Below are 144,179 nucleotides of genomic sequence, written 5' to 3' on the forward strand. Positions count from 1 at the left end.
AAATCAACAAGCAAAGAATATAACCATCTCAGCACATAAAAATGAATTTAAATCAAAAGGAGAATACAATGCTAAAAGTACTTACAAGAAAACTCCAAGAGATAGCTTGACTGTGTTTGGCCCATAGGGGTGGCCATATTGACTACCGTATTTAGGAAAAATTCTACATCATCACATGGTATCATTCACACGGCATGCCAGCCCTCATTTTCAAAGCAATCAGCAGCCTGACTGCAGACTGCAATCAAGCTGTCTCTTAAAGTGGAGGCTTAGGCCATAGCTAGACAAGGCGAAATCCCTGGGTGATCCCTGGGATCATCCCTGTGCATCCACATGACACACAGGGGATCCTGGGATCAGGGAGGGATGATCCCTCCATTGCCCCAGGATCTCGCCCTACCCTTTGAGCTTGGTTTTTCTGCGGTCCCGGGTTGAACCTGTGTTTGGCCGGGCGTTGCGGTTTGTCCCAGTTCCTCGTGATTACTTGCGAGGAGGTGGGTCCTGCACATGGGGTGCAGAGCTCCTCAGGAGCACTGCACCCATTGGAGATGGGGTTGGGTGGGGAATAGGGAAAATAAGTTGTTGTTTGTTTAAAAAAGCTTACCTTTTGTGCACGAGTGCTCATGCGCATCTTCACCTTTAAAAAAACAAAACAAAATGGTGTGTGCGATGCCTCTCCTTCTGAGGGCGTCACGTGCCATGTGTAAACAGAAGGGGATCTCATGATAAAAACATCGTGAGATCTTCACCCCTCTGTCGCACAATAACAGGTATGTCTAGCTAAGGCCAAATTTTTGTTTAAAGTTTTAAAAAGGAAGCAAATAAACAAAGACCACCCAGTTAGCATGTCCAATAGTAAGTCACCCAAACTCAAAACCTCATCTGAATTTTCACCTCATCACACCCACTGAGTGTTACCAAAAATGATCCAAATGTTTCAGCCCGACCCTAGTAAAGAAGGCATATGGTAGAGAACCATATAATTAAGCATTGTGTTCCGTCAGCACCCAAAACATGGCTGAATGCACAAGGATTGAAACCCAGAATGCAAAGAGTTCTCTGTTTTGCTTTTCCCCACCCCCATTTTGTTCTATTTTTCTTTTAATCTCAAGGTGTTTCCTTCCATGTTGTGAAGGAAATTGCAAATTCTGGTAACAGCTTATCAAAAAACAAATCAAATGAAATTCTCCCCCATTTCTACTTGTGAATTAACTAAATATTACCTATGCAGAAGAAGATAAATGTCTCAGTGGATAAAATAACAGAAAGAAATCTTTTCTTCCAAACTTTACATGGGAAAGTCTATCCATCCATCTATCTATCTATCTATCTATCTATCTATCTATCTATCTATCTATCTATCTATCTATCTTCTATGGCCTTAGCTAAACCAGGCTATATCCTGGGATGAACCCCGGAATTGTCCCTGTGCATCCACATGATGCACAGGAGATCCCGGGATCAGGGAGGGATCATCCCTCCCTTGCCCTGGGATAGAGCCCTCCCCTTTGGGACTGATTTTTCTGCGGTCCTGGGCTGAGCCCGAGACCGCAGAATGTGTGGCCCATTTCTGTGGCTTGAACCCGCTCTGTGCAATTACTTGTGTGGAGCCGGGTGCCACTGCGCCCATCAGGGATAGGGTGGGAGGAGCAGGAAAATTAATTTAATTTTTTTAAAAAACCACTTACCTTTGCGCATGACCATTTGTGCGCTGCTTTTGCTTTAAGAAAAAAAATTAAATGGCGGGTGCGATGCCTCTCTTCCTGAGGTCATCGCACTTTACGTGTAAACGGAGGATTGATCTCGCATTAATCACGTGAGATCTTCACTCCTCCATTGCGTGGTAAAAAGTAGGTCTAGCTAAGGCCTCTCTCTCTCTCTCTCTCTCTCTCTCTCTCTAAGGGAGAATGAAGAAATCTGTCTGGGGTGGCACTTGTTGAACTTTCATCAGGTTGCCCTCCTCCCTGGACTTCAGCTGGATCAACTCAATCTGTCTCAAATTGAGCCAGTTCATGGATTTGGAGAGTTTATCTAAAATATGTATATAGGCATAAATAGATGTTTGCACAAATTGCACACACAATTTGTGTAATTTGTCAAAAAAAAAGTTGCTCAAAAGTTCTGCAAATTGCTATTTACACAACTTTAAAATAAAATAAAATATGAAAAGTCCCCAGATTTCGGGAAGAAACCTGCAACTCAGCTCACAAACACAAGCCGAGTTGGGGGCTTCACAGACATCCGGCGAGCCCAAAAAGGACTTGATTTCTCAGCGACGGACATCATATTATCTCCTCATTCTTCTCATTCAGCATGATAATATAGAAGTCCAGGTGCTTTCACAGAGCAGTAGAAAGTATAGCAAAACAAAACAAAACAGCTTGAAGTCACCACCTAGTTTTTCGTGATCACAGTTAAGATATAACCCACTATCATAATTCAGAGAGAAAGGAACATTCTTCCACAATTCGTGGAACCTTTGGTTCAAGCCAAGACAGCTTCCATGCAGCTCACCACACAATAAATTCGATCAGTCAAGGAGTTCAACCAGTCAAGCAAAAGAGCTGTCACAGCAAGCAATATGCTCTTTCAGAAAAACTGGTGCAGTGCATTCTTGAACAGCAGGCAGGCCAGTCTTTCCGTCAATTGCGCTGATTTCACAGCAGTTCCTTGGCTTTAGAAAACTTAGCCTTACAGAATGTTCCACATGTTGTTCTTCCATTAATCATTTTGAGCAATGCTACATTGTTGTTGTTGTTGTTGTTGTTGTTTCAAAATCGTAAAAAACATGGTGACAGCAAAGATCCTGGAAGGTGATCCATGTCTACCTATTAATTAAATACCAATACTGTGAACAACTGTTATCTCGATCAATAGTGAACAAAGTTGTTAAAACCTGGGGGGCGGCTATGTGGCCTGCAAATAACATGCTCCTAATGTAAGTTTTACCTGTTCATGTTACTTGTTTTATTGTTGGCTCAGCGCCTCCAAGCCTAAGTACTTACAACCAGATAACAAGGACTTGGTTGGATCCTAGCTTTCCTTCTGTGAATGGAACAGAGTTCATGTTCATGGAACAGGGTTTTTCCTTCTTTTCTGTGAAGCATCTCCCCACATGCCCTGAAAAAAACCTGCTACTTAAGTGTTGGGAGACTCTTGTGAATTGTGTGTAATATGGTGTTGGGCCTATAAGTGAAGCGGACTTGGTGAAAATTGCCCTCCTTTTTGTGCGCAGAGCAGCAAATTCGGGGAAAGGCCCAGGTGTTTCAGTTTGATTTCCTGCTTTTGTGCCAGTGTGGTTGGCATCACTTAAACAAGGCATCTCTTGCCTAATTAATAGAAAAAAGGACCAGCTCTTTCCCTTCGACTCCACTGTTGAATCCCCCCCTCATGCGACAATTAGGCTTGAAAAAAGCCTCCCCTGGGTGGCTCCCCACAGTACAGTTCCCAAGCAGCAGTGACAAAATGCCCATGCACAAAGAAATACCAAGGTAATTAGTTCTTGAGGGGAACGAATGGAGCAGTTTTCTAACTCTGACATGAACAATGATGGCTCTTCTCCAGAGATGTCAGATTCTGCGGTGGGGGTGGGGTGGGGAGAGAGTATGCCTTTGGCTGAATCTGAGATGTTTCGGTTGAGAACTGTGATTAATAGTGTAGAGTATACAGAGATTTGTTTTGTGTACAAACTATATTCCTTGGCACAGTCTTCCACAACCTGGTGACTTCCGGATGTGTTGGACTACAACTCCTATCATCCCCAGCCACCACAGCCCTTGGAGGGCACTGTGTTGGGTAAGGCTGTCATAGTATGAAGAGCAAACGCTTTTGCACATCACATTTTTACCTGGTGTTCAAAACCTGGGTGAGGTGTTTGGTTTGGGGGTTTTGCAGCAGAGGAGGGAGGGAGAAGGCGGGGGAAGTAATGCATGAATCAGTCCCAAGATTGAGGCTGCAGTTTAAAAACTGGCAGGAGTCTATGACTGGACATTAAAAAGTTAGCCTTCTAAGATTTACTATTGCATAGGGGTACAGCCATGTAATAAAAATACTGTTTCTAATTAATCATTGCATGACTCAATGGTCGGCTGCTTCGGTGCCTTGCCATCTCTTAACAACATGACTTGATCTCTTTGGGCCTCGTTACTCAAGGATAAGTCACTGAAGTGAATAAAAAAAAAAAGTTGTATAACAAGGCCAGCTGTGTAATGTAACTGGCTGTATGATTTTGAGCAAGAAAAGCTAAGAGCCTGTATCCAAGAGATTATAACTCAAGTCTTATTAGCCAATGTATATATTGATTGTGGTTTCAGGTGCATGGAATGTAAATGCGTCTTCTTCCCCATGTTTGCTCTCATTAATGTAGACTTTATTAAAATGGGTAACTTTGACCCACTGAAATATCCAAAGGAATCAGAACCTGGACGGTTGCTGTCTTTTCTTTTCTTTGACGAAGTAGACCCATTTTCACAAGCCCTATCCATAGCACTTGCTAGGCTGTTCACACAACAAGGTAACTGACATTCAGTAGTTGTAGTTGAACTGTGGATTGTTTGTTGAACCATGGATTAGCATGGCGTCCGAACCCAGGACATTTCCTGCAGGGTAGGTTGTTGATCATGCAGTGTAGCTTGTCAACTACCCTGAACAACCCAACAACTCAAGGGTTCTCAAGGTGGCTTGTGGCCCTATAACATACCTGAAACATTTGATAATATTCTTTGCATCTGATGAAGTGGGCTATAGTCCACTTTTAAGATGCTACAAAACTCTTTGTTCTTTTTGCTGCAGTAGACTAACATGGCTACCCCTCTGGAAAATGATTTCATACGGGAAAGATGGAGGATGTAAAATCTCACCCTGTTTTTCTGACAGACGATTTGAGAGAGGAAAGGTTGACCTGTGCATCTTTCTAACTGCAATTTAAAACAACTACTACTAAAGTGATGGACAAATCTGTCAATTTTGGTTCCTTCATTTGTCCAGTCTTCAGTACATTTGTCCTCGATTTGCACCATTTTGTAATTCATCTGTGTTGTCATGCACATTTTCTCTAATGCGTGCATTTTGGTAGAGGTCTCCCACTTCCTGTGGTGTGAGCACATGCATGGAAATGCCCCCATTGCTGCTTCCATCACTGTGTCCCATCCCCTAGGTGCCACCACCTCATCTCCATTCGTCATAGCCCCATGGCCTCCACTGCCATTACCAAATCACTCACCTTACCCATTACGTCTCCCTGCCTGTTGCTGCCAGTGCCAAACATCCCACTCTCCCATTGTCTCATCATAATGTCCTACACCCCCTGTCACTACCACACATCCCACCCATCCTATTATCAAGTGGCCTTAACTACCTTACCCCATTGCTGTTGCTTAGACTCTCTGAAGAGCTGTGCTGGCCACTCTGACCAGTGTGGATCTCCTGGGACACCCCTTCTCACAAATGCCTGACCATGAGGAACCTCCCTGGCCAGCTTGTGAAAGGCCTCATCAGCTGCTTTCAATGGCCAATGCAGCTCTACAGAGTGAGCCAGAGCATGTGCATGGCAGCTTGGAGCACTCTGCTGGGCTGCTCTCCGGCTGCGGCATTTGCTGCAGCAGGACAGCAGGGTTGGCAGAGCACTCTGATGCACCCAGCATAATTTGCCACTCCTCCTACATTGTCACCTGAGGATTCACCCTGGCTCATGAGAGGGGCAGCCCTGTTGCCTAATATGAACATTTTGTGCAAGAGGTTTTCTGTAATATACACACAGTTTTGGATTTAAGAACTGCACTGCAAAAGCTGGAGAACTGCAATTACTGAAAATACACATTTTGGTTGTGCATTAGCTTATTTATTTATTTATTTATTTATTACATATTTATACCACCCAATAGCCGAAGCTCTCTGGGCGGTTCACAAAAATTAAAACCATAATAAAACAACCAACAGTCTAAAAACACAAATACAAAATACAGTATAAAAAGCACAACCAGGATAAAACCACGCAGCAGAAATTGATATAAGATTAAAATATAGAATTAGAAAAGTAAAATTAAAATTAAAATTAAGTGTTAAAATACTGAGAGAATAAAAAGGTCTTCAGCTGGTGACGAAAGGAGTACAGTGTAGGCACCAGGCAGACCTCTTTAGAGAGCTCATTCCACAGCCGGGGTGCCACAATGGAGAAAGCCCTCCTCCTAGTAGCCACCTGCCTCACTTCCTTTGGCAGGGGCTCACAGAGAAGGGCCCTGGTGGATAATCTTAAGGTCCGGGCAGGTACATATGGGAGGAGGCGTTCCTTCAAATAACCTGGCCCCAAACCGTTTAGGGCTTTGAATGTCAATACCAGCACTTTGAATCGGGCCGGACCTGGACTGGCAGCCAATGAAGATGGAAAAGGACTGGCATAATGTGGTCTTGCTGTCCAGTCCCTGTTAGTAAATGGGCTGCCCTGTTTTGTATCAGCTGAAGTTTCCGGACCGTTTTCAAAGGCAGCTCCACATATAACGCATTGCAGTAATCCAAACAAGAGGTTATCAGAGCATGGATAACTGTGGCTAGGCTATTTCTGTCCAGATAAGGGCATAATTGGTATATCAACCTAAGCTGATAAAAGGTGCTCTTTGCCACTGAGTTCACCTGCGCCTCAAGTGACAGTTCTGAATCCAAGAGCACCCCCAAACTAAGGACCGAATCCTTTAGGGAGAGTGCAACCCCATCCAGGATAGGGCAAACATCACCTTGCCAGACAGATGAACCACCCACTAATAGTACCTCCATCTTGTCTGGGTTGAGTCTCAATTTATTAGCCCTCATCCAGTCCATTACCGTGCCCAGGCACTGATTCAGGACAGCCACTGCCTCACTTGGGTTTGATGAAAAGAAAAGGTAGAGCTGGGTGTCATCCGCATATTGATGACACCTCAGTCCACTCTCCGGATAACCTCCCCCAGAGGCTTCATGTATATGTTAAACAGCATAGTGGATAAAACAGAGCCCTGTGGAACCCCATGGCTTAGGAGCCACGGCACAGAGCAATAACCCCCCAGCACCACCTTCTGGAATTGTCCATCCAAGTAGGAGTGGAACCACTGCAACACAGTACCATCCAGAAGGATACCATGGTCGATGGTATCAAAAGCCGCTAAGAGGTCCAGGAGAACCAACAGGGTCACACTCCCCCTGTCTCTCTCCCATCAAAGGTCATCCCACAGGGCTTTTGAAGTGTGAATTAGGTAGGTAATTCTCCTCTATTCCTATGACTAAGGAAGAAGAATATGTTGCTTTGCATGGAAAAGAGCTGTAGTGCGAGGGAGACTGGAGCAAGCAGGGACCATCGGCGCCTGCTTCAGTTGGACCCTCCCCCCCCACAGGGCTAACTGCCATCTTCACCCTGTGGGGAAGAAGATGCGAGGGAGACTGGAGCAAGCAGAGACCATCGGAGCCTGCTTCAGTTGGACCCCCCACCCCAGGACTAACATCTTCACTTTGTGGGGAAGAAGAAGGAGCTGTTGGTTTGCCCCTCCATTGGGAGATGAGAGGACGGAGCAGGACCTTCCCACCAGCCTAAGCAGTCTCCTTAAGTTCTTTTTATTTTCTCCCTCTTCCCTTCCCATCCAATTTTCCTTGTGTGTCTTGTCTTTTTTAGAATGTAAGCCTGAGGGTAGGGACTGTCTTCTTTACTGATACATTGTAAGCCGCTCCAAGAGCCTTTTGGCTGAGGTGCAGGATAAAAATACTCTAAAATAAATAAATAATAAATAATAGTGACGGCCAAAAAGAAGCAAGGCACTTTGCTTTCCTTAAACTATGGCATGCTAAACTGCATTTAAATTTAGTCCATGAAGGTTACTGAGATTTCAACCCATCAATTTCCCCCTTCACAAAATTAAAATTCTTCTGCCTCCTCCATTATAATTTTATGACACTATATTCTCCATGTCTTGGGGGATCTGAAACTGGTTAGTACGTATGGCAGGTTGTCTCATGACTGATTATGTGAGTGCATAGTGTCTTGACAGATGATTTCCAGATGTTTTGAATGCTGTAAATCACCAATGCTTTCTGTCATAGTTTTCAAAAATACACTGTCCTCCTAACTAAACCTCCAGATCTACACCTTGCGCCAAATCATTACGAATGTGGAATAAAAAGCAGGAAAGAACACTATGAAAGTGAGAGCCAGTGTGGTGTAGTGGCTAAAGTGTTGGACTGGGAGTTGGGAGATCCGGGATCTAGTCCCCACTCACCAATGGAAACCCACTGGGTGACTTTGGGCCAGACACAGACTCTCAGCCCAACCCACCTCATAGGGTTGTTGTTGTGAGGATAAAATGGACAAGAGGAGGAGGATTACACTGCCTTGGGTTCCTTGGAGAAAAAAAGGTGGGATATGAATGAATGAATGAATGAATGAATGAATGAATGAATAATATATGAAATGTAGATTCTGCCCCAACAGTTATCAGTGCACTTCAATACCACTATAAAGCAGTAGTTTAGATCTAGCCCTATGAACCAAAAATCATTCATCTATTTCCATCCATTAAGCATTTCTTTCTTTGTTCTGTTATGTCAATCTTAGACCAAGGTCCTCTCCTTACTATGGAGAAATGTACATACAGAACCACTATTTAGTATAAGTTCTATCCAAAGTGTCAGAAACGTCACAATTTAAAAAATGCCTCCTGTTCCCATATTTACACTTTACAGACTGTTAAAAGCTTGAGAACTACCGAATTAGCAGCAGGTGCTAGAAAGTATATATTTGTTTCTTCTTTTTGTGAAACATCCTCTATTAGTCTTAATGATGTGATGTGAAATAAATTTCACTGGAATTATCTAATCACTTGTACCACAGATCCTGGATTTCGCTGTACTTCTTAGGATGCAATCTTATGCATAGACAGAAAAAGCTTTTACAACTCCCAGCTCTTCAGAGCTTTCCTGAAGACCTGCAAAGAAGGGGCATGGTGATCCCCTCTCAGCCTAACCATCCTTGGTAGTGGACAGGTGAGAAGGGCTTCTGTAACTGGCTTTAGAATGTGGGCAAGCTGGTACAGGACAAGATAGTCCATAAACTAACCTGGGCCCCTAGCCCTTAAGGGCTTTAAAAGTTAAAACCAGCACTTTAAATTGGGCTCAGAAACACACTGGTAACCAGTGCAGTTGCCACAGGATCAGTCTCACATAAAATGATTGACTAGCCCCCACCAATAACTGGGTAGGCATATTTTGCACCAACTGGGATTTCCAAACTCTCTTTATTCAGTACCCACCAAGCCAGGATAGCTTTGGTGGGAAAATTATTATTATTATTATTATTTATTTATTTATTTATATAGCACCATCAATGTACATGGTGCTGTACAGAGTAAAACAGTAAATAGCAAGACTCTGCCGCATAGGCTTACAATCTAATAAAATCATAGTAAAACAATAAGGAGGGGAAGAGAATGCAAACAGGCACAGGGTAGGGTAAGCAGGCACAGGGTAGGGTAAAACTAACAGTATAAAGTCTGCACAACATCAAGTTTTAAAAGCTTTAGGAAAAAGAAAAGTTTTTAGTTGAGCTTTAAAAGCTGCGATTGAAGTTGTAGTGCTCAAATGTTCTGGAAGAGCGTTCCAGGCGTAAGGGGCAGCAGAAGAAAATGGACGGAGCCGAGCAAGGGAAGTAGAGGCCCTTGGGCAGGCGAGAAACATGGCATCAGAGGAGCGAAGAGCACGAGCGGGGCAATAGTGTGAGATGAGAGAGGAGAGATAGGAAGGAGCTAGACCGTGAAAAGCTTTGAAGGTTAACAGGAGAAGTTTATATTGGATTCTGTAGTGAATTGGAAGCCAATGAAGAGATTTCAGAAGCGGAGTAACGTGTTCAGAGCGGCGAGCCAAGAAGATGATCTTTGCGGCAGAGTGGTGAACAGAAACCAACGGACTGATGTGAGAAGAAGGAAGGCCAGAGAGAAGAAGGTTGCAGTAGTCCAACCGTGAAATAACCAGTGCATGAACAAGCGTCTTGGCGGAAGAGACAGACAAAAATGATCGAATCCTGGCAATATTATACAGGAAAAATCGACAAGATTTAGCTACTGCCTCAATATGAGGAATAAAGGAGAGCGAGGAGTCAAATATAAAGCCAAGGCTACGAGCTTCCTTGACCGGAGTAAGCGTAACATCATTGACAGTAAGAGAGAATGAGAGATGAGGAGAAGGTTTAGGAGGAAAAACGAGCAATTCAGTCTTTGCCATATTGAGTTTCAAACGACGATGAAGCAGCCAAGCTGAGATATCTGAAAGACATGCCGAGATACGATCGTGAACATGGACATTGCAGGTGGGGAGGAGCCGAATAGGACACCTTGTGTGTTGCCACATGTGTGCCATGTGAGGCAAAGTCCAAGGCAGAGCCTATAAAGGCCCACCCCACCAAATATTGGCCTCTTTCGCTTTTTCGTTCCCACCCTCCCTCCCTTTATCTAGTATGGGATTAGCCAGTCACTCCCTTTGGAGGGAAGGTGGGCTAAGTAGTAATTTTTCCTCCCACTAAATGGTGGATAGATTTTTGCCTACTCCATGCTGGAAGTTATAATGAGGAGGGGGATAGATGGGTTGATTTGTTATCGGGATGTGCGGGAATTTGCTATATTAGAATAGGGCAGTGAGCACTCTGGCACCTTCTGGTGATTGGCTTGTCCGGAGGTCCTGCTCCTCATGGGCTTTAGAGCTCCCTTGTCAGGATATGGTAGATCCTTCTTTGGAGATCCTCCTGCCTCATCAACTCAGAGTTTTACATCTCTGAGTGAGGGTGACATGTCTACCCACTTACAAAAGTGTCACATAAGAGAGGGGCCGGGTTTACCCGACCCCTGGCTTAGGAGAGTGGCTCGCCCATAATGCCAGGCAAGTAGCCTGAGGTAAGGACATTGATTCCTGCACTTTCACATGGAGATCCAGGGAGGGGTGAATCTACCTTATTATTTATTATTATTTATTTATTAAGAATATTTATATACCGCTCCCCATTGAAAAATTTCAGAGCGGTGTACAAGGTAAAAATGAAAATAAAAACAGAATAAAACAGTTAAAACAAAATTTTAAAAGAAGCAAAAAACAGCAACACAGAAATCCAAGGCTGCATGCTAAAGAAAGGCTTCTTGGAATAAAGATGTTTTCAGGAGGCGCCGAAAGGAGTACAAGGTCGGAGCCTGCCTGACCTCCAGAGGCAGGGAATTCCACAGGAGGAGCGCCACCATGCTGAAGGCTCTTCCCCTGGTGGATTCCAATCGGAGGATGGATCTATGTGGATCCACCAGGAGCAGGCCCTCAGATGACCTCAGTGACCGGGCAGGTTGGTAAGGGAGAAGGCGCTCTCTCAGGTATCCCTTATTGATTAAATAAAGAGGCCCTAGTCTATTCCCAGGCTCTGGTGTCTGTGTCTTTATTCTATGCTTTCTTCCCCACTCACAAAAAGTAAGCCTCGCATATTTCCAAAAATACCTTAAGCTGTACTTCTTTTCTGTTGCCTTCTGTATGTTCTTGAATTCGAGGGCTGTATGGAGTCTTGACTGCAGCAGCTTTTCTTTCTCCAAGAGCATTTCTCCCATTATCTTTCTTTCTAAACAGCAGAAGCTTTCAACAGAGCCCTTATCATTTCTCATCTTGACTAGATAACCTCTTCCCCACTTCCATCTCAATACAGTCCCCATCCTGATGTCTCAATGCAATCTCCATCCATCACCAAAGTTCATACAGAATTATTATAATCTTCTAATCAAATCTATTTGAGGAGAAGAAAGTCTTGTTGTATATGTATACATATACAGGCCCACTTTTTTGCTTTGAGTGCTTGATTAAAGAAAAATAACCGCAGGAACACACACTCCAATCACTCCCGGCATTTTCATTAGTACAAGGGCTGCATCTCTACCTGCTCTTCTATACAACAGGAAAAGGCATGAGTCTGTTCCTTTGTGTAACAATTTCTGTAGCTTTTAACAATTATCCAGTTATATATTGGGTTTTTGATCACATACATTACACATCTAGAGCTAGTATGGCCATGGGCTTGATTTGGGAGCATATAGTCAAGTTAAATTCTCCCTGGGCAAGTCTTTCTCATTTGTCCTCAGTTTCCCAGATGTAAAATGGAATTATTATAATCTCATGGGATTGTAGGCATGAATAAATAAGAAAAAATACAAAGTTGTTTGCAGAAATAACATAGCTAAGTGAGATTCGTACATGCAAACGTTATTGAACACACAGAGCCAAAGGTCAGTGCAATCAACACTCTTTATAGTAAGTTATTAGTCCAAGAGGTGCAGATTAGATACGTTTTACTAGAATTCGCAAAGACAGAATTCCTCAAACATTCCTACTTGCGGAGCCTTCCCCCACTCTGTGTCTGTGATCAGTGCTGGATGAATGAGAAATTCATTTCGGTACATTTTGGCTCAGGATCATACTCAAGTTCGCACCTTCCAGACCGAATCCACCTCGAACACAATCTGCGGTCGAAGCCTGTCTATTTCCAACTCACAATGTCAGTCACAGATTTTAAAAAAGTGTTCGAGGGTATGCGTACGTTTCAAAAATGCATAAATTGTAGGGCTGAGCAAGCCTCAGCTTCCATTTCAGATTTCCGAATCTTTGGCAACCTATTTATGATGAATCCACTATTTAGTGCACAGCCCTAGACTGAAGTGGAGAAAGACCCTACAACTCTCAGGGATTTACTGGCATCTAGGAATAGCAGTCACTCATGGCCTCACTGCCACCTGCGTGATCACCCACCTGCCTGTGCGATCCAGGCCACGCAAGTCCCTGCATGGGTCACTGCATGTTCTGCGATCACCCTGCAGACACCTACTTACTCTGAGAGCCACCCACTCCTCCTCATCACTGGTAAAGCCTGGACTCCCACAAGCAGGTGGCTTTCAGGGAAAGCAGGTGGCTGCGGAGTGCTTGCAGAACATGTGGTGATCCATCCAGCTACTTGCTCGGCCTGGATCGTGCAGGCGAGCAATTACATGGGTGGCGGCAAGGCCAAGAGTGCCCACTGTTCCCAAACACCGTCCCTCCCTAGCAAGTCCATTGCATGCAGGGAGTTGTAGGCTTTCCCCTTGCTACGGTCTTTGGCTGTGCCCTAAATACTGGAGGTAGCACATAGCTTTCAGGACTAGTAGCCATTGACAGCCTTCTCCTCTAGGAATTTATCTCATCCTGTTTTAAAACCATCCAAATTGGTGGTCGTCACTGCATCTTGTGATAGTGAATTCCATAGTTTAATTACGTACTGTGTGAAGAAGTACTTCCTTTTATCTGTCCTGAATCAGCTTCATGGGATGGCCCTATCCACATTTTCCACACCATGCATGATTTTGTACACCTCTATCATGTCTCCCCTTAGCCTCCTTTTTCCTAGGCTAAACAATCCCAGCTGTTGTAACTTTTCCTCACAGGGCAGATGCTCTAGCTCCTCGATCATGCTAGTTATCCTTCCCTTCACCTTTTCCAGCTCTTCAATATCTTTTTTTAAAAAAGTACACAGTATTCCAGGTGTTGTCACACCATAGATTTGTATAAAGGCAGTATGATATTGGCAGTTTTATTTTCAATTCCTTTTCTAATTATGCCTAACATGGAGTTTGCTTTTTAACAGCAGCCGCACACTGGATTGACATTTCATTGAGCTCTCTACCACAATCCTAAGAGCTTTTTCTTGGTCAGTTAATGCCAGCTCAGATCCCATCAGGTTATACTTGAAGTTGTGTGTGTTTTTTATCCAACATGCATCACTTTATACTTGCTTACATTGAACTGCATCTGCCATTTGGATGCTCACTCTCTCAGATTGGAGAGATCCTTTTGGAGCTCCTCCCAATCCCTTTTTGTTTGAACCTTAAATTGTTTTGGTGTCATTGGCAAACTTGGCCACTTCACTGATCACTCCTAATATCAGATCATTTATGAACAGGTTGAATAGCATTGGTCCCATTCCAGATCCCTGTGGGGCTCTACTACTGTATTTACTTTCCTACATTGGGAGAATTGACCATTTATTCCTACTTTCTGCTTTCTGTTCTTTAACCAGCTACTGATCCATAAGATGATCTCTCATCTTATTCCATGACTGCTAAATTTGCTCAAGAGTCTTTGGTGATGGACTTTGTCAAACACCATTTGGAAGTCCAAATAAACAACATCTACCCTGTCTACATATTTATTGACACTTGCAAAAAAGCAAAAACTCTAAAAGGTTAGACAAATAAAACTCAATTCAAAAAGATTAGTGCTTTATATAAAATATTACTTGTGCACCTCATAGTATCTCACTTCCAGAATGATGCCATGCACATTGTTTAAAGTGATACAATTTGGAGGCAGATACCACATTCTAAACTTTGGGTTTGAGAAAAGTTATTTCCTGGTTTTAAGGGTTTGCTCACATTTGTCACTGAAAATATTTATCAGGGTCGGGAAATGATGAGAAAAAACATAATTCAAACTGAGTTCCTGTACATCAAAACGTTTGCTTTTTGTGGCAATATACTGTGGAACATAACTAAACATATGGCATTGTTATATGAACCATATGTCTTCACTTACTGAGAACGTATGGCAGGGGTTTAAAATAAGTAACGTTCTTGGGGTGGGGGGATTTTTTTTTTAATTAAAGGGAATACTGTTTAGTGATCAGATGACCACAAATCTTTAGCTGAATCTGATCTATTATTCTCCTGACACAGTGTTGCTCAGAGATATTTAACTGTTTGTATGATGTTTTTTATTTACAGCTCTAGTGTGTATTTGTACTTTGGCAATGCAGCATACAGAACCATGTGAAACATGTTCCCTATCACAATAAACCATGAAATTTCACATTACTGGAGTGATGTCAGATGTCTACTTGGGTGTAAGATGGGCTTGCAAACATCAGACAACACTTCAGTTGTTTTAAAGACTTCTTTTCATGGTGAATTTGTGACTGCCTGACCCACTTCTCAACTCTAACTTTATTAACTATTATTTTAATTAAAAAAGACAATTCTGAAAAAAACTTTGCTCTCAAAATCCATAACAAATAACAATACATTAACCAACAAATTAAGTAGCAGTCCAAAGTATTTTAAAACCATCAATGATAAATGCCCACAGAGAGCCAAAAACACAAACAAATGTGCCCCAAATGTACAAGGGTTCACAGAAAAAAAGATAAAATAAAATGTAAATCAGGCAGCAAAGACTGTAAAACTGATCAGGATTGTTGTTTTTTATTATATTTATTACATTTCTATACTACCTGGTAATCCTGATCAGTCTTACATAATATAAAACCCTTAAAAGTTTAAAATTGAATGAAACCAGAGTAAAAATCAGTAGCAGGGAAAGATCTAAAAACATAGTAACACATTAAAAAGGCGGCGGGGGGGGGTAAAAGCCAGGTAAAATAATGTTAAATAATATTTAATAGTATTAATAATATGTTAATACTATTTTATATAAAGCACCTGATACTGAAAAGGCCACAATGTAGGTATCAGGTGAGTGTGTCTGGGGAGGGTATTCCCCAACTAGGATGCCATCACTGAAAAGGTCCTCTCTTTAGCTGCCAACTTCCTCACCTCATTTGCTGAGAGTACCCAGGACAGGACATGATCCAGGCAGGTATAGTTTGAGCACTGCTAACCAACAAGAAGTCAGACAAATAGCACATACTCAAACTGGTGCCTAAAAGATAACAAAGATGGTGCCAGGGGGCATATTTAGGGAGCCACAAACACATGGGATCTGGAAGGAGTGCAGCCTGCTGAGACTGATAATAGCAAATGCAAAGAGAGGATTTTCCTGGGAAATAACATAAATAGCTCTATTACACTTGCTAGGGGAATAAGGTAGCTAAAGACTAGCTATTCCCCCAGCTAGGGGTCGGCAACATGGTGCTAACAGGCGCCAATGTGCCCTGGACACCTTTCAAGGTGCCCTACCTCTCCCACCATTTTTTTTTAAATCAATCAACACATTTTCTTACCAGCAATTGGGATTGTTGTTTTGAAACAGGTTTCTGTTGCTGCAGAAAACTCTGAGTCCAAAGGAGTTGTTAAGTGTGTTAGGGCTCAAAGCCCACTTTTGCTTTGTACTCAGTCTTCCAGACAGATTACTTGTCCTTTGCCACACCTCCCATGGCAGCCATTTTTTGGTAGTGCCCAGGACAGTTTCTTAATTGACAAATGTGCCCACAGCTCAAAAAGGTTGCCTACCTCTGCCCTAGCCTACCTTTCATCGTTCTCTTTAAATTATAGTAACACTTCTGCAGGAAAAATAAAATAATAATAATTTGCATTAGATATAAAGACATTCTTTGGGAAAGCTTTTCTAGAGCTTGGTTATATGACCGCCAGGGCCACCACTTCTTTTTTCTCCAAGGCTGGGGCACACGACTGGGTTTGCCTGCTGCTCTGTGAAGCCTTGAACATCTCCCTATAATGGGGTTTGGTTAGCTCAATTTGAGATGAGCTTAGTATCAGGACTGGACAGGAATGGATATGATTGTAAGTCAAGTATGTTTCACACATTCGTAAATTTAGAACTTTTTGTAGAGGTGGCGAGAATGAGGGAAGAACTTCTTTTCCAAAGAGTTCTTCAAAAATACTCATCATTGGTAACCCATTTCTGAATCTAGCATAGCCTTTTACTGACAAAATAAAATAAAACCAGCTGTACTATTTTACTACAATCTTTTTAAAGTTATAGAATATTGCAAGTAAGTGGGGGGAAAGGGAGGGATGTTCATTATATTGGAAGCTGAACTGAAATGATAGGATGAGTGAAGGGGCTCTGAATGGAAAAAAAGACCACAAGAGATAAAGCTGGTATTGAGGGGTGTTTTTCATACAGATACTTTGATGCATTGTAAGTTCAGCAGGAGGGAAAGAGTAGTAAATTGGATGACCTCCCCTTCCACCACAGCCCAACTCTTCCAGTAGGTGGCTGGGAAAATAACAGGAAGACACGCTCGGACTGTTTATTCTCCCAGACGTGCAGGTTTACAAAGCCATAACATGCAGGCAACACTCTGCCGTTACTTTAATGGCATGTCAACTTCAAGGGAGGCACTTTATTTCTTATTGGGGGTGGGTGGGGGGAGTACGATCCATTTCTTAACTAAACCATTCTTGTCCTTTGTGTCACCTTTCAAGAGAAAATCATTTTGTCTTCTAATTCTCATTCCACATAGAAATCTTTACTTTGTAAGAAAGAAAGAAAAATATTGAACAGCAATTTACTGGCAGAGCAATCCAACGGAATGCAGGCAGCAGCTTCAAAGATGGATGGATCGCCAGGATCTCTTCTTGATCATCCTAGAGTGCAGGACATGGACTAATGGGCTCAAGTTCCAGGAAGCCAGGTTCCGGTTGGACATCAGAAAAAACTTCCTGACTGTTAGAAAAGTGTGGTAATGGAACCAATGACCTAGGGAGGTTGTGGGCTCTCACATACTAGAGAAATTCAAGAGGCAGCTGAACAACCACCTGTCTGGTTTGCTTTAAAATGGATTCCTGCATTGAGCAGAGGGTTGGATTTGATGGCCTTATAGGCCCCTTCCAACTCTACTATTCTATTATTCTATGACATCCAAAGACCCACCATGTTCATGCAAGCTGGGTAGAACAGAGAGAGAAGTGCTGATGTGTGTGTCGGGGGACAGACTGATGGACAGACATACACACTTTTTAATTTTTGAACTATTTCAAAACTGTACAAGAAATTTTATTTATACCAGTTCCAAGGAGGGAACCTCATGTTGGAAGTATGTTTGGAAACTGCAAGTTGTTTTTGTTTTTTTATCCAAGGCCTCCCCACACCTTAATTCACCTATACAATGTCCCAATTCAACCCTATTTTAAACTTACATTGATGTGGAGATCTGAGGCCAGGGCAGCAGATGTTTTTGCATGGCTTGAAGGTGTGAAACAAGGTTGGATTTCCCCTTCTGAGAGTGGACCTATCTGTCCACACTTGGATTGGGAGATCTATATGTTTCTATGGCCCCCAGAACGTCCTCCCAGGGATCATTCTATTGCAGTATGAAGTAGGCTCATGAAGTGCATACAAAAATGTGTATTTTAGGGAAAAACATGTATAAAATTCATATCTTCATGGGATATACATACAATTGTCATGCAGATTTTTGTAAGAGTTTTTTAATTTTTAAAAAATCACGTAATGAAACAGAATGGACTTCTAATTAAACACATGTGGAAATGACACAGACTGGAAATAGATTGAACCATCTGTTCCTACCCTCAATACATCAGGATAAGCTACTAGTAGAAAAACAGAAATGAAACCTTGTTCAAATGATCCCTTATGGTGCACCTAAAGAGTTTCTTTGGGTTACAGTGATATGGTTCACCTGAACCTAAACATTTATTTACAGGTGAGGCAGCTCATTGGGATTGTCCTTATGTCTATCGCCATTCTTCTGTAAGAAAAATACAGTCTGAGGAATTTTAATATATATGTTTCATACATGGTATAGAAATGTAAAATCATAATGAACAATAGAAGAAATTGCCAGGCACACATCATATTCCATGTGTAGCGTTTTCACAGTGATCAGGTCCATGTTTTGTTTTTACGTTACAGCATCTGTCCAGAAGACCATCTGAGGTTGTGATAGCCTAGAAACGCAATGAGGTCAGCACTACTAAATGCATGTGTCTCAATACGCCTGTTTAATTGGGTTGTAAGGTGTCCTGTAAAGCATCATCATTTCCCCCAGTAATCAGCTACATCATAGAAAAAACTGTACTTCCCAGGATTTCGTCCAATTAGCTTTCCAAAAACACGTCCCTCTTCATCCCCTTGGCAATGGCTGTTTGGATCTATTTGTGGTTAGCCAGAAAGCTGAACAATCCTGATCATATTACATTCTGGCTGCGAACCCTGCTTAGATCTAGCAATATGGAGTGAGAGAACGTTACAGAGAAACAGCTCCAATATAAATGTCTCTCCATTATTCTGAATAATAAGGCACCCTGTGCATGTGAAAATATATACTGAGAAAAGCAATGTACCTAGATAACTCAGGCTGTCATTCCTATTACCTTGGCTGGCAAAGTGAGAAGCGATGGAGAGAAAAAGAAGGCTTGATCAACTAACCGTGCTGGGATATAGGCAGGGTTTCCCCACCCCACCTCCACTCCCTGTGACATGCAGAATGCAGCTTCTGCGGACATTTTCACATGTGATACATCACCCTGTGCTGTGAGGTGGCAGGTTACTTTTGATCCGTCACACTGGATTACATTACACATCAGAAAATGAATGTTATCAATCCAGTCACATCAGATTAGAAAACATCAGCTTGAGATGTTAAGAAATGAGGTAGGGGGTTGTTAGAGGTTATACTTAAGGAGAACTTCATGTTCGCATTTAGCTACAACTCTTTTTAACTAAACACCTTCTGGGTCAGAAAAAATGCCCCCAGCAGAGCAGTACCTATGATAAAGAAAATGAATTACTTTGGGGGCAAATAGATGAAAAATATATTAAGATTAATTATGTAATGGAGAGCATCCACCAAGCTCTGAATACTGTATGCATATTTCTGGAAATACCATGGCTGTTTTCCTATGCCTAACCTCCCAAGACAAACATCACTTATTTCTGTAGGACTAAACCGACATGGTGTAGACTAGTTAGTGAGTGTGGAAAGCTTGAAATAAACCTGAAATAGCTTGAGTTCAATGGTTTCAAACACTCCATGCTCCTCTGACTCAGGCCATAGCTAGACCTAAGGTTTATCCCTGGATCATTCAGAGGTCAAACCTGTTCATCTAGGTGACACACAGGAGATCCAGTGTTCAGGCAGGGGCGAACCCTGGATGATCCCAGGATAAACCTTAGGTCTAGCTGTGGCCTCAGTCTGATGAGCCACTGTCTGAAAGGAAGCAAGTTAAGTCTGAACCTTTAGTTGAACCCAAACAACAGTTGGCCATCGGTGGGAGTAGGTGGAGTGGCTTAGGAGGGGAAGTGCCAATAAGGCTGGCAAGTCCCATGCAATGGGCCCCAACCACGTGCTTACACACACATGCTACTTTCCCATGATTTACTTCTAAGTCACTTAGAAGCACATCATGGGAAAGCAGCTCTGGTTCTTCTGTGTGTGTGCATGACTGTACATAACCACACATGTGTATTAGAAGGAAGGCAGTGGGATGGGAGTGCACAAAATCATACCACCTTTAATTCTTGGGATGGGGAGGGTTGTTTCTAGCCTCAGTGAAGTTAAATATGTTTTAAATTGTGTTTTAGACTGTAAGGTCTAAAACTAGGAACAGCGCAGATGAGACATAGCATCATGATAGAACAGATACATTGCATGCAAATGGCTCCAGGTTCAGTCCTTGATATATAGGGCTGTAATCCTATACATAGGACTCTGAGGTCCTATGTCACTTAAATAGAGAGTTGCACAGATTATAGCCACAAATTACGCCTGGAAATAATGCAAAGCATGGTCAAAATTTACATGATTTGCGCAAATTGCAGCAGTAATTTACGTAAATTCACACACACACACGAAAATCTACAAGTTGGCCTGACTTGCTGCAAGTTGATTTGGGCCAGCTAGCCAAAGATGGAAGTCCAGCGGGGGTGAGCTGAAGAAAGCTTGTTGAATTCCACCCGTTAACTGGATTCTCCGAACTTCCCTTGTTGTTGCTTCTAGTTCTTGTTCATTTGAAAGATGAAGAGCATTATTTGAAAGAAGAGGATTATTGTCAGAGTGTGTCTGATTTCAATAAGTAATGAGGAGATTGTCCTTGCTTCTTGAGAGTTGTGGTATCTTTTTGTGCTGATCCATCCTGGTCCAGAAGCTGGCTTTCTAGTGAGGAGCTGAGTGAGTGGTTCTTGGAGGAGTGAGAACCCATTCTACAGACCAAGATCTGGTGGCTGCTACAGAGCTGCAGTCTGGTGGCTGGTATGGTTGGATGGACTCAACCTTACCCAGCTCTGTCAGGTACCCACCAAGCTGCTGCCACTGGCCACTGCCATTCACAGGGCCACATGAGCTTCTTCGTGACCTCTTCATGCCTAGCACAACTGCAGAGCCATCCATCCTTGTCTGGAGTTTCCATTGTGCACAAAAATCACAGCTTCCAAAGTTGCATAAATGGTGTCTGTATATGTTCCATTTATGCAATATTAATATGCAATTACCAGAGCTGCCATTGTTACACACAATGGAGGCTCTGGATGAAGGTAGGAGGCTGCTGGGCAGTTGCCGAGCTGCGGTGTGCTTGAAGAGCAGGCTGACAAATGAGCTATGGCTCAGAAAGCTGGGTCCAGGGTGTGTATGCAGGTGTTGTGCCTCAGTTTGGGATAGAGCAGGAAAGAGGAACAGGTGAGCCTGGGAATGTTTGGGGAGTGGCCCTTTACAGGAACAGGCAGATCTAGCTGCAGGCCAATGCAGCTGACTTCAATCCCTAATCACCACCATCCAAATATAAGGCAAGCCAGAGGCACTGAGCAGATGCTGGAAGCAATGGTTGTGTTTGTCCTTGTCTCTTGCATACCAGCTCTGTGGCCTTGCTTGAACATAACCCAACTCTGGAAAGGACTTTGATGACTCTTCTGTGCATTCCTGAACCCAGTATTGTTTGATTCGGCTTCTGATGGATACTTTTGGCATACAACCATGGACTTTTTATTGATATTTCTAGACTGCTTATCTTGCAATGCTGGTGATTTATGACAGCAGGGGAATCCACCCAGTTGGCTGCCTGCAACTCCCTAGTGGCTGGTGGACTCCTGAGCCAGAGTGACTGTACTGTGCTCTCTTTTGTAATTGCTACAAGACTTTAGTTTGGGATGTTCATGACTAACTCTTCCCTGAACATATGAGGAATTGTACTAAGCTAGGATTCATTGGGGTTGCCCTTACTTGCTATTCTGCTGGGTGAGTGATTTATGTTCATCTCTTATAAATAGACTTGCCGGTGTCAAGATGTGAGAGTCAGGTTAACTGCCTTAGGTTACATAAACACTTACCTGGGAGTAAGTCCTGTTGAACTCAGTGGGGCTTACTTTAAGTAGACATATATCAGACTGCACTGTTAGTGTCTGTTTTTAAAGACCAGGTAGCTGGTGATGGGGAAGATGCCTATTAAAGACCCTGGAGATCATCTGTCAGTCAGACAGACCTGGACTTGGTGTATAAATGGACTAAGTTTCATATTTACTTATTTCTAGTGCACTGATAGCATTGCATAAATAATATGAATATCTTCCCTGACAAAATATTAGTTCTTTAGTATGTGCTACGATTTATATCTCAGTTTCAGAGCTGAAACCAGTCGGGACAGCAATCTTTTCAAATGAAAGGTTTTATAATGGTTAAGATCCAGATAAGTGTCCTTTATTGTGGCTTCTCACAAACAAACAAGTTGATTTTAATTTTCCAATGTGATGCATGGCCCTATGCTGTGTGATGGCAGGTTGCATCACATCAGTCACCCTGGATTACATTACACATCAAAGCGAGTGTTATCATTCCAGTCACATCACATTAGAAGAGACATGTCATGTTGGCAATTTGAATTGGAGTCTTTTGAAGGGTAATTTTCAAGTGCAAGATTAAAATACCAATCCTAGTCAGAGGTCAGCAGGTAGGAAGGCTTCAGCTCTCGGCTACAGTATTTGGCAGCTTGCTATTCAAAATGTTTCACGTAGGTTTGATTTAAACAAATGCGAGGCAATGGAAGGTGGAAGCTCAGGCCAGGAACACAGAGTTCAGGAGACAGAGTCTTAAGAACTTCAATGTGTATGGCAAAGCTGAGATTATGCACAAGCATGGCTACAGCTGACAATGTTTTATGTATGTGGTCATACCTATTTGTCAGAGGAAGAGTCATCCAATTCAGGTACAACAGCTAAATTTATGGGGTGTATCATTATCTTCTGAACATGTCTGCAGCAGTTTGATAGGATTTGAAAAAGGCAAAAAGACTCATTGTTCTTTTCGGTGCAAGGGTACCTTGCATTAAGAGGGCCTTTAAGGCCCCCATTGGAGCAGGAGAGGGAGCACACTTTTTGTAGCCTCTGGAAAGTATGCATTTCCCTCTGAGGGTGGGCTGAAGTGGTGGCAGGGCAAGCTCTTGCTGAGTTCGGCCACTCCTAAACATAACCAGGTACATGGCTTAGTAGCTAATAGACAGCTAGTGCAGTACTTTTAACAGGTCTTCTGTGACTATACCTATTTGCTGCATTCTGCACTAGCTGCAGCTTCTGAACCATGCATGGGTAGCCCCAGGTAGAACATGTTGTAGTTGTCTAATTGTGAGGTTTGCAGTGCATGGATCACCATGGGCTATCCCTATCCAGGAATGGATGTAGTTGGTGTACCAGTCAAAGTTGGTAATGGGCACTCTGGACCTCCGAGGCCACCTGGGTTTCCAGTGACAAAGATGGATCCAGGGGTATCCTTCAGAGGGAGTGCAACTCAATCCAGAGCAGGCAAGCACCCCAATTCCCAGCATGTTCATATATATCTGCCAATTTGAAGTTAAAACTAGGGTTGTGCACAAATCCCCTGACTTACCTGGGAGGACATTTCAGAGCACTTCAGTGTGTGTGTGCCTGCCTGCCTTGCCTCAGCACTGAAGTCAAAGCAAGATTCACCTCCCCAAAGCAGTTCTGCCTTTGTGGGTTCCTGGGTGCCAGCCAAATGGTGCTGTCCACATGGCCAATTCCTAGGAAAGCTGATAACAAGGCTGACTGGAAGTCATGGGACTCCCAGCTCCACACTCCACCCTCAGAGCACCCTCACCCCACCCACCCCCAACACAGAGCTGGTGATGTGAATGAATGAATGAATGAATTTTATTTACGGTCACAAGACCAGCAAAACAACACAACAATATAAGCACATATAATATTCCCAAACCAACAGAATAAAATCAGACTATGAATAAAACAATATATGGTAACAATTAATTAGTTAAAATATGACAATGTTAAAACACTGTCACAATCAGATGATATCATCCCACGCCGACAAGCAATTGCCGCAGCACAAAATTTAGCCACCTTGGAGGTTATTTGAGAGTTCTGATCAGCCAAAAGATAGTCTGTACAGAACACATCAGATCTCCCAGGTATTCCTTGTAAAATAGGAGTGATGAAAGTATGCCGAAAGTCACAATAAAAGGAGCAGTACAACAATACATGATCCACAGTTTCTATCATGTCAGCTTTACAGGGGCATAGGCGCTTAGAATATGGAATATTATTAAATTTACCTGTAAATTGTGTCTTCCTCCCACAGAGCCAAGCCCAATTTAAAGTTAAGATCACAGCAGCTCTGCTTTTACTATCTGTCACTACAAATGGCCCTTAATGGCCTCTGTAGTTTGCAGCCATGGATATAGTAAAAATAGAGAGCTGCCATACTCTTAACTTAAATCATGGCTTGGCTCTCTGGGAGAGTAAATCTCAGTGGCAGCTGGAGGTGGCTGGGGAAGGTGAAGAAGGTGGAGAGGAAGTGAGGCCGATGAGTCCAATGGACTCATCTGGATTCACTGCCAGCCTTGTGAATCAGTCTGCCTTGGCTCAGATTCGGGATTCAGCCCAAGGTAATGCTTCATGCATCTGATGAAGTGGACAGAGTGTATGAATACATATTTTTCATCTTTAAGGTGCCACAAGATTCTATGTAGATTTTAACGTTTGTATTTTAAATTTGTATTTTTGCATTGCTGCTGTTTTTATCTGGTTGAGCTTTTATATTGTATTTTATATTATGGTTTTATACTGTTGTTTTATACTTGAATTGTCTGAATTTTGAGAGAGCTTCGGCTATTGGGTGGTATAGAAATGCAATAAATAAATAAACATCATCGTTGATTGGAGCTGCCTGGTACATTATAACACAAAATCTGCCCTACATAGGAGCTTAACCATTCATCCACTCATCCATGAGGGAATTAGGAGGTTGGTTCTGGACTAGTGGTCACTAGCAGACTTGACAAATGGTACTTCCATGCTCTCCAGAATCCTCCAAGCTCTTCAGTGGCTCCTACTCATAGTTTATCAGGGATGGTTTAAAAATCATTGGAGCTGGTGGAAACTACCTCGATGCATGGAACATGCAGATTCCACTCAGCCAGTTCTCTGAGAGACTGGATGAAGCGTGTGCTTGCACTGTAGCACCAACCCAAATATTTCGTTATCCTATGGCACTTTTCCAACTGCACATTTTGTACTTGCAAGGAAGGCAAAGGTACAAACTATGAATTTTCTGAAAAGTGTGCTTTCTTCTTTTTGTGCTTGTTCCCTGCTCACAACAGAAACATGACTTTCTCAAAGATGAAACGTTTTAACCAATTTATTTTATCGCTACTTTGATTAAATTCAATCACATTGGTAGTGTATGCTGTGTTTCCTTAATTGCTTCTTGGCAACTAGCCGACTCACTCCATTATAATTATAATACCCTTTATATCTAATAAGCAATTTGATAAAAAGAAAATTTATTTTAGAAAGCTCTCTTTATCAAAGACTTTCCTAGAGTTAATGTTGGCAGACTTGCCCAGTAATGATTTGAAGCCACTTTCTGTTTTTAAATACAGACTAAATTCAATCGAATTGAATGGAATTATTCTGGGCCAGACCCCTGACTCTCTCACTGGGCTCCAGAGTACGTATGCAGGTTTGGAGACAGTGCTATATTTAAGCATAACCAAAGAGTGTGTGTTCTTTAAAAACAACAATAATTTTCTGTTACTATGCTTGGGTTTAAAAACAGTGTCTTCCATTTTTATTAAATATATACACATAATATTTATTTGAAAAAGGACTGCTCATCCGATAACGTTAACTGCCACTGAAAGTTCTGTCTATGTACAAACGCAAAATAAGTACAGTGCTTCTGGCTAGCAAATGTCTCGATCCTAAATACCCTCTTTGTCTGCAGGAGTTTTGCTGTGCAGAAGGAGCTTCTCCATTGGGAAAAGTTTTTTCCATTCATTTCAATGAGAGGTTGACCAAAGTTCTCCTGGTTAGTTCTATTGACCTCACATCTTCATTAACTCACTTTTAAGGAGAATTCTGATCATGGATGTATATAGTAAAGGTCCTGCTTGCATGAAGTACAGCCAGTGTCTCCTGTGCCATGGGGCATGCACTCAGGTGTCAGGACCACGTGTACAGATCTCTTTTCAAAAATGCACCATTTGGCTATTCCGCAGGGGGGAAGGACCACATCCAGATGTCTTTCTCTCATTCAGTGAACCAACAGGCTGCATTACTCTGCTTGAAGCTCCATTGAGGAGAAGACCTGTATATGCAGCACTCATTTTCATATGCTATAACTCATCCAGTTACTGGCATACAAGTGGAAGTCTGCAAGCATATCTAGCTGAATCAGGGCACAAGTTGATCTGCTCCTGGACTTCAACATTTAACAGCAAGTTGCCATTTTAGAGCCTAAAATTAATCATACTTTGGCCAAGATAAATTATTTTTCTTTTGAGGAATTTACAGAGGACGTGGAGGTTTTTTTTGTTTTTATGACAATAACCACTTGAATTTAAGTGCAAAATATGAGAGTTTTAATGCTTTATTCCATATAGTTCCATTACTCATTAGGCAGGTGTGACTTTTTTTATTACCATTGAAGGGAATTATTAAGCTCCAGTGTGTTTCAGGGGTGCTGTATTCACTAGCCTTACACTTGTGGATAGTGGGAACAAGGCAGAGTAGGGTTAAGGTGTCTCCAAGGGATAACTCATTGTTATTGTGGCATCTCCTTAGAGAAATGCCATGGAATCTCTTATTAGAGAAAGCCTGAGCAATTCTGTTTTGTTTCTTTTGCATGCAGCTTGGGTGTTCTTGCTTATATGAGACACTCTCAGGAACTGTCTCTGTTGGAACTACTTGATCTACATGTACCGTCCTGGAGTGCATAGTATGCTGTAGTTTTTATTGTGATGGTTGGTCTACTCCTTAGTGAAGAAGCGGCTAGAAAGTCAAGCCATTGGCCAAGGTAATTGCAACCTCATTGTTAGTCCCTTCCAACTCCCTGAATATATGATGCCTCACTGACAATTCTGAAGTTAGTGTCCTGAAATTAAATCTCTTTTCATCCGTTACTATTTATGGTTCCTTTCTGAGTGCTCAAGGAAATCAACAAAACTGTAAGAATGTATTAAAGATGGGTGAAACTGTCAAGTACAATCTCGTTCAGGTTCTCAGTTTTCCACCACTAAGCTCATTTTGTTGTAGTTCCGTTTGAGCATTCTTTTCCCCACACAGAAATGTATACATATTTTTGTAGGGGTGTGCGTGGACCCCCCAATCCACTTCGTGGTCCGATCCGGAAAATCCAGATTGGGCCCGATCCTCTTCGCGCCAATCCGTCTTCACCGCCGTCACTATATGGACAGCGGCAGTGGCGGCGGCGCAAGAGAAACCCCCCCCGCCCCCTTACCTTCCTCTGTTGCGGGATTCAATTGAGGCCCCGGTTGAAGCCGGAAGAGGCCTCAGCCTTCACTTCCGGCTTCAACCGGGGCCTCAATTGAAGCCCGCGATGGAGGAAGGTTAGCGTCCCTCCTCCCTGCTCCCTTACCTGGTGCTGCCGCCGCCGCCGCATGGATGGCGGTGCCGGCAGCGCCAGATTAGTCCCCCTCCCCCCCACTTACCTTCAGGCGAAGCTCCGGATTGAGGTGATCCTCTTCGCCTTGATCCGCAGCCCCCCTGACTCTCTTCGCCTCCGCCTTTTCTGGAGGCGAATTAGGCCGCCTCGCTCCTGCTTCTCTGAACCGAAGAGAAGCGGAGCACATCCCTATATTTTTGTGTGATTTTTTCAAGTGTATGCATCTTTGCATGCATGCACCAGTTGACTGAACTGACTGTGTAAATTTTAGAAATTACACATTTTTCCTGGCACATTTTTCAAATGTATGCATGTTGTTGAGTGTTGTTGTTGTTCCATAAAAGGCCTCACAAAATCAGAAATGTATTTATTTCCAACAACAAATTGCATTCCAGTTTGTGTTAAGTTCCAGGAAGTGTGATTTGGGTAATCTCACTTTAAGATGTAAACACAAAAAAAAACCCCTTACCCATACATGCATGCCAAAGTACTCAGGATTTGGCCAGAAATTGCCAGGCTCCCCCTCTCAAGGTAGGATAGTAATATGCAGACTTCTCCTTATTGAAGTAGGTGTACTTGGGAGAAAGACTGCACAGTAAAATGTTCTCTGACCTTGATCATTGTTCAGAACTCTAATGAAATATCTTCATGCAGCATTAAAATACAGCCACTAAATGTAACCAATGAAATGTAGCCCAGCCACTATAATTTTGCATGTTAATTTCAGATATCTATGCTTAGATGACTGCAACCACACTTCTCCCCCAACAAAATAATGCATGAATAGAAAGGGATCATAAACAATGGCTCATGGAATCTCCAGGTAGAGCTGGAAAAATTTCTGCCTGAAACCCTGTGGAGCTGCAACCAGACAGTGCCAATAATACTGGCCTAGATGGACCAATGGTTTGACTTGATATAAGGCAGCTTCCTCTGTCCCTAAGCGGGGTGTGTGTGTGGACGGACACATGTATCACATACATTTGACTTGGGCTTAATGACTATATTAAACAGGAAGAAAGAAGAAAAGTTTTCTGCCTTCCTGGAAGGATGCCACCAATGTATTCTGGTGACTGGTAAGAATAAGAGTAGTAGTGAATCTCTTTTATGGTGCTGTTTGCAGGATGTAATGTGCTGGTTTTATAGTGTACCGCCACAGCCAGTTCCTGAACTGCCAATGGAAATGCAATTTAGGATCCAGAGCAAGATCTAACAGTGCTTCAGTAATTTAATCATATCTATCATCATTTTCATCTCATATGGCCATTAAGTGATAATTACTTATGTTAAAAGCACAGTTTTTAATCCATGTTCAGCATAGCTCAACATGTCCTCTGAGTTTCCATAGAACATCACTACAGTAAGATAGAGAGGAAACAAAAGAACTTTTTGATCCCCTGAAGGCTTGAATGACTATGCATTTAATAAAAGTATGAAGCACAGATGCAATGCATCTTTACTTCTAACAGGCTATTTATATGGGATCTACGGCCAGTCTTCACTAAATACATCATAGACATATGCCTGAAGGTCCACTGTTTTATTGTTGCTTATCATAAAACCATTCTTTCTTTCTGAGAATGTGTTTATATATTTAGAAACTGATCACTGCTCTGCACTTTTTATAGCTGGGAGCAAGATGTTTCATTTTGAGCCTTTCCGCTCCAACCAAAAGCGAGTCAGAAGACATTTCATTTGTCAAGCTATCATTCCATTTCCTCTGATGTGCTCCTTCTTCCCCCACTCCAGTTCAATCTTTTAAAAATGTCCTTAAAAATAAGACCTAGTTTACACAGGTGAAGACAGGCAAGCAGGTGTCTTCGCTCAGGTTGGCAGGAGATCCAATTGTATTGAGCAATGACTTGAAGAATTAGGCCTGTAATAGCACATACATGGGGCCAGGTGATATCTCATTGGCTCATCAAGTCACCTGTTCCTGCCAGCTGTCTGCACTGCAGAGCAGCAAAGATGAGGCCAGTAGTTCCCATGTCTGCAAGCTGCCACAGGGATATAAAGGAAAGTGCCTGGATTCTGCTGCCAGAATCCGTGTTTCAAGACACCTGGAGACATTACCTTCAGGAGCATGTGCCTATGCTCTACACATGTGATTAGGGCAGACTGCTGCTATTTACTTTGCTAATGACACACTCATTCAGGAGATGGCCACCAGCAGTCACAAAATACGTAATAATTTTGTGAGCTGAAGAGACTCATCACCTGAAGTGGCCCACAAGCAGCGGTTGAAGCAGTAACAACAATTCTGTTGAACACAGCATAAACTGGGCAAAGTCACAATGAAATCAATGTTGGTTATATCCACTGGGCTTACAGAACACAGGAGCCCTTAACTTATGGACATTAATGGAAGAAGGCAAATTTGGAAAGAATTACTAAGCAACTCAGTTCTGCAGAGACTTTAATATTCTTTGTACAATTGTTAGCTGAGTTTGCCAATTATGTGGCCTGTTACTGCTTTTATTGCAATTGGAATTGTTTTTTAATGCTGTGTTTTTAATACTGTATTTTAATGCGATTGCAATATTTATTTCTGATCTCCATGTATGGATGGGAAAGTTGGACAATGAATAAAGCAAATAGGAGGAAGATCAACTCATTTGAAATGTGGTGTTGGAGAAGAGTTTTGCAGATACCATGGACTGCGAAAAAGTCAAATGAGTTCTAGAACAAATTAAGTCAGAATTCCCACTAGAAGAGAAAATGTTATCCTACTTCAGACATATAATGAGAAGAAATGACTCACTAAAAAAAAGCTAGGGAAAGCAGAAAGAAAAGCGGAAGACCAAACAAGAGATGGATTGACTCCATAAAGGAAGACACGGACATGAAGTTGCAAGATCTAAATAGGGTGGTTTACAGCAGATGCAACTGGAGGTCACTGATTCATAGGGTAACCATAAGTCAAAGTCAACTTGCAGGCACATAACTAATTGACTAATATTTATATGTGAACAGATTTGGGGTTTTATTTAGCAGTGTATAAATATCTCAAATAGATAGGTAAATAATTTTGAAGACTAAAAAGAAAAAGAAAAATTGGGACCAGGAAATATGAAAACCGCAATTTACTTCCAGTTTATATCACAAAATTGTGAAATGCTATTTCCTCGGTCCTTGGTTCATCTGTCTAATGCACGGGTAGGCAACATGGGGCCTGTGGACACCAAATGTGCTCCCAGACACCTTTCAATGTACCCTACTACCCCCCTTTTAAAAAACTCACACATTGTTTTATTTATTTCATTTATATCCCACCTTTTTCCTCAAAGGAACCCAAGGTGGCGTACATAATCCTCCTCCTCTCCATGTTATCCTCACAACAACAACCCTGTGAGGCAGGTTGGGCTGAGAGTCTGTGACTGGCTCAAAGTCACCCAGTGAGCTTCCATGGCCGAGTGGGGACTAGAACTTAGATCTCCTGACTCCCAGGCCTTAGCTAGACTTAAGGTTTATCCCAGGATTGTCCCAGGGTCATCCCTGCCTGCTCCCGGGATCCCCTGTGTGTCATTTACATGAACAGGAATGACCCTGGGATGATCCCGGGATAAACCTTAGGTCTAGCTAAGGCCCCAGTCCAACACCTTAGCCACTACACCACACTGGCTTTTACTGACAACTGGGATTTCTGTTGGCTGAAAACTGGATTCCAAGGCATTGCTTAGTGTCTTGGAGCTCAGACCCCACCTTTGCCTTGTCCTCAGTTTAGGTAGGTTGCTTGCTCTTTGCCATGCCTCCCATGGCAGCCATTCTGTGGTGGTGCCCAGGACAGTTTCTCAAATGGCCAGATGTGGCCATTGCCCCAAAAGGTTGCCTACCTCTGGCCTAATGGGATAAGTGTTGCAAGAAAATAACTATAAATCCTCTCGAAAATAATGAAAATTTCCAGAGTAAGTAGCATGAGTTGCATGGAAGACTAAGCAGGCATTTAGACTGTTGTCATCAACTTTTTTTACTGCATTGTTTCCCATTTTAAATCATCACACTCTGGAATCCATGGAATGAAATTGCCTAAAACAATCAAATGTAAAACTCTTTTTCAAAGCTATGATACTTTATCAGAAATACTTCTTACAGTACCTTTAATGGTCTCAAGCACTAACTGCATCTTTGATCTCTTCATGTGTCCCAGTCCTCCATGAGCCTCTTCACGTTTTACATTTTTGGGTACCTAAGATATCAATTTTATTTAAGCGATTTAAAAGACGCCTTTGAAAATAAAATATTTTAAGAACTACAATGGATTGTGGCACTGGCTTTCTCTTGTGTAAACACACATGTATGTGCTACGTGAAAAATGTCCCTGTGTATCGGAGGGTGTTAGGAAGGTTGGCTCCATGTTTGAGAAAACCCCTCAACAAAGTGTTCGTTGGTGGTCCCCCTCACAACTTCATAGGCCTTGGTGGGCAGCAGCACTCTAATTGAGCACCAGGTAGCTTGGGGAGGTGCACTATTTTAATTTCCCAGAATGCTGGAGAATGATGCTATGTTGGGGAACTGTGAGAAATTAAAATGGTGGATCCCAGCTACCTGACATAATTTTTAGTGGGGTTTTTTTGGTGTGTGTGTGTGCAAGGCAGGAGTCATTGGGAAGCTCTGCCACGAGTGCTGGGACATTGGCACACTGGGTGTGAGGGTCAAAAACAGGCAGCCTGTGCTGAGGAAAATGAAGGAAGTGGTAAATGACTTCATCTCAGGCCTTTCACTATTGAATTCAGTCTGTTCAATATTGTCATGAAAATCCTTTCTACAAAATTAATTAAAAGAGGCTTGGAATCCTGTCATGTGAACTGAAACGTGACTGAACGACCGTTAACAAAGGATAATGATACACATCAAGGTATCAAGTTGTGGGGAGGTGTCTAGTGGGAACTAAAGCAACTGGCATTACTTTCATATTTATTTGACATCTTCATTAATGATCTGGAAAGGGGAGTAAACAGTAGGTTAATGCAATTCAGATATTATACTGAGTTAGGAGGCACTGCAAAAAAATCAGCCAGGGCATGGAAATAATAGAAAGGGACCGAAGATATTGGAAACACAGGCTTAACAGCAAAATGAGATTCATTTTGGAGCACAGCAATATAACAATATCAGAGGGAGGAAATATAATCCACAACAGATCTATTGAATGCTTGAGTGAAACCTGAAAAAGCAATAAAGCTTAAACAGCCATAGAGATGGTAATGGAGAGCAAATTAGTGAGGAGTGTGTAACATAATGCAGTGCAGAAAAGAGTGGAGCCATTTTGATGGAAATTTCAAAGAGGGGCTAGAAAATGATGGTAATAATGTCAACCAGCAACAGCCCAGGGTAATCATACCTGAAATACAGTGTACAGTTTCAGGTAGCACTTTGTCAAATTCAAAATATTTGATTGCAAAAATGTCTACATTATCCAGAGGCTTGGAATAAAAAACGTTATGAGTAGAGAATGTAAGAGGTAATCATTAGTCTGTGCAGCTTGTCGGAGTAACACTGGAAAGGTGGGCAGGATTTGCACGTTAGGAAATACATCTTCCTGAGCCCATGGAGGGTTGCTGCAATCCAAAATAAACAAACCAGGTTGGTCGGGGCAAAAAATGACTTTGGATGGGGCAGATTCATAAGTGTCAGAAAGGGTGTGTGTGTTATGGCTTCTCGTGCAGTTTTTAATATTTTGGCAAAGATAACCAAGCACAAAATGTGTCTGTGTCAGTCAGATCAGTGTTATGGATGGGATTGTTAGTGTATTCTAACTGCATGTGTGATGGTCACAGCATGTCCTTGAGAAGAAGCAAATTTCTGGGGAAAGTTTATGCTTCTGCATCCATGGATTTCCAAAAGGGAAATTGACAAACATTCCACTCATGTTTCACAGGGATGTACCAGGTATCCAGGCATTTAATTTGCAAAATGCCATGTACAGTGATGGGTGTGACATATATAATAAATAATAATCTGAACTAAAGTTGAAAATACTGTATGAGAAGCCACCATCAACAGACAAGCTGGAGCGTGTTCAGAGGAGGGCAATCAGGATGATCAGGGGTCTGGAAACAAAGCCCTATGAAGAGAGACTGAAACAACTGGGCATGTTTAGCCTGGAGAAGAGAAGATTGAGGGGAGACATGATAGCACTCTTCAAATACTTAAAAGGTTGTCACACAGAGGAGGGCCAGGATCTCTTCTCGATCATCCCAGAGTGCAGGACACGGAATAATGGGCTCAAGTTACAGGCAGCCAGATTCTGGCTGGACATCAGGAAAAACTTCCTGACTGTTAGAGCAGTACGACAATTGAACCAGTTACCTAGGGAGGTTGTGGGCTCTCCCACACTAGAGGCATTCAAGATACAGCTGGACAGCCATCTGTCGGGTATGCTTTAGGGTGGATTCCTGCACTGAGCAGGGGGGTGAACTCAATGTCCTTATAGGCCCCTTCCAACTCTACTATTCTATGATTATGAGGGAATAAGGAGCATATGACTGAGTTTTGGGGCTCAATGGAAACTACTTCAACTTACCCTTTTTAGTAGCACATTTTCTATTAAGCCAAACTAAATATGTTAATTGTGAGAAAGTAAGTATTGACCATTAATAAAATAAAATAAAAATAAATCCTTTTGTATTTTAAAAAAAAACCCACTTAAAATATTAAAATAAAATAAAATAATAAAATGCTATAATAATGATGTTTTCCCCATCTTGTAGAGAAGCTACCCCTGGAAAATCAAGGGGGAGATTCTCACTGGATTCACATATTGGGAGGAAACCTTCTCCCTACCTCCTGCAGTTCCAAACCTGCTTGAGAATCTGTTTGCATAAGGGGGTGGGGGAAAACCATGTCAATCGCTTTCATGTAATTAACATCAGATTTAGTATGGTCCTACCTGCTTTTTTTCCCTGTATCACACTCTGACTGGTTTGTCTGACTGGTTTGTCAAATTCCTAAACTTGTGTAGGAATAAATCAGAAGAAAGGCTCCCCGATCTCCGAAAGTTGTGTTCTGGAGAGAAGTTTGGCAGGTGCTCCTTCTCCCATCATTGTACAGCAGAGATGGAACAAGTAGTTTTTGCCAAATCCCTGTTCTCTTGTGGGAATTCAAAGCAGATGATCCACCATTAGGCAAGGAGCTGGAAACTGTCTCAGGAAAAAGCCATTTCTGGCACTGGTGGTATTATAGTTGGCTGCAGATACTATAATCTTCTTGTGAGTAACTGGTTTGCTTGTGTATTCTGTAGATTTTCATTTCTTAGAGAAACTTATCCCCTGCCTTTTCCACCATAGTAACCTTGAGCTTTGTTTGTTTATCTGTTTATGTATTGCATTGGGGGTCATGCCAAGTGAAAATGCTTAATCTCTAATTTATGACTCACATGACTTAAGTTTAATTTAAAAGAAGAAAATGGGAAGTTTGCATATAAGCAACAGGTAGAGTCTAGAATATGCAATATACTGAAACAAATAATTCATATCATTCTTTAGGCTAACATTTAGCAAATGTGGTGACATTTATGCAGTGTTAAATGATTGACACCTCTTAATTCTAATGTAGGAGCTAGTCTAGCATTTCTTTTAGAGTGCTAACATATCTATGTGACATTTCTTTGCAGTAAAACTCTAACATGCAGTATCTCTCTAACATAACATTATTGCAAAATTTAACCTTGTGCGGAAGGTTGTTATGACACCCAAACTTAGTGAAATATGGCTGAGGAACAGAACATTGACACTGTGACACAAGACAATTTATTTTATTTTTTACCTAGTCCTAATTTTTCCTAAAACAGGACTTTCCCCCATTGTTAGGAAACAGAATATTTCACTTGCAACCAGGAATAAAAAGGTGCTACATCTATCTGCAAAGTGTGGTATTTTACATCTAGGAGATGCAGGGTGATCAATTCATTGCATGTAAGCACATTACATACAGTTGAGTTTTGCCTGTAGCAGGTTAAATGGGGGCGCAGGGGCCAAGAACCTAAAGGGGAAGGGGCTGATTGCTCCTCTCTCACCACAAGATCTCACAAGCTGATTTATTGTAGCCCAGTGTGCCAAGAAGGCCTTAAAAACGTTGTATTTTACCATGACCTTCCCATGATTGCTAGTGTTATTGCTGTTATTGTTATTACTGTTGCTATTGCTGTTTGAGCTGTTTTTATTGTTTAATTGATGCTTTATTGGTTTTAATATTTTAACTATTTTATTGCTTTTAATATATTATTGGTTTTAATGTTTTATGTATTTTATTGTTGTAAGCCACTTTGTGAGAAGATCAAACCAGTCCATTCTCCAGGAAATAAAGCCAGATTGCTCACTTGAGGGAATGATACTAAAGGCAAAACTGAAGTAATTTGGCCACATAATGAGAAGACAGGACACCTTGGAGAAGATGCTGGTGCTAGGGAAAGTGGAAGGCAAAAGGAAGAGGGGCCGACCAAGGGCAAGATGGATGGATGATATTCTGGAGGTGACAAGACTTGATCTTGGGGGAGGTAGGGGTGGCAACGGACGACAGAAAGCTCTAGTGTGGGCTGGTCCATGAAGTCAAGAAGAGTCGGAAGCGACTGAATGAATAAACCAACAAGCCACCTTGTGAGGGCTTCTGCCCTGAAAGGCGGCCTTGTAAAGTTTAATATTAACAAATAAATAAGACAGGTGTCTTATTCAGGAGTAATTATAACTGGTAACATTCACCCTGCAAACTGGGGGAAGCCATGGCCAGCTGTCCAACCCCCCAGTGCCACATCACAACATAGCCCTGCCCAGCAGCCAAATATTAAAGAACAAATGCCTGCAGCGGGGAGGCCTTTGCACATAGAGCTGTATGCGCAGAGGCTTCCACATGATTTGGAACCAAATGTGCAAAGTGCTGAATGCGTGGAAGGCTCTGCACATACAGCTGTAGGCACAAAGTCCTTCACCATGCAGTTGTTCATGTTCTATATATGGATGCCTTTGGGTGGAGCTATGTTGTGACACAACATCAGACAAGCAGGACTTCTTGTCACAGCCCTGTGAGCTGATGCTTAATTTGAGGCCTCAGCTCCTGAGCATGTGTTGCCACACCTTGTTTCTTGCCAGCAATATCATAATTAAGATGGTGTCCATTTTCATTTCAAGCAGTGAAAGATTCCATTTTAAAAGCCCATTTGAAACCACACACCCCTGAGCTGGAAAAGGCTCAGGCCGTAGCTAGATGGTGCTTTATCCTGAGGTGATCCCCGGGATCGTCCCTGTGCTTCCACATGACGCATAGGGGATCCCAGGATCAAGGAGGGATGATCCCTTGCCCTGGGATCTCACCCTCTCCTTGGGCCCCAGGTTTTCTGTGGTCCCAGGCTGAGCCCGAGACTGCAGTACGTGTGGCAGGGTGCCGCGTGTTTACCCAGTTCTGCATGATTCCTTGCGAGGAGCCGGGAGCCGCGCATGGGGCACAGTGCTCCTCAGAAGCACTGCGCCCATCGGGGGTAGGGGGGAGCGAGGAAAGTAATTTCAATTTTAAAAATTACCTACATTTTGCGCACGAGCGTTCGTGCACTGCTGGCCCTTTAATAAAAAAAAATGGCGGGCGCGACGCCTCTCCTTCTGAGGCTGTCGTGCATCATGTGTAAACAGAGGAGGGATTTCACATTAAACACACCGTGAGATCTTCCCTCCTCCGTCGCGAGCTAACAGGTAGGTCTAGCTAAGGCCTATGTCCCAGATATGTGGGAGCTGGTTCTAGTGACTCAGTGACAAAATGCAGGCACTCATGCACACACACACAGAGTCACTTTGTTTTATATTACTTTACAGTTCTAGAAGTGAGCCCTAATATCTGAGCTTGAGCAAATGAAATCCATACCCCAAAGCAGCCCTTAAATCCATTACTATTTGTGATGCAGGCAAAGCTTTTTGTTTCGCTTGACTTAATTCATGTATCAGGAGTAATGCATTTCCAATTTTGTGAACTTTTATATAAATAAATATCTCTACCTATAAAGCGGGAAGTACGTGTGTTTGATGTATGTCTGGAAATTTTTACCCACTTCCAGATGAGATAGAAACTTGAAATTTGGCATGCTGATAGGTCTGTCTGTGCAATGTACCAGAAAAATCTAAAAACACAGAATTTTGGGTTTTAAGTATAATAAATATTTATCTTATAAAGTTAAGATAAGATTTATATTTATTTAGATAAGATTAGGCAGTGGAAAGGGTAACTGTTACTCATAAGCATTTGTGCAGGCATATTTTCCTGTACACAGATAATGGGACTTTCTACATGAAGCTTTTATTGTGCACTTGTGATTGCTCACTTATTGCAGTTTGTGGGTTCTTTACATGATGCTCCAGACCCTCTCCCATGCTTTGCAATCATAATTATGTGTGTGTGTTTTTAGATTGAGAAAAGTCTGTTATATCCTGAATGATGCTATGAAATGTTCCATGTATGTGTGCAATTCCGCTATATCACAACACCATCTAGTGGCTGTATAATGAAACATATAGAATGGCAGAGAAAGACACACACACACCCTTGAAAAAAGCATATGTAAAAGAGCCGATCTTAATCCCACAAAGAATCTGGAAGCAGAAGCCCTGGAAAAGGTGTGGGATAAAAGCCTCATGTAGAAATGCCCGATGTGCTTGCAATGTCCCCACCATGCTTTATGGCACAACATCTTAGTGGTCAGGATAGGCCACCATCAGCCTTCCAGGTGAGTGGCAGCATGGGCCTGGGAAGAAATGATGTAATTCAACAGCCTCCCTAGTTCTTCTCAACAAATATCACCGAACTAATGATAGGGTTCACAGCATAAGATCATCATGAAGGGGCTCCCATACTACTCTGATAATGTATGAGCTGAACCAAAGAGAGCTGATTTAGATGTTAATAGATATGTATGTGGTTCTTGCCAAAATACAGCTCACCCTTCTAATTCCCTCTGTCTGCTGAGATGTCTAAAGTGGAGTTCATGGATTTCACCTATGATCTCATATTGCAGTAGAACTGGGGGATTACAGACACATTCCTGACTTCCTAAGTATGTCTGAATTGGTCGTTTGAGTGACTGGCAGTTGCAGCAGCTCTAATTATTGTATATTCCACATTTCGGATGAAATGAGAGCTGACAAGAAAAGAGAGGGCAACCCTCCAAACTAAATACCAATGTATTAAAACACTTAAATATTTGCAATCTACAGAGATAATGTCATATGTTGTTTTGCATGGTGTTAATTTAAGATGGCCCTATGACAGAAACAAATATTTTTGAGCATTTCCAATAGACCTTTAGCTTCAGTCTCAAAAGCAGAGCTAGCTAAGTGCCTCCGTGCTGCAATGTGAGCTCTGGTGTTCTGTTTGCACAGCAGCAAAATCTAAATATTGAACAATGGGAATGTCTTATTGACCAATTCCATATTGAGCAACTTAACCTAAGAAAAACCTCAAGCACCTAACAGTTGAAAAAGCTCTATTTTCCCCGTTTAATTATGGCAGAGTCTTTTATTCTGCAGTATTAAATATGCATAGACAAGTAGGCACGACGCATATGCCACAGTGGCACGATTTACATTTCCCTTACACAATAAATTCTGCTCCCATGAGCCGCCATGGCTATGAGCCATTATCTCCAATGGAAATAATGGCTTGTGGGATTGTGACCTGCTCCAGTGGCATCCATCAGGATTCAAAAGGCCTCCATAATGAATCCCATAATACAAGTGCATGCTCATGCAGAGCTCCAAGGGAATGAAGAAGTATTTCTAATTTCGGGAGTACATCTTACTGTATTTTGCATAATGACTGAGAATGTATTACATCAGATAAATGAATGGGAATAGCTTTTAGTGCAGCATTTCATCATGGGCAAATAATAAATCAACAACCTATGAACCCTAGGTCCATTTGGAGCATGTTTAGAGCCCTCGTTAACCCACAGGGGCCAATTTGAATAGAAACAATTTTAATGAAGGAGCAGAAGAGATTTTAATAATTTATTATGTGATGGGAGAAATGGAAATGTACTAGAAATGATAAAGTTTATCTGAACGCTAACAATATCCAGTGGCTTCAATGTAATGCTCCTCCTGACAGCATTAGCAGCCCCCTCAACAAGCAGGCTCTGGTGGTCATTATGCAGAAGAGAAGATTGGGTTGTCAGACTTGCTTTGAAGCACATCCATTGAACCCAGTGGTGTGTGTAGGATTGGGCTTGCAATAATTATCTGCTTTTGTTAGGTTGCCATTAGCCTTCCACAGACACTCCCTGAGGATGATCTCCTCTTATTTCAATGACAGAAGAGCCAAGGGGCACATTGGAAATGCTTATATGTCAGCCAGAAGGTTGGGAGGAGAAACCCCAGAATACGACAAGTTTTACTGTCTGGCAATGGAAGCCCTATATTCTTGACTTAGCCAGACTATATGAACTAGAAGGGATAGAATTTCTTAGAACACAAACTTATAGAAACTGCTTTCACACACAGTTGGGGGACCAGTTCTGGAGAACCTCATCATGTTTGGTCTTGGGCAACGTTAACGTTGTGCTGGCTAGAACATGGACAGTTATTTACACTTAACAGTAGACAGAAATTATTAAATGGTTTAAGAACTTAAGAAGACTTGTGCTGGATCAAACCAAAGGAGTGTCTAGTAGCCCAGTATTCTGTTCCCATAGTAGCCAACCAAAAAGCTTTGGGAAACCTGAAAGCAGGACATGAGTGTTTATTGTCCCCCAGCAACAGGTATTCAGAGGCACACTGCCTCCAATACTGAATGTAATATTTAGCCAACATGACTGGTAGACATTAATAGCCTTATCTACCATGAATGTGTCTAATCCCCTTTTAAAGCCATCCAAGTTGGCAGCCGTCGCTACATTTTGTGGTAGAGATTTCCATAGTTTAACTATGTGCTGTGTGAAGAAGCACTTCCTTTTATCTTCCTTGAATCTTCTACCATTCAGCTTCATTGAATGACCTTGGGTATTAGTATTATTACAGAGAGAGATGTTTTTGTCCCAATACACTTTCTCAACACCATGCATAATACACCTTTATCATGTCCCCCACTTGGAAGCCTTTTAGCCAGACATGAAGAGATAGCTAAAATTGGGATACCTGGGCAGGCTACTTCTCTTGTTCTGGCTACATGTAATGTAGTGAAGGCTTAGTCATTTTAACAAAGATGAATACTGATCCATCAAATCTGAGACAAGAGTGAAATAGTTCTGAATGTCCAATTACCCTCATTTCCTTTAACAAAGAATCAAATCAATGCAAAGCATGCTGTATGACCATGAGCCTATTTTTTAGGTTTTTTTTTTAAAAAAGCCCTGTTTAGGAATTATGGTGAAACAGGGTATGTAAATGCATGTAAGGGGTTGTGTCTTGGCCCCTCCCCAGAATCCTTGTACATGTTAGCCCCACCCCTTCAGCCTCTCACCTCCTCATGTTGAGCCGGTAGAAGTCCCCACACAGATAGGAAGCATAATAAAGCCAGGTCCCTCTTTAGCAATGTTGACTGGAGGGCCTAATCTACACCAAGCAGGATATTGCACTATGAAATCAGTATATAAAAGGCAGGAGCCATACTACTGCTTTATAGTGGTATTGAGGTGCACTGACAACTGTTGGGGCCCATTGACACATACCATATACCATTTTCATACCGTTTTCATAGTGCTATATCCTGCTTGGTGTAGATTAGGCCAAGCTGGGGATGGGGCCAGCATGTGTGTTCCCTGATTTTCCTTTTTATAGGGATCATTATTTCATAGCCAAAGGACAAAGGAGTTTTGGTTCTGTGAAGATGCTGTGGTCATTAATCTGCCACCAAAGCTGCTGCTTTTACTTGAAATGACTTGTTAGGGAGAGCTGTACATGTTGAACATATTGAAAACCAAACCAATGTACATAGCAGCTATTGGAACACCTCCATCAACTGTTATATGGCACTGAATATGCCTCAGGGCTGTGACCCTCTCTGAGATGAAGTACTAAGTGCAACACACACACACACACACACACACACACACACACACACACACACACCCCAAAAATCTCATGGCTTGATAAATTCACTTTCTTTCTGTAGCCAAATATTTGATCTGAAAACGCTTTATGCCAACCTTAGTCCCAAGAGGATGTAGTTCTTTTATTATGCCGGGCTACAAAAAAGAAAAGAAAAGAAAAAGTAATAAGCATTACACATTTTCAAATATGAAACATTCAATTTTAGAAAATTGGTACAAGCCACTAGAATGGCTGTTTGAGAAGACATTAAGTGTTACTAATCAATAAAAGTAATTTGATTGTGCAAATATGTATGCGATGGGCCTGTTATCAGAGCATAGCATGTGTCATGGGAAAGTAATCAAACCATTCTGATTAAATTCTGGTAGACAGAAGAAGAATTTCCATATGAGGTGAGTTTTATTCATTCACACATGGCTCAAGTCTATATTACAACTTTCCAAACAATTATGTAACTGATAATGCAAAATATGGAATCAGGAAGAAGTGCAAAGAATGAAGTTATTTGATTACTGTGCCTCCTGCAAAGCCTTTGAAAGTTAAGAAGTGTGTTTGCATGTTTAAAGACACAGTGGCCATAGTAACAACAAGTTGAAATAAGAACAGCGGAAGCTACAACTGGGGTCTCTAACATGGTGCCCATGCACACCTCTCTTGGTGCCACCAGGATACCTGCCCTTCCTGGTGTTAATTTTATTGTAAAGTTTTTAAAATAAGATATGGTTTTTGCTTTTGACTTTTGTTAACGAAAAAGAAAACGATTTCAGATCTCCAGTTAAACAGAGAGTATTCTGGAGAGATGCCATGCCTTAAGATTTGAATATATACTTTGTGAAACTCTTTATTTCTAGTATAAATTTGACACTCCAAAACTGAATGTGGATGCTGATACAGTACAATAAGCACTCGTACTCTAAAGTATTGTTTAAAGTTTGGCTTATCTGCATTATGGAAACATTATTTTAAACAAAAAACTGGGAAACTCACATGCTGCAAAGTGAAGTGTCAGCCTCTAGTGCCATCTTTATTTCTAAAGATGTGGCTGGGTCCCACATAAGCGATCCACACCCACGGTCTGGGAGGGGGTTGCCTGTTACGATGGAGTGGCACCAGGAAGGAAATGAAGGACAGCCACGGACTGCCTCGTGAGCCGGGGACAAGCAAAAGTATAAAAGCTTGCCCCCAGCATTCAAGCAGCCTCTTTCAATTTCAGCCCCACCCTTCCTCCCTATATTCTAGTATGGAAACTAAAAAAACAGTCGCCTCATTTTCGAGGGGCTGAGTAGGAATTTTCCCTGTCATCTGGTGATGCTCAGGTTTTTGCCCACTCCATACTGGATTGATTCTTAGAAATGGAGGATAAATATGTTAATCTTTAAAGGCAGGGTTGTGCAGGAATTGGGGGAAGTAAGAGTAGGGACGGTGAGCATTCTCGCACCTTTATGGTGAAGGGCAAGTCAGAGGTTCTGCTCCTTGAGAGCTTTGCAGCTTTCGTGTCAGGATATGGTTTGCCTTTGGGGACCTTCTCATCTCATCTACTTGACTATGCAGACAGAGTGGGGATGACATGGGTTGGTCTCACTAAACACTCAAGTGTGCTCGAAAAGAGGCCGGGAAACTTGACCCCTATTTCCAGCGGAGTGGCTCACCCTGAGGAGGCAGGCTAGAGCCTGCAGCTAAACAAATTGATCCCTGCACATTCACGCTCAGACCCATGGAGGGTAGCATATCCATAAATAAATAAAGAGGCCCTAATTTTACCCCAAACTCTGGTGTCTGTGTTTTATTTCTGGTATTCCATTCTCTGCTTGCAACTCTCCACCTCAACAGTTTGCCTTCTGAGAAATGAATGTTGGACCAAAGAAGAAAAAGGGGGTGAGTTTAAAAGAGTGGTTTTATGTTTTGGAGTGGTGGACCTCCTTTCCTGCTCATGGATGCAGAGATCCATTATATCCTAAGGCCCCTGTATCAGCCACCCAGGAACCATGGGATTGCATCCTTAACCTTTAAAACTTGCATAATTATGGTTAAAGAATAGATGGTAACAGCATATGCCATTTGGGCTGATTTTATTCAAGAACCACATGGCTTTTACAGACATTTTAAAATGGTTTCACAATACAAATTATATGCTTCCCAGTGTTCATTACTCATGTGATGAAATCAGAACAGGCAATCCTAGCAGTTCTAGGCTAGCATTACCTTTTGTTCATAAAAGAGGCCATGAGAAACTGAAGGCAGAAGGGGAAACAGCAGAAGCCGACATCTGGAGAAAGAGACACTGGAGGATAAGCCAAAGAGTGTGGGGAAAAGGAGGATGCCACAGAAAAGTGCCACAAGAAATTATGTCACGTGAGACAAGCATTTCAAAGAAGAACAGAACATCATGGAAACTCTGTGTATGTGTGTGTGTGTGTGTGTAATATTCCTATGAAGATTCAGAGTATTAACTGTGAATTCTCCTCCACCCAATATAATATCTTAAATCATACATTTTAACATTGAATGTCAAATAATTTTATGGCTTCGACCATCACAGTAAATAGCTACAGCTGCAGGTCCAATAAACAGCATGTCCTCTCAAAGTAGACAACTTGTGAAATAATTAGGTACAGCCACTATATAGATATGGATCCACTATTGGCAGAGCATTTCCCCCTCTAACTAATGTTACTATGCTTCTGTGTGTGTGTGTGTGTGTGTGTAAGGGTCTGTCTATATACAGTGCACTTCATTTAATTTGTCCATGTTTGAAGGGGACAGTCACTTTCAATTAGGAAAGCCAGGCCTGCTGGTAACCAGATGTAGGTAAATGACAGCCAATTAAATTGAACATTGAGCTGTCACCTTTTTCATTTGGTAGTTGTGACAGACACTGATTTGTTGTATGAATGGGGGCTAGCGAAAAGGACAGAAGGAGAGGCTGTACTTCCTCCGCCATCTTCAGATAGCCACCCTCAGCTTACCACTTGTGCTACATAGACAGACCTATGTTAGCTTCATGCATGCATCTGATTTAATCCATTTGCAGTACAAAACATATTTCCAATGATTTCCCTTAAACATCTTGAAATCCATGATACCTTCAAACTGTTCTTTCTATAAACATTCTGTTGGATATTCCCTAAGAGAGTTATAAAGGATGTAAACAAAGATTTAATCAGAGGAGCTTACAAAAGGTTTGGGTTTTTTTTTAAGAAAAGAATTGCTCACACCTTGGGATGCAGCCGAAGCAGACTAATGCTATACAATAATCCTGGTCAGGATTATTGTGTGGTATTATTGAAAATATCTAACTGGGGTTACATGCACCACCCATGGGGGTCCGTACACCAGCAGTGGAATACCTTCTGTTATCTCTTACCTCAGATTGGAGATAGAAGAGTAGATACCATCCAAGGGGATTCCAAGAGGTGGTTGCGACGACACCAACCTCACACAGAAGGCCTTGCCTAGCACACCCTTCTCAAGCCAAGTGCCACCTCTTGAAAAGCCTGAGGAAAGGGTAAAAACAACACAACCTTTCCCCTACATGTGAGGGAACAAGGTAAAGGGTTTGGGAAAATAGGTTCTATTGTTGAGGTACAGAACTGCAGGTGTATTGTTAGATGTTTTTACACTGTGTAAGATAGCAGATGATAAATCAGAGCTGATGCATGGTTTGTGGTAACAGAACACAAAGTAAAGTTTATTGAAATTTAACAGATCTTTGGTTTTCCAATTTGGATCAAACCTGCTTATTTTTATATTTAAAACAACAATCCCAAGTCCCTTAAAATCCTATCTCTTCTCACTCCTCACACACCAAACACTCTCATGAGGCACAAGCCAGACCAAAATTCCCAGACTAAAACCAAAACCAAACCAACCACACTAAACTCCTCAGCCAAACTATTTATACTCCTCCCTCCCCCTCTCTCACCGCATCACTAGCCACACCCACTCAGTCAAACATTCCACACTCGCTAGACATACAAACTCCAGACTTACCTAAGGAACAGAAAGGTGGGTATCGCCAAAGTGGTGCAGGCCAGATTGTCTGGATTAGGCCCACAAAGCAGAAGTTCTGCTTTAGAGGCTGCTTTAGATTAAGAGGCTGAGAAATGCCAAACTGAATTTTGTGTTGTCTTTCTTTTTTTCGCTGTTATGTCAGACACACCCAGTAGTCTAGTGGATGCTGAGACAAGTAAATCATCCCTGTTCCACCTGGCTAGATTATTTCCTTTACCTGAACAGGTGTGTCTGTGTCCGGGTTTGGATGATTAGTGAGGAAAACCACACAGCATTGGTGGCTCCCCCCTCCCACATGTGCTGGTCGCATAACTGGGATTAACCTAATTACCCATGTTGCATTATGGGTTGTCAAGTTGTCTGAACCCATTGCACAGCTTGGTGGGTGAAAATGCACTATGCCTGCACCACAAGCAGACAACGTAGCAATCCACAATGCAGCTTAGGCAATTAGGGTAATCCTGGCTGTGCGACCATCACACATGGGGAGGGGGGAAACAACCAACTCTGCATCCCTTGTGATTCACCTGACCAAGAGAGAAAATAGTGGGTATATGGATAGACTCCACTCATCAACTGATCTATACATCCCAGCTGAGTCTTTGGGGCTTCAAGAATTAATTTATGAGCAGTGGAACCTGAAGCATCCCGCAAGCCAGATACCACACAGTGGTAGCACACATAATTATTTATCGCAAAACTTTGCAATGATAAAACAAGCAAAATGCATCACTACACACAACACTATGGGCACAAGTAGTCTGAGGGCAAATTTTGTAACTGAGTACTTTTGGCCCTCATTCTGTCACACCTGTCGCCATTAAATGACATTAGATCCTTCCCCTCAAACCCACCTCCATCCCTCTTCCTCCACATTTTAAAACCTGGCTTTTTCTATGGCTGCTTCTTTTCCTCCTCTGCCATCTCAGAGCATTTGCTGCCACTTCTACCACCATCCTGCTGCCAATATGACCACTCCATGACTGTGCTCAATTCACGAAGCCCAAGGTCCTTCCTCCATCACCACCTTTGCGTTTTTCTCCCTGCGCGGCGTGGAGTTAAGTAGGAGCTGTAGTTCCTTGACTGCCTCAGGCACCTGTTTGGCTATTAAAGCTTAAGCTTTAAACTTTTTCAAACTTTCTAAATTTTCTGCACATCAACACTGCTCAAGCTTTAGTTTAAAACAAAAATGATCAAAATTCGTCTGGTAGATCTCAACTAATAAGGCTTACACTATTGTATTCTTACTGATTCTGTTCTATTCCTCTTAACTAACAAAACATTGAGATCTTACAGTTACCTTTCATGCAGGGAGGGATGGTGAAGCTTAGGTAATCATATTTGGTAGACTTCTCATTCTCCAAGGATCTCTCTGCTTGACCAAGGGAGTTGCTAGATGAGGCCTTAGCGCGCTTTGAGATCCAGTTTCCCTGCTGTGCATCCAAATGACGCACAGGGGAATCCAGGCCCAGGCCGCACTGAGGCTTCCTCTAACGCGCCATAAGCGAAGTCGCTTATGCCGCGCCTTTTTCGCAGCCCTGGCCTGAGGTTGGGGCTGCGGAACATCTAGGAAGGTCCATGCTTTTTTGCAGCTACTCACTTACTCGCGAGTAGCCACGAAAAGCCACGGACTTGGCACAGCGCTCATATGAGCGCTGTGCCCATCGCGCCGGGGGGGGGGTTTGATCCTGGGGGGGGAGATGGGGGAGGGAAGGCCGGACCGGCAGGAGAGGGGGATGGTGGAGGGCGACACACGGGAGACGGCAAGGGGATGGCAGAGGGCGACGACGGGGACGGCGAGGGGGGGCAGAGGGCGACACACGGGAGACGGCGAGGGGATGGCAGAGGGCGATGACGGGGACGGCAAGGGGATGGCGGAGGGTGACGACGGGGACGGCAAGGGGATGGCGGAGGGCGACGACGGGGATGGCGAGTGGGGGCGGATGGGGGGGCTAAAGTAAAATAAAACCTTACCTTCTCCGGCGGCTTCGGGCCCCACATGGCCCCTTTAAAACAAAAAAAATGGCCAACGCTGCAGGGCTTCCGTCGTCCCTGCGCGGCGGCCGTCTAGGAGGCTGGGTGGCGCGCATTAAAATTAGCGCTCCAAAGCCCCGCCTCCAGGCCGGCTCAGCTGGCCTGGTCTAGCAAGGCCCCAAGTCAAAATCATACTATTGAAAATATTTTACCTAGCATTAGCTTTAGCTTCTTATATGAAACATACATTTATGCTCCTTGACTCAAACAGGAGCTTCAGGCCTAATCATAACTCTAAGAGGGCTTTTTAAAAAAAAAATGCAGCCAGGCTTATACTGATTCCAGAAGCACCCCTGTGTAGGCCTATTTTCTAAATCAAAAAGCTTTTTGCTTCCAAAGATTCATCAACCCACCTGTGGCAAGCTTCCCTCCCCCCACGCCCAGTTCATAAAACATAATTTGGAACTCAAAGTTAGTTCATGACATATATAGAACTAATCACTTCTACAGAATACAATAAAGCCTTGTCAGCCTCACACATTGCAACACATATTCTATTCCAATGATATTCTAGCTTGGATTTGAATCCAGTTCTGGAAAATCTGAATTTTGGTCCCAATTATTACTTGCGGCTACCATTTAGGCACATACACACTACATTAAGAATGGTGGCAGAGAGTCAATCCCCCCGCCCCAATGTTAAGTTCATTCCATCCTGTTTCCACATCAGTCTGCAGTCCGCACAAAATTTTGCATACACATTTTGTATGGATTTGTGCTGGTGATTTCCCCTAAGCTACGCATACTTCCCTGTAATATACACATCTTTGCAAATACTCTTCTGTACTGTATACATTTTGAACACTTCTTTTGATATGAGAACTTTGGTTACACACTTTGGGAAAGTGAAGATGTTGGGATTTCTCCCCCAGCCATAGCAGAGAGCAATGATGTTGGTTGTGGCAACTGTGGAAAAGCAACAGAAAGGCCACATGCAGTGGATGGGAGCAGCAGTGGAAGTGGGTATTAGGAAGCAGTCATGAAATGGTTTTCTAGGCCAGGGTTTGAGAACTCACAGCACAATACACCATGGACAGGGAGGGAGAGAAGAATGGGGACAGGTCAATTCAACCCAGAGTTAATTTAAAGAGACAGGGAATAGTACCTTCTCAAACTGGAAGAAGGTAATGATCGGGATACTGCAGGGCTCAGTGCTGGGCCCAGTGCTCTTCAACATTTTCACTAATGACTTGGATGAAGAGCTGTAGGGAATGCTTAGCAGATGACACAAAACTGGGTGGGATAGCTAATACCCTGGAAGAGAGAAGCAAACTTCAAAGTGGTCTTGGTAGGCTGGAGCACGGGCTGAAAACAACAGAATGAAATTTAATAGGGATAAATTCCAAGTTCTACACTTAGGAAAAAGAAACTAAATGCACAGTTACAAGATGGGGGACACTTGACACAGCAATACTACAAGTGAGAAGGATATTGGAATTGTTGTACATCACAAGCTGAATATGACCCAACAGTGGGATGTGGCTGCAAAAAATAAATAGGTATTTTGGGCTGAATTAATAGAAGTATAGCTTTCAAATCATGTAAGGTACTGCTTCCCCTGTATTCAGCCCTTGTTAGGCCTCGTCTTGAGTTCTGCATCAAGGCAACCAGGATGATCAGGGGTCTGGAAACAAAGCCCTATGAGGAGAGGCTGAAAGAACTGGGCATGTTTAGCCTGAAGAAGAGAAGACTGAGGAGATGTGATAGCACAATTCAAGTACCTGAATGGTTGTCACACAGGCTGTTTCTACGCCTTCCTTTTTTCCTGGGATCATCCCAGGATCATCCCTGTACATCCAAATGACACACAGGGGATCCTGGGAGCAGGCAGGGATGATCCCTCCATTTTCCTGGGATAATCCTTAGGTGTAGAAAGGGCCACAGAGAAGGGCCTGGATCTCTTCTCGATCTTCCCAGAGTGCAAGACATGGAATAATGGGCTCAAGTTAAAGGAACCCAGATTCATGCTGAACATGAGAAAAAAAACTTCCAGGCTATTGGAGCAGTACAACAATGGAACCAATTACCTAGGGAGGTGGTGGGCTCTCCAACACTAGAGGTATTCAAGAGGCAGCTGCACAGCCATCTGTCAGGGATGCTTTAATGTGGGTTCCTGCATTGAGCAGGGGGTTGGACTCGATGACCTTATATGCCCCTTCCAGCTCAACTGTTCTATGATATGTGACAGAATCTCCAGGCTGACATTAAGCTGGAAAGACAAATGAACCAATATATACAGATGAAGAGTTGGACTCAAGATCTGTTTTAAGAATTTAATGAACACAAATGAGAGCATGGTGCAATTGAGAACATGCATTTCAGAAACATATTCTGCTGTGCTTATATTGAAAACAGGGCTACCACTTTGCAACCTGAACACCAGATAGTCTTTTAAGGCTGTAATTCTTAGTGCACTAACCTAGAAATGTCCCATTGAACTCAACGGGATTTGGTGCTGAACAGACTGTACCGTTACTCTCTCAAAGTAGCGGGGGGGGGGGCAACTGTAGCTCCATCCACTTACTTCCACCCCCATCCTGCCATCTAATTTCCTCCCCCAATTTCTGTTCCAAACAGTAATCCAGATGTGCCACATGCAGATAAGGAAGGGAGGCAACTTCTAGAACCAAACAGGAAACAGACAGGAGGGTTTATCGTTTCCCTAGGAGATGTTCAGGGGTTTAGCTTGGCAGGGGAAACCTTAATTTACAAGAACTTTACAAATGGTCTCTTTGACACAGCTGAGACAGAGATAGAAAAATGTCATATTGCAATCACATGTGTTCACAGATAAATCAGCTCAGTTCCATTTCTTTGTTAATCTGGATTTTTTAAAAGAATAATAATCCATATGAAAATTCACATCCAAATACATGTTTAAATACATATTTTAATACATTATATCTCAAAATGTGTTTCTAACAGTGCATTTCTAAGTATGTCTATGCCCCATTGAATTCAACGGAACTGATTCCTAAGTAAATCAACCAAAACTTTGTGTGCGAGTCTGTGCAAAATATGCTGTTCTGAATGTTTTCTATCTTTTAAAACCTGCATTTCATTTTTGGGCCAATAACAATGTCACATAACTCAGAGAAATGCAAAATCTAATTCTGCTAATTTCTCATCCACGCAGTAGTCAGGGGGCTCATCTACACCAAGCAGGATATTCCACTATGGAAGAGGTATGAAAGCGGTATATAAAAGGCAGGAGCCACACTACTGCTTTATAGTGATATTGAAGTGCACTGCAGGATCTACACCACTGCTTTATAGTGGTAATAAAGTGCACTGACAACTGTAGTGGCCCATTGTCACATCTACACCAAGCAGGATATAGCACTATGAAAGCGGTATGTGGTTTGTGTCAATGGGTCCAACTCTTGTCAGTGCACTTCAATACCGCTATAAAGCAGTAGTGCGGCTCCTGCTTTTTATATACCACTTTCATAGTGGAATATCCTGCTTGGTGTAGATGAGCCCTGGGAATAGGAGTGGACAGATAAGTCTATTTCTGGTGCCTGAGAGTTTCACGTGTTCATTCATAGGTCTTTTCTTTGTTTCCATGTCAAAAAGCTGTTTTTAAAACACACACAAGCATATTATTTTCAAATGTTTTGTGTTTTTTTTTTTTTTACAATAGACACATTATGCCCTTTACCCTAAAATACACATTGTACCCTAAAATATGCATTTATATTTTGTGTTAAAGTACATTTTTTGAGCCAAGAACTATATTACAAAGTTTGGAGAAGTGGAAAACTGTAGGCAAACTTTGATCGCCTGGAAGTCTTGATGAGGTTGGTACACTTTAAAACGGGGACTGAATTAAATTTGTAATCATCCTTAGCTGGGAAGTATGGATTAGGCCAGTTTATATTGGAATTCATGAAGAATGAAATCCTCAAGCATCCTTAAGTTTAGGTACTACTTCACTAAAGGCTGCAGGACAAGATTCTTCCAGGTGTTTTTCAAAAATTACCTTTAGAAGTAGTGCATCAAAATAGCAGTGTTCTGGACATCTTAGGTCCCCACTAGACTTCCATTTCTGAAGATCCTTTATTTTCTGGAAAAATTGCAGCAACTCCTGAAGTATTAAAATAAATAGCAGAGAAAGGCAGGGAGACAAGGACATATTCTTCTATGCTATTACCATACCTTTAAGATTTTGCTCTAATCCTGCAAATCAATTTTGTAGGCTAGAGCCTGAAAATGTGGCAAGTTTGTGCTATAAAGATGTTTGAGGCGGGGAAAGAATGAGAACAGCATTGCAACGACAAACAAATCAATTGGGCTGTATTAAAGCTAAACACACGATGCCAAAGATGAATGTAGAGACAGGAACACGAGCAGAGATTACCATGGGGTCTAGACATATACAATGATTAATTGTCACACACATCCAAGAAAGGAAAGCAAAAAACAAAACAGCTTTTCCTTCCTGGGCTGGACAATCAAAAGAGAAAGGAAATCACATTATCCCTCTCCAAGGATGAAGGAAATAGAAAAATGGATATTAAATGTCCCTGGCTTGTACAGCACTAGAGATCTGTCATTCAGCTAACCATTCCCATTTTTAAGAGCAATGTATAACACATTGTTATGGCTGCAGCTCTGTGCCCAGTTACAGCCATGCAAGTCCTATTAGGGCCCAATGGTATCTTTTTCCTATATGTTGTGCTATTGCAATGCATCACTTAGCAAGCCAAAAGGCTTCTGTAATAGGGTTCTAATTATGGTCCAATTCATTCTCCATGACCCTTCAGGATGGCTTCAAAGATCATTTATATAGCTTTTGACCATTAGCACATGGTAGTGAACCAGTTGCTTGGAGAGTATTTGATGAATTTCTAGTCTCAGAGACAAATTTCACCTTCGTACTGTGGGTGCTAAAACAAATTTGCTTGTAGCATCGCATGATAAAAGAGCCTATTAGTATTAAAAATTTATTTGGCAGATATAGCTATGAGGACTTGGTCATGGGAGTATTAGGATGTCAGTGGGGAGCAATAAATCAGATTTATTTAAGATTATTTGTTAGTTACCTGGTTCACAGAATAAGAAAAATAGATGTCTATTTAATCTTTTATTCCTTCCTAACGTTGCTTTGGCACCTGGTGAGCCATTTTATGAGCTCTAGCATCCCTGGTTTTGTCAGAGACAACGTATTTCTCCTACGCCATCGGATACTTCCAGTCCTTGCTTTCCAGTGCATGGAATCTTTTGTACAGATAATGAACATCAATTTGCTTAGCTTTCTGCCAAGAGGGCACACCATTTATAGTAATGGAGCCCTTTTTATTGAAGCGGTCGTAACTAGAAAACACGGAGCAGCTCTTGGGAAGTGTTCTGCTCTCTAGAGGATTATGCCATCCACCATTTATCATCTAGCATATCTGGCCTGCAACCAGCCCTGGTTCCTTCAGCAGTTTAGCAGTTAGAAGATTTTTTCCCTGCCTAAGTTATCAAAGGATTAAGACCATATTGATTACTCAACATTTGCCTATATTCATTCTCTTGAAGACAAAAGCTGTCATAGGCCATGATGGGGGACTGCTGGCAAGCTACACTGTTACTGGGAATGTCTGAGCGATGGGCCCACATAATACAGTTCAAAAATAGAATTTGGAATTGTGGGCAGTGAAAGAATGACTCTCCTGGTATGATGACTGAGGCCAGATCTACACCAAACAGGAAATAACACTTTGAAAATGGATTGAGAACAGTACATGGAATGAGACTTGGGCCCCAACAGTTGTCAATACCATTATAAACCATTATAAAGCAGTAGTGTAGATCATGCAAAGGCAAATAACAAACATGGGTAGAGCCAAATGAACGAAGGGAAGGAGGCAAGGGAAAGGAAAGAGTTTGATGAGCCTGGCTCATGACCCCACAAAACCCTATTAGAATAGCCTCACCTCTTTGCTTGGCCACCAGAAAGGTAAACCACTGATCTTAAGCACAACACCTTAAGAGTCCCAGTGGGAGGCATGGGCTTCCTCAATTGTCAATGGTAGGGTGACCATATGAAAAGGAGGACAGGGCTCCTGTATCTTTAACAGTTGCATAGAAAAGGGAATTTCATCAGGTGTCGTTTGTATGTATATCGCACCTGGTGAAATTTCCTCTTCATCACAAAAGTTAAAGCTGCAGGAGCTATACTGCAGCTATACTGTGACCAGATTTAAAGCGGGCAGGGCACCTGCAGCTTTAGCTGTTGTGATAAAGAAGAAATTTCACCAGGTTCTCCATATATACAAATGACACCTGCTGAAATTCCCTTTTCAATACAACTGTTAAAGATACAGGAGCCCTGTCCTCCTTTTCATATGGTTACCCTAGTCAACGGCACACAAAATGCCAGTATTCCCAGTGTTATGGTGATGATATATACAGTGTAGAGGTCTCCTGGAGTGTGGTCTTAGGCAGTAGGCCACACTCTACCAAAGTGATTGGGCATTTAGATGATGATTACTAAAAAGGCCATGGCCTAAATGCAATAATGGGTGCTTCACTGCATGCAATGCTCTATGTGGATATACAAGGCAACACAGGTCTATCTGGGCAGACAAGGCAGCAAAGTGATGCAAGCCAAAAAGGTTCTTCTGGGTCTGGAAACATAAGGTAGCAGGGCCATGTGCATGCAGCCAGCCCTGCTGGCGCCCAGTCTCTGCATGCTTAGCCCCACCAGCCAGATTCGTGTGTGGCTGTGACATAGCACTTCCGCGTGCAAGCCCAGACACAAACGGAAACATTCTTTTCTGGAAGGGATGCAATCTACCCCTTTCAGAAACCAGCATTTTTGTTTGCATTGGGGCTTGCCCCCAGAAGTGCTATGTTGCAATCACGTGTGACCTGGACTGGGCTAGTCATGTGCAGGCACTATTGGCTCCAGAGGGAAGACTGGTTCTTAGGAGTGGATCATGGCAGCTTTCCAGGCAAATAGTGGGAGGAATAAAAAAATCCTTCAACTCCCAACATTTCCCAGCTGAGAAATGCTGGAAGTTGTAGGACTTTTTTCTGTCTGAACATGCAGAGAATACATCTAGAAAGCCTGTATCCATTAGATCCCATAATCAAAACCTCAAAGGGCGGCTGAGTCAAGGGCCTTAGCTAGACAGGGCTTTATCCCGGGGCAATCTCCGAGACCATCCCTATGCATCCACATGATACACAGGGGATCAGGGAATGATAATCCCTCCCTTGACCCAGGAACTCGCCTTCCACTTTAGGTTCGTTTTTTCCGCAGTCTCGGGTTGAGTTCAAGACCGCAGAACATGTGGCCAGGTGGCGCAGTTTGTCCCACCTCCTTGCAAGGAGCCAGGACCTGTGCATGGGGTACAGAGCTCCTCAGGAGCTTTGTGCCCACTGGGGGTGGGGTGGGGTGAGCAGGGATTATTATTATTTTTTAAAAAAAATGACTTACCTTTTGTGCACGAGTGCTTGTGCGCTCCTGTCTCTTTAAAAAATTGCTGGCACGATGCCTCCCCATCTGAGGTCAACGTGCTCCATGTGTGAACAGCAGGGGAGATCTCATGATCAAAATATCATGGGATCTTCACCCCTCCATCCCACTAGACCGCTAGGTCTAGCTGAAGCTAAGGTAAATATAAGAAGACAAACCTTTGGGCATACTCCTGACGAGGTTAAACAAAGGAAACAACAGCTTGCCTCTAGGGAATGAAAAGGAGCATCCCAGATGTTCCTGGATTCTTGATTGAATTTAGGCTGGCTCATTAAGAACTTTCAAAGGCCATGCTTCTGAGAAATAAGTGGGTGAGGGTTCCTAGAACAAAGGGGTACTTGCTGATCTATCTTGAAGTGACGAAGCTTCAGGGTTGGACCATGTTTCTCACCAAGACTTGAAACTGGTGATTTTAAGTCACCATTGTGGGTTCCTTGATTAGGGGAGTGACCTGACAGGAAGGCATTTATCCAGACTTCCCATTGTTATCTGCTCAGATGAGGGCCACTGTTATTAATTTTGTTACAGTAGAGTACACACAAGTGATGAACTGTAAATGGCCATCATGAACTGCAAAGTGTGTGTGTGTGCGCATTATCTATTCAGATGAGGACCACTTCACCTGGCCATCAGAATGCTTTTGCTCCTGACTGCCATGGAATCCCTTGCTCATGCAGTCTTTCCCAGAACAAAAGACATCTTAGGCATATTGTTGGTGATACCAACAAAATACATGTATTAAAGTCAACATAGCTGAGCTTCTCCCCAAGAGCTTCCTTTCCCCATTTGGTATATTGCTATGCTGAGGGGAAGGGCTGGATTGTTTTTATTGTTCTTTGAAGTTAGCCAATTTTTCCGAAGCATAGATTTCCTATACACATAACTTACACCCAGTTAATAAAGAATACAGTTCAAGGTGTTGAGAGTATTGCAACCTCATCTGCAAGTTACAGGAAGGGAGCAGTGTCGCAGTTAGTTAACGCACAGGCATAGCTAGCCTTAGGAGCTCAATAACATACAGAGTGGTTCCTCCTTCCTGCTCCCTTCCTTCCTTCCTTCTTTCGATCTCTCTCCAAGTTTCCTCCATTGCTGGGACCACGTGGCTTACTCTCTTGCTCTCCTGCCTGTATAATGGAACACAAAATGGACTGAACAAACTCCTCTTGGAATCCGGCACTGTGCCTGCATTTTGTTTACAAGAATACTTGTGAGTAAAGCTGTTTTCTTTCTTCATTAAAGGAAAGTGTGATCTCTTCTTCTTAGCCTTTTGTGTGCATGTGGGACTAGTAACTGCTCATTCTGTTCTGCCTTTTGTTTTTTTCTCGTAGCTGCCTTTTTAAGAGGAGGCAGCAATACCAAGTAAATCCCATCACAAGGTACATTGTAAAATGTTTCCTGAAATGACACAGCTATTGAAAAATACTACATAACTCAGGTAGGAAAAATATGGATGGTAGAATGAAATACCTCAAAGGACAGTTTAGTTGTACAACTGTTAACATTAAATAAATGTACTGGCCTGCTTCTTAAAATGTATTACAAGTGGCAAGAGAGCAGTAATTAAACTGTTCTTTTTAAACTGTGTTGATAGTTCTTTTTTCAGAGTGACTGGATGAAGCTGGAATGGAACGCTTGACATTTGGCATAGTCTTCTTAATTTCTGCTTTTATGTCATATTTTGTTTGTACCTGACTGAGCATTTGGTTAACATAATTCACATTTTAAAATGCCCAATGACAGGTATGTCAAAAGGCTAATTCTACCATATATATATATATATATATATATATATATATATATATGGTAAATTGCATTATTTTAATTAGGAAGGGGGCAGGAAAGAGTTCTTATGAAAACACATCCCCTGAATATCCTGAGCTATTAACACTTCTTTTTTAAAATCCAATACTCTGGCCAGCTATTGCCTTAAGGGAATCCACAGTAATAGTCTTATTCTCAGAAATCGGATAGCAAACTCCTAAGAATATGAAAATGCAACATCTCAGAGAGAACATCCTCACACTGTTGCATGAATTCAAGCAAATAAATCTTTGTGATTTTTTAAAAAATCCATAAGCACACAGGCAATTCACGATCCAAACACTGGATAATTCCATCTTCACTTGACAAGACAGAAATTATATGAAAAAATAATCTATGAATAAAACAGCAATAATATTATTCAACCCATCAAGACAATGAAAGAATAGAGGTTATTCATCAGCTTCAACATTTTTTTTAAAAAAAATCTTGTTCTCCTTGCAGATACCAGCTTTAACCCAATGAAACTGAAATACCACCTATGTTTTTTACGTTTCTTCTCATTACATTAAATAGATTTTTTTTTTTTGCATTTAAATACCAGTGATCATTCACAAAGGAGTTGTTGGGTAATAACACAGACATCCAACAACTGTTTATTAAATGACCAAGAAAGTAATTAAAATAGTCTGTATTTTCTACATTTCATTTCCATCTGACCTCTTTTTTTATATTTCCTCTTCCCTTCACCACACATTCGCTATGTGTATATATATACTGGTAATTCAGAAAACACTTCATACCTCTGATGAATAAGCCCATGAAAGCTTATGCCATAATAAATGTGTTAAGTTACTGTTTACTGTTTAATGTCTACTGTTACTTTCTACTGTTAGTTTTACCCTACCCTGTGCCTGCTTACCCTACCCTGTACCTGTTTGCATTCTCTTCCCCTCCTTATTGTTTTACTATGATTTTATTAGATTGTAAGCCTATGCGGCAGGGTCTTGCTATTTACTGTTTTACTCTGTACAGCACCATGTACACTGATGGTGCTATATAAATAAATAAATAAATAAATAATAATAATAATAATAATAATAAGTCTTTTAGGTGCCACAAGACTTTCCGTTATTTTCATTGAAACAGACTGACTCATCTACCTCCGTGGCAAACATTTAAAATCAGGGCTGTGCCTACTTTGTATTTAAGAAAAATAAAATGACGTAACCTTATGCTGAAAATATACGAAGAAAGCCGGGAAAACCATTCTTTTCTCTTGCAAACAAGTTGCCTTTTAAAAGCCATGCTTGAGCATACATGCTTAGCCTTAAGCATTTCCAAGGAGGAAATACATATAAATACAACTTATTTCATGGTCTCCCACTCATGCTGGCATTTAAGGAGTGCATGGAATAGCAAATATAGGAAAACACTTAATGGGAAAACAAAGAAAAGGTGGATACTAGTGTAGCCATGATAAAATATGAATTTAAAAAGTTGTAGGTTCATAGAAGGCAGTAGGTTCATATCAGACATTCAGGCTGTAATCCTAAACTCATTCGTTAGGACAGGGCTGGCCCAAGAAATTTTCTGCCTGAGGTCGAAGGCAAGATGGAGCTTCCTCTTTTTCTACTTAGGTCTACAGAAATCAGTAGAATTGTCATTTGAATCTTACTTCAAGACTGGCAACAGGCTAGCATTTTCCATTGCACCTGAAGACTACAGGCTAGCATAGGGCGTTGCAGGGCACAGGGCACACAGAACTCAGCACCCCAACATCTCACCTCTACTTGCTTACTGCTCCACCTGATGCTTGCTTACTTCCCCTTCAAAACAAGTTTTGTAATGAAACAGTGGTTGTGTCAGCATGCACCACGAGAGCAGAGGAATACATGTGCTTGCTCCCTGGTCCATGGGTCTTTCGCTATTAAGGATTTGGCTTTTGCTGAGTGTTTTCAAGCTACAGTTCCAGTACATAGGAAGCTTTTAGCTGGCAGTTAACTACACATAGCTGATGAATACACTTTAAACCAAACATTGCACCAAAATTGTTTTAGGTGAATTCAAATTTGGTTTTGTACTATCAAGGATTAATAAAGTAAAACTCTTTTTTGATCTATTTTTCATTTTTATTGGAAGTATACTTACAAAATTACATTAAGATATAACTTATCCAAAACGACATGAAAACATTATTGTTGTTAAACAGGGCTTTCCCAACATTTCTTGGATCTTAATAGCTTAATAGAAAATAGAATTTCCTAAACATTTCTTGTTTTTAAGACTTCTAGTCCTAATATCTTAAAAAGGACACATTGCATTCTAGGTACCAAGTTCCCCATTCAGTACTGAATAGACTAGTCAGCTCAGAGGTACACAGGCTGGTGAACTTCTAATAAGAAGTGCCCACATTCTAACATCAAAACTTATTTATATTTTTTATGTAGAAATTACTTCATAGCTAATATAATCTACTGTCCCATAAATAAGGGCTCACAGTTTTAATTATCTCACTGTTGTCAAACATTCCTAAAGAAAATCAGAGCATTTTTCTTTCTTTTTTTAAAAAAAGGTGTATGTATATACTTTTCAGGCTAGATATGATCCATTCTGAATTAGATCCTAGAGAAGATAACCCCTTACTCAAAATTTGCTAATTAAACCTAAGCCTATTAATTTTTCTAGATATATGTATATCAAGCTTTTTGATGTATATACCTTACACAATAGTTTTTGCTCGTCAATTGATAAGCAAAAATTTAAAGTACACTTTTAACCTGGAATAATACAATCTCACATCTGTTCATTACCCAAATAACTCCTTGGTCCAAGCGATGGCGATCTAGCTCAGCATTTTCTCTTTGGGTACCATCCAGGTCAGCCTGACCATTATTTTTTATGCCATTTATCCAGAATTCATTGTGAACCTGCTTGTGAACTTATATCTTCCCTTTAACACAATTACTACTTTTTACTTATTTACGTTTTCAAATTCCTAATTATTTATCATTAACATTTGACATTTTAATTTTATAACAAGACATACAATATTGTTTTAAGAGAGGTGGATTAGCATTTTCTTAATAGACTTCCAGCAAGTCAAAGCTCCTGTCTTGGTGGCAGCACTTTGGTGCCACAAGGCCTCAGGCTCCCAAATTTCCCCTCCTTCCTGGAATCCGCACAGGAAGGAATGCAAGTGCAGACTTGCCACCACCACTGCAACTGCACTGAGCACCCGGGGGAGGGGATGGGGGATGAACGAGGCAGTGAGAGGGGGGTGGAGAGAGGGATGCTGGGCACCTGAACCAGCTCTCCTCCCTCTGACTGCCCATTCCTTCCCCCATTTTTATCTGTGTCTGACAGCTTCACAGATGCAGATAAAAAAATGGGCAGGGGGAAAATAGGTCCTGTTCCTGTCCTCTCCCCCATTTTTATTTATTTACAGGGATGCATGGGGCTCTGCTGAGCTCCCAAAGGTCTGTCCCCTTCCCTGTCCAGCTAATGGTGACCAATAAGGGGGTGCCATCGGCTGTGACATGCCTCCACAGCCAAAAAGTTGGGGGGGGGGGTAAGTGACCAACTTTTTTACAGCAGAGTTTCTGGGGTTTGCTCCTGGATAGCTTCACAATGGCATCTGCCTCATGTAGATGACCTGCCGCTACTGCGAATCCACCCCGGGGCAAACCTTTCATCAGGACAAGCCCCAATAAAACAAAACCAGCTATTTCTTAAAAATCCAGGACATCCTAATGGTATGTTGGAAGAAGGCAACAGCTGGCCTACAACAAGCAAGCATTGTTTACACTAGGGGAACATCTCCGGAAGATGGCAATGGCAGGGTCCTCAGGGGAATGGTTGGGGAAGCCTCCCAAAGAAAATGCTTCATTTTGCCCGTTAAGGAATGAGTCCCACTGGAATCAGTGGAATATACTTCTGATTTGACACATAGTGTGGAGTTGCAAATGCAGCAATAAGGTATCACATGGGCCACAGGCCTTGAGAATACGTGTGCTCACCACCATGTGCTTGAAAACACTTGTAAGCAGATTGTACCCAATTTCCACCATCTCCACCATCGTTCCTCCCTTTTTGGGATTCACAATGTAAGAGCCCTCTATTTAAATTACAAACTCATTCAGACTAAAGGGGAGAACCAAAAAAAAAAAGAAAAAAGGCACACATACTTCCTAAAAGGCAGAATGGGGATATAGTCATGGAAATGTCACTGAAAAACATGTTAATGTGCAGTAACTGGAAAACCGGGAAACACCCCCCCCCCTTCCACCATAGCCACACAACACACACACAACCCTTTCCCCTTAAAGTTCTACACACACACATACAAGGATGAGGGAGGGCTTTTCATTATTTTACTTTCTCTGTCCTTTCTCACATGGCATACTCTTTCTCTTCTGCCAAATCCTGTCAGGGATGACCAAGAAAGGAAGGAAGCAGGCAGAGAGAAAAGCAGTAGGCAGTATAAGGATCAAATCAAGTGCGGGCCCTCCATTCACTATATTGAGAGTGAAGCCCAGGCCACTGCCCCAAAGTCTATGATTATTGGCACCATTGATTGTCAGTTGTATCCAATCGGTAACTCTCCACTGATGGAAGCAGAAGCTTTCATTGGTTGAACAGGAACATTTCCTGTTTTGGGTGATTCCTCTTTACCGTGCTCGAATTCCCACACTGTTCTGAAGGCTCCCTCAACCCTTTGGGACAGGTTGAGGGTGTATGAGGGTCTGCAGGATGATGCCCAAAATTGGCATCCTCCCTGTTCTGCTGATGGAACCTCTACTGGATCAAAGAGATATCAGTCAGTGGAGGGACACTGATTGGATACAACCCAATAGTTCCACCCCAACGCAATAGTTACACCCTACTTTTCAGCCAAAGAAGTTTACAATTAGAACACAACACAATCCCAAATCCAACAAGCATTAGGAAGTGAGCGCAGCCTAGCCTGTCAGACTTTGAAGATTTAGTTGAAAGTATGATCATACGAGGCTCAGCAAGTGTAGAGACAAAGCAAGAAAGAAAAATGTAATCACAAAGAGATGTTAGAGGAAACAATAAATTCTGAAGAATGTAACTAGATTTAAAAAAAAGATTGAGAACATTTGAAAGACTAATGAATGACAAAGGCAGTTCAGTGTAGATAAATGTAGAGCCACAGTGACTTTGATGAGTCTTTATAACACAATTGTGCATGCATTATAACATAGGAGGAATAAAGGGGTGGGGGAAGTCAAAGTGGGGGAAAAAGTCTTTGGCATTGATGTAAGAACAGAAAGCTAACAGACATGGAAGAGTAATAACTCCAAGGGATTCTTGATGGCAAATGTCTGTGAGGTTTCTAACAGGGAAAATGAAAGAGCAAGGGCTTAAAAGATAGAAAAGATGGATTCTCCCTGTGCCAGAAAGTATAACATAATCATGGCAATGTTTGGTCAAGTGGTGATGGGGTGTGTGTGCGTTAGTGACAGATGAATTACTCATATCAGCCCAAACCATGTTCACAGCACAGAAGTGGCCTTTACAAAAGAAAATATTACCACTTAGTCACCACCAAATGATCCTTTCTTCAATGTCAGTGGAAAAGAGAAAACCGTATTAAAGTTCAGTTCAACATTATCTTGGCTCCGTATGTATAAAGGATGCATAACACATAGCTGTATAAAGATGACCTTGTTGAGAAGAGCGGCAAGCAGATGGAAAAAGGAAACCAAGAAGCTTCAGAAACAAAACATAAAGGGATTCTAGAGAAGAGAGATAAATATAAAGATGTGAAATATATATTTGAAACATAGCTAGGAATGTGGAAATCAACAATGCCCGAGTTCATCACAGTTCTCCTAATGCCGCCTCAATGCTTGTTCCACTGGGTCTGTATCAGATTGAAAGCTTTTTCCCCCCTTTTCATGTTACATTTTGAGCACATTCCCCCAATTGTAAGCAGTGACCATGTGCATTTTTAAATGTATGCATTTCTTTCATTGATTGTGCATGTTCGTGTGCATTTTTTAAAACGGATTTTTTTAAAAAATTCTGTGAATCACATCACAAGCTCGGAATTGTACTGACTTCAAATACAGATTGCGATTCAGTTCTGGGAGGTCCAAACTGGCAAATATGAATTGAAAGGAATTTTTCATACATCCCTAAAAGTAGCTACCTTTTGCTAGGGCAAATTATGAACAATCCAGGCACTCACTGAATCATTAGGACAAAATGAATAGGCGTTCAGAAAGCATGTTGTGATAAAGGGCCTTATAATGTTCATTGCTTGGAATCATGCATATCTAGTCACAGCACTATAGTTATTGTAATTATTAAATACAGGGTGAGAAAACAGGCCACTAATGCCTAAAGGTAATTATAACCATACATTATCCTACATGGCAACTTTAATAATCACATGATTATGAAAAGCAAAATCACCCCAATAGGCTGCTCTTGTATACCCACCTATCTCAGGGTAAGCCCCATCAAACTTAATGGGACTTAGGTCTGAGTAGAAATGTAGAATACTGTACTGTTGTTCTTGGCTTGCTCTTTACTGGCCTGGTTTAGTGTATTGTCTGAACCAGGCCACTGTGTCTGATCACATGTTACACTAACCCATGGTGGCTGATAAGCTATGCAGAGTAGATTGATTTTCAAACAACCTACTGTACTCCCATCAATCAGGCAAACAAGCTGTATAGTGTGATTTATTTTCCCACCCTCACCCATCCTACTTAGAATGACAGGGCTCCTGTATCTTTAACAATAATCTATAAAAGGGAATTTCAGCAGGCGTCATTTGTATGCATGCAGCACCTGGTAAAATTGCCTCTTCAGCACAAGAGTTTAAACTATAGGAGCTATACTAGAGTGACCAGATCCAAAAATTGGGCAGGGCTCCTACAGCTTTAACTGTTGCAGTGAAGAGGAAATTTCACCAGGCACTGCATGCATACAAATGAAATTCCATTTTGCTCTATAACTGTTAAAGATACAGGAGCCCTGTCCTCCTTTTCAAATGGTCACCCTGCTCATACACCTGTTTCCTCCCAGCTGATCAGCCAGGTATCCCACCTTCCTTTGCAGGGGAAACCATATCCCACCATCCCTCACTTTACTTCTCCATCAACAGCTTGCCTCCGATTTGTCCATTTTGCACTAGAGGTGTCATCTTCTGCCTCTGCTGCCCCCCCATTTTCAACCTTGTGTTGATCCTTACCTGCTATCTGATTTATTTGACTGTACTTTCCTTCCTTTCCCACTTCTACCCGCTCTTCCTCAGTCCTTATTCCTTACCCCTGTCCCAATTTCCAAGCCTTTGATGGCTCTCCTTTCACCAGCAGCACGCCAACAACACAGAATAAAGGTAACTAGAAAGAAACCTTTATTGGTATTCAAAGTGGCTTATTTGGCTTGCTCAATACTGCCTTGAATCTACTAGAGATGTAGGCATCCATTTGGAGTGGCGCTTGATGAGTTTTCAGCCACTTGGTCTCCTGGACTCTGACTCGATCATCCGTGAAGTGCCCCAACTCATCATGCAATGGGTTGGGCTAACTCACAGATTTTTCAGTGGGTTGTGAAAATCATGATTTGGGCAAAATGGCAGCCATAAATAGCACAATTTGCACAAAATTATTTGACCATTTACAGCCGTGATTTTGCGCAAATTGCACTATTTACAGCTGTGATTTTGCACGAATTGCTATTTTGTGCAAACCAGCCTGTGATTTTATGCAAAAAAACAAACAAAAATTTTTGGTAATGTTCAATGGTTTGGGGAACGATCACACAGCTCGGCTCACAAATACAAGTCAATTTAAATCCATCACATGAATCTGGGGGGGGGGGGGCAAAAGTGCTAGATTTCCCTACAATGGACTAGCCTAGAATTTACCCATAGGAACATTCTACCCCAAAGGAAAGGGGAGGCCAGCTCCTTGAAATTTGCAGATATAGGATAAAATTAATATATGTTTTCCCCTTATAAGGAGCAACCATACTGGATAATTGTGCAACTTTACTTTTTTCATGGAAAAGTGAGAATTCAACCACTGCTGAAACAAACTATTTGCTTCCCTTCCTTTCAATTTCCACTCCTACCCTGTCTTCCCCACTCCTTATTCCATACCCACTGTTCCATTTCCTACCCTTTCATAGCTCCCCTCTCACTAGCAACAAATCAACACAGAATGAAAACAAAAACAAAAAAAATGTCATACAAATCACCTTATTTGGTATTCTTAATACCGGGCTTGCTTAATACTACTTTGAAACTACTAAGGCCGCAGCTAGACCTACTGGGTCTAGTACGACGGAGGAGTGAAGATGTTGTGATATTTTTATAGCAAGATCTCCCCCTGTTTACACGGGGCGTGCGATGACCTCAGAGGGAGAGGCCTGAGACTGCAGAAAAAATGGGGTTAAAATGTAGGGCGAGATCCCGGGGAAATGGAGGGATCATCCCTCCCTGATTCTGGGATCCCCTGTGCGTCATGTGAATGCACAGGGACGATCCTGGGGATCACCCTGGGATAAAGCCCCATCTAGCTATGGCCTAAGGCACTATTAAGAATAATTTCTGGGTTAGGGGTGTTGGATGGCTAGCTTGGGAGGCAGTGAAAATTTGGTGGGGGGGAGGATGAGTCCTGTGGTTTGTCAAGAGGGGAAGAAGCATCTGCTGAGTTGGGAAAAGTGGCTTGAGTGGAAAGGAGGGATGCTGAAATGGTAAGAACATGACACCAAAAAGGGTGGTGGTGGTGAATTCCTTGGCAGTTTGCAGGAATGGGATGGAATTTAATATACAGGTTCCTCTTATGATGCACTACTGTATAATTGTTTGACGAAAAGCAAAGGTTTAATCAGAGATGAAACTCCTTGCGAACAGCGTGTGGGGAAGCATGCTTTAGAATCAGAGACACAGCTGAATCTGGTAGGAAAACAACTTTGCTCAAAGTCATTCTGCCAATTACACACTTGTGCAAGTGAGAGCAACTGAAGGAAGGGGAAGAGAGGAGTCGGGTGGCGAAGGGGATGGGGCGGCGGTGACACCATAAGCTATTGCTAGGCAGGTCTTGGGAGCACTCAAGAGGAGCAGAGCAGTAGCAGAGCTTTTGGGCACCCTTTCTGAGTGGTTCTGTAGGTGATCTTCAAAACCCACACTAACACGACAGATAACACACTAACCCACTGTAGGTAAAACAATCCCTACTGCAGACCATGGGTTCTCAGGGTGGGTTGTTTGGGGGAAACAAGCCACCATTTGTGTGGGAAATATTTTGTTTATTTATTTCATTTTTTACACCACCCAATAGCTGAAGCTCTCTAGGTGGTTCACATGCTAACCCATTATAGGTTATAACCACACACACACACACACACACACACACAGTCTGTGGAATGGAATTTGGGCACAAAAATGAGAGGGAAGCTTAAATTCCCCCCTCCCAAATAACCACAGTGCCAAACTGAATTGGGGCTACGGGTGCTTACATAGTCAAGCACACATGATCTAAAGAATGGCTCTATATAGCCCTCCAGAATTACTCAGAGATCCAAACCTGTATTTCTTTCTGTACAGTGTTGAACAAAGTCTCCCAGATTGAGACAAACCATCTTTAAGTAGCAGGCTTACTTTAGCTTCCTTTCCCAGAATTCTTCCTTCTGGTTGGGCACTTAATAACCATCACAGGCAAAGAAATGCAGCAGTTGCCTCCTCCAAAGTCTTCTTGCTTTCTGAGACCAACTGCCTTCCACTGTCACTCTGGGCAAAAGTTTTTCTGGAGGACCTTCCTCTCTTTCCTAGTTTTTGCTCTCAGTGACTCCAGCTCCTTTATTCGACCCCTTTCCTTGGGCTATCCCTTTTTCCTTTCCTCAAGCTCTTCTCTGCATGAACCAACCAACCTGCTTCACCTGATTGAACTAGATAATCTTTTTGTACTCTCTAGTCAGAATCCTTTGACCAATGCCTTTTTTTTTTTACACCCCATTAACTGCCAGCCGACTGGCCTATATTTATAAACCAATGAGTGTGCACTGGCATAACTTTCTAACTCTCCAGTCCAGTAGATAGAATGACAGGATTAGGTGTGAATCACTAAAGTCATAACTGCTCATATGTTAATAACAGTAGGGGATTTACAGACAGCTGGCAAGCTGACAACAGAAAGCCTCAGACACAAAGTAACTATTACATTTCAGTTAGAGGTAACATTTTCACTTCCCCCAGATAACCTTTATAAAACAACAATGTTACATTACATAACACACTTATTTATCAATTTGACAAAACATTTTAATTAGGTTGTTTACCTGCTTCTCCACAGGGCCCTAGGAAGGGAGGACATCCTTGTGTTGCCTGTCAAACTGTGCAAAACTTTCTGCCTTGTTGGAGCTGCATTGTAAGAGAGACAGGGAGAATCACTTCCAATGCAGCAAGGGAAAATAAAGAAAAGAATATTGTTTAAGAAGATGGAGAAAACACACACACACACCCCTTAGTCTGCTCTTTGTGATATCTTTAAAATGGAACGGAGAAGTTGATACACAGACGGAGAAGTTGATACACAGACGTATTTGACTTCGGTCAAGTTGAAGTGAAAAGATCTCAGCTTGCACCAAAAGCTACTGAAAAAGTAAGGCAAAGGCTAAGTCCCCTTTGAAACTATAAAGCCTAGCAGTCACTGAGTTAACTATAAAGGCTAGCAGTTTAGTTCTGCATCAGCAACAATGGGAGCATACAGAAGGTCCCTTGTGAGAAGGAGCCAGAATAAAGAAAAGTGTGGTAATCATTTTAGCAACATTGGAAACTGTGTTATACCAAATCAGACCATTGGTTCATTTAGCCCAGTAGAATAGAATAGAATATTTATTTCTTACCCATCTCTCTCTCTGGATCAAGGCAGGGAACGTTAAATACAAAATTACCATAAAATGCATCAAACTGATTAAAAATGTATAAAACTGATAGGATATTAAAATAACAATTAGACATCTTAAAAAACATCTGCCTAGGCCTGCCCAAAGAGATCAGTCTTTATGGCTTTCTTAAATTTGGCAAGACTATGAAGTTGATGAATCTCTCCCAGCAGGCCATTCCACAGTCTGGGGGTGGCAGAAGAAAAGGCCCTCTGGGGCAACACTGACTAGCAGCAGCTGTCCAGGGTTTCAGCCAGGGTTTTTCTTGTCCCTCAGTCCTACCAGGAAATGCTGGGAATTGAACCTGGGCCCTTCTGTACATAAAGCATATACTCTACCACTATGCTATGACCCCTCCCCAAGGGGAGTGCTGGAGCAAAGCTGGAGATTAATTTTGGGTAGTGTTGTAGTCCTTGATTATAATTAGCCACACTTGCTTTGCTGACTACCTTATTCACAGATCATTGAGGTTGTCAATGGAATTTTGAACTTGCCCCAACATAGGTAAAAGCTTTGCAATTGTTGAACTAACAGCTGTCCCATTAAGAAAGAGAAGTGAGTCAGATGCTCCTAATTTTGTTGAAGTATGTTGATTCTTTTCACCTCAGTTCATATGTGCTTAATCCCTGGGATATGTAAAGAACTTGGATATTTAAGTGATGTCTTTATCCCAGAATAATTAAACACTGAAACAAGCCAGTTGCTGTATTCACCTAGCTTCTGTACTGTTGGCAGCATTTCAAATATTGTTAAGGGAAAGATAACAGACAATTTTTTGAGAGTCAACTTTTTATAATTTTCAAAAAGGAAATGTAAAACCGTTTTGAATGTGACATTTGGATTGCTGTGGCAGATGCACCAGCTGGTTTGGAATGGGGAAACCTTGAGCGTTGGACTCAACAAGTCCTTAGGCAAGTAACATTTTGAAAGTGTGGGGCAAATCCCCTTTGCAAACACAAGGTTTAAATGCCTTTTGTTATGGCCACAAGACTAGAGGCCTACGCTGTAGATAATGACATATAGAACTAATGTCTCAATCCAGCTTTGTTGAAGATAAATGTTTCTCAGTGAAAATGTTACCAAACAACCAAAGCTGTAATTCATTTAAACTTTGGTCTCTTTTTGGGGGCCTGGGCCAGTTGTCTTGGAAAATAAAACCAGATTCCCAGTGTCTCTTCTAGCCTCTAAAAAATTACTAGATCTCTGTGTATTTAACTTGCCCCAAGGTATTAGTTACAATCTTTTGTGCCAAAATTATAATGATATCAATCTTGATGCCAGAAATATTTTTTATACCAGCTGCACTGGATTAATTATCTGGTTTTCTCAAATGTCTGTTTCTGCAATAATTATTGCCTTTGAGGATGTAATAGACAGTGTGCTTTTGGGCAGACTGCAATACCAACCCTTCTGTTTGAAGAGCTAGGACAAAAAAAAACCACACGTTAACTGGCACCCTTTGTGGTATTCTCATTTTTGGATGGAATTCTATATCATCGCAGCATGTTTGTCTAGAGGGGCACCATGCTTGCCCACATACTTCTGTCTCTGGTTTTTTTGGTTGCATTTGGATAGTTTACCCTGATTTATTTGCAACTAATTTATTTTAAAAGCCTCCTTATGGCCAAAGTACTCTGACTTAACTTCTCTTTTTTTAGAACATGTAGTTGTTTAAAAGGATATATCTAGTTGTGACTTATGTTCAGAAGTTAGTTCCTCCTTGCAGCTTTATCAATAAAATAAATACAATGAGCCAGCAGGGTTTCTTCCAGGCCAACTTGTAAGAGGTATTTGTTTGCATGTTTGTTTTGGAAGTGACAGATATCATATTGACAAGGCAGGAAAGCTTCCAATGGGGAAAAATAAATTTACATTTCTTTAAAAATCATAATAAAGCATTTGTCAATGTTCCTTATTGAAGCCTCACCAACCATGGAAACGTCTAATGGATTGGAAAGTTATTAAAGGCAGGAAACAAGCTTTAGCATGGGGTGGGGTATTGCTATTGGTCATAATGGAAATAAGTAGACTGTGGGATACGCATTGAACTGTGTATTCTTCTTCATGGTCTCTGTGCATCACACATATGGGCTCGGTGCTAGGGGTGTGATCCGCTCCGATTAGGAGCGTAGAAGCAGTAGCGGATTGGCCTGCTCCGCCTTACCCAGAGGCGGAGTAGGAGCGGACCGTGGACCCCTAGAAGCAAGGCGAAGAGAAGCGACCATTTTTCGGAGCTCCTAGTTCAGGCGGAGCGCTCCGGTCGCCATCTTGAAAACATTTCGCCATAGGATTGCATTGCGGCAAATAATCGCGCATAACTAGGTTGTTTTTGAAGCTATCGTTCTGGAAATTCTTGTGCTCAGAGAGTCGTGGATGGGGGTCATTTTGAGACCACTCTCACCTCTCTGCGTCGTGTGGGTCGCGTGCTATATTTTTTTGAAAATCGGGTCAACCGCGCGGCTCAAACGGCGTTTTCGGCTTTTCGCCCATAGGATTGCATTGAGGGAAAGAATCGGGGATAACTGGGGGGGTTTAAGCTATCGTTCTGAAAATTCTTGTGCACAGAGAGTCGTGGATGGGGGTCATTTTGAGACTACTCTCAACTTTCTGCGTCGTACGGGTCGCGCGCTAGAAGTTTTTAAAAAATCGGCGGGAAAAATACCTTTTTCAAAGGGCTGAGGGGCAGAGTCAGCTCCCGGTCATGATGATCCCAAAGTTAGAGGAGGGCATAGGCAAAACACGTAACTTGGGATTCTGGGAAACTTCTCTTTCTTCATCTGAACGGGCTTTTCCCCGTGTTTTTTAACACAGTAGCCCCACCAAATGCACAAACACAACCTGAAATCATATACTAAGCCAAGAATAAGAGATAGAAACACAGCACTGCTCCCCACCCTAACTTTGGGGAACAACTGAAAAGATGTGGTGCAAGGGGATGAGCTCCCCTAGGGCATCTCATTGCGGACGTGCCCCCACTCTCTCCTGCACTGGAAGGCCATTAGAGCCTTCCAAAGAGAGTAAAACGGTGGAGCAATGCCTATCATGAGTTGAAGTGAATGTTCACTTTTTAGTGGTGGAGCGATGCCTGTTATGAGTTGAAGTGAGCGTTGACTTCTTAATCTCAGAGCTGTTGGTGGCTGTCTTGAGTTGAACTGGCAGCTGCTTCCCCCTCCCCCGGGCACGTCCCCCTATTGCTGGTAAAAGACAGATATAGCCTTTTTTTAAAAAATCTTCTTGCTGTTTATTCAGCAACACTGCTGCTTTTAATTCCACCCCTCCTTTGTTTATTTATTGATTTATTCCATTTTATATGCATTACTGGCTTATCCTTGGCTCACTTCCTTATGCCCCCAGAAATGCCAGCTGCATGCCTGCCTGCCTTCCCTCCCTCCTCCCCTGCCCACCTCGCAGGGATGTTGTGTGTGTTTGGCTTTGACTCAGGGGAGAAGTCCTTCCTGTGCTCACTTGGAGTTTTGGAAGTTCCAAATTTTGCAGGTTTAAGCCCCGCCAAAAAACAGGGGATGATGGGACTGCCTTGAGTCTCGGCGTGCGTATGTATCCCTGGATAAGCTGTCATGGTGGTGAGTTTGAGGTTTTTTTTTTAACGTGCAAAATTGACGGAGCTATGGAAAGGGGTGTTGGATTTTCATAAATTCCCCAAAAATCAGGGGATGATGGGACTGCCTTGAGTCTCGGCGTGCGTATGTATCCCTGGATAAGCTTTCATGGTGGCGAGTTTGAGGTTTCTAACGTGCAAATTGACGGAGCTATGGAAAGGGGTGTGAATGGGGTGCCCGATTTTCAAAAATTCCCCAAAAATCAGGGGATGATGGGATTGCTTTGAAACTTGGCGTGCGTGTGTATACCCCCATGAGGTGTCATGGTGCCAAACGTGAGGTTTCTAACTTGAACAGAAAAAAAGTTGTATAATTTTTTAGCTTTCAATGCAAGCCTATGGGGGGGGAAAACGGAGCTCCGGATCCGGAGCTCCGAGCGGAGCGGAGCGGAAGTGGGCGGAGCGGGGGAGGGGCGGAGCGGCCCGATCCGGAAAATGGCAGATCTGCAAGTGAAGCGGAGCGGGGGGTCCGTGCACACCCCTACTCGGTGCCTGTGCTGAACCTCGTTCTTCTTCTTCTTATTATTATTATTTATTTATATAGCACCATCAGTGTACATGGTGCTGTACAGAGTAAAACAGTAAATAGCAAGACCCTGCCGCATAGGAATATTTTCTAGTTTTTGTGAACTGCCCAGGAAGCTTTGGCTGTTGGGTGGTATAAAAATGCAATAAATAAATAAACAAATAAAATAGGTGAGTATTGTTATTTTTGGCGGGAAGCCTTCCCCACTGTTCACTGTGCATGCTCAGGTATTTCACCCCCTTCCCTCAGTTCCTTTGTGACCTCCTTAGCTGGTGCCTCATAGGGAAGTTTTCTCCATTGGAGATTACTTAGCTGAGTATTTTCCCTCTTCTCTTTAACCTTAGCATCTGTAATTTTTCATCGTTTACACAGATGACCTCTCAATGAAGCACAGTTACAGGTAAGCAACCTGTTCTTTTCACTTCTTCCTAAATGACCTAAATGGAGGAATGAAAAAGTGAAATGGCCGTATTTCCAGATAAACATATTAAGAACATATGGAGTTTCCTTATAATGAATCAGACCATTGGTCCATCACACTTGATACTGGGCATTCTGCCTAGTAGGAAGACTTTTATTAGATTGTAAGCCTATGCAGCAGGGTCTTGCTATTTACTGTGTAATCTGTACAGCACCATGTACATTGATGGTGCTATATAAATAATAATAATAATAATAATAATAATAATAATAATAATAACAGCAAAGATCTTTCCCTCAAAAAATCAAGGTCTTAAGAGCAGGGATCATGATGATGACTGGTTTGTAAACCACTTGGAGGTATCTGTTTACTAGCTTCAGTTGAATAGAATGGTAAACTAAAGTAAGAACAGCCATTAGGATTGGGTAGGGGGAATTCATTCAGTTCTCATTTTAATTTATTTTAATTATTACATTTCTATACTGCCCAATAGCCAAAGTTTAATATGAGAAATGAGCACAAAAATGCATGCAAGTTTTCATGCAAACTTGATTTTTTTTCTTTTTAATCCACAAAGTTCAGGATAAACTTATGTTATGATTGGGGAAAATAAGAAACTGAAAGAAGCTAAACTAGACAGAATTATCCACACCTAGAATTTTAATGAAAATTCTGAAACATATGGCTGTGTAGTCTAAGGAGAAATACTGTTATATTCTAGGAACAGAAGAACTCTATAGTAGGGGTGGCCCCACCATATGCTTTGGCCTACAACTCCCATCAGCCCTAGCCAGCATAATCCAGGGTGAGGATTCATGGAAGTTGTAGGCCAAAATACCTGGAAGAAGTTGTCCACCCCTGCTTTATAGGGTTTCTCATTATTTGTATTATTTTTTACAGCATCGGCTATGATTCAAAGCTTGTTTACTTGGGAGTAAGTTAATGTTAAATCAGTAGGATTTGTAGTTCAAAGTGGATGAATACATTTAGGATTGATGGAGCAGTTCCTTGATTTTCTATGAATGATTATCCTTTAAGTGTCTTTTCCCATATGGCAAGCTATATGCAAGTCACTCCTGGGACCCCCACCTCCAAATTTAATTGAGGGCAGATATACTGCTTATGTCTATGGCTAAATTGGAACAGATATGGCAGGAATTCAGGTGAATTGTAACATATACTTCCTGCTAAGCAATCAGAAATGGATTTAAATTTAGGGATAGACCTTGTATTTGAATGAATCAGGCTGATTCATGAGATGTCTAAATCACAGTGGGGCTCCTCCAAAGTGGACCAAGTCTAAATCTGAATGCTTCCATCATTTCATTCGTTCGGATTTGGAGAGAAGTTACATAGAGGCACAAACAGTGTCTCTGCAAAAATTCAGATATTTCTCCCAAAGCTCTTCATATAAAGGTGGGAAGCAAGGAGAAGGAGAAGAGTGGCTGTATATTTGTGATACAGCCACTCATCTTCTAATAGGGATGTTGGGTAAATCTGCAATGAATTTAAATAAGATCAGATTTCTGTGAATCTGACCTGCAGGTTCTTTAATGGACCATTTTTTCCCCCAAGTTGCGCAGGTTCCATGGACTTACAGACCAGAGATTTTGTTTTTTGTTCTTTCACTTTGGGGGGATTTGTGCAAGTGTGTGCTTGAGCTAATGAACTAATGTACACCTGCACTTGCAACTCAATAAAAAAAAATCTCCTTCAAAAAGTCAGGTTCCCTCAGTGAGTGGATGATGGAGTGAAGGATGCCTGACAATCCGTGAAACACAAATGGAATCTTAGCGCATGTCTAGATGGGGCGATATCCCAGCGATTGTCCTGGGATCGTCCCTGTGCATCCACATGATGAACAGGGCATATCGGAAGCAAGGAGGGACGATCCCTCCCTTGGCCCGGGGTATTGCCCTACCCTTAAATTCTGATTTTTCCGCAGTCTTGGGATGATCCCAAGACCGTGGAATGTGTGGCCTGACGTCGCTGTTTTGTCCCGGTTCCTTGCGAGGGATGAGGAACAGGGCACGGAGCTCCTCAGGAGCTCTGTGCCCATCAGGGGTGCGGTGGGGGAAGGGCAAGGTTTGTTTGTTGTTGTTGTTTTAAAAATGTACGTGTCATTCAAGCACTTGTACACTCCTTTTCCTTTAACAAAAAAAATAATAATCCAACATGGTGGCCGTGATGTTGCGCGCTGTGTGTAGATGAGGGGGCGATGTTGTGATCATAAAATCGTGAGATCATCCCCCTCAACCTCCCTTGTCTAGCCATGCCGATAGAATAATAGAATAGTAAAGTTGGAAGGGACCATCAAGGCCAACCCACTGCTCAATGCAGGAACCCTCCTTAAAGCATCCCTGACAGATGGCTTTAACAAAATCAGTACTTCTCCAAGCTTCTAATCACAGTGGATTTCACCAGGCATTTCCAATCATTTTTTTGAAGTAGGCATGCGGAAGTAATACATCACAGGACTGCTCCAACCATTGTTTAATGTGCTTTGCTAGTTCTCTCACACAGGTGCAGGGATGCTCAAAGAGTTTTTGTGGAGTCTGTAGGAACTGGGAAGCTGTAACAATCTTTGGAAAATGTAGGATTTTTTTTTAGTCCTTCTGTCCTCTGCCACAGAATGCTCCTCATCCATCATCCACCCCTATCCTATTGCACTTTCTGGTATTTGGGTGCCAATTGAACAGAAAACAAACATGTCTTAAACTGTTTTTCAGTCACCATAATTATCTAGTTCCTGCCTCATCCTGCTGAAAATGTGCAGGTTTCTTGTCTAGAGACACTTGTATGATGTTTATCCATATTGTCCCTCCCCACAAAAAGACCTGGAGTGGGGGAGGGGTACACAAATCCCCCCTCTCAAATGTGAAGAATTCTCTTCCACAGAAACTGCTGCACCTGTCCTTCCAAGGTAGTTCAGGTTTCTTAGGTGGGGCCAACCCTGTGGTTTGTACCATTTTTATGACAGTTTCCTGCAAAGATCATAGGGGGGCGGGATAAGTGGATCCCCTTTTGAGAAATTCCCAAACTGTAAATGCTGCTTTTGTACAATTGTCCCTGAATCTATTTATTTGAAATTTGGCAAATTTGATCCCCTTGGGAGGGGGCAAATGTGCTTGAACATTTCACCCAATTTTTCTGTAAAAAAAAAAATCCAGAGGCATCTCCCTGTCCCCTCTACGATCCTGTATCTACTAGTTTGAAGTTTGGAAAATATCTTCCCCTCACAAATATCCTAAATGCCTAAACAATCAATCTAATTCTCTCAAACACCAAAAGGTTTAAACCACAATGCCCTCAGCTTCAACATGAAGCAAGGTCACCACCGACAGATGGGGAAATACAGTGGTGACCTTGGTGGAAGGAATAAAGTTGCAGTAAGTCTGTGAGTTTTTTAAAAGTGCAGTTTGGGGAAAAGCCCCATGAGTTGGCTGCTGCATTGTATAACCAACGGAGTGCCACTGTGCAGCCACCTCATGGTAAATAGGACATATGGACAGTCTACTTGACTTTTATTCCAGAGTATTTCAGACTCACAAGCTATGGAGCCTCTTCAGCTGCTGTAAAACTAGCATTGGCTTTCCTGTGCTCCTGCACATTATGTTGATTCCAATGCTAGCCATATACTCTATTCAACAGTGTTCTGGCCCTAGAGATGCAGGGCAGTTCTGATTATTATTTTGATGCCTTAAAGGGATACTGTGGCCCCCCAAAAATCCGTATGCAGCTAGATATTATATGTTACTGCTCTGTGCAGTAACATAAAGAATCTGGTAATAAGGCTGTAGTTAATTGTGCATGGATTTTGTTTGTCTCAATGGGACATGCACATCTGATCAATAGCATCATTGCACATAAATGGATTAAGCTTCCACTGCGTTATTCTTTGATTGACTTATTCATCTTTTTACCAGTGTTTAACCATCCTGACTGGGTGAACAGAAGTGTAGTTACAATTTCTAGTGTGGTAACTAATTTGTATAACAGTTATTTTTGCCTTGCTTTCTCTCCATTTTCAGATCAAATCAATAAATTGTCTAGACTGCAGCATTTCCCATCCTTGGGTTCCCTGATCTTGATGGACTGCAACTCCCATAATCTCTAGCCATAGATATAGTTGGTGGGGATGATGGGAATTGCATTCCAACATTTGGGGACCCATGGTTGGGAATCCTGGTATAAGGGGACCAGAGAATGAACAAAATGTAGGGGTTAATTCTCATGATATTGGTTTCCTTCCTGTCTTCTAGCCCTTCATCCCCACTGACATTTTCCAGTCCTTTTCTAAAGGCATATCCACAACTTTCATAGTGTTGTCATTGTTTTAATACCAATTGTGCTGCCCTCTTTTTCTCACCCCAAACCCTCAACTCCCAACCAAAGAATCCTTGGTGATGGGGTTGAGAATTGTTTGTTGGAGATCCTCATCCTATGGCAGCCAGGTTGGTCACCAGTACATCTAGGGGTTAGCAGATTACCCCAACATTAAAATCACTCCACTGGCTGTCGATTAGTTTCCGGGCAAAGTACAAAGTGTTGGTCATTTCCTTTAAAGCCCTAAATTGTTTGGGTCCAGGTTACCTGCAGGATTGCCTTCTCCCATACAGTCCGCCCCGCACACTCAGGTCCTCTGGAGTAAACTTACTTCAGTCAGCCAAAACTAGGCTGACATCAGTTTCCCAGAGGACCTTTTCTTCTGTTGCCCTCAGATTGTGGAATGGCCTGCCGGAGGAGATTCGTAAAATTAACTCTCTGTGTGATTTTAAGGCAGCTTTAAAGACTAGCCTTTTCCGGCAGGCCTATCCAGATCAATGTAAAATCAAGAATTTTTAAGATGTATTGATTCCTGTACTAATGTTGTTCCCCACCTCGATCCAAAGGGAGAGGCGGGTAAAGAAATAAAGGTTGTTATTATTATTATTATTATTATTATTATTATTATTATTATTATTATTATTATTGCTGCCTGGAGAATGTTGGGAGTTGTAGGACTTTTTTTCTTTCTAAACATACATAGCACTGTAACCTTACTGTTTACATTTGTAGCTGGTGCACCTTAATGTAAAGAAGCATGTCTCTCATGCTTACACTCTTGCTTTGTCTAATATGATATCCAGTATTTATGTCATTATCGGGCATTTTTAATAAAATAAGGGCCAAAGGTACAATACTGTTTTTTTTAAAGACACCTCTAAAACCCTTTCTAATTAGCTTAGAGGGAGAAATTACAATGAATATACTGCTTAATCGTGTCTGCCTAAAACTAAAGCTAGAGAAATCCAGACCTTGGGGGACATATTGCGAGGTTTTGGCACTGAAGGTAATTAAATACTTCAGTGGGTATGCTCAGATTCATTTTAAATTAAGAAGCATTTTTTCTTTAAAATGAAAATTTTGAGTAATATTCTATCTTCCATGTTGACTGTATGGAAGGTTTTCAGGCACCTGATTCTCACGTTCCTTTTGGATATGAAACATCAGCTGAGGTTACCACATTAATTATGCAGATGCTGTAACCCTTGACAGAGATCATCCCCGGACAGGACATGTAATTGCACGTAAGAGGTATGAAGCCAGGCCCCCGGGCCCTGCCCCCAACACTCCCAGCTTTTCCTTGAGTTCCAAGTAGAAATGCATGAGTACAACTGCAACGGAGGACCCTGCTTTATCAGGGCTCCCAGTCACAGGGGTGGGTGTGTCCTACTCACATTCAAGTGAATACAAGTAGAAGTCCCTTTCAAATCCCCCTGCTCAATGTGGGGAGGTCAAGGACTGACAGAGCATGGCCAGCATGTGCAGATAGGGGCGGGGCCAATGCACACAGTCCCATGAGTCTAATTCTTGAACTGGGCTAGTATGTTTGACTGTTTATGTGTGGAGGATTCTATATATGGTGAAAGTTGATGTTTTGGGGCCCTGCTTTTGCTTTCACCTGTTTGACCGTGGCAGAACAAGCTTTTTCCTCAGCCGTGTTTTGGAAGAAGTGGCACATTTAGTAGGGCATTTAGGAGTAGTCAAGTGACAGGTGCCACTAGATTTGCAAGCTTGTTGGCACATTATGTCCTATTAGACCTGTAGCTTGTTCTTCCCCTCTTCCTCTCCTCACCACTCTCTATCCCAGACGTGTTTAGTTGGAGCTTTGGTTGGGTTTGGCCCATTGTTGCCTTGCTCTCTTCTTCTCCATGTTCACTTTAGTAAAAAATAAGTCAATGAGGAACTTATTCCTCTCCCTTTTTTTCATTATATTTTCTGTTAAGGCCTGTGTTTTACTATGCCTCCTAAAAAGGGGACAGAGCAAGCGAAAGGGCAAATAGCCTACTAAGAAGCCTCCTCCACTACCTTCCAATCTGGTTCTTTTGGCCTTTTCAGATGAGGATGATGGCTCCAGATATGGTTTACCTCTTGCCAGAATTTAGTGGCTTGAGAAAGATCTTCAGCCAGGTGAAACGGGGGAACCTAAGCCTGTTACACAGGCCTTAGCTAGACCTAAGGTTTATCCCAGGATCGTCCTGGGGTGATCCCTGTTCATGTAAATGACACACAGGATATCCCAGGAGCAGGCAGGGATGACCCCGGGATAAACCTTCAGTCTAGCTAAGGCCACAGAGAAATAGGGTGTAGACAAGCCAAGCCAAGAAGGCCCAACTTGTTTCTAATGTTGTTGCCTGTTCATCTGCATTAGAAAAGCTGGTTGGAGACTGATCTGACAGTATGAATATCAATGTTTGGTTCTTGGTCCAAATTGGATCATCAGGCATTGGATGTGAGGATATCAGAAAGAGAATTCCATTACCAGGAGCTAAGTGCTTTGGATGTTCTTAGTTTATCTCTGTCTCTCATTTTTCCAGTATTAAGTTTAGTTCATCTAAAACTTTGAGAATTCCTCAAGTTCAATTCATTCTGAATGTCAAGATTTTTTTTTGGTAAAAAAAAAAAAGAAAAGGAAAAAATGCATGAAAAATCATAATCATTTTTTTCACATTTTAATACATTTTTGCTTAATATGCACATTTTTTGTAAACAATTTCCCTAACATAATGCATTTTAAAATGTTATTTTCCTCAGTGCATTTTTGTATACATTGTTTGATTGGAGAATGCCTCTGGAAAATTTGGAGAAGTGCAGATTACAAAGGATGACTGAATTTCAGTTTGCATAGTGGTTCAAAGGTGTGAAATTATGTACATTTGTAAGAAAATGTGAGCTGAAAAAATTCTCATGCATCTCTATTGTCACATTGAGTGTAATACAGTTTGGCCCATAATTCCTCTTTTTAAGGGATCCTCTCAGACAGCAGGCCTAAGAAATACCTCTGCATGAAACATAGGAGTACTGGAGTCAAAACTGATTGATAGTTAGGATTTAACAATACTGGACTATATAGGCAATTTCTGTAACATTATACATATGACACTTTTTTTTAAAGCCTATAATATACTAAAATGCTTTATTGTTATATTTAACAGATGGGTACGTTTGGCAATGTTATTTTGCAACTGACAATGTTTTGTATCTTTCTAGGGCTTTTGTCACCCATATAGAAGACCTGAATTATTAAAATGGACATTTTGAAATATCAATGACAAGTTATTCAGGCAGAAGGAAAACCCCTGAACTTCTTTGCAGGCTGACAATTTTATGTTGAAGAATTTCAAAATGAATATATTTAGGAAGATATCGAGAGTAGCACTGCAAAGATATGAAAAGCCATCATTCTTAATTAAAAGACATCTTAGTGCCTATATATATTGTACAATATAATGAAGTTTTAAACTAATTCTTCGAAGCAACTTTTATCTCAAAGTGTAATTTATCTTAGACTATTTTAAAGGTGCATTATCAGCCGGTGAGCTGCAGACTTCCCCCACTCTCCTCACTGTCAGGCCTTCAGGCCTAAGACAACAAAGGATGTTGAAGCTAGGTGGGCTTGAACATAGGCTATGAACTTACAGGCAAAGTTGGATTGGATGTAGGTTGGAAGCACGATAGATGTAAAATGGGGGCAGGCTGGCCAGACAACAAAACCACCCTGGAGAACTCAGAGAGATGCCCGGCTGACCTCACTAGTGAAGAGGTCTGCAAGTCCCTCAATAGCATCTAACTGGCCCTCCAGCTTCATTTGACTTCTCAAGATATGAGAATTATGAATCATAGAATCATAGAGTAGTGGTGTTGGAAGGGTCCTAAAAGGCCATTGAGTCCAACCCTCTGCTCAATGCAGAAATCTATCTTAAAGCATCCCTGACAGATGGTTGTCCAGCTGCCTCTTGAATGCCTCTAGTGTGGGAGAGCCTACAACCTCCCTAGATAACTGGTTCCATTGTCATACTGCTCTAACAGAAAGTTTTTTTCCTGATGTCCAGCTGGAATCTGGCTTCCTGTATCTTGAGCCCATTATTATGTGTCCTGCACTCTGTGCTGTGATTGAAATGCCAAGCTGGAATTGCCTGCATTTTCCTCCTCCTGTCAGTCCTGATGACTCAGGAAACCAGTGCCTGATCCACAGGCTCCTGCTTCGAACCCTACAAACGTATCACTAACTGTTACAATTTTTCTTTATTTGAGCTATCTCCTTGCTGTTTGGTAATCTGGGAGCCTTTGGCTGCCTGCTAACTCCTTAGTCTACTGCAAGCTGGTGTCTTTTAGATGTGTTGAACTGCAAAACCCATCATCTGAAGCTAGTATATCCAAGCTGGCTGAGAATGATAGGGATTATTATCCTACATATCTGGAGGACACCAAGTTTGAGATCAAAATACTTCTAAGCTAAGCATACACATTAGACATTTTGGTGTGTTAGTACAATCTAGGTTTTGTCTGAATAGTAATGATAATGCAGGAACATTTGGATCCATTATATCTTTTATCAATTCAATTATAAAAAAAACCACTGCTAGTTAAAAGACCAGAATTAAGGTTCTCTCAAGTTGGTCAAAACTCCAAAAAGCTAGGAAATTGGAAGCTATGGCTGATGCCTTAACTGATGTGCCATCTGATCAGTGGTGATATTGTGAAATGTCACAAACTGTGCTTATTTACAACTTATTCTCCATGCACCTACACTTTCCCTTGGTCTTTCAGGCCCAAATCAAGATAGGGAAGTTGGAGTGCCTGGGGCATGTGAAGATACCCCATGTTGCCCTGGCCGTGAATTGCCTTACAAAACATGAAGCTAATGTGGCAATTCACAAGGTCTTGGAGATTTGGAGTGGCCAGGGAAGGGAGGAGACCTTGGACAAGGTCTCCTCCCTTCTCCAGTGAGCCACCATTAGCACAACTGAAGCAATGATCCATGAGAACTTGGGGGTGGAGCATTGGCCAATGAAGCAAGGAGGCCTTGTAGCTTTCCTCCCTTCCTTGGCCAGCCAGAGTGGATTACTGCTTCAGCACCACCATTAGCAGTGATCCACATGCCCTCAGAGGTGGAAGTGGCCAGTAAAGTGAAGTGGCTGACCACCTTCCCAGGCCTACCTAGTGAGGGATGTGGGAAACATCCCTTCTTTCTGCCTAATAAATGTTGCAGTTTCTTCCTCTCTTCCCTAGAGCCCAGCAAAGCTGTGGGGCCATCCATCCTCTCTGTAAGCCACCATTTTGAGAAACAATAATGGCTTAAGCTTTTCCAGAAAGCCATAATACCATATTTCTTCAGTTCAAAGACACACGTTTTTCCCCATATAAACATCTCTGAAAATGGGGTGCGTCTTAGAATCGCAGGTGCGTTTATTATTTCTAAGCATCAAAGCTTTTTTTTCTGTTGGTGCTACTGAAATTAGTGTGCGTCTTACAATCGATGGCATCTTAGAATCGAAGAAATATGGTAATAATTATAATAATAAAAATATATAAATTTATTTATTACCCACCTCTCCCTCCGGATTGAGGTGGGGAACTATATAAAATACAAAACATTATAAAATACATAAAACTGATTAAAACATAAAAACGAATACATTATTAAAATAACAGACAGACATCTTAAAATTTGACTGGGTAGGCCTGTCAGAAGAGATCAGTCTTTTTTTCTTTTTTTTTGCTTTTGTTTTTTTAATCCTCAGACTCCCTGTTTCATTTTAAAATGCAAGGCTATTCTAGAATCTGAGATATGAGGCAAAATGCAAAGCCATTTGTTTTGTAAGCAAATATAGTCTGCTTCCACCTTTCATGGGTTTTAGCCAATGAATGATATCACATAGGGTGACCATATTTGGGAAACCAAAAGTGAGGACACCTAGTGTGTGTGTGGGGAAGCAGCTTTCTGAGTCCTGCAGAAAGTACGTTATTCCCCCGCCACCTTAAAGAGCCCGATTGGAGTGGAGGAGGGGAAAGGATGTCATTCTGCACCACCACCATCCACTCCAATTGGGGCCTTTTCTATAATGTCCACAAATGACCCACTTTCCCCTTTAAGACCTCAATTGGAGCTCAGGGTGGGGGAATGATGTGCCTCAAGAAAGCATGTCATTCCCTCCTGCCATGCTAATGGCAGCCTTAAAGAGGAAGGTGTGTCATTCCAGGACATTATTGAAAATTATAGAAAATCCCCCCTGACACCATGGAAAGAACAAAAACCAGGACAAATCCGGGGAAATCCTGACAGTTGGTCACCCTATATCACAGCAATGTTTGACACACCTACTGCTTGATGAAGAAACTTCCTGTTAAATTTAAAGCATTTTTGGTAGGATAGGGTGGGGGTTTTCTTGCTGGAAAGTGATTGCTCTCTCAAAACATCAGTTCAGAAATCCAGAATTTTAGTGTAGCTCAGATTGGACAGAAAGTTAGGGTAGGAGCAAAGAGTTCGTGATCTTTTAAACTCATGTCTTATTAATATTTTCCCCTGAATTTCTAAACATTTAAAACATTACCCTGATGATACTTGGAGATAAAGTTCATCCTTCCTATTTATTTATTATTATTTATTTATATAGCACCATTAATGTACATGGTGCTGTACAGAGTAAAACAATAGATAGCAAGACCCTGCCGCATAGGCTTACGTTCTAATAAAATCATAATAAAGCAATAAGGAGGGTAAGAGAATGCACCAAGCAGGCAGTATAAAAGTCAGAACAATTCAAGTTTTAAAAGCTTTAGGAAAAAGAAAAGTTAGTTCTAGTATATAATTCCAAAAGACCATTTGCACAGTGCAAAACAAAAGTCATGTTAATGTTGTATTATGTTGATGTAAAAAGTGACTGATAACAATGTGAAAAGTAAAGTGAGTTGTCCTTGGCTTTTCTAGGAACCTAAACTCTGATCAAGCATACCCATTTCTTCTCCCTTGCCAAAGACACTCTCAACAGACTCCATTGCCAGACTTTTCACCAATGCTTCTAAGATGAAGGAAATCATTCTAGGATAACTCAAGTGAAGCTGTTGATGTTGTGATGCCATAAAATATGCAATATGACATCCATAAGACTGCTGTTCCATGTTTGTGCTCCTGTTCTTCCCCCCTTGTTTTTATTTTAAATAAAGTTTAATTGCAGTTCATGATATGTCTTGTGTGACTAGGTATGTCTTGTGTGACCAGTAACTAGAATACCCTTCTGCATTAGTGCTGTCAAATTCCCAGGATTTTCTGTCACTCATGGAACATGAGCCTAAGCAACAAAACATGTACAGACACACAAGGAACTCTGCTGAGTTACTGTAGTATTTTGAAATTAATGATGGTAAAGCTAGCTCCTGTATAGTACATAATTTTTGTGAACCGCCCAGAGAGCTTCGGCTATTGGGCGGTATAAAAATGTAATAAATAAATAAAGTACTGTAGAGCTTTTATTTGGGGTTGAATAATTGTGTGTCTCATTAAAAAAAACACATATAACAATACAATTATAACATACATATTTGAACAGTAAATTGAACATTCTTTTATTCCAGTTTGCTGCTTGATCCACCCTGCAGCTTTAACAGGATTTACAGCATGCTAAGTATGAGCTGAACAATATTCTAGATCAATAAGCAGAATTTGCTTTGATTTGTTTATACCAGGTATGTTAGAAAAATGGCTAGCACTCCAGTAAGTTTCTGGCACATCATCTCAAACAGCAAAAGTATAGAGATGTTGTTTCCGATATAAAAGATTAGGGTAATATGACACACACCTCTCCTGCAGATATAGATTTACAATTTTTGAAGTTTTATTTTGACTTGTATAGTATGGGTAGCAAAGTATTGGAGTGACCCATATAAGCATTTCCCCCTTCATTTTGATTTCCCTGTTGCGTCTATGAATCGTAAGTTGTGTCTTATTCAGCAAAACTATTGGTTATGTCTGTTTGACACCACAGTGTCTCATTAATAAGGGATTTCTAATTTGGCTAATTGCTGACAGAGCAATGAAGCTAATGCTCCTTTTAAACATATGTTTTGGCAATTTCTGGTAGTTGCTTCTTTTTGGAAGGAAGTTATTACATGGATAAATTTTGTACTGGAATACTCTTTAATATTCACTGATGTACATGCTCTTTTAAATTGCTTCCCCACTTCATGGAATTTAATGAATGGTCAGTGTATGTGGCTGAAAGACTGGTATGACAACATTGGAAGGATTAACCTTTAACATGCAATGGATTGAGGACCTTACAAGGCTTTCAACATTTGAACAGATGGCATATACTGTAGATGCCACTTTCAAATGGATACTTATTTGGATATCTGATCCACTTTTGTTGAAGCCTATGTATAATTGCTAGAAAGTTGTATTTTTCATATATATGCATTTCATATGTATTCATTTCAATGGATAGGTGCTCAAGTGGGTGGTGGCATCTTAACTACAGGTGCTCTTGGATGAAACTGATAATCTGGATCCTTTCCAGTCTGAATTTAGGCCCGGTTTAGTCTGAATTGGCCTTGGTCACCCTAATGGATGACCTTCTTTGGGAGAGAGAGAGTGGAGTGCAACCCTGTTAATTCTTGATCTCTCAGCAGCTTTCGATACTGTTGACCATGGTATCCTCCTGGGCCACCTTCATGAGTTGGGAGTTGGAGGCACTGTTTTATAGTGGTTTAATTCCTACCTGTGTGGTCAGTTCCAGAGAATATGCTGATGACACCCAGCTCTATTTCTCTGTGACATCTGAATCAGGAGAGGTTGTGCACGTTCTGAACTGGTACCTAGATGCAGTTATGGCTTAGATGAGGGCCAATAAACTTAAGCTGAATCCTGATAAGACAGAGGCCTTGTGGGTTGGTGGTTCCCAGGTCCAGGAATTGAGGTGTTTGCCTTTTCTGGATGGAGTTGCACTCCCTCTGAAAAAGCAGGTCTGTAGTTTGGGGTTGCTCCTGGATCCATCTTTGTCACTGGAGGCTCCCACTTCCATCAGCACTGTTGATCCATCATAAATCTGAATGCAACTCTTTGGCAGTCATGCATTTAGTGTAGCATCGGACTTGATCTTCAGGTATGCTGTCTAATCATAATTTAGTACTCATGATGTTGCTTATTTCTTAAGTTCTGACAACATTGATTCTGTTAAGACAAGAAAGTTCCTTGTAAGTGGGAAATTGATACAGATATTTCTTGATTTTTCCAAGCATACTGGGAGCACTCAACTAAACTTCATTCTAACTCCTGTTTGTGGCACTATTATTTTTGATGGTACTGTCCCAAATCTACCATCTGGTGGTCAAACGACTGGAAGCTGAGACAATGCTTTGCTTTGTTCAAGTCTTAGATCCATGCATTGTGTCAGATTCTATGGTAGATCATTATCTTCTCTACTCTTCCATTTTGGAAGAATTGCAGGTTCTTACTACAATATTTTATCTTGAAATCACTTTCAATGTTTGCAACCAATTTTCAAAACAATGTACAATCTTCAGCTTTTGTCTTTGCAATGTCAGATTTCACCATTCTTTTCCTTTGCATGCCCTTTTAAAAAACTCTACATACATTTAAAGATTTGATTATCATTGTGTTCATTGCAAGTTTTTTGTTTAATCATTGCCCATTTATGTTCTAAATGCCTACTCCCCTTTATTTTCTCTGAACACCCAATTTAGATGTTCAGGCACTGAAAAGTTTCCAACATGAAATAAATGATTCCTTTCAACGTCCCATTTTCCCCATGTAGTTGGACAGTGCTGTTGAACACTGGATTCTTGATTAAAGGATATTTAAATAGCGGGTGGGTGGGGAGGGAGAGAAATGAATTAAAGGAACTATCTGCCTTCAGCCAAAAAGCAATGACATTTCAAAGCTAAATTTGCTAATACCTTTTCCACTCCCTTGCTTGGCACCCACCATTTATGCTGTTCATCAATTCAAGAATTACAAATTGATATACTCCCCATAAATTATATATGTGTGTGTGTGTGTGTGTGTGTGTGTGTGTGTGAGTGAGTGAGTGTGATGTTTAAACCTGCAAAGCGCACACTCAATTAACTGTAGGGCATGTCTACTATTAAGTGGACAATACTCCATGATAGCATATACACACACAGCTGTTTATACTTGTCTAGATATTCATCTGCCCTTTTCGAAATATTCACAGGCACCAGATCTCATTTACTCCATTCCATATTCGCTGCTTGTTGACACAAGGTGATCCCCAAGTCAATGTCCACCCTGTTTCACATTTACATTTGGTAGCTAAGCTGAGTGAGCTAAGCAAGTGGAATTCTGCCTGCCTTCCAATTGTTTGGCAAAGTGGGATTATCTCATTGCTGAGAAGATTACACGCCAAATTAGTGTTAGCCTGAACAGAACTGAATTAGAGACCTTTCTGCTTGCCATTCACTGAAGATGCCAGATGTTTTGATAGATCAGCAGCACGGCTCAGAAAAAAAATGCAGAGAGACCATTGCTAAGCTCTCTAATAGAGCACTCCAATATCAGAGCCTCTGATCTATCCTAACTAAGCTCTGCCAGAGTTTTGCAGAGGGCAGGGTTTCCCTCCTTGTTTGCTCTCAGAGGGGGATACCTGTCATAGGTTATGGCCCCAGGACATATAGGATTGTCTAAAAACTATGAGCAGTATCCAGTCCTTCCCATATGCTAGCAGTAGACACCATGAGCACAGCAGGAAGTTAGCAGTTCCAGAAGAAGCTGGAAACAAGTGGAGAGATTTAAGTATGAGATCAACGCTGCAATCTTATATCCACCTACCTGGGGATAAGTACCTTTGAACTCAAGAAGCCTTATTTTTTAGTAGATATGCATAGAACTGGACTGTAGAAATCAGTGTGACTTAAATGTGCTTAACATTGGCATGGTTCTCTCTGGGGTATGTATGCACATATGTTTGCATATGTGGGTACAACATATGTTTAAATTATGAATAGTCTATGAAAAAAATGCTTACAATTCTTTACACGAAAAAGTTTTAAAAACTCATCCTAATAAATTTTGGAAGAGGTTTGGTACAGAGGAACATATTTACATATTGATAATTGTGTCCAAAGTAATCCAGTACTGGGCAAGGGCTTAGTTATATGAAGCCAATTCCAGGGTAGACAATCCTCTTGAACCCACTTCTGTCAGGTTTCTTAGAGAAAGGGGATATGCCAAATACATAGCGTGAATAAATAGGCCTTTTGTTGACAGCATGACATTTCAAACAGCTTCACCATGGAAATATGCCCAGGTATCACCTATTAACAGGTGGTTTGGCAATATATGGGAATTGCTTGTGATGGACAAAATATCCATGCAAATTAGGGCTACTTTGTACTTTAATTTCAAGAATACATTTTGGGGGGAAGTTCCTGTTGCCTCTAAAAAGGGGATGTACGAAAGGCCTGCCAAAGTAACTCTCTCTCCTCCTTCTCTTTCCCTCCCTCCTTCCCCACCTCTGCCTCTACACACACAGACACAGGCATTTGTGTGTTCTGCTTTCCATGAATTTGATCCCTGGTGATTCTAAAAAGAGAATATGTTAATGGAAGTTGGTGGCTATGTTGGAGACAACTGTTTAATGTAAAATTGTTTAACAAAATGCTGGTTGAAGTATTAAATGTTGATTAGTTTTCAAATGAAGCCATTTTTCTTCACCGAACTCAGGAAGGAGTTGGGCTGTCTCACAGCCTTATTTTGCCTTCCTTCCACTAGCATCCCACAACATGTGTTTTGGGTGGCATCATCAGCCAGAAGTTGGGTTGTGCGATATCTGGATTCTTGCCTTATACCACACCGAACTGTGTACGCTGTAACCAATGTGGTAGCCATTTTGAATCTGTTTCCTGTCTCCTGCTCCATGCCTGCTCTCCACTGCAGGGACAATATTCTCAATATTGAAATTGCAGCTACCATAGATAGCAAGAAGGAACACTGCATTGTCCTCAAGTCGTTCTGTTTCTTGCATTGATTGCCTGGCATAGGAAGCAAAGAAGAAGATGTAAGCTTGTGTATTTCTACTGATCTTTCCAAAAATTGATTCTTGGGATTAAATCTCTGGTAATTATATGAAATAGAGGTACACATTTGATATTTGCTTTCAAAAATTTAGACCATCTTTTAATCAAATCATTTACTTAATGATTGGTATGAGGTCCTTAAACATAGCTGGGATTAACATTGCAGAAACCAGGGATGAAAAACACTTTGATTGCAGTTAATCTGTTTTGTCTAAGTAGTTGTTCTCAGAGGCCAGTGACTGCCTGGAATGGGTCTCTGTTTTAGAATGAATGTTATTTCTTCCTGTGATTTCTATTTATCATGGTGCTGTGGGACACTACTGGCAATTTAGAGAAGAATAATGCCCCACAGGTTAGAGACCAACAGCAGGAACTGCTCCCATAAAGACAAATATACTAAAGATTTATCGGTTTACCTACGTCATTTTTTCCTCTGTAAGATACTGAGGGATTTGGGGGCATCATTTGCTACTGATTTGTAAGAGACCATTGTCTAACATAAAGAAACATAGTGTTTTTCACTCCTCACAGATACAATCCTTCATTTTCCAGATACTTATAAGAAATCAGAAACTATTTCACAGTGAAATGCGTATGTACAGTAATAAAAGGCTGTGCCGAGTGAGGCTATGACTTCTGTGGTTCTGACAGCTGGATCCACAACTCAGTTATGAAAACTTTTCCCAACTTCAAGCACTCCAGATGTGTTGAATATCATCCACAGCCATCATGGTTGGTGAACACCGAGTCAAGTGGAAGCATTGTGACTCAAGTCAGTATTTCTCCATTTTACTTGAGAGTGAATTGCTTTAAATATAAACACTTAATAGAGAAAAAGGAATATTAATGATCCTTGGAGCCAGGGACTCAAAGCAATGCAGCACTGGCAACATTTTTATTAACAGGGATACTGAAATCATCTGCTACTCCCAGTGAAAGCTGGTTACTTCGATTTTGGTAGGGCTGTGAATCCATTCTGGGATTTAGTCCAAACCAGACAGAATTTTTAGGAGCTGTCCAAAGTGCTGAACCCAATTCCCCCCACCCAATAGGCCCAGCACCTTAGATTCCTCCATTAGAGTTCAGGTTGGTTTGAACTAAAACCCACCAGCTTCCACTAGGAGTAGCAGATGATTTCAGCATCCCTATTAATAAAAATAGTGCCAGTTCTGCATCCCTTTGAGTCCCACTTGAAATGCACATAAAACACACACACACAGTTTGAAATTGAATTTCTTTTTTAAAAAAAATGTATTTCCACAACTTAGTCAATGGTGGGAAGTATCCTCATAAATGCACACTTTCCCCATTTGAATGAGCTGAAAAACAGGTCGAAAACAAAACTTCAAATTGATGTTTTTGGTGAATGTAGGCAACTTCAAAAATGATTAGTTCTGCATTCCCTAGCAATAGAAAAGTCTCAATAGCTATTCATGAGGATAAACAAACACTGATTTTCATATGGATTCAAAAAACAAAAGAACAATCTCAGTTTCTTCCTTCTTCATGCTCTATCTGGGCTCAGCATCCCACATTCACATGTCGATCTACTCCTTGAGGCTGCTTCTTTATTTCTGTGGCCCCTGGGAAGCAAACCTGATCTAAAAATAGATGAAGCAAGCAAAGATCTGTGTCCAACAAATGCTGCCTGTCAGTGTCCACAATACTGAGCTAGATGGACCAATGATCCGACTCAGTAAAAGGCAGCTTCCCACATTCTTTGTGGTTATACTGTTTACCTTAATCTATTTTTTTTTTAAAAAAACAACCCTAACATCTTTCCTTTATCAAGCCTTCATTCCCTCTCCCCCTTTATACCTTTGCCCTTCATAAAACTAAACACTTAATAAAATGGACGTGTTTCATCTCTCTCCATTATCCATACCAGACTAACCTATTTTGATGACTTGACATCCAAGAAAACTGAAACTTTCACACTTCTTTGAATGGCAAAACTGTCCAAAGATCTTAAATAAACCCAATTGTAGTTCAGTACTTTGGTTCTAAGAGAAAGACCCATTCGGTTGGCTAGGGAAGGGGGAATAATCTACAGTAAGATACTAATAGAAAACAGAGTTAAAACATGTCACCAAATGTTTCTTGAAGGGAAGGTGAACTTATGGAATAGTAGCATTTAAAAAGAGCTTCAAATTGGAGAGATATTACAGGGTGACAGGTGTTTTTGTTTTTTTAAAGAAAATTAATTACTGCTGTAGATTTCTCAGATTCTTTATTTTTGATAGTGTCAAAATTATTTAACTACAAAGGTAAGCAGTTTCAAAAGTGATCAATGTTTGTGGAATATTTAATAAGATTCTGCAAAGAGGCTGAGAGTGAAGTTGAATTCGTGTTTTTTTTAAAAAAAATAATAATCTGCTCATTAAAATCTAGGGGAACACATCTTATTAGTTAAATTTTAGGAACGCTACGTCCTTTTCAATTAATTGGCAAAACTCCAATTAATAGAATCAAGCTCAGTGCAACACAACTTCATCGTGCCTGGATCCAGATCCAGTTGAGAGTCCCCTCCTTCCTGCTACCGATTGTCACTGCTGAGGCCACCAGTGGGAGAGTAAGCAGCAGCCGGGCACCTCTCCAATGTGCCTTGATCAGTATAAGGGCTCTTGTGGTGCATAGGTTGATAAATAAGGAGACGAGGCAACAACAGCTGGATTTCAACAGGGCCACATTTATTAAATGACCTGCAAAAGGGGGTGAAACCTACCAGGCATCCAGTATGGCCTGTTGCCAGGCCCCTGAAGTTGGGCGAGCCATTCATGGCCCTAGGGGAGGTGCTACACCTTTCGCCTTCCCCCGGGTCTGCCCCTTGTGGGGTCCGGGGACCTTCTTTTGTCAAGCCCTATCTCCAGCCACCTGGCTCAGAGTGGGTGAGTAACGTTGGCCCCAAAGGTAAGCCTTATCTTCCAGACAGGCCGCAGGGCTCAAAACTGAGAGCCTCAGAACTTACCAGTCACTGTGAATAGTGCCATGTGAATGCTCACCATTCCCACTCCCACTCTGGATGCCCGTACCTAGCGCCAAATAGCAAATGTGACCAAATTAAGATAACAGATGAACCTAATTAATACACCCAGACTGTCTCACAGTGTAGAACAGGTGAAAAAACTCCTGCACAATTTAGTACAGGAGCAAAAAATTCCTACTCAGCTCCTAACAGCAACCAGCAAGCCCACACTGCCTACAAGGAGGGAGGGAGGGAGCTGCGCAGCAAAGAGGGGGGAGGGAGGGGGAGCCCACCTTTTATGAGCTCGGTATCCCCTCCCCCCATGTGGCACCATACCAGCACCTGGCCAATACCAGCCAGGCATGTCTCCCTTCTCCCCCGCCCACAAACGCCTCCCCACGCCCAGGCTAGGCCAGGTGTGGCAGAATGGCCAATCTACACCAAGCAGGATATTGCATTATGAAAGCGATATGAAAGCAGAATGTAAAAGGCAGGAGCCACAGTACTGCTTCATAGCCGTATTGAAGTACACTGCAGGATCTACACTACTGCTTTGTAGTCTTACTGAAGTGCACTGTTGGGGCCCGTGACACATCTACACCAAGCAGGATATAACACTATGAAAACAGTATATCGCATGTATCATGGGCCCCAACAGTTGTCAGTGCACTTCAATATCACTATAAAGCAGCCATGTGGCTCCTGCCTTTTACATACCGCTTTCATAGTGCAATATCCTGCTTAGTGTAGATGAGCCCTAAGACTATTAGAGGGAGAGGAAAAGGAAGCAGCTGCTGAACTTTGCAACTAGGAATCTAGGGCCTGAATTTGCTTCTCCCCACCCCCTCCTCCCTCCCAATCCCCTTTCCTTTTGTGTCATTTTTTTTTTAGATTGTAAGCCTGTGGGCAGGGACTGTCTTAAGAAATATTGTTGTAAGCCGCCTTGAGAGCCGTTTTGGCTAAAGAGCGGGATAAAAGTGCTAAAATAAATAAATAAATAAATAAATAAATAAATAAACCTCATTCTGGTTATCTCAGAACTCTAGGAATCTAAAATGTATTGTCTCTTAATCCTTAACTCTTTTTTTTAGACTGTACAATCTGAGTTTGAGTAGAAGAAAGGGAAAGCATCAATCCAGTGTGTGGCAGCTGCAAAAAAAGGCAAAGTTCATGTTAGGAATCATTAGAAATGGGGTAAATATTAAACTGCCATTATGCTGGTGTGGAGAAAGGGAGTAGACATAAGCTTTTCTTTCCCAGCATAACTGAGTTCAGGGTCATACAATGAAGCTAAATAGTGGGAGATACAGGAAAGACAAAAGGAAAGACTTCTTGATGCAATCCATATTCAAACTGTGGAATTCACTGTGCTGATGGCCTTCAACTGAGATGGCTCTAAAGGGTTTAGACAATTAGGGATGTTGTGGGCACCCAACTGGGAGTTCAACAGACTCCCCTGCATCTGCCCCCGCCCCCAACCTAGCTTGCCAGGCATTCACAGGCCTGCACTTCAAGCACTCTGTGGGGTCTGATGATTGCCCAGCCGGCAGCCGACGTCCAGAGCCTCCATTGCTGTGCACAATGGAGCCTCCAGGAACTGCATTCTCAGGAATAGTATGTTGTTGTAGCAAAGATGGGTTATGTAGTTCACAGTGCCTCTTCTTAACTCAATGGATTGCTCTTCATAATTAAAGACACTGCACAATCATTTAGTCTAAAATGAGGCCTCCACTGCTCTGAGGGGTCCTCTTTCATTCCAATCCCCAGGCCCTTTCACATGCATAGGTTTTGGGAAGCGGACACAAGGACCAAGCAGGGTACGACACTTTGAAAACAGCTTGAAAACTGTTTTGGAGCATGTCCTGGGCCCCAACAGTTGTCGCTACTGTACTGTTGTAGACTTTTTTAAAACAGTAGTGTAGATCCTGCCAGGTCTGGACTTTGAGGAAGTTTTAGTCTCAGATCTTAATAGGTTAATATTTTCTGAGCTGGGTTAGTTTATTCACAAGGCTTCCCAATAAAGAATTTCAGCTCTTTCACTAACCTGTGCTTGACAAGATGCACCTTTTTCTACACAATTTAGTACAGAGATCATTCTGAATTATAAGTACAGAAACCTTGTTCTCCTTTTCATCTGGCTGCCTTAGTCATGGAACATGAGCTTCCCACCCTCTCTTCCTGCTTGAAATATGAAAGCATCTACATTTGAATATAATGAAAAATAAAGCAAATTTGGATCATATCAATTCAGACTTTTGCAAGCAAATTATCTGTTTAGGATTCCTTCTCCCCCAATGCTTTTTCAGCTCTAATTTACAGCTTAAATTGTTTTCATGGGGGGGGGCACCATGTCATATGCTCAGGAATAAATGGTGGGAAAAGGGAATGTCTTTGCAGCCTATAAAGTGCTATTTCCTCTTTTGGCACTCACAGCTACTGAAGTCATGATGCGTAAGAAATTAACAAAGCAAATACATTCCACATTGTTTACTGTACACTTGCCAGTAACACAAGCTGTTAGCGATAATGGTCTTCTCTGCATGCGACATGGTGTTAAATAAGGATTATGCAGAATTCCATTTCACTGGCAGAGGAGATTCCAAACATAAGAATGTGAGGCATTAATGACCCAACCTCCTCAAAAGGACAAGAGAGTATTTTGCTTTAAGGGAAAAAACAACAACTCTTAAGTACATACTAATGAAATCAACTATATAGATATAAAAAGCAAATATGAATAATGTCCTTACCGGTAGAGATTATTGCAGACTTTACTTCCACTCCAAAGCTTTATGCCAAAGATCTTGGAACTTCAATCACCTTAGAAGTGCAATATATATTTGACTGGGTGTCTTGCTGGAGTTGTGAAAATAAAAATTATATTAAAATAAGAATAAAAGGCCATAACACTCCATTCCCTTGGTAATATTGGGAAAATTGGACACTGGTCTCTTGCAATCAAAACAATCCATGGATGTCCACCATAGTTCAAAAGCCATTTCCTGCCTTATGTCATCCTTTTTAAGCTCATATGCTTTCATAACATGCTGGCATTAAAGCTTCAAGAAAGGTAAATATCAAAAGTACAGGCTGAACCATACTGATGAGGTAGTCCTATTATTGTTGGATGACGTTCAATGGAAAACTAAATGACTTTTATCAATTAAAAGTTTACAGTGTCCCTCATGGAAAGTTTTTCACGTTAACACCACCTATGACATTCTGAGGCAATTGATTTACAGTGCTAGGTGTTAGATTTTAAATATCCAGTTTTGCTTGAGCTCATCTTGGAAAGGAAATTTAAATGAATATTAAAGTATAGCTGTGTTTGTATTCTGTGACAACGTTAAGGAGATTAATGAGGCTCTGTAAAAAGATACTTTTGAAGTTTCAGAGTACAGTTTTATGTCTTTTAATTAAAACATTTAGGGCATATTAGAGTGAAAAGCAGATGCAAAACTGTTCAGTCATTGTTACATATCATTACTAAAAGTACTTGAAATGACGATCAGTTTTCATATGGCTTCAACCTTCCCCCCCGCCTGCCCCACAAAGTGAAATACTGGTAAATAGAAGTATTTACAGTTAATTAATTCATAAGATTAGTGTGGGAGGTTGTTAACTTCCATAACATCTTACCATTCCAAATCATTCTTCTTGAGTCCACTGCTGATTCCCATGACTTCAAATCAAACTTGGAAATCCATAGGTGATTGGACATTTCATTTTGCCAATTCCTTGCTAGATTAATGAGATCAAAGACCCCTTTTATATTACAGGATCATGCTGAATCAAAGGCTTAATCTACACCAAGCAGTATATTGCACTATGAAAGTGGTATATAGAAGGTAGGAGCCACACAAAGCTGGATATACTGGTTTGAAAGTGATATATGGTATGTGTCAATGGGCCCATACTGCTATAAAGCAGTAGTGTGGCTCCTTCCTTTTATATACTACTTTCATACTGCTTTCACAGTGCAATATCCAGCTTGGTGTAGATTAGGCCCAAGAATCACTTCTATATAGAATCATTTTATCCTGGAGTAAATACCCTTGAACCTGTGGGCTGCAGTGTTATGCACACATAATTGAAACCAAGTCCAATTGAGCTCAGAAGGACATACTTCTGAGCATATGACTGAGCTAAAAACCCCACGCTAAAAGATGCAGTATTAATTCCTAGAAAGAATATTATCTTTTATGTGATATGTTTGTTGACCACAAAAAATAAAATAAAAATCTATAACTCCGTAAGATGCCATTATAATTTTATAAATAACAAAATCTAGATTGTTAAAGAAACTGATTTTCCAGGTTGTGTGCTATTTTTCAGAGAGAATGTACAAGCAGGTATCCTTTCCCTAACCTTTAAAAGGCTCCTAATCAATACATTATTCCTGCCAGAATTCTCCACTCTTTTCGCTATATACCATCACTGCTGGTTTTTGCACTTTTACTTTCTGCTATTTATTTGAGTGTAAAAGTTTCACTTTCCAGGATTTCAGGAACCACCAGAAAATCTATACATATAAAAATAAAGCCAATGTGTCATGGGACAGAGCTGCCATTTGTGCCTTATGGTTACTGTATAACAGTTGGATAAAGGTGAGCCATTTTCCCATCACCAAGTAGCCACTTTCCCAGCACCAGTCCTGGCATCAGCACCTGGCTCCTTGGTCTAAGTCCCAAGCACCCCAGAAGGCCTACTACTGGTGCCCACTTCCAGGTTTTGCTTTTTGCTTTTCTTTTCTTTTCTTTTTTTTAAAATGGGCCCAGTAAATGAGCTCAGTGTTGAGTATTGGGCCACAGAGCTGAAGCTACTGCCATATTACTTAATCCAGAATGCATCTGGGACCCAATGTAATACTGCAGAATTACATTATACCAGAGGCATTTTGGGTGAAATAAAATGGTGGTGGTTCCAGCCACATGGCTGTCCTGTTATGTGGTTCCTTTGTGCTCATGGTGGAAGCTGGTGTCATCTGATAGCAGCCTGATCAAATCTGGAAGCAAATAGACTTTTGGCCTGCTGGCTGGAACTTGCTCCTTCCAGAACAATAGGAGGTCCCAGCAAAACCTGTAGTGTGGTGAATTCCATCCCTCCTCAGTCTTCACTGATGTAGCTCAAGACTTCTGCAAGGCTGGGGAGATTCTGGGTTCTGGCAGGGATGCATCCTCTAACCTAGAAGACCATGGCAGACTGTATTGTCTGTCTAGAAGAAAGTTTTGACTGCCCTATCCCCAAGGAAGTGACCTGGGCCTCATCTTTATCCAAACCCTCCGCTGCACACTGAACAGGCTGAGGGCTGAGTGTCCTGACAATCACTCAATGCTCCTCCTCCTACAGCCAGACAGTATGGAGAAGAGCTGCCACTCTTCTCCCCAGCAGTCCCTACCACAGCTACTCTTGGTGGGACTGCACTTAGTGTGAGTGGCACCATTGCTACCGCCAGGTCCCACCACTTCTTTTCTCACCTATAAAAGGAGGTGGAAGTGTGAGGAGCCGCCCCTGCTGTCAGATAAGCTGGCTGTGCAGGAGCCACAAGGGTTGTGCTGGGGAGGGGGTATCTTACCCAGTGCCCTCTCTAATCTGTTGCTGGCCCTGCCCACCACTTCAGCTTCCTATTGAGAAATAAGTTCACTTCTTGGCAGGAAAGGAAGTCATAGCTCTGGTCACAACCATCCCATGTTCTATCTCTTTCATGTAATCAGTGGGGACAATTTATTCTCTCCATCAGTTGTGAATGGAGTCAACCTTCCCAGGCCACGTTAATTCAAGTATTGATGTCCGAAATGTCAATAAACTAGCAAAGATTTTGAAGAAGCCTTTGGACATTTCTAGCTGTAGATTGACCCTTGTATTAAGGAATGATTTCTTTCCTAATTCAGCAATAGCCCAAGTCTATCCTGTTTTGTTCCACAAAGTCCACTTTTGTTTTTCTGGTTATTTATCACACAATTCTAAATTAATCAAATAAATTGTTAAATGGTCCCAAGACAGAAATTGAATCTATCCATCACAGTCATTGCCCTTGCTCACATGTAAAGAAAGCAACTGCCAATAAGTTCAATAAAACTACAGCACAGTCTAAACTGTTAGAAATTAATGTGCAAACTGTACAATTATTGTACAATTAACTTTTTGGACAGCATTGTGATCTACCCTCAGGGTAAAATAGACCCAAACACCTGTTAAATAGAGTGCAATCTAATTTTAGCTAATGACCTTTATTTCCCTAATTTGCTTAATTCTTGTGAAAAGCTGTGATTGGGAAAGAAAGTCTAACTCCCACAGTGGAATGAAGTGCCAATTTGTTTGAATATCTCCTCAGTGCACAAATTGCACCTCTTATATACAAAGTGGAATTCATGTACAAGTTAACTGTTCAATTACGGGAACTTATGCACTATTCATATATCTAATGCACGTTTAATTTCTCTCTGGAAAAAAAGTAAGTAATTATTGGGCCAGATCCAATAAAAATGCAGATGGTGTCTCAGGAAATGATGAAGGTTACTGGTACAGCTACAGTCATAAATGAGTGCTCTGTTCACAAGCATATAGGAACTGACACTTTGGATTTCATCCAAAGTCCACAGATTCCAGGCCAATAAAGTCTTCTCAGCAGTGTCCCTCAGGACTTCAGAACACAAAGTCTCTGCATAACATATAATATTCCTACATCAAAATGTCTCAACTGTCCACTATTACAAGTCTTACCTGAATTCCTCAGGGAGGAATTCCTTGAATCTGACACCATCTCTTTTGTATTGTGCTGAAGTATCTGATTTAAGATCTCATCAGGAGCATTCATATTTCCTTTTTCTTTTTTAATTCTGTATATGACTGCTTTTCTTCCATAATTGTTGGCAAAGTGCTTCTTGTACCTCACACCTTGGGCATGTGGTAAATGTGTCGTGCACCCACAATTTGAGGTGTTTGGAATTCTCTTAAGTAGTGTGGATGTAACATTTGTCAAGATCTGCATTTCAGGGGGAATCCAACATTGTTTGGAATACAGAGGCTATCCACCACAGCAACACCTGCAGGGCAGAAGTTAACTGTGGGGCCTTGAAGAAAGGAGTAGTGCTAAGGCACGAAGGCCTTGCTAGGCGGGAATGTTAGGCCACATTTCACCCAGTCCATCTGTTCCTTTAATTGCAAATCACAGTTGACCTATGATGCAAAACTAGGCTTAACTTCTGAGAGTCTCAAGACCATACTATCCATGATACAGGTGGACTATGACTGGAATATCTAATGTCATTTTTAAAGCTTTAATGCAGCTGTGCTCCCCTCCCCAAATTGAGTCAGGCTAGCAGTGCTAGTCAAAAATGAGAGAGATGGCTGTGGTGTTATGCAAAGCACATTGAAGTGGATAGGACAGGTTTTATTTATCCAGACTCCAAAACATCCTGCAGAAGAAATGTATGAGAATGACCAGTGACATTGCTGAAGGGTAAAGTTTCTCAGCAAAACTTAATCAAGAGCAGGTGAATTAGTACTGAACCCTGAGAGCCCAACAGTTGCAGGGGCATTTGGCAAGCACCCATTTCAAGACAAGAGGGGAAGGATGGGCAGCATGAAAATGGAATTATAACACCTGGAAATAGGCGGATCACACCAGGCTAATAGCTAGCTTTGTAAACAAAGCAAATGCAAACGAGTCCCAAATCATTCATCTGTAATCACACTTCTGTTCAATTTAAGATTTATACTTCCCCACCTCCTCGCAAAAAGAACTGATGATTATTTTGCTTCCGTTGCATTAATTAAAAGCCATGCTGGTGGAATTATATCTTTTACGAAGGATCTGCTCATGTCATGCACCCTAATGATGCCAGGAATATCATGAAAACAAATCTGTCCATAACCGTCAGCATTTCACAAATGGAGCATTTTCAGAAATGAAGAATATCAGTCTCGGGACTCTCGTGGGGCTCATCTACACCAAGCAGGATATTCCACTATGAAAGCGGTATATAAAAGGCAGAAGCCACACTACTGCTTTATAGCAGTATTGAAGTGCAATGACCACTGTTGGTGCCCATTGACACATACCATATACTGCTTTCATACCACTTTCATAGTGTTATATCCTGCTTGATGTAGATGTGTCATGGGCTCCAACAGTGGTCAGTGCTCTTCATTACCACTATAAAGCAGTAGTGTAGATACTGCAGTGCACTTCAATACCATTATAAAGCAGTAGTGTGGCTCCTGCTTTTTATATACTTCTTTCATACCGCTTTCATAGTGGAATATCCTGCTTGGTGTAGATGAGCCCCTGTTCGCATACCAAAGATGGCTGCCTGAGAGCTCCTACCCCCAGATACACATTGCTGAAAGCTCTTTAGCAACAGAGATCTCCAGTTAAGAGGATCAGATCGCAAGTGGTGTGAAAGTTCCCTTACCACCATAAACGCTGGAGGCTTTCTGCCAGTTACAGTAGACAGCACGGGTCTAGATGGACAGAGAGTCTTACCTGTCTATATAAGGCAGATTTCAATGTTTTTATGCTACTTTCTACGTATTGCACATTGCATTGATTTGCTCAGCAGTAACTTTTATTGAACTGCTTTTAGTGCTAGGTATTGGTAAGCAGAACATAGTGGTTTCCTTTAACCTTCCCCCACCCCCTGAATACAACTCTTTTTGAGAAAGGCTTCCTTGGTTGAACAGCTACAGTTTAATTAGCACCCAGGTTTGTTTGTTTTTTAAAAAAAGAATTATTACAATATCGTGTTTTATTCTTTTTATCTTTGCATCGTTTTACCTCTCGTTCTTCACCGCTCCGGCAATCTGTTTAGAAGTGGAGTGGTATACAAATGTTGTAAATAAATAAATAGATAAAAACAAGTCACTTCAGAATAGTCAATGGAATATTTATTTTCACAAAGAGATCCGGTAGAACTTCTGATACAATAGCTTAGAGGTCAGCACCTTTGTAGTGTTGGGGGCCACACTGGACACCCCAGAAACCTCTGGGGGAGTGCTCCACTCCCCTACTTCATCCAGAAAGGTCTGAGAAGCTACATTTCCAGCAGTGCTGCCCACCTCTGCACTTGCTGGAGACTTATTTTTATTTATTTATTTATTATTGCATTTATATCCTGCCTTTTTTCCTCCAGGGAACCCAAGGCGGCGTACATAATCCTCCTCTCCATATTATCCTCACAACAACCCTGTGAGGTGGGTTGTGCAGAGAGTGTGTGAGTGGCCCAAAGTCACCCAGTGGGTTTCCATGGCTGAGTGGGGACTAGAACCCAGATCTCCCGACTCCCAGTCTGACACTCTAGCCACTACACCACACTGGCTCCATTCCACTCCGTTTCTCATTTTTTTAAATGAGAAATTTTTATTCCACCCCTTGTCCACATTTGTTGAATATCAGTACAAAAAGTCATACATATTTCTCCTAATATACACATTTTTGCATGCACTTTTCCTAATATATATGGCTCGGGTCCAGGTTATTTGAAAGAACATATTCTCCCTTATGAGCCTGCCCGTGCTTTGAGATCTTCTGGAGAAGCCCTTCTTTCAGTCCCACCTTCTTCACAGGCACACTTGGTGGGAACATGGGAGAGGGCCTTCTCGGTGGCTGCTCCGGTGCTCTGGAACTCTCTTCCTGGAGAAGTTAGGCTGGCTCTCTCCTTGATGGGCTTTCAGAAGCAGGCTAAAACTTTTTTGTTCCAGCAGGCCTTTGGAGAATAATCCAGCCCTCCATCTATGATAATATCTTATAATTTTGTTGTGTATTTTAAATGTTTATGGTTTTGTTCCCCCCCATGTATATTTTAAACTTTGTAAGGCCGCCTTGAGGCCCAGCATTGGGCAAAAGGCGGGATACTACTACTACTAATAATAATAATAATTGCATTTTTGCAACCAATTTTCACACAACTATTTCTGAATATTTCCCCCTAATAATTTTATGCACTTTTGCCTATTACATAAACAGTTGTGTGTGTGTGTGTGTGTTACATAAACAGCATTGCAACATTCAGAAAAAAAGTGTGGAGATCACTGTATAACTGAAGCAAGCAACAAAGATTAAGACTTTGGCAGGATCTACACTACTATTTTATAACAGTTTATAAAATAGTAGTGTAGAATAGTAGTTTTGACAACTGTATGGGCCCAGGACACACACCATATACTGCTTTCAAACTTTTTTCAAAGTGTTATAGTAGATCTGGACTTTGATTATGGGGGAAGCATTTATGGACTAGTCTACTTCATCAGATGCATGAAGTTATATTGAGAATGAACATGGTAGTGGTAGGTGAATTGTAAATAGATCAGACGGAAATTAGATGCAGAAAGTTCTGACAGTAAGATCCACATTATTAACCGCAGCCATTCACAAAACAGGTGTTGCTGATAATGCAAACATCCTGGCACTGGGGAAGCCAGTTAACACAGATAATGTGATTCAAGCCTGACAATAGAACTGATCCTCATGACGAATTGTAAATCACCTGTCTCTTGTTCTTATTGTTAGAGATAGGGGCAAAATTAGTTCAAGTCACATTTTAAGGTGAGCTTACCTAACTTCACACTTTCAAACCAATGAGGGAACCAAAACTCAGTGAACCTTCAAAATTTGCACTTCTCTGAATTTTGCAATGGGATTCTCCATTCATAAAATGTATACTACAATGTGTATATTAAGGAGAAATGATGCAAAAATGCATATATATGTGTGAATAACATTAAAATACATTAGATCAGGTAAATTGCTTACAAAATGTGTATATTATGTAGAACTGTGTATAAAATGCATGTTTTAGGAGAAATGCACACAGAAATGCATACAAATGTTCTCAGTTTTCGAGATGAACCAAATGTAAGATTGATAAAAATCCTCAAAGTTCAGGACAAACCAAATTTAAGATTGGAAAAATGAGAAAATGAAACTATCTGATTCACTCATCCCTACTTAAATCTCTTTGAAGTTTCTTTCCTCCAAAAATGGCTAACTTAAGGTCAGTGAGAGAATGTCATGAGAAGCTGACATGTTCTTCAACAGATTTTTGAATATTGCCATTACAACTGCACTCTGAGGCCTTTGCTAGACCTACTGGTAAGTCCGCAAAAGAAGAGGGGAGATCCCATGATGCAAGTATTGTGGTTTGCTGCCCGTGTTTACATGTCAGGCGTGGCAACCTCCGGAGGAGAGCCATTGCACTCACCATTTTTTTAACTTTTAAAGGGCCGGCTGCACATGAGCAATGAAAGATAAGGGTTTTTTTTCAATGATTCCCCCGCTCCCCCCACCCTGCCTCTCATGGGCACAGCCCTCCTGGCTCACGCAGAGCTGGAAAAAACTGCAGAAATGGGCCACATGCTCATGGTCTCGGGCTCAGCCCAAGACCATGAGAAAAAGCAGGGCCAAAGGGGTAGGCTATATCCCGGGGCCAGGGAGGGTTGATCCCTGCCTGAGCCCGGGATCCCCTGTGCATCACCTGGACGCACAGAGACAATCCCGGGTATCATCCCGGGATATAGCCTGGTCTAGCAAAGGCCTGACTTATGTATAGGTTTAAGAGATGCAAATTTGGCAAGTTCGTATTACAATGTGAACCCAAACAAAACACTGATGTTTTGCATTCAAGTGCATGCATTAGCTCGCATACAGGTGACACCCCATTCTCACAACACACACACTTACATATTTAACTTCTAGTGACTCAAAAGGATATAAAGCAGGCCTGGATCTGGTTAGTGCCTGGATGGGATAAGAACTGCATGTATGTTGCATTCCACAATGGGATATCAATAATTGGTTGGATCCAGATGTAGGAAGCTGTAACTCAGCTTCCTGCCCCCTGCTCTTCACCGCAGTTCATCTACCCCCTTAAAAATGCTACACAGAGAGCCAGGGGCCCTACTGAATGGAGTGTGCTGGATGGGGGGCAGTGGCCATCCATGAAAATCAGGCAGAGGCACCTTCAATAAGTGGAGCCCTTTCATCAGCGGAAGGCAGATCCTGGATCCAACCTGTACTAAACAAATATAGAGAAAGTAATAAATAAATGCCAACTTCAGTGCACAACAAAAGGCAGCCCAACTGTCAAAATGGGAGAAGTTCACCAGGGAGAAGTACCAGAAATAAGAACTGTTTATGACAAACAGTGATGCTTCAACCATGGGCAAACCTTTGTTTGGAATAATGAGTAAATTTGTGCCTGTCCCTCCTGCATTGCTATTCACTGGAAGAAACAATTATCTTCTTGGCATCTCTTACAGAAATGCATCTGAAGTTACTGTCTCTTTTAGACTGTTTTCAAGTCCAGAGAGCTAAGCGCATCAAAGTATCCAGCAGCAACAACAACAAAATCCTTATTGTTCTTCCAGAACATTTGCAGTGAAATTTTATGAAAAGGTACATTCAGAACAGTGTTTTAAAGAACTCTTCCAGGAACTGTCTGAAGTATTTCTTAACAAGGAGGGAAGAGGTCAAGAGTAACTCCTGAGAGGTTTGTTTTGGAACTTGGACTTACATTAGAAAGCTGAACAATATGGAGATAAAGAGGAGACTTGTTTTCTCTTCCAAAAAAAAAACAAAAAACAAAACAAAAAACCAACAGTGGAAGGGAGGGGAAAGAATGTCTAAATTCATACACGTATGATATTAGTAAAGGCTTTCCATTTCTCAAAGATAATCCACACAATAATCTTACTTCTCCTCAAATTCTCTTGCATGTGTCAATTGTCTGAAGTAAAACATAGGAAGCTCTCATCCCATTTTGAAACAGCTCATGACTTTCATATTAAAAACAGGTTTCAGTCACATCAGATACCTGGAAGGCTAAAGCATCCCCACACAGAAGAATATTGTGTTTCTGGTTAAAATGGGGGTAAGCATTGAAAATGGGAAACTTGAAATGCAGCTCTGCCCCCATCTCACCTTGATAGGTCAACTCCCTTCAGAGTCATGTCTGGCCCCATCTGAGCTGACCCTAACACAAGAGAAGGCTGCATCCCACGTTGGCTGCTCCTGGTTCTTCCTACCAGATTTTTCCTTCTCTCATGGAAGAAGGCCTCATCATCAAGAGGAAATGGGAAAGGATGGGCTCCTAAATGCAGTTGGCTCTCAAGGGAAGCAGGCTGCTGCGGCAATCCATCCAGGGACTTGTGCAGCCTGGAATATGTGGGCAGGAGGGCAATCACATAGGCGATGGTGGGGTGAGGCACCACAAGTGCCTGCCATTCCTGGACCCCGGTAAGTCTGTCCCTCCCTAGCAATACATGCTGGGAATTGTAGGCTCTTTCCCTGCTTCAGGATAGGGCTGTGCACTAAATGGCCAATTCTTCATAAAATGGCCAATGAAGCTTCGGAAATCTGAATCCAAAGCCAAAGATTGCGCAACCCTATAGTACACATTATTCTAAGTGTGGTTGCTGCATAGGTTTATATAAAGGCAGTATGATATTGGCTGCTTTATTCTCATGCCAGACACTGGGGCAATATTTTCATTGAGTTGTTCCACCACAACCCTAAGATCTCTTTCTTGGTCAGTCACTGTTAGCTCAGATCCCAACAGTTTGTACTTGGTTGGGATGTTTTGCCACAATTTATATCACTCAACACTTGCTTACATTTGGCTGTATTCACCGTTTTTCTGCCCATTCTCCCAGTTTGGAGAGATCCTTTTGGAACTCCTCACAATCCATTTTGTTTTAACCATCCAAAATACTTTGGTGTCATCAGGAAACATGGCCACCTCCCTGTTCACCGTTCATTCCCAATTCCACATCATTGATGAACAATTTGAAATGCAGATCTTGTAGAATCTTATTGTTTACATTCCTCCACTGAGATAATGTACCATTTATTCCTGTTTTCTGCTTTCTGCTCTTTAACCAGTTACTGATCCATAAGAGGACCTCTCCTCTTATTCTATGACTGCTAATTTTTCTCAGGAGTCTTTGGTGAGGGACTTTGTAAAAAGCCTTTTGGAAAGTCCAAGTAAACAATATCTACCTGATCACCCCATCCACTTGTTTATTGACACTCTCAGAGAATACTAAAAGTTAGCGAGACAGGACTTACCTTTGCAGAAGCCATGTTGATTGTTTTTCCACAGGCTTTCCCTTCTATATGCTGACTAATTTTACCTTTAATCATGCTTTCATCTAATTTGCCTGAAACAGACATTAAGCTACACAGCCAATAATTTCCTAGATCCCCCCAGGACAACTTTTTGAAAATTGGTGTTAAAATGAAATGATGTCAGCACATGTCATGTGAACAGAGCAACACATGCACACATCTGATACCTGCTGGAGTATGTTGTCTGGGCTGCCTGCCTCTTTGCATTTCTGAGCCAATAATTATTGTAAATCTGTATCACTTTAACTGTAAAGTAGGCACAAGGGCCCAATCCAGACTGGGACACTTTTGTGGGATATAGGAGGTCTGTATAGATCCAGACTGGGGGTCCTGTATCTACTCTAGAGTAAAACTGAGATGGCATAGCTGCTGGATACTGGTTTAAAGTAATCACAGTTTTGGTTCCGAATATGCATAAACAGCTGTGCTGTATATAATTATAAACGTTGACTCATGCATGCATTCATATTATTTCATTTGCCTTCCCATTATCTGAATTTACCAAAAGTTTGTGTGTGTGTGTGTGAATTTCCTCTTTTTACTTGATTTATGAATCTGAATGCCCATTGTCAGGTGAGACTGGGCAGCAGGGAATAAAAGGTGGCTAAGAACTTGGAGGGATTGATTTTAAACTTCTCAAGCCAGGCAGATGGATTGATATTTCGGCTAGATCCATATAAATGATATTAACCTATTCATACAACTGCTACAAATGTATGCTAAATGTCAATGCTAGATTTGAAGCTAAACCAAATTGGCACATTGGGGTACCATTTGGAGAATATAAAAGTTTTTGTGTGACTAATTGAGGAATTAAAAATCTTAACTTGGCTGTTTTATTTTTCATGTCTTAACTGAGGGCTGCCAAGTCAAACAGCATGGCTCCTGTAAAGCATAGCCTGATCTGTTTGTACTCCAGCAATCTGATTGACGAGCAAGAACTCATCACCAGACACTATTTCTTCAAGCTGTAGGATCATATTGGAAAGTGTGCAAGAATATTTTTGGCTTTGGAGGGTACCAATGCACAATCATCACTGGTCATATTGAGACATAAACCTGCACTATGTGTTCACACCATTCATCAGAAGGAGGCTGGTGTGGCATAGCAGCTATGAGGGAATCTTATTAATTGGGAGGTTCCTGGTCTCAGTTTGTCCCTGAACTTCCCATATGGCCTTAGACAAACCACTTTCCCCGCAGCCTCAGTTCCTCATCTGCATTGTGGAAATAATAATACTTGTCTACCTTACAGGTTAGTGAAGTGTTTTATGAGCAAAACCTCTGCCTATGTGTCTCTTCACTGGTTTATTCTACCACCTTGAAAGAAAGTCAGTATTCCAAAATGAAAATCATATCTAATTTAAAAATATTTTGCTCACTGTGATCATTTATATTACACAATACCTATTAAAAGCCTTTTTCCAGTGTGTGTCTGGAGCAGGTGCCTCATACACTTTTTATGCCACGTATTGCTATCTGAATGTACATAAAAAATGTGCATATGAAAAAAAAGGTTATGGGAAATCAGCAAACGTTAGTATATTACAAAACAGAAGGGTTCTGGGTGCCTATTAATATGAATCATGATAATGTTACTGTCATCAGTGCTGCTGAGGTCCCTCCAAAAGAAACAAATCAGAGGAAGAAAAGAATACTTTGTCTGGACTTTATGAGATTCACATCTAAACAATTTGAAAGCAGCCAATGACATGTAACACAAATCTTTTGCATAGTTGTAATTGCCTGAGAAAATTATGAACCAGCTCTTGAGTCAATAAAAAATTGATTTCCTACATAGGTAACACATTCACTGGTTTTAAATGCTTCTTATTTAGAAGCAATACTTGGATTTAGCAAAACTACAACAGCCCTGCACACTAATTTTGCGTTGATCAGATTTTCTGCAGCAATAATTGGGGGCTACGTACATCAGAGTTTATTGCTTTGGATTAAGTTGCAGTACATATTTATTCTGTGAATATTCTACTTTGATTTGTATATGACTTCTGAGTTCATTCAATGACTGAGGTTATTTTCAACAGGAAAACACACATTTTCTTCAGGCTCTTTGGACACGTCAACACCAAACAGGATATAACATTACGAAAGTGGTTTGAAGATGGTTTGAAGATGGTATATGGAATGTTTCATCAGCCCCAACAGCTGCCAGTGCACTTCAATACTGTTAAAAAGCAGTAGTGTAAACCCTGCCTTTAAAGAAATTGTGATACTATGGTAGCATGTTAGAGTTGGAAGAGGTTATTTGGACCATTGACTGCAACCCCATCCTCAGTGCAGGAATCCAGTTAAAAGTATTCCTGACAGATGAATGTCCAGTCTCTGCTTGAATACCTCCAGTGGTGGAAAGCCCACCACCTCCCTAGCCAGTTGGCTCCATGGCTGCCTGCTCTGATGGTTAGGATTTTTTTTCCTGATATTTCACTGAAATCTGCCTTCCTCTAACTTAAACCCATTATTTTGTGTCTTGCAGTCTTGGATGAGAGAGAGCAGATTGTGATTTATATTCAGCTTGTGATCGATTACAACTCTAAGATCCTTTTCACATGTACTATTTCAAGGCAGGTACTACTCATCTTATATCTTTGCATTTCGTTTCTATTTCCTAAATGAAAAATATTGCACTTGTCTCTGTTAAATTCTGTTCTGTTATTTTCTGCCCAGTTTTCTAACCTATCAAGGTCATTTTGAATTTTGTTTCTGTCTTCTAAGGTATTACCTATCCCATCCAATTTTGTGTCATCTGCAACTTTGATAAGCATTTTCCCCACCTCTTCCTCCAAGTCATTATTAAAAATGTTGGAATACAGGCCCCAGAACCATGTCGTATGGCACCCCACTAGATACCTCCATCCAGTTTGATGAGGAACCATTGACAAACACTCTTTGAATATGGTTCTCCAGCCAGCTGTGGATCCACCCAGTAGTACTGCCATCCAGCCTAAATCTAACTCATGCTGTTTTATGTATCTCCTCAAAACATCATTTCTATTCCTTCCATTTCAGATGATATTTATTATTGATTATGAATGTTGCAGTCATAATGACAAATAAACCAATACAACCCCAATGTCAACAGCAAACAGAAAATGAGCAAGTGCAACACAATGAATATATTAATAGCAATAACAATGAATACCAGTTGGAATCATATTAAATCTAAACAATGCAACTATTCACTCTTCAACTTCAAGTCTGGTGTGTGACCTTTACAACACTCAAAAGGAAGCTGCCTAAAAATGATTCAGACTGACATGTTCAAGATATGTCTTAAAAAGAAACCCAGTGATAAGCTGTCCAAAAATCTGGTGATCAGGATAAGAGAGTCCAAAAGAATTTCATAAAGATTCATTGTATTTATGCAGACAGATTGTGGTGTGTGTATGCACACACATATGTGTGCTGTGTGCATACATGCACGTACAGTGAATGTGGGGATCCTAACATGACGCATATCCAAGAAAGGAGATGACATGGTGTCGACAATGTAAGTGTCATTGGTGATTTTCTGTATGTAGCACCATCTCTGAAGAAAGGTTGGTTGAAAGGTCAGATTTGGGTCTCTGTTATTTATCTGTATAAATTAATAAGGTACATGCAGATGGTCATACATAAAGGCCGTACAATGTGATACTGATATAGAAATTTAGAATGTGCAATTGGAATGACATAGAAGGCCACCTTGTCCCATTCCCTGCTGCACCTAACACAGCAGACTCACATGATAAAATGCCCCATATAATCCAAACTGCCATGTTGCAAATATCAGGAGAAAAAAAGTCCAGACAAATGTAGCAAGTAACTTGGAAAGCTGAATACCAAGATCTCCACCTAATGGGTAAGTATTTCCTTCCCCAAAATGTTGTGAGTGGTCAGATCCTGAGCATGAGCAAAAACAGGTTTTCTGAAGCAAAGGGCAGCATGTTACAATTGTACTGGAAATATAATTAGGAGCAAAAACTGTGGCTAAGTTCCATAATCCAATTCATAATTCTCTTCTGCTCTATTTGACTGGTATCCTGTGAATGTTATACATGAGAGGCACAAAGTGCTTTTCTCAGAGGGCAGACTCTGTTTTACAAAAGACTAGAGAAAACAGACATTGCTTGACATGTTTAGGATTCTTCTGTTTTCAAATTTGTCTCAGTTTGCCTGTAAGCATAAAAACCTCAGTAAAAACTAGCAATAAAATCACTGCTGCCATTTTCACTAACAGTTCAAGGGCCTTGTAACTATGGCTTAATTTCAGAGGCAGATTTCATTTTATGGGATTCTATGCAGAAATGGGAGGGCAGGTTAAAACTTGCATGCTTCAAGAATCATGATTCAAAATCAGGATGTCAACAACCAAAGCAGTCTGCAAAATAATAATTCAGGGTTATAGCAGAAAATCTCCCCTGCCTGCACATTAGATAGAGACAGAGCTGGCTTCAAACTAGTCCCCATCTATAAGGTTGCCATGTTCTAATCCCTCAAATCTGGGCAACCTCATTTTCGTATTATGCAAACTATTGGTAATTATGCAAATTGTGTTTTGGGAAAGGGTTAACCAAACCCACTGATTTCAAACTCCAAATCATGCCTTCCAAAGTTGATTCATAGAACAGAGGTTGGGTTTTTCTTAGATTTTTTTAATATATATTTCAACATTCAAAAGCTATATAAAATGTAAGACAATTCTATATTGTAAGGTATTTGGTAATATCTAGGGGTGTGCAAATATCTGCTTTGTGGCCTGATCTGGAAAATCCGGATCGGGCCCGATCCTCTTCGCGCCGCTCCGCCCGTCTCCCGCTCCGCTCCGCGGAACGAGATCTGGCTTCGCTGCCGTCACTATATGGACGGCGGTGGTGGTGGTGGCGGCGCAAGAGAAACCACCCACCCACCCCGCCCCCTTACCTTCCTCCGTCACGGGATTCAATTGAGGCCCCGGTTGAAGCCGGAAGAGGCCTCAGCCTTCACTTCCAGCTTCAACCAGGGCCTCAATTGAAGCCGGCGACAGAGGAAGGTAAGCGTCCCTCCTCCCTGCTCCCTTACCTGGTGCTGCCGCTGCCGCAGCCGCATGGATGGCGGCACCAGATTAGTCCCCCTCCCCCCCACTTACCTTCAGGCGAAGCTCCGGATTGAGGCGATCCTCTTTGCCTCGATCTGCAGCCCCCCTGACTCTCTTTGCCTCCGCCTTAAGGGTAGGCGAAGCCTCCCGCTCCGCTCCTGCTTCTCCGGTTTGAGGAGAAGCGGAGCACATCCCTAGTAATATCCAATATTACAGTATTGGAGTCAGTATGCTTTAAAATACCAGTTGCTGGTGTTCCAGCTTGTGGGCTTCCCATGGCCATCTGGTTGTCCATAGTGTGAACAGAATGCTTCTTAAGAAAGGCCTTTGGTCTGATCCAGCATGGCTCTTCTTATGTACTTACAAAGAATCATAGAACAGTTGAGCTGGAAGGGGTCTATAAGGCCATTGAGTCCAAGCCTCATGGCTGTCCAGCTGCCTCTTGAATGCCTCTAGTGTGGAACAGCCCACTACCTCCCTAGGTAATTGGTTCCATTGTCGTACTGCTCTAACATTAAGGAAAAGCAGTACATCTATGGCTACAATCCTATGCACACTTTCCTGGGAAAACCTCCATTGAACACAATGGGTCTTAAGTTGGAGTAGACATGTATATAATTGCACTTATTTCTGAGTAGGTATGTGTAGCACTGCAGTGTAAGTAACCTTCAACTGACAGACAAAGGGTGTAGTAGCCTTCATAATATATGTCCTTCCTTGTATGGAAGTGCCCTGCTATATTCCTCTCTGTATGTAGCCTTGTGCTTTTTAGAACATGAATGATAATTCTTCCTTGTACACTGAATTTTAGGGTAGGGAATTAGGAGAACTGGGGGGAAAGTGAGAGCTGGGATTAGATGGGAGGAGATTAGGATCATGGGGGTGGGAATCTCGGCTTCAGAGGAAGGAGGTGGAACCTTTGGGGTTGACATTCATAGGATAACATTGGGAAATCCTATGATTGAAAGACTGAACTCATTTGGAGACTCATGAAAAGGGTCTCTCCCTGTTTTCCTTGTGGAACATGGACTCCAGAAAGGAAGCCCTAGCTTCTTCTAACTTCAACTGAAAACCCTTCACTAAAAGACTAGGCTGCATATTTATAAGGCCTTTCTCATTCAAGTGATGCAGTAGCGTGATCTCCTTTAGGATATTTGGCATAGGTGACACACACTTTGTCCATTAATAAGCACCCTTCATCTTTGCCCTCGGGAAAGCAGGCTGTGAGGACTGTGTGAAACAAAGGTCACACTTTCAGACTATTTTCAGTTTCTGCAACTTAACCTGTTCCATTCCTAACCCTAACCCATTGTGGTGGCAGCTAAAATCAGGCTACCATGACTGTAGAAAGGGATGGTGTGGAGGTAATACCCACATTCAGCTTCAGTCATGCTGAAATTTGTCCATGGAAACTTTAGGATGCTTGTTTGCATGTGCTGAAGTCAGGCTGAAGAGCAGCTGAATCAAAGGCTCTCTCATTAGATAATGCTCATTTGGTGTGTTAGCACAACAGTTTGTCCAGATTAACTTAACGGTGGCTTTATGGTAAGTTTATAATCAGCTCCATTGTGGCACATTAAAATGATAATAATCAAAAACATGCTCTCAGTTTTTTTTTGTTCTCTCTCCTCCCGCAAGAGTTTGTTTTTAATTTCTGGCCTTTTTTCCATTTAGATTTTTCATCTGTTCGTATCTGATGAAGCTGGGCTGATTTTGAAGCTTCAGGGAAAGGTGACAGACTGAGCCTAAAGCAGTTTTGCTCTGCAGGTGGGAGGTTTGTAATGGCTGCATTTTCCAAGTCATGCTGGGTCATTTCTGAGTATTGAAGTTAGAAGGCTGTTGGGAGTAGTAGATTAATAATAAATAAGCTTTTTGGGCAGCACACATTGACGCAATGTGAAGAATCAAAGAACAAAACTGTGAAGAATATTAGTTTGGTTTGCCTGGATGTCACTATCTAGGTCTATTCTGTATTTGACAATTTGATCTACAAAAGTAAACCTAATAATTTTAAGATGCTGTGATAGTTATTTTAATATTGTATTGGTTTTATATGCTCTTTTAACTAATTTTATGTATTATATTGTGTTTGGTGTTGTCCCTCGCCTCGATTCAGAGGGAGAGGCAGGTAATAAATAAATATTATTATTAAATCTCCCAATTAAAGAAATCTTCATGTATTAATCACATAACTCTTTAATTGACTAAGATGCCATTTGCACAAATTTGCATATGGATAAAAGCAATATTTTTAAAACAAAAAAACCCTTCATTGTAGTGTAGCAGGCATTGTCTTCGAAGAGGCATTCCCTTCTGTGTGAGAGAAAAGAGCACACACCTTCCAGGAGTCTGGAAACAAAGCCCTATGAAGAGAGACTGAAAGAACTGGGCATGTTTAGCCTGGAGAATAGAAGATTGAGGGGAGACATGATAGCACTCTTCAAATACTTAAAAGGTTGTCACACAGAGGAGGGCCAGGATCTCTTCTCGATCCTCCCAGAGTGCAGGACACGGAATAATGGGGTCAAGTTAAAGGAAGCCAGATTCCAGCTGGACATCAGGAAAAACTTCCTGACTGTTAGAGCAGTGCGACAATCAGTTACCTAGGGAGGTTGTGGGCTCTCCCACACTAGAGGCATTCAAGAGGCAGCTGGACAGCCATCTGTCAGGGATGCTTTAGGGTGGATTCCTGCATTGAGCAGGGGCTTGGACTTGATGGCCTTGTAGGCCCCTTCCAACTCTGCTGTTCTATGATTCTATGATACTAAGATGGTGCTTGCTAGCTGCATCTTCTGCAGGTAATTCTATGGAAAATCATTTGCATCCATGCATACACACAACAGAATAATGAGATGAAACCCAGGAGTATGGATAAACTAGGGCCAGAATTGATATCCTTAGTGAATTCGTTATTCATTCAGAAAGTAATGAATTCACCCATGTGAGTTTGGGCTAGAGTTCTCTTTTAGTAGGAGTTCTCATTCCACGTATACAAGTTTCTGTGCATGTGCATCTTGGGAGCTGTAGTTTGGAATCACATCAGGTGGCATGATGTCATGTGTCACCTTTTTATGCACTCCCATTCTGACTGGGTTGTTCCATATGGCCTGCCTGCATAAAGATGTCATGTAATTGCAGGCATATGGAGGAAATAAGATGGAGCGCAGAGTCCTCATCCTCATGGAGCCAGAACTGTGGCAACAGCGGCAACAGCAGCAACAATGGTGGTTGCACCAGATGGTTCCAAAGTTAGACCAATTTTGCTCATGCGCAGAAATGGCATGGTCTGGATACAGACTCCAAGCTCACAATCAATCCCAAATGTAATCACAAATGCGTAATATATTGATCCTGGCTCCCTACAAGGGTGAACGTTACAAATGGAGAGTTTTGATCAACAAGCCAACTCATTACAAAATTAAGCAACATCTCTACTTACAAGATATGCAACACTAAGTAGGGATGCAATTGGGGGCTCTCTCATGCTCAGCCTCTGCCCCCTGACTCACTCACTGAAGACCACGGCCCAATGAGTGCTTCTGGCAGCTGTCCAGCCCCATAGCGAGCTGCCACATAGAAATGGTGGCTTCGGGATTTCTGTAAAAGTAATTTGTACAAATAACAGCCATGTATTTCTGTGCAAATGGCAGCTCACTATGAGGACAGGTGGCTGCCAGACCTGCTCACTGGGCATGTAGTTGCTCGGTGAGTGGGTTTGGAGGGGGGAGCAGCAGAGGTTCAGCAAATGTTCACAGGGACCAGACAGAGGTGAACCTGTCCATTCCTAAGTCAAGTGCAATGGGGCTTTTGTTATTAACTCTGGACTCAACTGGTGATGACAGCTAGAGTCAACTAACTTGGCCCCGGGTTGGTTGTAGTGCTTCAGTACTCCTTTCCCAGCAGCCACACCTGCTCAGGTGCATCAATGCATCACTCTCTCCCAGGCCACACACCTGCTTCACAGCCCTGAGTAGCCAGCCTCAGGAGTCCACTATCAGTTTGAAATTGCCTCCAAGTTCTCATCAAATCATCAAATCCCCACCTATTGTGTCTTACCCCTTAGGTACTAAGTGCTGAAAAAGCTATCCAAGCAAGATCACAGTGTAAAGTAGGTGTAAAACCCTGAGCCAATCAGTCTGTGGGGCAAAACATTCCAAATGAGCCCTTATATGGCCAGCTGAACTTATACGATGTCCTGAAGAAAGGGTGGATGGGTGCCACAAAGAAGAAAGAGGAACCAGAAAGAGGAACAAGCAAGCTTAAATAGACCCCCCCCCCTTTGCTGGCATTGATGTAGCATGTGTCCACACACCACATCAAGGGCTCATCTACACCTATGAGCCTTCTGGGATTTGGGGGAGGGATCTCAGCCTTTCCGGCTTCTGTGATCCTCTCCCAGCATCCATACACCAGCACAACATCCCAGAAGGAAAGAGGGACATCTGGCACGTCATGTGTGTGTTTTTGAAAGGAGGAGCTGGTTGTGCAATTGTGCAGCCCTAGTCCTCCAAAAAGTAAGTTTTTTTTAAAAAAAACAAAAAACCAAAAACCTGAAAACAAAAGCACTGGCAGCCATTCTGGGGATGGCAAAATTGTTCCCCACCCCCAATGGGCACAGAGTCACCCTGTGCAGCTTTGTGCCCATTTAAAGAGCCCCGCTACATGCAGGGAGGAGAGAGGATCCAGGAGCACTGGCCACACCGCCTGCAGTCCCTGGACTGTGGGAAAACTGTGGTTGCAATTATCCTGGAGAAAGACTCTGGTCATCCCCGGTTGACCCTGGGATCCCCTGTGCATCATTTGGATGCACAGGGGCAACCTAGAGGCAACCCTGGGATAAATGGATGGTGTAGACATGCCCAAAGTGTGTCCTGTGCATGCAAATGGCTCCCCAGCCTGCAGTCCCTCAGGACAAGCCAAAGAAGAGGTGTACATTAAAAAAAAAACTGCTCCCCAGTTAATCAAGGGCATTGATTGATTGATTGATTGATTGATAGGTCTGTCTGTCCCAGAAAGAAGCTGAAAGCCCTATGGAGGAAAGGAGGGACAATCCAGCTAGACCAGGAGCTGGAGGTCAGCTTTGCCTGCTTGTGTCTCTTCCTCTTCTGGGATAAAGTGTTTAGACAAGGTATTCGAGAACTCTGCATACCAGCACTCCTTTTCTTGTACTCAGCAGGATCCAAATGAGATGTAGTCCTTAGGTGTTCTATACATCAGGAAAATGTTACCACTCATTGGTGTTTAGACAGATCAACATTTCACATATCGATGCTTTCTTTCCTTATTCAATGTTGCATGGAGGGGGGAAAATAAGGAAAAGACTGTTTGGCAAATTATCCAACAAAATTACACACACACACACACACACACACACACACACTGTGTATATATAGATAGATGTATAAAAATGCTCAAACTGTTTCTACTTATAAACTTTGTCCCCTGCAGCAGGATTCTTGATTGCATTTGTGCCAACGTAGTTCCATTGACTTCAGGTCTGGAAAGATTTATTTGCTTGATTTTTCTGTGAATGAGAACTGCATAATAAGACCCCAAAGTAGAGCTTTGATAATATATGTGAAAGCATAATTGCCCTAAAATAACTATCCTAGAATTACAAAATAGTGCTCACTCAGGTACTTTTTAAAAAATGGGAATAAAAATCATTTAATTTTTTAACTGTCATTAATCATTATTGAAAATGATTGTTCTGTAGATATTTGCATGGAACAATAAATTACTCGTGACAATGCTGAATGAGAGGAAAAAATGGTAATCATCGCACCATTTCTGAAATCATAGGCTTACTGGGCCAGAAGGTCCTGGAGGTCATCTAATTTTACCTCTCATCAGAAAAAGTCTTTGTGCTCAGAGTAACCTGTGCAACATGAAGGCAAGAGGCCATAGCTGTTCTGCCAAACCATTTCTCCCAGCCTACAAATTCTCACAGGCAAGGCATTCAATGGGCTTGCTGTTCTAGAAGAAAAAAAGCTATAGGATGTGCTGACTTCTTTTCGGGGGCAATAGGTGCTCCCATTTGGTGACATGAATGGGACATGTTCAGATGATCTGTGAACCAAAACAAAATTCTCATCTCTCCCTATGTATGAGGTTCCAGATTCAATTCCCAGCATCCCCAGCAGGGCTAAAGAACCTGTGGCTCTGAGCACAGGTCATGCTTGCTGGGGTTGGTGGGAATAACAGCTGCAGGGTCACATTTTCACCCTTAAGATATAGGATCTTAAATGGAGACCTGCTCCCTATCTTGCTAGAAAATACTGGCCTGAAGCAAACATTGGCCTCTTCTACACCAAGCAGGATATTCCATTATGAAAGCGGTATATAAAAGGCAGGAGCCACACTACTGCTTTATAGTGGTATTGAAGTGCACTGACAATTCTTGGGGCCCATTGACACATACCATCTACCGCTTTCATAACACTATAGCATAACAACTACGTGAACAGCTGGTCCAAGCTTCTTGCCAGGAAGGCAGCTTCAATAGGTCTCTCCCCTTCCCTCCTCCTTAATCTGGGCTTGAATTTTGCTTTTAAATCTGTTAAACAAAGACTGTGGGATATAGCCTTCTGCGACTTACGCACTCGCTCTCATGTTTCTTGCTCTCCCAGTGCATTGCACGTTCATTACGTTGGGCCTCTTCAGCTGGCTGACTATCTAAAGAACCCGTCGGTCGCTAAATATCGTATTGCTTTCTCCAAGGCCAGATGCAATGTTTATTCTATTGAATTACTTCAGGGCAGATATGCTGGTGTCCCTTATCCGGAACGACTGTGCCCCTGTAGGAATATGGAAGTGGAGACGATGGAGCATATCCTTCTGTCCTGTAGCTTTTATAATCAGGCCCGTCATCTTATGATCACCCCATTGTTGAGCAAACTGTCCAGAAGTTCAGACAAATTTTATGTTAAGTTTCTGTTGGAAGATAAGTCCTCAAGAGTAACTTTGGCTGTTGCTAAATTTCTTACAGTGGCGGCCAGGATTAGAGCTCTCTGTGTATTAGACTAAAGTTGATAATAGCTCTAACTGTATGATTTCATGTTTGATTCTTGTTTTTTCATGGATCTATGGATCGCAATAAAGAAGTATGTATAACACTATATTCTGCTTGGTGTGGCTCCTGCCTTTTATATACCGCTTTCATACTGCTTTCATAGTGCAATATCCTGTCTGGTGTAGATTAGGCCATTGGCTGCATACGGTTCCAGGTTACAGCTCCTATATCTCTAGTTAAAGGATCTCTCTAGCAGGGCTGGGAAAGACTTTAGAGAGCTAACTGCCAGTCAAAGGAGACAGCACCGAGCAAGATGGGACCAATTGACTGATTGGTCATATAGCACCCTATACACTTTGCGGCCAAATTACTGGAAGGACCACCTTCACCCATATCAGCCTGCCTACACTTAAAGAACAGCAAGAGAGGCCCTTCTCATTTATCCACCTGTGAGAGCAGTTAAATGTGTAGCCACACATGACAGGGCCTTCTCTGCAGTGGCTCCACTCCTCTGGAATAAGCCAACATTGGGGGTCTGCCAGGCTCTAACATTGCAGGTTTTTACAAGGCCTTGAAAACATTATTATTCTGGTCTTCTCTTGATATGATTTTTGTTGCTGATGATGTTTTATTGCTGGCTTTGTTGTTGTTTTTATTGCTGTTTTTATTGTGTTCTTAGTGTTTGATTGTGTTTTTATTGCTCTTATATTGTTTATATTGAATCAGTTTCATGTGCGACTGGCTTGAAAGGCAGCCCAAAAATATTTTAAATAAATAAATAAATAAAATCAGCTGAGACCCCATGGGAGAAAAGCTTCGAGAATCTAGTCATGCATTCCTTGTGAGTGGGAATCTCACAGTATAATATGAAAATTCATCTTGCATCTGATGAAGTGGGCCCTAGTCCAGGGCTGGGGAACCTGTGGACTCCAACTTCCATCAGTACCAGCCAGCAAGGCCAAAGATCAGGGATGATGGGAGTTGTAGTCTAACAGCAGCTGGAGTGCTACAGGTTCCCCATCCCTACTCTAGTCCAGGAAAGCTTGTGCTGCCTTTTCAAATGGGTTGTTTTTTAAGGCACCACAAGACTTTGCTGTTTTTATATGAAAATCCAAGTAATAGTACTCTTGTAATTTCATAGATAACATGAAAAGAAAAGTAAATTAGTAAGCTGTTTGCTGCAACTTTGTTAGTCTAGAAAAGGCCATGGTTTGTTTCAGTGAACTATACTTTCAATAAAATTGCTTCAGCAGCTATCAAAGACTTCAGCTTCATTTCAGCATTTAATCATCCATAAAAGAAGCTTGCTTCTTCATGTTCTCCATGCCCATGAACATTATTCCTTAATTATAATCTAGTAGCTCAAATTATTATGTTTTTGTCCCTGGATGAAACTGTTAATAGAGTGTGCATACCTTATCCAAATGAAACTCTGGTGGTAGAGTTGAAAGCTTCAAGACTTTAGGTATCGCTGTTAATGGAACTAAATTAGAAAGAAAGGACTTGAAAGAATAGGAGAAATGGGACCCCAAAAAGATAGGTTTATTGTTCTGCGTGCCTGAGCAACATAATAATTTATCAGGTATATGAACCGGCAGATTTGGTCGACAAATGACAGTGCATCCTTCCAATCAGTTTTAAGACAATCTTTTTAAAATGCCAGGTAGTCAGTTTAAGAATATATGATACATACGGGTGCCTGATAGAATTGAATACAGATTTGGACATACATTTATTAATTTGTTTGTTTAAAAGCTGCCTTTTAGGCTAAATTTTTCCAACGTGTGTACAATGAAGTTTTAAACTGTGAGACACACTAAAACAATAATAAAAACAATAATACAATCAAAATTAACTATTAAAACTATGATCTCTTTGGCAGGCCTATCCAGTAGAATTTTAGGATATTTCAGTATGTTTTTAGGATACTTTTAGGATGTTTTTAAACAGTGTATACCATGTTTTTAAATAGTATTTTATGTATTTATGCTTATTGTTGTTCCCTGCCTCGATCCAATCGGAGAGGCGGGTAAGAAATAAATTATTATTATTATTATTATTATTATTATTATTATTATTATTATTTACAGGCCAAGATAAACAGGCAAGTCTTTAGGGTCCAGTTAAAGGCCTGTAATAATGGGGGGTGTTGGACATCAATTGGAACAACTTGGGGGACCACTACTAGGAAGGCCTTATCCCTCATATCCACCAGCCTAATTGCTTTGACAAGCCGGCACATAAGCAGGACTTTCCATGTTGCTCTCCGAATGCAAAGAGGTTGGCATTCAAGTAATCTGGACCCATACCATTTAAGGCTTCCAGAGACGTCCAGATTCATCCTCCTCCAGGTTACAGCATTGCTGATACTCCAAATGTCAGATTTGATTATTTAATGATCCATCCATGCAGTAGAGTTACAATTGGCTCCCCAACCCGCAGATCACATTTCCCCCTTATCTAGTAAAGAAGGACCACTAGCCTTGGGATCCTCAACGCCATGTTTGACACTACCTCCATCACCTTATGCAGGGAGACTGTTAGGTAGCAGAGTGCATGATACATCAAAAGAATTCCAATCCTGTCTCATGTTCTCAATACCAGCTACAGATACTCAAAACTGGATGACTGGTGGTCAGGGTACTGGACCAAGAGATGGAATCCTTATAGATCAAGGCTATCCCTTTCCTTCCCTTCCCTCTTAATTGAGCTCAGTGCTTTACAAACCAGGAGGACACATCTGGAAGAGGTTAGCACCTCCACCTTCATCCAACCAGGTTTTAATGACACAAACCAATGCTCTTCAACACTTCTGCCCATGAGCTGACCTGGCATTAGTAAATAGCACCTGCATTCTTAAGGGAACTTCAGGTAAGCCTCTTAGTTTACTGAGGTGGGGCGGGGGGGGGGGAGGGTTGGCAAAGCAGAAAGGGAACAGCACAAGAAAATCTGAACTGAAGTAGTTCCTGCAACTTTCTTTGTCGTCATTCTCTCCAAGCCACCATAGCTCTTCCTGTACTACCCTTATAGTCGTACCATCTTCTTCCTGGCTAGAGGAAGCACCAAAAAGATGGTGCACAATTGACTCCCCATGGAGAAGGTATTCAAGGAACCACTTCAGGCATTGCCCAGAATTGTAGAAAAGACCATATGGAAGTTACTCGTGTATCCTTTCATTGATGCTTCCTAGTAATTTCCACAACCACACTCTGATTCATCCAATTTACAACATAGATATTGCCTTCATGTAGTAAAATTGCATGAACAATGCTTATGAACTGGGATGATAACTCATCTGCCTATTTTGCTATGGGTACACAGCAAAATGGGTGTTGTGTGCTTGTCACATGTGATGGATTAGATATAGGAAATCGTTGTGTGTGCCTATATTTGTGTCTGCTGGCTACCTGCTGAATCCATGCATTGATAAACAGTTTATTTCGAAAGAAACAATGTGTCTGGTGTGCTATCATTCAAAAGGAAACTGCTTTCCATCTGTGGATGCTTTGTAGAATCATTTGCACTGTTTCTTTCTATTGTTTGTCTATGCCTAAGCTATTATTTTCGCCTCTAATTTCAGACGTAATAGTCAGTTTGCTAACATTTGCCATTCCTGTTGTTTTTTTAAAACTTTCAGATGTTATACTACTTTTTCATACTTTTCTGAAGATTTACCTTGTGAAAACCACGAGCTAATGCTCAGATCCAGTCCATAACTTCTATTATGCATACATGTAGTTGACTTGTACATGCAATGAAATGTTGAATCAGACAACACAGGTAAGTCCACAGAGCTTTTCTTTTAACTAGCTACTGTTTACATTTTCCCCCTCTGAAAACATGCATGATATATATGGCTGTTTCCCCACCTGCCTCTTTCCCCAGGATCATCCCTGGATTGTTCCTGTGCATCATAATGCCACACAGGGGATCCTGGGAGCAGGCAGGGACAATCCCTCCATTTGCCTGGGATAACCCATCTCCAAAGGGTTACCCCAGGAAAATGGAGGGACTGTCCCTGCCTGCTCCCGGATCTCTGTGTGGCATTATGATGCACAGGAATGATCCAGGGACGATCTCAGGATATAGGGCTGGTGTAGACATGCCCTATGTATCTGCCAAGTGTGGATAACCATGCATCTGGTCCTTACAATACTATAGGTGCAACTAGGATGACAAACCCAGTGGGGAGGAAGCCATTGGAGGGTGCATTTTGAAATGAGGAAATGGCCTTCTGGAAAGGGTGAATTGCTTCTTCCTACCTCCTCTTCTCCACAACCACACATGTGCCATCTTGAAGTGGTTTTTAAAACAAACAAAAAAGTGCTGCAGGCCTACCAGTTACATACATTTGTATAGTTCAGTGTTGGATCAATCCCTCATGCCTCCAATTAAAGGGAACAGGCAGGGAAAAATCTCCATCTGAGGCCCTGCAGAGTAAGGATGTGAGACTCCACAAAACTCAAGGTCATCCAGACCCTTGAAATTCCACATCAAAGTTGGTTCCGCCTCATGCCTATATCCAAGATGGCCTTTCAGACTGCAGGCTTTGTGTATTTTCATGCATATTTCTTTTTCAAATGTATGCCTCGATTATGCACATTTTCTCCCATCTGGATCTGACTAAAGCATGCTTACATGCATTTTTTAAATGTACGCATTTTGTCATGAGTACTTTTCAAATGTATGCTTTTTTCAGATGCAATTTTGGGCCTTGCTAGACCTGCCGGGATAAGCCGGCAGGGAGGCAAGGTGATGGCGCGCTAACATTAGCGCGTGCCACCCCGCCTCCTAGATGGCTGACACACAGGGACTGCGGAAGCCCTGCAGCGTCGGCCATCTTTTTGGGGTTGTTAAAGGGGCCACATGCGGCCTGAAGACTCCGGAGAAGGTAAGCCGGTTTTTTTACTTAACCCCCCCTGGTCCTGATCCCTTCCCATGCCTCCTGCCCACTCTTTCCCCTCCCTCCCTCTCCCTCCGTGTGTCCCGTGTCACCCGTCCTCCCTCCGTGTGTCCCGTGTCGCCCGTCCTCCCTCTCCCTCCGTGTGTCTCGTGTCACCCGTCCTCCCTCTCCCTCCGTGTGTCCCGTGTCACCCGTCCTCCCTCTCCCTCCGTGTGTCCCGTGTCGCCCGTCCTCCCTCTCCCCCCGCCGGGATCCCCCCAGCCCGATGGGCACAGCGCTGAGCGTTGTGCCCAGTCCGTGGCTTTTTGCGTTTATGGCGCGTTAGAGGAGGCTTCAGTGCGGCCTGGGCCTGGATACCCCTGTGCGTCATCTGGACACACAGCAGGGAAACCGGGTCTCAAAGCACGCTAAGGCCTCGCCTAGCAAGGCCCTCTGTTTTGCATGAATTGCATCAGGAGCTGGATAATCTACAACTTCAAATCACAGATGGCATTTGGATCTGTGTTCAGCTCCGGGAAAAGCAAATGAGATAAAAATGAACTGAAATGAATTTATCACCTATCCCTACCAGACAGAACAGACACACAATTTTTTATGACCCTAATGTATAGTTTTGATGCAAAGGCAGAAGTATTAATAATTATCCAGCACCAGCAATTTATTATTGTACTTGAAATCTTTAATTCCACAGCTCATAAGAGTTTAGGCCCAGGTAAGAGTGCAGAAAACAAATGTGTTTCCTTGGTTTTGAATTCTTCCCTGATTCTCCTAAAAGTGGTATCACATAAATCCATTATGTATTATAGAGTAATTTAATATAATACATAAGTTGTTGCTGACTTACAGATTCTAATTGATTCCAAATTTCAATTCGGCATGGTTCAAATTTCTGCTGAACCAAAGTCAAACTGATTGGGGTCACATAACTAGATAGTTATAGAGCAGAGAAAGAATCAGATCCTTGTAAAGCATTAGTTAGCTCCAATTCCGATACTAAATAGGGGAGGAAAATCCTTCTATTAAGCATTTAATGCATAATTTTCCCCCATCACAAACTCAAGCAATATACTTTCCTATATAGATCACAGTGATGGGTCCAATAATGTTAGTGAAGCACAAAACGTGCAGATGCCATTAGAAGGCATCCAATCTATGCAGAGCTAGTAAAGTGGCAATTAAATAACTTACATCTGCATAAGCTAAAATAGGCAAGAACTGTTAATTACAAAATTTTCTGGCTTACTTGTATGTTACAGAAATTACCCTCCTGAATTTTCTCTCCAACCCGCTTTGAGATCATTTGAACGATAGCAGGAACATTGAGAATGAGAGGTAACAGTGCTTTAGAAACCAAAACGAGTAGAGAATTTCAATTATGGCTAATGTTAAGATGTACATGGTACATACTCAAATCTGATTTTTGCCTGTATGAAAAAGAAAAGGTTTTCGCTTGTATGAAATGACTTAATTTAGTTTTACAAGCTTGAAAAGGATTATTTTCAATGATGGGTACAATCCCACGAAGACTGACACATTTCATTGCTTTCATGGCGCTTGGTTGCATTGTGGAGGGGAAATGGCTGCCAGCAATCACAAACATGGGGAAGGATATTCGGAGACAATTCTGCAAGATGGAGTTCTTTTCTGAGAGGTGGAGGAAAGACAGAGAAAAATATGAGGAATTTTCTCAGAAAAAAATGTCTTCTGAGTAATTTCATCTCATGTTGAAAGGGTGCTTCTTACATGCAAATCTGTATCCCAGTAAGTGGGCACCACACAATTGAGGGTGTCTTTATGATGATGCTTTGCTGCTTGGTTCCCACAAACCCTTGCAGAATTACAACTATGGTGTGGGGAAGAGAAATTCTGATGGCAGGAGGGAGTGTAGGCTGCCTGGCTGGAAAAGCCAGAGTGCCAGCAGTCATTCGGCTCATCAGGACCACCCCATGCCCTGCTTTCCTGTGCTTACTCAGACCATGATGGGCTTTGATCCACCCCCCAGGACCATCCACTCACTGAACCTGAAGCAAGGCCACCACTGGCAGATGGAGGAAAGAATGTGGTGACCTCGGAGCAACTTTAAAAAATCATGATAAATCGCCACTGTGAAAAAGCTCAGTTTCAGGAGGAGAAGCCCAATGTAGCTGTGAGTTGGCGGCTGTGTCATGTAAACAATGTAGTGCCATGGCACAGCCAGAATGGGATAAACAGGGTATAGACAAGTCCAATATCTCTAGTTTGAGTCAACATAGGCTATCCTGATATCAGCCTAGCATGACTGTTGGCACTGCATAAGCTATAGACCACACACAGCAAACAGAATTTCTATACCACAAAAGCTGCTATATACAATATTATTTATTACTACTACTAGTAGTATTTCTATGCCACCTTGCAGGGGGGAAAAGGCCTCCCAAGGTGGCTCACATACACACAATTAAAACAATTAAATACAACTCAGTTAAAATTCAACAAATACAATTATTTGGCTGGTCCATGAAGTCACGAAGAGTCGGAAGCGACTGAATGAATAAACAACAAAAACAATCTAAGATCACAAAGCTAAAACAAGAACACTGGGCTAGATGGACTAAGCCTTTCCACACAAGCCTTTCTACATATTGCAAATATTCTACATATTCTACATATTTTGTCCAGGATGTATTGTACCATTCAGGTCTCTGAATGATTCTGGGAACCAGGACCAGATTGGGATCTGTTAACACCTGACAAGATTCCAATGGCCTGGAAATGGCACACACCTCTATATTGAATGGATATCTGCAGAAAATATGGTGTAGGTAGCATGTAAGGGCAGGATTGACTGGTTTTCTGCCTCCACAAGAGGCCAAATTACAACATTCGTTATCTGAAAATACTTCTGGGTATGGGTAGATCATCTGAGCTGTGCCCCTTTTCTTTAGAGCTGCTTCAATTGCCATCCTCTGCCTTAATACAAGTCTGCTTCTTCCCTCTGAACTCAGTAGCCTTGCAGTTGCTAGGAAACCTCAGGACTCACTCTCCTAGCAGACTAATAGGGAGTGTAGCATGAAGGCACCAGCCCTTTTAACCTGAAGTGAAGATGGACACCTTTCCTTCCACAGTCCACTCATTATTTCCATTAAGCCCGGAGTCCAGAACTGCCTAACAGCACCACTGTCACCCGGCTTTCTCGGAGTGTGCCTGATTCTGCAGAGACCTGCCCAGACAATTGCACCTGAGCAATTGCCCTTGGGCCCTGGGCCATTGTAGGCAGCAAGGCCCTGAAAAGGGGAAGAACAGGTGCATTGGCTGATCACATCTCAAATGGAGTGTCAGAGGACTTCTTCATCTGTTTCCCCCCCAAGATGGCACAGGCCCATTACCTTGCGGGGAAACGGGGGGGGGGGGGTTGCTGGCAAAAGGTTTTGAATGAGCGGCAGTGTCTGAATTCGGGGCAAGGTAATGTATGAGGATTGTCCTGGCTTGCTTATGTCTGGAACTCCTTGGCTTTGCAATCATTTTCCTGGAGTGCGTCTGCTTTTTTTGCATGATCCCTGTGGCGAGATTCTGGTTGGTTCAAACAAAAGAAGGCAGTAGTGTGAATGATCTAATGTATATAGAGTGCTCAAAGCACACAACTACACAACATACATGCAGTGATAGACAGTATTAACCAACCCCATTTATTTACAAATATATATATATATATTAAAAAACTGATGTACTACACCTGCATGGTCATCACTGGCAAACTGGTTGCCTAACAAAACTGTGCATGAAAAAGTACTCCTGATACAATAATTCTTTTTCAATAATAATTTCCAATGTATAATATACATAAACCACAATCACAGTTTTTGGACACTACAGTGCTGGTAATGGCATCAATATGTTTTTCAACAAAGTATGTTATGTTATCCTTTCAGCGTTTGTTCTGACGAAGCTCTTGCGAAAGCAGGAAAATAAACTGCAGAGCCCAGTCAATAAATAAAATCTACAACACTGATAAGAACTAGAAAGTAATAAATATGATAAGAACTAGAAAATAATAAATATAATTTCCTATTATAAATATATGTCTAAAAAGGTACCATACTGATGCCATTACCAGCACTGTACTGTGTCCAAAAACTGTGATTGTAGTTTATGTATATTATACATTGGGAATTATTATTGGAAAATAATTATTGTATCAGGAGTACTTTTCACGCACAGTTTTGTTAGGCAACCAGTTTGCTAGTGATGACCATGCAGGTGTTATGCATCAGTTTATATATATATATATATTTGTAAATAAATGAGATTCTGGTTGGTGCATGGCCCTCCATGGCATCATGATTTGCACTAGACTAGAGAAAGGTGAACAGATGTGGGGGGATGACAGGGGCTTTGTGATATTTTCTGTTCAAAAGCCACAATGCCCTATGGCACCTTAAAGACTCACAAATTTACTGTAGCAAAATAAGCTTTCATTGAGTCCACTGTTTTGAAAGAAAAATGGCCCTTGCTGAAATAAAGGTACAGAAGCCCCGATGATCTCTGTTGCATTTGATCCCCTTGGACCACATGTGCCCCCCCTCCTACTGCCTCTCTTGAATCTTTCTGCCTGAGTATGTTTTCCTGATATCAAATGCCCTCCTCTCCCCTGTCCATATATTCCATTTTACAAATGTCTAAAAGAGAAAGAGTCCTTTAAACACAGACATGCACACATATTTTATAGCCTGAGACAGCTGATTTGGGCCATCTTAACAAATCAGCTGTTGTACCAGAACAGCATGTGGTGGTGCACCTGCCTTCTTCATCCACATAGCCTAAGGATCACCAGTTCATAGTCCCTGGGCCAAAACTAAATTTTTATTTTAAGTTTTATGACAATTTATTAAAAACAACAGCAGCCTTTCCCCAAGCTGACACCCTCTTCAGATGTTTTGGACTGCAAGTTCCATCAGCCCCAGCAGGTGCAGCCCATGGTCAGGAATGATGGGAGGTGACTTCCAACACATCAAAAGGGTGCCAGGTTGAGGAAATGTGCTATAGGCTGAAGTTGCTCCAGTTGCAAGAAAACAGCCAAACACATTTTCATCCAATCATTCTCAGACAACCAGCAGCCAGAATTCTCTCTGTATACTTTAAAAGAAAAGAAAAGAAATATTAGCATTATGCCCTGAGAATTGCCACTGAGCATTAACAGCTCAGTTGCCTTTCAGTTATTTGGCACAGTTAGATATTTCCTTGGTTGATCAGCAGTGTGGCTTCCAAATCAATTACGACTGCAAACCAAAAGGTCAACAGAGGTAGAGCTCTGAAAAACAAGATGTTCTTAGCTCAAAGTCCAGATTTCTTGCAATTATTGAGAGCAGAATAGGGATTAGGGAGCCATTAATTTAGTTTCCATTTAATACGAATTTAAATAATTTCACTCTTTCAAACCAATATGTGAACTGAAACTCTGGCCTTAGACGAGGCTATGTAGACGAGGCTATATCCTGGGGCAAACCCTGGGATCGTTCCTATGCGTCCACATGATGCACAGGGAATCCTGGGATCAGGGAGTAATCATCCCTCCCTTGCCCTGGGATAAAGCGCTCCCCTTTGAGCCCGCTTTTTCCGCGGTCCCAGGCTGAGCCCGAGACCGCAGAACGTGTCGCCCATTTCCGTGGGTTGACCTGGCTCCACGCGAGGGGCACAGTGCTCATCAGGAGCACCGCGCCCATCAGGGTTAGGGTGGGGGGAATGGGGAAACCAAATTAAATTTTTAAAAAACACTGACCTTTAGCGCACGAGCGTTCGTGCGCTGCCATTGCTTTAAAAATAATTTTTAAAATGGCGGGCACGACGCCTCTCTTCCTGAGGTCGTCGTGCCTTATGTGTAAACGGGGGAGGATCTCACATTAATCCCAATATGAGATCTCCCCTCCTCTGTCCCAGAACAAAAGGTAGGTCTAGCTAAGGCCTCAGTTATCCTTCAAAATTCACCCTTCTCCAAATTTTGTATGCTTCAGTCAAAACATGCATACAAAATTGAGAATATTGGAGAGAAATGCACAATTTATAGGATAACCTACTCTTTGCATTCCTCTTATTCTGACGAACGTATAAGTGAAGGTGTCACCACCACCAGAACATACTTTGCAATATCTCTATCAATTTGTGGGACAACAAACCTGTTGTGGAATCCACTGGCTTTTTGTTTCATCTATGGTTTGAGGAGGCCTCTCACCCATGAGTGTATAACTTTAGGATGTAGCTTAAATACCCAATATTGAAGTAGTCACAAGTTTAATCATTGCTGGAAGAATTTTTAAATATGCTGGATGAGTGTCTGGTTAACATAAGTTTGGAAAACTGAAGTTTGTAAAGTTGACATACTTGTAAGAATGATGAACATGGGTTTTCGAGAGAGGGATGTAGTTTGTGATTCCTTGGATCATTAATTTTCATGGGATATGTATATTCTAACTAGGGGTGTGATCCGCTCCGATTAGGAGCGTAGAAGCAGTAGCGGATTGGCCTGCTCCGCCTTACCCAGAGGCAGAGTAGGAGCGGACCGCGGACCCCCTAGAAGCAAGGCGAAGAGAAGCGGCCATTTTTTGGAGCTCCTAGTTCAGGCGGAGCGCTCCAGTCGCCATCTTGAAAACATTTCGCCATAGGATTGCATTGCGGCAAATAATCGTGCATAACTAGGTTGTTTTTGAAGCTATCGTTCTAGAAATTCTTGTGCTCAGAGAGTCGTGGATGGGGGTCATTTTGAGACCACTCTCACCTCTCTGCGTTGTCTGGGTCGCGTGCTATATTTTTGTGAAAATCGGGTCAACCGTGCGGCTCAAACGGCGTTTTTGGCTTTTCGCCCATAGGATTGCATTGAGGGAAAGAATCAGGGATAACTGGGGGGGGGTTTAAGCTATCGTTCTGAAAATTCTTGTGCACAGAGAGTCGTGGATGGGGGTCATTTTGAGACTACTCTCAACTTTCTGCATCGTACGGGTCGCGCGCTAGAAGTTTTTAAAAAATCGGCGGGAAAAATACCTTTTTCAAAGGGCTGAGGGGCAGAGTCAGCTCCCGGTCATGATCACATGATCCCAAAGTTAGAGGAGGGCATAGGCAAAACAGGTAACTTGGGATTCTGGGAAACTTCTCTTTCTTCATCTGAACGGGCTTTTCCCCGTGTTTTTTAACACAGTAGCCCCACCAAATGCACAAACACAACCTGAAATCATATACTAAGCCAAGAATAAGAGATAGAAACACAGCACTGCTCCCCACCCTAACCTTGGTGAACAACTGAAAAGATGTGGTGCAAGGGGATGAGCTCCCCTAGGGCATCTCATCGTGGACGTGCCCCCACTCTCTCCTGCACTGGAAGGCCATTAGAGCCTTCCAAAGAGAGTAAAACGGTGGAGCAATGCCTATCATGAGTTGAAGTGAATGGTCACTTTTCAGTGGTGGAGCAATGCCTGTTATGAGTTGAAGTGAGCGTTTTACTTCTTCTCAGAGCTGTTGGTGGCTGTCTTGAACTGGCAGCTACTTCCCCCTCCCCCGGGCACGTCCCCCTATTGCTGGTAAAAGACAGATATAGCCTTTTTAAAAAAATTCTTCTTGCTGTTTATTGAGCAACACTGCTGCTTTTAATTCCACCCCTCCTTTGTTTATTGATTGATTTATTCCATTTTATATGCATTACTGGCTTATCCTTGGCTCACTTCCTTATGCCCCCAGAAATGCCAGCTGCATGCCTGCCTGCCTGCCTTCCCTCTCTCCTCCCCTGCCCACCTCGCAGGGATGTTGTGTGTGGGGTGCCCGATTTTCAAAAATTCGCCAAAAATCAGGGGATGATGGGATTGCTTTGAAACTTGGCGTGCGTGTGTATATCCCCATGAGGTGTCATGGTGCCAAACATGAGGTTTCTAACTTGAACAGAAAAAAAGTTGTATAATTTTTTAGCTTTCAATGCAAGCCTATGGGGTGGGAAACGGAGCTCCGGATCCGGATCCGGAGCTCCGGGCGGAGCGGAGCGGAAGTGGGTGGAGCGGGGGCGGGGCGGAGCGGCCCGATCCGGAAAATGGCGGATCTGCAAGTGAAGCGGAGCGGGGGGTCCGTGCACACCCCTAATTCTAACATTATGAAAGGATTTTGTATGTAAGTTATAAAATTCTATGGGATATATGTAAAGTAATACCACCGTAAAATGAAATGAAATAACTGAAAGGAAGAGTAAGAAAGCAAAGCACAACTATGTTCTTCTCTCTGCTTTGTACTAAACAATTCAAAGAGCCAAATCCACTACATTTTCATGTGCATCTCCCATTGAAAGGAGTGAAGGTACACACAAGAGTGGTAGGATATGTTCAAGAACACTTCAGAGTGAATTATGCTCCAAAGTTATTCCATCTTAATATGGTTAGAAGGCTCTTAATCAACAGCCAATTCCTAGCTTCAACTTCCAACTGCACTGCTTCAATTTCTACTCCCTTCCATTTTCAATGTGAAGAATCCCCCAACCACAATGGTACACTCTTTTGGACCTCATTAGAATATGTTCCCATATGTAAAAATGCCATCATGTCCATCATCATGATCTCCCAAAGTTACCTGGTGCCAGAACAGAAGAGCAACAGCTGCAAGGTCTCTCTTCCCCTTCCCTCCATCTTATCTTTGTCTCCTTCTTTACAGTATCTAGGATATCTCTTGGAATTCTGAGAATCAGAATTTTCCAGGGATACTAACTCTATCATAAGTACTCTTAAGGCACTGTAAAGAGAGAGGGATGGCTGTGTCTACCTTTAAAGGGGATGTCAATGGAATGAGTTGCTATGGGATGGGGTTTCTCATTTTTCCATTTCATAAGTTCGGTCCGTACAAAACATTGAGATCTCATGATCATTCATACTTATTTTCTCCACATATCTCCTATTACATGCATTTTTGTACACAATTTTGATTAATATACACATTTTTGGCAAGCACTTCTTAATCTCATGTATTTTTGACTCACTAATTGTCCCAATTACCATTTCCCAGTATCTCAGGCCTTAGCTGGACCTAAGGTTTATCCCGGGATCGTCCCTGCCTGCTCCCGGGATATTCTGTGTGTTGTTTACATGAACAGGGATGACCCCGGGACAATCCCAGGATAAACCTTAGGTCTAGCTAAGGCCTCAATCATGTCGACCATAAATGAAAATTGCAGCTTCGCTTCGTTCCTTTACAAGATGTTAAGTATATCTTACCAAAGCTTTCCTACTTGAAAATGTTGACACATTTCTCAAAGCTACACCTAAGAACTTTACTGATGGCTCAATATGTTAATGCCAGTGAGGGTATTTTGTAGTAGCCTCAGTACCTAAATTGATTAACCACTGTGGCATTAATTGGGTGTTTCCTGTGGTCAAAATAATATACTCAAGTGCTGTGTTATGTCAGCACTGAAAATAAATACAGGACATGATATGGAGGCAGGGAGGATAACTCAGCAGGTGTGTGTTTTTATCATGATAACTGCCCCTGGGGTGATTAGAGGCACAGCTGTGTCTGGCATATAGTTAGCTCAATGGGTCTGACATTATTGCATAATAACCATGCTGCTCTAATGGACCGTCCGTTAAGTCATATTCATAACCCTTACACAGAAGTCTCATGCTAAACAGGCATGGTATCACCCCGCACCCCAGCTGTCTCTATTTTAACATCTTTGGTTTCACATCTAGTTTGATCCAAAGTAGATGTAAAAGTGGCATTTCAATGCAATTAATCCATGGATGGGGTATCTCTGCTCCTTCCCTACCCCAGCAATTTAGATGCCAATGGAGGTTTTTTTTTTTAAAAAAGCCTAATTATTGCCATAAAGGTAGATTTTTTTTAGGAGGTGTCCAACCATCGCCTCCCTGAGTGCTGCATCCACCCATCCTTAAAAACCCCACCTGTGCATTGCAACTAGACTTGTAAAAGGCCTCCATTGGTAGTGATGGAGTCATTGTAAAACTTGATTGCTATGGGACAGAATATTTGCAAGGGGAGGTTTGCTGGGGTTGAAATCCATATGTTGCAATTTGGCTTTTAGAAATGCCTCCATTAGCACAGATGGAGGCTTTTTAAAAGCCTGATTGCCATGTGGAGGGAGGCATTAATGGGATCACTGCACTTGTACATAAGAATGTAAGAATATAGGAAGAGCCATGCTGGATCAGACCAAGGGTCCATCTAGTCCAGCACTCTGTTCACACGATGGCCAACCAGCTGTTGACCAGCAAGCAACAAAGCAGGACATGATGCAACAGCACCCTCCTACCCATGTTCCCCAGCAACTAGTGCACACAGGCTTTCTGCCTCGAATACTGGAGATAGCACACACCCATCAGGGCTAGTAGCAATTGATAGCTTTTTTTCCATTTTTTTTGGAATTTGGCTGAAAGACACTTGGGACAAATAAGCTACAGAGGGGTGGGCACTGTGGCTTTGCAGAAGGTCCCAGTTTCAATCCCTGGAATCTCCTGGTATAGTTAGGTAAACACCCTGTCTAAAACCCTGGAGAGCTGCTGCCAGTCAGTGTCAATAATATTAAGCTAGATGGACCAATGGTCTGACTCAATATAAGGCAGCTTACTATGGTTTTGTATTCCTAGGTTATGGGTGTGGGGAGACGTTATTACACTCATTATTATTCCTCTTTTGCTGTTATAATAAGTCTCAATCCTTTCTTTCTATGTTACCAAGATAGTTCCCGGTTTAAACACACAAAAACATTGGGCAAAAGGTGGGATACAAATAATAATAATAATAATAACAATAATAATAATAACAACAACACTGTCATATCTAGTTCTGCCCTTCATTAATGTTAAAGAGGTGCTTTCAGTGAATGTGTAGCTACTCAAGGTGGCTTACAATATATCATTTGAATGACATAAAAACAATCAAAATGGAGACATTCCATGTGGCAAACAACATCAGCATGGCACAAACTGCAAATAAATCCAAGTCACCAACACATAAGAAAAGCTTACAAGTCAGACCAGAGCAACATGACGTTGGAAAACCAAAACAAACTAGTAGGCAAACATCAGCATAACATCCCAACGCCCAGGTAAACAGGACCATTCACTTCTGATACTAAAAAGAAGAAGAAAGTGCAAGCTATATCTCTCATGGGAGAAAGTTCCACAAATCGAGTCCAACGGCAGGAAAGCAGCCTGTCTCAGGTGGCCACTGTTTAACCGCCACTGGCAAGAGCACCCCGGCAAGGTTTATCAAAGATTATTTCAGCTGTCAGGTATATGGGAGCAAGCCATCTTTTGAGGCCATTTGGAGCTTTGAAGGTTTAGACAAACACTTTGGATTGCATTAAGAAACAGTAACCATATCCAGACCTTATTACCTAGGTTGACCATATGGAAAAGAGGACAGGGCTCCTGTAACTTTAACAGTTGTATAGAAAAAAGAATTTCAGCAGGTGTCATTTCTATGCATGCAGTACCTGGTGAAATTCCCTCTTCATCGCAACAGTTAAAGCTGCAGGATCCCTGCTGTCTTGACCAGATACAAAAGAGGCCAGGGCTCCTACAGCTTTAACTGTTGTAATGAAGAGGGAATTTCACCAGATGCTGCATGCATAGAAATGACACCTGCTGAAATCCCCCTTTCTATACAAATATTAAAGATACAGGAGCCCTGTCCTCCTTTCCATATGGTCACCCTATATTACCAGATTCAAACATCAAAAAAAGAAAGGGAACACTCCAGCCCCAACTCCAAGTTCAGTTCCTCCTACCAATAGTACTGTAGTCATCTCTGGATTCAGCTTCACTTTATCAGCTCCCATTCATCCTATTACCAACACAAGAAGCCACCTACTCAGAACAAAATCTTGGCTTTTTCAGAGGTTTCTTTCATATGTTGGACCAATGCATGAGGGCTGATTAGCTCCTCTTCCTGGCATCTTAATATATATTGGGCCTGTTCAGAAGGCACCTTAAACTATGGCTTTAACCATGTTGGTTAAGCCAGAAATTCAGGCCGTGTTCAGAAGACACTTTTTTAACCATGGTGAATAAGGCATTTTGCTTTATTCACTGTAGTTAACACCATGGTTTAAGGTGTCTTATTAGCATGGCCTGACTTTCTGGCTTAACCACCATGGTTAAAGCCATGGTTTAAGGTGCCTTCTGAAGGGGGAAGTGTAAATATCTGCAGGGAAAAGGCTTTTCCATATACCACTATATGTGTGAAGGCTTTGATGAAATCTGGAACCCTATGTGGCAGTGAGCAATAGATTACTTACAACTGCCAATGCTTCATGTTGATGGAGCATAATGAAGATAAAACTGAACTGGAAACCTATAGAAGAAGTGGCATGAAGAAGAACAAGACCCACCATACACACCCTCTTCTGAAATCAATTCCCAAGACAGGAATGGAATCATTAGAGTGGAGAGCCTCCCAATCACATCTAGATATGGTGAGAAATTCACTCCATAGATTTTTTAATAATAATAATAATAATAATAATAATAATAATAATAATAATAGTAATAATATGGATTTACCCAATACATACCTCCAAGAATCAAACACAGACCTAAATGCAAGTTGAGATCAGAAATCCATACATTTCTGAGCTTACATAGAAGCACCACCAAAGCAAAGAGGAAAAAAAGGGAGAGCTCTGGTTCTGTAAATCTATATTTTTATTCTTAAAATAGTTCTTCAATGTACTCAATGCATTTCAGACATTGCCTTTCGTCAGGAGCTGAAGAAGGAAATGGAGGAAGAGAAAAACACTAGACTGTAGTTTTGCAAATCAAAGTGAAATAGTCAAAACAGTGATAAATTACAAAAAGGAACTCTTAGCCAAGTATCTGCAGTTTCTTGAAGGAAGAGATTTTTCGAGAAACAACAGAGAGCTTCATCTCACGTACCCGTTTCCCTCAAATTATCCCCATAGCATAAAGCTGTTGTTGTTGTTAGCTAAATCACACCCCGGGCGGCAGCGCTCCTAAGATCCTTTGCATACCAGGAAAAGGGTTTAATGGGGGAAATGTAAAAAATCATAAAAAATCAACGGATGACCCAATCCAATTCAAATTTGGTATGCTGAAAGCCCTCCTTAATATCTATTACTGTGCTGATTTTGATGTCTTTATCTTTAAAACTTATGCAGATGTAAGCATTTATTTAATTTGCAGTTTTAAAATATCAAATCCTCCTCCTGCGCCTCCAGTGGCCGCTCAGAGAACAACAAAAGATTCGCTCTTAAAGGGGTACAAAATACGATGCTTCCTTTGGCTAAAAAGCACAATTAAAGCAGGATGCATGAGAGTGCTTTACAGTCAAAGCAGATTATAAGATGGAAAACTTTGAAGTCCTTTGCACGCAATTCACAGTGACTGCATAGTATAACACTCGTATGATGAAGCTTAGATACTTGGCTAAAAGTTTCTTTTATAATTTATCATTGTTTTGACTATTTCACTTTGATTTGTAAAACTACAGTCTAGTGTTTTTCTCCTCCATTTCCTTCTTCAGCTCCTGATGAAGGACAATGTCCGAAATGCGTTGAGTACATTGAAGAACTATTTTAAGAATAAAAATATAGATTTACAGAACCAGAGCTTTGCTCTCCCCTTTTTTTCTTTAGGAATAGCCACGCAACCACCATCTTAGACCACCAACCCACCAATGAGGTCTGATTTGGTAATCCAATGTGTTCAATGCAAAATCTAGGATGGGTAAAGAATTCCTTACACCTCCTTTAGAACTGACTTTAGTGCAATCACATTTCTAATTAATTTAAGACAAGAATTATTTACTCTACCAAAAGCAAATATCTTGCTGCCAAATAAACATGGGGATGGGAGCAACAGATTCTAGATAGACTCTGACCTCATCTGTAAGTCATTTATTGATATTTTCCAAGCTTGCGTTGTATTCTGTTGTGCCGTGTTCTGTTTTCAGCATGTTTATAGTGTTCTTACATGGTATTATTTTTAAAAGATCACTATATTTTATTCTTTGATATTTTACCTTATGTGATCTGGAAAAGATACGATAAAAGTTATGTCGTTTATAAAAGCACCCAAATCTTCCAAAAATGAATGGCTTCTATAAGTAAGGTTAATGGTGCAGCTGGTAAACATTTGCAGACCAATCTAAATAAAGTGAACAATGTTCAAGGTATATGGGCTTTAGGAGTGAGACTTCTTTATAGACAAGATGTTTGAGCAGGCAGACGGTGTGTAGTCTGTGCTCAACATAATTTGGAAGTATGTTGAAAATATGTTGATACATATGTCCTTGTAACAGAAACAACACCTTTACAGTTTAATAAGTCTGTAATGTTTTACTGAAAGAGAGAGAAAAAATAAACAAAAGTACTGAGGCTTACACTTTGACAGTTATTTATTGATAGTGATATGTACCATTGTATTTTAGCATGATTTTATCTTGTAAACCTCTTTGGGTTTTAGATAGATAGATACGTAGGGGTGTGTGTGTGTGTGTGTGTGTGTGTGAGAGAGAGAGAGAGAGAGGGGGGGAGGGAGGGAAAGAGAGAAAAGCAGTATAGAAATTATCTGAAATGGGTAAACACAGTTTACTTACTAGGATACTAATAGGTTTTTTCAATCACGGGAGTGTATCATGCATTTTTTGGTTTTTTAAAAGTGTTTTTTAATTATTTGTTTTTGCATTATCTGTATGACAAATAAAATTAAGAGTTCTGCTTTCAAATGTTATTAGTACAGTAATAGCAATCACAATAATTGGGGCTACAACCAATATACGACCAATGAACATAAGACTCATCCACCTTAAATCCATAGCCTGGGAAACGGGGTCATTCCATCAACCCTGCTGAAAGACCAGCTTCACCTGGTTCTTCCTGTCCCAGAACAGTTTCCATTCCATCTGGTCTTTACTCCTATTTAAGAATTGGTGCCTTGTTTTGCTTTCCCCCCTCTTCCCTCCCCATCCCTTTCTGCTCTAGGGTTGTGTCTTTACGATATTCCAGTATGCCCGGGAGCAGAGACCGTCTTCATTTTATTGGTCATGTGTAAGCTGCTCAGAGAGACTTTTCATCTGAATTGTGGAATACAAAATGTTTTTCGTAAAGAATAGACTGGGTCTAATAAAATCCTGTTGATTTTGATAGAAGTATAGATATGCCAGAAAGCATTTTTTAAAACTTCTGCTTTATTTTAACATCCAGTCCCTTGATCTCCTCTCCATAAACACTGCACGATCTAATAGAGTGTTATTTTATGGGATGATATGTTGAGATGAACTAGAATGCCTTGGTTTCTCAGAGCCAGGAGCCCCAAAATATTTCTGGAAAAGCTTTGAAGCTCCAGAGTATGAGGTTGCATTGTCGCATTGTCAGGAATGATACAAAGCAGTATGAGAGGCAGCTTAGTCTGCTCCTCAGCAAAAAGTTGCTCAGGCTGAGAAGCCAAGTCAGGAACAGCAATTAATTGGATCCTATTGCTCTTTGTATCGGACAATCCCTGCTGGACTGGAAGTTATATTATGACTTTCCAGCCATCTGCAGCAGCAGCTGTGCAGTAATGCTGAGATCAGGCCATCAGTTGCTGCTGTGGTTTATATAGACTATTTTGGTGGCACAAGGACCTATTGTCAGGGTGCCCAGTTTGATCAGGCCCAGCTTCAAGCTGTCTGAGATCCACTCAAACTGTGCAGTTGCATGCATGTTTACTTAGAAAGAGCTTCAATGGGGCTCTCTCCTAAATAAGTATGTATAGGACTGCAGCATCAGTCAGTTAGGAAATACTGTGCTTGAATAGGTAGAATGGAGTTGTACAAACTATGCATTCCAGTTATTGTGCACCATGTAGCTACATCTTTGTGGTTGGCGGTTTTCATGTGTTCCAACGAAAATTGTACCCACCCCGTGCAGCTTGGAGCCATAAGAAGAAAGTTCCCACTGGCGCCAATGGGTGATATGTAGTTTGACCAGAAGGGTTTATTTATACGGTATTTTATTTTCTCATGAACATATACACAACACCCCAAAAGGTAGCTGTTGTAAATCCTGCCAGATCTACACCAAGCAGGATATAACACTTTGAAAACGGTTTGAAAACTGTATATGGAGTCTGTCCTTGGCCTAAACTGTTGTCACTACTGTTATAAACCATTATAGAGCAGTAGTGTAGTGCCCAGAAGCAAAGAAACACAAACTCTTCCAGAGTACACATACTTCAGAGACTATTTTCTTCACTCTACTCTGCCCAACCCTCCTCTTGGCACTAAACAGTTTGATAGGCATGTGTCAACCCCAATACATCTCCATTACCATTTAATTAACATTTTTATTAATATTTAGAAAGATTGCTGGGCAAGCTATTTTGAGCCCATGGAACAGAACATAATATTCATAACATCAATAACAATAAATTATATACAAGAAGACATAGGATGGAAAGCACACCTGTGCTGATACCTGCCTCACCTCTGACACAATTTTCTCAAATTTACAATTACACACTCTACCACATGGCCAATGTGTATGCTTCCCATTTATAGCAATTTTTTGGGCTGTAAACATATCATTTTGCTGTATTAAATGTGTGTTACAGGACATGTGAAAAGTGTGCAAAGAAAACAGCTAAGAGACCCATATAAATACTAGAGCTGAGAAGCAAAGGGACCGTACTGGTTAATTTCCTAAAGTGTTCGGAAACCTTCCACTAAAGGTTAATGTAAGCAACTGACTGCTCTCACACTGAAAACAAAAAAGCCACTCTTTCTTACTTCCCACATTGCTCAACAGTTGCTAAGCCTGGAAGGGTGAGAAGAATTGGAAATAAGGCTATCAAGAAGATAAAAAAAAAAAGTAAGCGGCCTCAGCCTCCAGATTTCAAAAACAAAAGCTGATGATGATGTTTTCACAAAGCATGAGCCATTCAATTAGCTAAATCAATATTTTATTTTAAGTGATGGGAAGCCACAAGATATTTCTCAATTAATTTCATGACCCCTAAGGGCAATTAAAAGGTATGTCATAAGAACAAATAAGGCTATTTATATCCAGTATATCGCACAATCATTTTGCCATGTCAGCCTTTTACATATAGTTACGGTGGAACCCAGTTTGTTGGCAAAGTCAACACTTCTTCATTGATCCAGCTTCCCCCCCCCCCCATTTTTTTTTACATATAGTTACGGTGGAACCCAGTTTGTTGGCAAAGTCAACACTTCTTCATTGATCCAGCTTCCCCCCCCCCGTTTTTTTTTTAAGTACAGGTATTCTGGTTGTTCTTACCTGCAGGTTTGTTTGTATAGACAGATCTACTCCCTGTATGCAGTGTAAATATATGTAATTTATGCATATTTAGTAATGATTATAGACTAGATTAACAGCATAAAAATCATATCTACTCAGAAGTAATGGTAATGTGTACCACAGTAGCTAATGGCCTTATGGTATAGTCTAAGGGCATACAATGCAGCCACCAAGTCTTGATGGCTGCATTGTATGCTCTCAGTACGGTAGATCTGGGTCTGATCAGTTCCTGGATGCGAGACCACCTGTACCCCACCTTAAGTTTCATAATGGAGGAAATGCATATTGTAAGTGTGTGTAAGATAGAAAGAAAGAAAGAAAGAAAGAAAGAAAGAAAGAAAGATCCTTTACTTGAGAAATGGTACAAAATTGTCCTTAACCCAACGTATAAGTTCCAAACTTGCCATTCTAATTGCTTTCTTCCAAGGCAATATGTCTATGACACCATTGTTCTCAACCCAAGATTAATCAAGTAATTATAAAGTGGGTCCATTGCTGGACACAACTTCCCCTCAGTTTCTGATGCCTGCTCATGAAGAAATATTCTGAGGTCTTTGTAACAATGCAGATGGGCCAGCTGCCCCCTTGCATCAATACTGGGGACTATTTTCTGATGCCAAGAACTTTATGTCAACTCATAAGGGGGTGGGGGCCTGGCATGCCAATGGCCTCTGGAAACCCTGCACCCTCCCTCTGCGTCGGGATTAGCACTACCACCCCACTGCAGAGAAAGCGCTGGGTTTTGCTTAAGGCGGTGGCAATCTAGTGTTGTATAGGCGCCCCAGCATATCAGTATGCAAGCATTCAAAATACTCATGGGAAATTGAATTCTTCTGATGGTGTACTGGACCCAGGTTCACTTATGTGCTGTGTATCAACACAGCACATCAGTGAACCAGTATACTGTAATTCTGGATGAGGAATGTGGAAGAAAAATTTCTCCCCTTCCTTTTCATGTCTGCCACCACTGCTCATGCCACTACAACATGGCCAGGTAAGAACTTAAAGGGAAGAAAAGGGTGTTTTGGAGAGTTGGGAATGGCCCTGGGGTCAGGAGAGAGCTGTCAGGGGCTGGTGGGAAGTTTGGTCTCAACTAGAGAAGAATTTGGGGTTTTAATAGGTCACCTTTCTTTGTGGTGGCCTTTTAAGGGCACACAGATTTTGTTTCTAAGCCTGGCTTGAGGGAACTTCACTGGCACCCCTAGTCTCAACTATGTGATTATGCCACAAAACCTAATGAGAGCTTGGTCAGGAAGCCTTGCCCTCACTCTGACAAGGCTTCCTGGCAACATCACATGGCAAATAAGATTTGGCCACATGACAATAATGAGCCCTCGCTTTCAATTGGTGAATATTTTCAAGTTATTTGGCACGCTCCCCTGAAAAATCACCCAAATGGAGTTGTTGTTGTTTTTATGGTGTCCAACCTAGTTATAATACATCTACAGCAAGCTAACTTAAATACACAGTTCAACAACATGGGGATAATATGGATAATATATATACTCAGACCAATCTGCCCCCTAAAATTTTTCAAAGGCCTGAAAACCAGATGAACTGTCCCCCTACTTTTTTTGGTCTTCCTGCCCCGCTGAACCTTTAGGCTGGCTACACACATGTATATACTTATTTCAAAAATGGTAATGAGAACTCATTTTCAGTACAGCAATATTTAGGATCATTAGTTATTCCCATAAACATCATTCCCTCCTTCAATTCCACCTCTCCTAAAAAGAGGAACTAAGAACATATTTCTAACATTCTGACAGATCTGCTGAGTAAAGGTGAATCTGCTGAGCACTTTTTTTTTCTAGGTCTCTTAATTTATTGATTCCTGAAAGGTCAATACAGAAGACTAACAATTTATCAGTCACTGTACACAGGATGGATGACGTGAGTTTATAAAGTCACTGATAGTTAGAGATAGTCAAATGTGGTTTGATTACTCAGCCCAGTTTGCCAATTTGTATTGATCAACTTATTTTGACAAACAATTATGTTGCTAAGATTTGACTTGATAGGAAAGAATGATGACATGTAACAACAGACAGGTTCTCCCCTTCTCTGGATATGTATTTATGCAACTTCTTGGTCAGTTTCCTTCCAAACTTATTGTAGAAGCCTTTCTTAGTTTGTCTTTTTTGCATACTATAGAAACCTGTGTCATATATGGAATTCATATAAATTTGAACATGAAGCACAATCTACCAAGCATTGCTGTATTAATCTTTCACATGTGTGTGGTTTTCTTTGGCTTCACTCTTCAGGCATGTCTATATCAGCCATTTATCCCAGAATCATTCCAGGGTCATCCCTGTGCATCCAGGGGCTCATATACATCAAGCAGGATATTCCACTATGAAAGCGGTATGAAAGTGGTATATAAAATACAGGAGGCACACTACTGCTTTAGAGCAGTATTGAAGTGTGCTGAAAGTTCCACACTATTGCTTTATAGTGGTAATGAAGTACACTGACAACTGTTGGAGGCCATGACACATCTACACCAAGCAGGATATAACACTATGAAAGTGGGATGAAAGCAGTATTTGGTAGTGTCATGGGCCCCAATAGTTGGCAGTGCACTTCAATACCACCATAAAGCAGTAGTGTGGCTCCTGCATTTTATATACCAATTTCATACCCCTTTCATAGTGGAATATTTGCTTGGTGTAGATGTGCCCCAAATGACACACAGGCCCTTTGTACACCTAAGGATTATCCCAGGAAAATGGAAGGATCGTCCCTGCGTGCTCCCCGGATCCCCTGTGTGTCATTTGGATGCACAGGGATGATCCCGGGATGATCTCGGGGGGGGGGGGGGAGGCAGATGTAGAAACGGCCACAGAGGATCCTGGGAGCAGGCAGGGACGATCCCTCCATTTTACTGGGATAACCCTAAGGTGTAGAAAGGACCTTTGGCTCTCATTCTTGGAAGGGAGGCTAACCAGGAAAGTTGTTACTTAATTTAAAATGTAAAGAAAAGAAAAAGGCAATGAATAAGCGACACACACACACACACACACACACACACACACACACACACACACACACGTTCCACTTAGGGATGCTTGATGAATTCAGGCTTTTTACACTCCAATAACAGAAGCCCTATTCTGGGGTTTGCTTCAGAGTTCACTAATCAGATGGGGGAGGGGGAGTGAGAAGTCTAGCTCTCAAATCCCCCCTCCAATCCGTCAGCATCCTTGTTGCCCTTGTTGTATTAAGAGTGAACTTCTGCAGCACTGTACCACTTTGTATCAGTGCATGCTCCCCACACACGTTTGAGCCCTGACTTTACAATGAAGGTGGTATTTCTGGCTAATATGAGAAGTAGCTAGCCACCTATTTCCATGAATAGATCTTTCCTCTGGAAGGATATTTCTCTCTCTCTCTCTCTCTCTGTGTGTGTCTGTGTGTGTGTGTGTGTGTGTGTGTATCTATCTCTATCTGTCTATCTATCTATCTATCTATCTATCTATCTATCTATCTATCTATCTATCTATCTATCTATGCCATTCAGGAAACAACCAGAATACGAATGTATGTTTCTGTGTGTTTGTAAATGGGCCTGCATATTTGAGGGTTTTTTATACCTTCATTATAATGGAAAATTGCTCAAGTAAGCCTCATAACTACTAGGAGGTTCCTCAGACAAGTGTTTTATCGCACCCTTGCAACTGCCCACTTATGGATGTGTGTGCATCCTTTAGACGACAATGTCCAGCTCCTGTGCACCTCCCGCTCCTTCCGTTCATTTTTCCATCACAAAATAGACCCCTTTTAATCTGACTTTTTAAAAACAAAAAACGGAATATGCCGCGATTAAAATAGCCCCTGAATGGGCCTTAGTTTACTTCCTCTTTCCCCTCTGGGCAGAAGAGGAAGTAATGAGAGACAAACGCGGGGGCACGGAAGCGATGGTAAAGAAACATGTTTTCCCCTCATGTGATGATACACTAGGGCTGTGCAAACCTCAGGCCTTGGATTCAGACATCCAAGTCACAGAGGCCATTTT

This window comes from Elgaria multicarinata, chromosome 10 (assembly GCF_023053635.1).
Source record: "Elgaria multicarinata webbii isolate HBS135686 ecotype San Diego chromosome 10, rElgMul1.1.pri, whole genome shotgun sequence".
In the NCBI taxonomy this organism is placed as follows: domain Eukaryota; kingdom Metazoa; phylum Chordata; class Lepidosauria; order Squamata; family Anguidae; genus Elgaria; species Elgaria multicarinata.